The sequence below is a fragment of the Thunnus albacares genome, chromosome 20 (assembly GCF_914725855.1).
Source record: "Thunnus albacares chromosome 20, fThuAlb1.1, whole genome shotgun sequence".
In the NCBI taxonomy this organism is placed as follows: Eukaryota; Metazoa; Chordata; class Actinopteri; order Scombriformes; family Scombridae; genus Thunnus; species Thunnus albacares.
This window is the reverse complement of record NC_058125.1, coordinates 6,134,522-6,236,217: the sequence shown is the minus strand read 5'-3', so window position 1 is coordinate 6,236,217 and position 101,696 is coordinate 6,134,522. Positions and strand designations below refer to the sequence as shown.

Sequence of the window (101,696 nt, the reverse complement as noted above, 5' to 3'; positions counted from 1 at the left end):
ATTCATAAAAATCTGAGATAAATATACACATTTACCATTTTACTGGCAAGTTTACATATTTAATACATATTTTCTAATGTATATAGATGTGGTTAATGTTTGGAAGATTTGGAAGAATCACACTCATCATGTCAGGAAATGTTTCATGTGGTAGAAGGTGGGTATTAGAGCAGACCAACTTATCATTATACATTTCCAAAACATTGCTAAATGACTTACTCTTCAGATTTTGACCAGAATTTTACTCCGAGCAGCTTTATACAGACTGACACAGATCTTTTTGGAGCACAACCGCAGCAGCCACAAGTATTATCATAATGTACTGAGGCAAGCTTGTTAGTTTTCAGAGGAACAAACAGTTCCTCTAAAATAAATAACTAAACTAACTTGTGATCAACATGTGACAAAGTGATGCAACCTCTCAGAGAGGTCCTCCAATAGCTAGAAGGTAAACACTAATAATAAAACATCAGCACACATCACTTATCCACACATTTAATGTTTTGACTTAAGAATCAGTCTTAAGAGGACAGCACATAAACAGAAGTCAGATTAAAAAAAAGACAAAGACTATGGAGCCACAGTCTGCAAATAAAACAAAAAGCTTTAGCTGCGATAAAAATGTCACACATTAATTCATGTCACTTGCCTCCAGGTCACTTAGCTACAGGACAGTGACTGGGACTGGCTTGTATTGCAAGAAGTTAATGAGACTTGTTGGCATTTCCAGCTGGTCGATGCAGTGGATCTTGTTGATCTTTTTGAGGTATCTGCGGATAGCGAGTCGGCACTGGGAAGTCAAGGCCTTTGGATTTCCTGGAGACACAGGAGACGACAGGAAAAAGGTTATCACCAGGGTAACATAATAAGAGTCACTTTTGAAGTATATTCTTTTATTTCAGCACATCCCTTTATCTAACAACATCTGTCAAGCCCACAAGAATATTTTTTGTGGCTGTTTTGATGCACAATTTAAATACTACAGTAATGTCCATTCTCACCGATGCCCTACTTTTTAAATTTGAGCTCCATCACTAAAAGGAAGAGTTTAATTCAGTGATCACAGCCTCCCTCCACTAAAAACTGTGTTTTTATTCTTGTTCTTGTTGGATTTGTTCAGCTGTTCAAAATGAACTGCTTGCTCCATAAAAATCTGTTTAAATCAGAAATGTGTGTTACAGCAGCAGTGCACCATCCAGTGCATTTAATTAAAGAACTAACATGTACAGTATGTAATTATATGCAGTTGGAATTAACACCTCTTTCCTGCAGAAGCAGCTCCACAGCCTCATTCTGCTTCGTGGACTTCTCGATGATCAGCGTGGGGAGGTAGACATTTGCACCAAAGTCGATCAGAAGCTGGATGTACTCCACTCCGCAGCCATGCCTGAGGCACATCTCCAGCACAGTTTTAGGCTGCTTGATAGAACTCAGCAGCTTTGCATCTGTGCAGTTGTAATCTGGGTCTGCCCCATACAGGAGCAGCAGTTTGAAGCACTCCATGTGTCCGTAAACAGCAGCCAGGTACAGCGGCCCGCTGGACACCCTGGCTCTAGAGGTCCAGAGTAAGACTTTGGAGCGGGAGTTCACCTCTGCGCCATGTTTAAGCAGTTCCTTTAATATCTCCACATCACCCTCCCGTGCAGCAGTGAGGACGGGGGAGCAGTTGTTGGTTGAACTCCCGTTGGGGTTGGCGCCGGCTCTGAGGAGCGCTAAGACACAGTCCAGGTATTTCCCACGAACAGCTGCAAAGAGGGGCGTCTGGGCCTTGACATCCACACAGTCTACAAGGGCGCCATGGGTTAACAAAACCTGCAGACAGCTGAGATGGCCTTTAGACACTGCAGCGTGCAGAGGCGTGCCTGCAATGCCCCAGCCACCTCTGCAGTTGATGACCTTCTTGTAGATTTCTTGGCAGAGCATCTCATCAAGGAGTCTGTCATTGTTTTGTAACACCGCTTGTCTGAGCTGGGAAATTTCACAACTGCTTTCTTCTTCTTCAGAGGTCCTTAACTGGAGCATAGGACCTGCTGAAAAACGCAAAGGCAGACAAAATAAACTAGATACCAAATACGTATGTGACAGAGACTCAAAAGATAAAATAGAAACAAAGCAGTTTTAAAGAAAACTTGACGGGGCTCATCTTAAGATATGTGCAGTAACATATGTGTTGTGGCTACAGCCTCATTTTTACCCCACAGCACTATTATCTGCAGATGTTCTCTTGGGAGGGAAGGAGGGCTGAAAAGAAGCTAGAACCTTTTTGTGAAGTGATTTCAGGTTGTATAAAAATAAGTTTATATTTAAATGACACTTTAAAACGAATAGTGTCAGCTGTACCTGTGAAACTGTCACCCAACACCTTCCACCAAACTCCTATCAAAATATTCACAATTTAATGTTTAAAAGCTTGTCTGCTAAAGTGCACACAAGATTAATCACAAGCTATTTTTGTTTCTGAGTAATTAAGGTCTTCTGGAAAATTCGGCATACAAGTAATCAATAAAATATCCCATAATTGAATACATATTTATAGTTAAAGCTGTCGTCCTCTTTGACCTGTGTATTGAATGTATGCTGAACTAAAGACCGGCAAATGTTAACTTGTTTGTTCTGTATTTTACAGTAGATACAGACTGTATCTCTCTATATAGAGACTAGTTATATGTAAATATACAGTCACATATCAGAGCAAGTAACGGGCTTTCTAACAGGAACAATGTTGCTAATATTCAGCTAAAACCACCCACGCAGCCATTTAAATATCACTAAAATTGCAAATTTTGTCGCGTTGCTGTAAATATGTGTCCTTGCTAATAAGTGAGAGTCAACATGAGTCAACATAAAGAGGCTATTCCGTTTTCTTCGTTTTACATTACCTTAGCTGTGTCACCATCAGCTGCTCCTTCTTTTTCCTGTTTCTTCGTCTTCCTCGTCGTGTTTGTGTTTTGGGTCACATTCAGTTTAAAGTCGCATTGGCGCCCTCTTGTGTTTCTAAGTGCTAGTTAGAAATAGAAGAAGCCTCTAATTTCTGGAGGCTCGAGAGTGGCACTTGAAAAATTATACACTTTTAGTAATAAATTAATTAGTTGAACTTTATAAAGTTATTATAACTTAAATCTGTATTTTAAATGTATCATAAAACTGAAAAGTAATAAAATTAAAATTAAAACATCATTACATTTGTGAAACCCTATTAAAAAAACATTATGAAATAAATGATCATGAATTCTGTAAAATATATAAATCTTTCCCATTCAATTAAATGAGAAAGTGTGTCCAAACTTTTGACTGGTACTGTATAAAGTAATACTATTAGGCTATTTAGAGGTGCAGAGGATCAGATGTTAGTGAAATGAAGATTTTATGTAATATTGAAAGCTGGTTTTAAATGCTTTACCTCTGTACTGTCAGGAAATGTAATTTTACTGATTATTATTATTGTTGTTGTTGTTGTTACTGTTGTTGTTTTTATTAGTCTTTATTAAACAAACACCATGCACAAAAAATATTAATCTCAAAATGAGAAGATGAGATGATTTATGCCAGATTTAGCTATTAGCTAATTTCCATCTGCAGGCCCTGGGCAGGTACACACTTTTTACCAGATAGTAAAAACATTTACATGCAACACCATTACATAGTCTCTATCACACTAACAATTCTACAGACAAATCTAAAAACACAAATAAATACATAAATTCATTACAATTTAAAATCTGAATCACTGTAAAATTAATGTTGACATGACTGGTTGCTCAATATCCATTTTTTTTTTGCATCATTGGAAAAAAAAAGAATGTCTGTGCAAGATCCCCTGACTTTCCCTCCAGCCCAACCTTAAGGTTGACATTTTTAGCTTTTAGTGAAATGTCTGGCACAGAATTTTGTACAGACATTCATGACTTTGGCAATCCCCTGACTTTTCTTCTAGTGCCAGTTATGTGGACATTTGTGGTTATGGGTGAAATTTCTCAACAACTATTGGCACGATTAACATACATTTTGCTACAGACATTCATCCCACTCAGGATCTGGTGTAATAACTTTGGTGATCCCTTAACTTTTCATCTAGCATCACCATCAAGTCAAACTTTTGTGTGTCCAATACTTTGGTTTATGGTTAAATACCTGCAAAACTAATGACATTCCTATCAGCCTCAGCTATACTTTTTTTTGCATAAAATTAAAATAGACAAAAATACATTGGGCTACTTCAAATTTTACTTAAGTGCAGTATTTGAGTAAATGTACTTCATTACGTTTACCACTGGAATTGACACTGCAATCAACCATCTTGCAGCTCTTGTGCATCTCCTGCTGAATCTTCTAACTCAAAAAGAGAAATACAATTGTTTCCATAGCGATGGACCGACAATTCCCAGCTATGACCGCCTTATCACTGCCTTCAACTTTATCTGTTCTCTCTCCAAGCAACACAGATGGCATCCTTTCTTTGAAACTGGGTCTATTTCTTTTCTATGTGCGTCACAGAGTCTTTGTTTGGTTAGTGAGGAGGTCTTGGTGTTAGTGCTCAGACAACAGGCCACGGACACAATGCAGGAGAAAGAACTTTCAAGATCTACCTACTTCACTAAAAAAAAAAGTGGCAACCAAGAACAAGATACTGATCCCTCTAAATTCCCAAAACATATTAAAAAAGCAACAATTTGCACCAAACAACACTACTAGTACAATGTCTCTTTGGTCTCTGAGACTTATTTCTATCAGTGCCCTTAGCTGCATCCTGCCTGAGTGAGTCTGCTTGTTTCTATTGAGTGCCAGAGGTTTTACAACATGGTAATGAGCAGCGCTGGCCTCCTCTGTCCACTCGGCTTCTATAGCTGTTGCTGAGAGACAAAGTGGAAGTCACCCAGGCGCTCAGAGAGACTGGAGAAGAGGCCTTTAAAACGACACCACCATAACTCACAATGTGTTTGTAGGACAAGGGGAGGGGGTGTTAGTGGAGGGAAGAGTGAGCGTTGGGGTTAAGATAAGGAAGAGGGATTGAAAGGAAGACTAAATAGTCACTTTTCAACTTGTACAAGAACACTGAGGATGAAGAGTCTTGGAGCAGAGACAGAAAAAAAGATGAGATGAATCCATACATTTTATGCAGTGATGGGAGCATATTGATTTCTACAATGCTCCAGTGGTGATCAGGCAGAGTCTTTCTTCTTTAGGAGAATATGACTTGCTCTGCAAGATGACAGGCACACTGGCTTCACAAAAGCAGACACTGTGGATTCTTTGTGCAGTTTTGATCAGCACAGCCGGAGGTGAGAGGCTTCATCTTGTATTTAATTAAGACTAAAAATAAAAATGTGATGTTGTCTTTGTGCAAAATTCTGGTTTTGCTTGCCAGTTTCTGAGAGATAAGAGTTCAGAGTTAGCTGCTGAGGCCCTGGAGCTCCACAGTGTAGAGTAGTTGGGTAGATGCTTGCAGAAATGAAAATCTTAATCTCCAGTTTCCCTATTTAACAACTGTCTGGTTGGGGAAATGAATGTATTGTTTATTGAGACTGGGTTTAACCATTCAAAACACAAAACAAAGACATGGAGACATGATCACACTGTTGTTCTTGTAGTTTTGGAATTAAACTTTGATTCTCAGTTTTCCTCCATTCATTCATTAAAATATCACAACTGGAGTTTTTATTAGCCTGTATTTCATGGTTTATACAGTTTTCCAGATTCATATTTATAGTAACTGCTGTTACGGCTTTGTTACTTTGGGTAGAGACAATCATTATACAAGTATTATAAAAAGAACAGATATTGTTTGCAGTAGGCTTTGCTTAATACACTCAACAAAAAAATAAAACATTGGATTGACTTAATTTTATTTCCCCAACAGGTTGTATTATATCTGTTATAAGTGAATATGATCAATTAATTTATCTCATTCTATTAATCCATTCTACTCTTCTATTGAACTTGCGCAATTCATTTATATAACAAATTATTTTTATTTACTTCCTACATGATTTACAATAAATCAGTCTATATGTTTTCTGTTAAATGTGCTCTATATACTGAATTTTTTTTTATAGTTTTACAACAGTTAATAGTTTTTTATTTCACTTCTGGAGACACAGCTAAAGTCATCTTCAACTGAAGTTGCTAAACAAGAATTTACTTGACTCAAAATGTACTTTGCTGTTTTAGTTTTATATATCTGAAGATCTTTGCCAGAGCATAAATTGGGTTATTGAAATTGGCTAATGTTGTTTTGCAGCTTCCAGTTTTTTAGTCTTTATTCTTCAGCTCAAATTTCCTAATTAAAACAGCAGGTGCTTACAAATCACAAGAGTGAAAAATTACATACTTCATCACTCATGAAACGGGAGAGTTTGTGTAATCAATAAACATGCAAAAAGAAAGTCAGTCTGAGAAACATCTGTTGTTATTGCATTACTCATATATCTCTGATAATGAGTTGAACCTGCGGCACTCATTATGTGCTTATGAGCTCCACCTGTTCAATTCTTACAAACTGACTGAGATTTTAAATTGAATCTGCCAAAATGCTCATCTCATACGAGACTGATGTGACTCTAAATTTGATATCAATCCAGTGCTGAGAAATGATTCCTCTTACATGCTGTCAGCTCAGTATGATTGTTTCCTTCCAGAGGACATTCCCTGTCCAAAAGGTGGTCAGATCCACCTGTCCAGCCTGCAATGCTATTGGCTGTCTGAGATGACATCCTCATGGTCTGAAGCACAGGGTTCATGCCGACAGACTCAGGGAGGAGACCTGGCAGCGGCTGACAGCCTGGAGCTGCAAAACTTCCTTCACAACTCCTTTTCAGTGTGAGTCTATCAAACAATGGTCTTTAAATTGTCTCCTTTGATATATCTGTATATCTTTATCAACTTATATGCAATTATCCCTTTCCATCCTGTCCCTTTGTTTCTCTTTCTGTTTAGCAAAAGCACTGTGTGGGTATGGCTGAAGGGATCAGGAGGAGGGCCTGGCCAGGTTGGGGGTGTGGAGCCAGTGAGTCCTGCACTGTGGGACAGAGGCATTGAGAGTCAGGGGGTGTGTACTCAGATGGCGCTGGGGACACTGGGACAGTGGAGGAAGGCTCGATGTGCTGGACGATACCGCTTCCTCTGTGAAAAAGAAGTAACTGGTAAAACTTAAGTTTCACTAGAGAACGCCGAGGGCAAACATTGATATAAATCACCCATCAGTGATTTTGTAAGATGTTGAAAATAATAGTTTCCAGAACTTCCCATATACTGTAGCTCGATGGGTAGAGGATGACACTAACACTATAATATTGCTCTGTTTTATCCTCATCTATGGCTGCACATATTTGTAATGTCTCTTCATCGTACCATGGTGTGATGTTGGTTAATCCCTCTTTGTGCAGAGTCTTTACCATCTATGGACAGCTACCTGACAGGACTGGTTGTCATGACTGGTGTCTTTGTTCGGGCTCAGCTAAATCCCCTTCCCACTGTCCCAGACATCGGACAACTCACAGTGGAGGTGAGAAAAGTCTTGGTAAAAAAATTAACTCCTGATTTAAGGGGTAAAGACCCCTCTAGGGGTTGCAAGATTAATCTGAAAGGTCACAAGATGATTAACAAGTAAAGAAGTAGAAAAAACATTGTGGATATACAAAATAATGCTTATTTCTTTCTAACTTTTCCTAAAATCTTTTCTTTTTTGGAACCAGTGGTCTAAAAAATTGTTAAATAATAATAGCACCGATTTAATTTATTTAATATTGAATATATTTAATATATATTAATATATTCAATACTGAATGAATTCCCGTTTGAGTCCTTGAATTTCAGAGTTTGTATTGCTGTTTTTTTTTTTTTGTGGAAATAGTTTTCTAAAGGGTGTAATCCATAAATGACTTTATGATTATTTTGGAGGCTTGTGGTGCTGTTGAATTATGTTCCTTTATACTGACAAATGTGTCCCATTATATTAAGTGTAGAAAAACACCACCACAATTCAACAGCACTTAAACTACAGCATTTAAAATAACCGTTAGGTTGAAGCAAAACCAACTTAGGGTACATTCTGTCCATTTTCATGACCATACAGCAGCTTGTTACAAACAAGCATGTGCTGTATATTGTTTATAGTGTATTCATATTGATATGCTCCTGTCATTTACCATGATAATTGTCATATTATTATATCTATACATGATGTTCCTTTGATGCCCACAGTTGCAGCTGTTCCCAGGGATATGGTTTAGTCATGCAGGTCAGCTAGCATCAGTGGAGCTGGTGGTCCAGCCCAGCCCGCTGTCCTCTGTGGCCCGTGTCCAGATCCTTCGACCCTACTGCAACCCCAACCACCACTTGGTACCTCCAGGTACAGAACAAGTTAGTATGAATGTTTTCTGAAATCTACTGTTTGTTACATACTGTAGGTAATAATCTCCTCTTTACTCTTTAGGTTGCAGCTCTCTCCTTAATCCGTTCAGCTGCTGCTCAGCAGTACCACTGTGTAACACCACAGGGGGTTGCAGCATGGGCCAGTACTGGTGCCACCTGCTGGAGGTCTGTGTGCCCACCACCAATCCTTGCAGCCCATATGACTCTGCAGCAGCAGGCCGTGGCTTTGCTCTACCGCCTAGATACACCGCAATACCACCTTTCTACCACCTGGTGGTAGACCTGCCTCTGAGAATAAACCCTAACTCTGAACTGACAACTATAAGTGTAAGTTATTGGCTTATCCTGCGTCCATGATAGACTAAATGATGTTTGAATACCAGCTATATTAAAATAATTATTCATGTTTTTGCTGTAACAGTTGCTTCTTCCAGAGCGAGCCATCATGGTGTACCCTGATGATATTGTGGCTATACAACACACTCGCGACTCTGGAACCTTCCTACATTGTCTTAACAGTGATGTCTCTCTAAACTCCCCCTGGCGCCAGACTTACCTGTCCCTTAGGAAGACAGAGTGGGGAGGCTGGTGGGAGGGAGGCCTCACCTCCTTTCCCCAAGGAGGCCAGTGGGTGGATGGGGTGGTGTGTGATCTGAGGATGCTGTACATGGACACTCTTCACAGAGGTACTGAGCATGACTTTGGCTTCACCAACACAGAGACAACCACACCTTCAGATGTTAGAGCCCTGACTACTGGTCCTGCTACAAGTTTGAGATCTAAATTTGGGCTATCCGTCATCCACCCTCCACTGGATGAAAAGAACCAGCTTCACGTCCAAATCAATGTCCAAACTCTCATCATTGTTAAGGTCCTATCTGGGGAGAAAGCCAGGAGCTCATGGTCAGCCCCGGTGCACCAGAATGGACTCCCCTTCCTTTCATCTTGCCCTGAAGAGGTGGTTCAGTCTTTGCCTGGCTGTAAGCAGCAGTCCCAAGATGTGTGGTTCTCCTCTGTGACTCTGGTGTTGCCCTCAGTGGGGGTCCAAATGCTGAACATCAGTGTGATGGATGCAGTCAGCTTTCAGAGTGTAAGTGTGAAGGTTTGTGGCTACAAGGCAGTGACAGGGCTTAGTGTTGAGCCACATGGACGCCTGAGGATGCTTGTAGACACCCCACAGGTGAGAATACAAAAATCTCACACACACATTGCACTTATTTGACCAACTATTTTTGACATTCTGTCAAAGGAATGGAGCTATGAAATACTACAATTTTGCAAAAAGGCACCCTAATTTTATTATATATTCTCACATATGGTATCATTTTGATATTTTTACATTATAGTCATTTACAGCCAAAGTGGAGAGTGGTTCATCAGTAAAATTCACATGGGTAATTGACAACTTGGAGTTGTTTGCCTATGAAGGGGAATCTTACAGTGTAGTGTTCAAGAAGCCCGCTGAGTATAAGCTCAAGGTAAGATACTTTATTTTTCTTTATGATGTTAAATTTGCTCAGGTACTTGTTTTTGATCATTTTTCATTTTGATGGGTTACTGAATTTACATTTTCATTATAATCCAGGATTACCATAAATAGTGAAAAAGGTAAAAAAAAAAAATTAAACATTTTTTTAAATACATTTGTATACATTGTTATAGGTAACAGCATCTAACCCTGTGAGCTCTCAGAGCCAACAAATCCTCCTGACTGCTGATGAAATGACCCCACTGGCTGAGCCAGAGTTCCTGTTTGTCAGGGAGGTTGTAGCTGTGAATGCTTCACACCTCTACACCCTCAGGGTCAAAGTAGACATCTCCCTTCCAGTCACCTTCAGGTTATGTCTGTCTCTCATATATATTGTATGTTTTAGTACTATTTTCATCACTCTCAGAAATCCTCGGAGAAGCTTATTGGGCTGTCTAAATGTTTCACCTTACAACAAAGAAAACCACTTGTAAAGTGGTTGTAAACATGCTTGTAAAGTTGTGTTTTGTCTGGTTATTCTAAAGTCCCATGTGGTATTTGACATGTAGGTGGGATTTTGGGGACGGCAGTAGCAACGTAATCCACACCCAATCTGCTCCGTATCAAACCATGGAGGGGCTTTTGGAGAGAGAAGAGAAGCAAGTGTATGTCCAGGACTCAGTGAACTATACTTATTCCATGCCAGGTAAACACATACACAAACTATTAAAGCGACACTAATCAATGTTTTTATGTCAACAATGGATCAAATGAGGTATGGTTTGTAGTGACACAACATTCTGCAGATCCTCATAGCTCTACAGAGCATTTTAGCATCTTCTGGCTCATTGTTTTGGTTTTACAGCTCACAACTTTATTGTTTTGGTTCAGTCTCTAAACTCTCATCATCTCAGTCCCCAGCAGCAGCAGGGACCTGTTTTCAGTGAAAGTCTGATAAACTGACTGTATGCTATCTGTCCAGAGCCAAACTGCAGACAGACAAAGTAAGCAACTAGCTGGTGAACACAGTAGAGCATTTAGCAAATAACAAGCCAAATATTTCCCTCAGGAGCTGGTGGAGACCAAACCAGAGCTGGAAGAAGAGTGAATGCTGGACTTACATTTGTTGGGTGGCTAGAAATGTTACTCCATGTGAATTCTTATGTTTCTTTATGTCTGCTGGATGTGTAAAGAAACTGTTTGCTAACGACACAGTTTAACATCTTTCAGCCCATTGTTTCAGTTTTATGGCCAGGAACCCCATTTTTTTTTATTTACTCTCACTGCTCTTATCAATCTCATTTCCAACTGCAGCAAGCAGTCGTTTTCAGAAAAAAAAAAAAAAAACAACCCTGTGATTTAACCTACTGTATGCTGCTTGCCAAACAACAGCAAACAAAGTTAGCAACTAGATAATTTTCCTTAGGAGTTCATGGAGATAAAAACAGAGCTAAACTGAGAGTTAATACTGGACTTACATTTGTCAGGTGAACACTAACACAATTCCAATTGAATGCTAACATTGCTCTGTTATAAGGTCATCATAAGGTGATAATATATCAATATTGTGTGCAGCCTGTTTTTTGCTTCCTTTAAGTGGCTGAAAATCAGTTAATGCAGGCTTAGTACTAATTAAGATACTGCCAATTAAACTGAGCATGAAATGAACTTTAACTAATATTTTAGGATGGCTAGTAAGTGTCTCTTTGCTGGTATTTGGGCAGGGATCCATGTCTCATTTAGAGTTCTTTTTGTACCTAATTTACATCTGTATGCATTTTTTAAGCCACATTATGTTATGAAAATTCTTTACTTTTGCGACATCTATTGTTAGTGTCAAAAATAGCAGTGGTCAGCATTGTTGTATCTTCTTTCTATTCAATCCATTTTTTGTTTTTGTTTAACACAGATGACTACACACTTCACGTCCAAGTCTCAAACCAATATGAAAACATTGACAAGTCCATGAAGATAGGCGTCCGCCCTCAGTTAAATCGCCTCCTTGTTTCCTCCTCCCCTCTGGTGCCTCTGGTCAATCAGACTCTTCATTTGGAAGCATCCACAGAGCCCTCCACCTACACCGTTTTCTACACATGGGACTTTGGTGACAGCTCTGAAGCTGTCCAAGCCATCCACCAGAGAGTCAGACACACTTTTGCATCAGCTGGTGTTTACAACATCACACTGTGTGCCAACAACACTCTTACTGCACTGACCACCTGGCTTAAGGTGGAAGTTATGGAAAAAATCTCTGGATTAGCTGTGAGCTACAACGGACCCAGTGAACTAAACTCTGCTACAGATTTCAGAGCTAAAGTTGCAACTGGTACAAGTCTCATCTGGGATTTTGACTTTGGTGATGGGTCCCTGCAGGGAAACCTTACAGATGGTTCCATCACCCACATATATAAGTCTCCAGGGAACTATACAGTGGGTGTAACTGTCTCTAACTATGTCAGCCAAGCTCATCAGTCTATCTGTGTAGAGGTTTATAGGTTGGCTGTGAGTGGAGTTCTGCCTACGGAGTGTTTAATGAGTGGAAGTAACACACAGCTCACTGCTCTGGTGAATGGGAACATATCCATATTTGCTTTCCATTGGTTGTTTGGAGATGGATCACCTTTGACTGTAGTGACAGGACAGTCCACAACCATGCACACATTTTCCAACCAAGGAGTGTTTCATGTTAGTCTAACTGTGGTTAGCTCTGTTACATCTGTAACATACAATAGTAGTATCTGTGTTGAAAGTCCAATAACTGACATGGTAGTGAAGTCATCACAGGATGTAGTGACAGTAGGAGAAGAGGTATGTTTCAGGGCGATAGTTTCCCCTGAACAGACAACAGGTTACCAATTTAAGTGGTTCAACAGCTCTTCTAGTCATGCTACCATGACAGAAAATGTATGTTTTGTCTTTAAAGAAGAGGGTGTTGAAGAGGTATTTGTAACAGCAAGTAACAAAGTCAGCAACAAAACAGTCAAAGCTTGTATTACCATTCAAAAACCTGTGGGTAAGCTCTCTGTGGTGCATGATAGTCAAAGTGACACAGTGATGGTCAACACATTAGCATCATTTTGGGTTGCCAGTTGCACTGGCAGCAATGTGTCTGTGCTGTGGGACTTTGGAGATGGTTCTCCAGTAGAGCAGAGGCAAAACGTGTCCCATATCTTTACCTCGACAGGTCAATTCACAGTCATGGCCACAGCATTTAACGCTGTTAGCAAGGACTCTGCGACCCTCAAAGTAAATGTTTTACTTCCTGTTTCAGACCTTTCCCTACACAGCAATCAGCCGTATGCTGTGGTAGGAGAAGAAACTCTTATCACAGCAGTTAGCAGCACTATTAGCAGCACTAACTACTACTGGACAGTGGAGGGTTTAACCACAGCCAAACAGGGGATGTATCAGTTTAGATTTGCTTTCCCCAAACCAGGAGTGTATCAAGTGAGGGTTATAGCCCAGAACTTGGTGAGTAGTAAAGAGGCAGCTATTTTTATTGAAGTCTTTGAAAGAATTGAGGGTCTCCACATTGAGTATCAGAACCTGACAAACATGAAATACGTACCAACCCGAGAGGAACTCCTGTTTATTGCTTCAATCACCAAAGGCTCCAATGTCACCTATCAGTGGCTTGCCACACAGAGTGGAATAAACCCCAAAATTACTGGTGATGGAGAGCTTTTTCACCTGTTAGTTGAAACCCCTGGTGGGATTTCAGTTCAGCTAAGAGCCTCAAACAAGTTGGGTGAGACCACCAGCACTGTTTCTATTGTAGCAGTTGAACGTGTAGCAAGTGCACACATGACAACACAGTCAAACACTGTGGCAGTGGGGAAATTAGTGAACATCTCTGTATCTGTAATTACCGGGTCTGACCTGCATTACTTTTGGTATGTGGACACTGATCTTTTACCTGTCCAGACACACGTGCCCTTTCTTCTCAACACTTTTACAAGTTTGGGTCATTGTCTTGTTAAAGTTTCAGTTCAGAACACTCTCAGCCAGAGTAATGACACCCAACAGTTTATAGTCCAGGAGGAGGTAGAAGACGTTGGCTTTAGAATCAATAGCAAGAAGCATCCATTTTATATCAACAGAAGTGCTGCTGTTTCTTTCCATGGGTTCATCCACAAGGGTAGTGATCTGCACTGGGACTGGAGAGTTAGAGGTCCCAAAAACAACCTTCTTAATACTACCAACCAGACTTTTATCTACACTTTTCCACATGAAGGTGTCTACCACGTGTCTTTGAATGTCTCCAATGGGATAAACTGGCAGATGGTTTCACACAGTGTGACTGTCCAGGATGCAATTGAAGGTCTCATGCTGAACATTAGTAAGTCTACACTCTGCACTGAGGAACATGTTACTTTTATTCCAACAATCTCTAAAGGAAGCAATGTAAGCTTTGTTTTAACATTTAAAAACAAGGACTTAATTCATCAGGACACTGTTGAGGGACAATTCACTACATCAAGCCTTCCAGCAGGGACACATCTAGTTACAGTGAAAGCTTGGAACCAAGTTGGTAGTGCTGAGGTGTCATCTAGCCTTCTGGTCATTGAGCGTATTCAAGGTTTGCGACTTGTAAACTGTTGCTCTGCTGCTCTGGAGGCTCTGAATGAAATCCGTTTCAAGGCAGAGGTTCAAAGTGGGTTTTCAGTCAACTACACCTGGATATTTCACTTGGTGGGGTCTAAGCCTACATGGCTCATGGGCCAAGTAGTGATCTTTACTCCACCAGAGAGTGGATCATTGTCTGTTAGCGTGCTAGCAAACAATGGAGTCTGCTCCAAGACACTAAATGAGACTGCTACAGTTGAGTGGCCTGTTAAGAAGGTCAAGCTAGTCTGTCATTCAGAGAGAATATTCGCTGGAAATGCTGCCACGTTTTCTGCAAAAGTGAATGGAGTGACCAACCTCAGATACCTCTGGGACTTTGGAGTCTCCACTGAAGCTCTGGTCACAGACTTAGACACAGTCAATCATACTTATTATACTGCTGGTAAATACACTATTATGGTCAAAGTTTCCAACAGTGTCAGCCATGTATCCAAACAGCTACACATAGAGGTGGAGGAGCTCAAGTGTTCCAGCCCTGGAGCTTCTCTACTCCAGAGCCAGTCTACTATCTTCAGGTCTAGACAGAGTTTCTTTGAAGCATCCATGGACATTAACTGCTCTGCTTACAAGACCACCTACCTATGGGAGATATTCAAAGAGCCAAATTGTACCAAAGGCAATTTAGATTTCCCTGAAAACAGAGTCATTCTTAGTAATGCAACCTCACCTTTTCTCTTACTGCCAAAGCATTCTCTCAGTGTAGGACAGTATTGTGTTGTATATACGGTTTCACTCCAGGGAACTCCTCTATTTGTCCAACGAAAGACCAAAGTTACAGTGGTCCACTCCCCACTAGTAGCTGCCATCAAAGGAGGCTCACACAGAGTGTGGCCCAGCCTTAGTGACCTCATCCTGGATGGATCTGAGTCTCAGGACCCTGATGTGGACCCAGAAGTGGAGGATACGCTGCAGTATCACTGGACCTACATGGCAGCGGTACAGGCCTCTTGATAGTAAAGCAGCCTTAATGTAGTGAGTTTCTATCATTATGAGTAAAAAATGAAGACAAATTTGAAGGCAGCAATAGTGGTAGTGTTACATTAATTCTTTCATACACAGTCACATTGCTACTTGAATATGCAGTGTTATTAACACTTGTGCGTTTGTATTTGCAGAATTCCACAAAGTCTTATTTTGAACAGCAGCCTATTGGGAGTAACAGCAGTAGACTGACTGTGCTCAGCACTCAGCTGAACCCAGGCACAATCTATGTTTTCACCCTCACTGTACACAAGGCAGGGAGGAGACCTGCTTCTGTCACACAGACAGTGAGTATTGCCTATAATCTCTGTCCATTCCCACACAAAGGCATGCTTTATCTCTTTATAATTGATTTTCACTGTATTGTTCTTGGGCAGTTCAGCTGAGAGGAGGTGTATGAAGTTATTTTAAACATCTCTCTTGGAAACTTGGAAACCAATTTAGTCAACCATGGCAGATATTTTGCTTCATAGGCATCTTTTTCAGAGGCAAAATGTGATTTACTAGCACTACAGTCCTGCACCAGCAGCACCCACTGATGTCTATCTTTTCTTTAGGTAAGTGTGTGTGCAGCTCCAGTGCTTCCTGTGAATGTGGAATGTGTGTCCTGCTCTGTCCTCTCCTCCCCTCACCGCATCAGTCATACCACCCCCATTATCCTCTCTGGACAATGTGGACAGTGTGATGACCAGGCACAGGTAACGATTCTGACCGTAGCTGTCATCTTACCCTTCCATTTCATCAATTATCCTCAATCCCAAGAAATTCTATTACCCATTATCTTGTGAAGATAATGCAAATGTTGAATGTAAAGTCAAGCATCATCTTAAAAACATGAAAGGAAAGGTTTACTTTAAGGTCGTTTTGGGAAGTCATGTTGCTGCTGGGATGAAAAAATGATCAGCACACTGTAATATGCTCCCTCTGCAACAGTCTCTGCTGTTATTCATTGTCTCCTTAATTTTGGTGTTTACCTGCTTAGAGAACTAATTTGTTATTTGACTGTTTAATTCAATTCAATTCAATTCAATTCAGTTTGATTCGATTCGATTCGATTCGATTTGATTCGATTCGATTCGATTCAATTCAATTCAATTCAATTCAATTCAAAGGGACTTTTTTGGCATAGGAAACAGATGTTTACATTGCCAAAGCAAGTATGATATAAAAACAACAAAAAAATAAATGTACATAAACAAGATAATTGGGATTTTGCTGTCAGAAATATATATATGTATGTATGTATAAAGATAAGTAAAAAAAAATTTAAAACTTAAAATATAAAAATATACAAATAAGTTAGAACTATATAAACACACTTTAATGTATTTGTTCTGTATATATGAACAGTAAGTATGTCTATGTGCAGAGATCAGCACAGTACAGTGCAGGAATACACAGGAATTTACCTTTTCCAGCAGCTCACAAATCTTGCTGCTGTGTTTGCTCATAGCTGTATTTCACCCAGCAGATATGGAAGTTTTTTGGTATTAGTCATGTTTTCAAAGTCTTTTTGGGTGGTTGTAATCTGTGGGTAGTATATGTCTTTGATGTCTTGGTTTCCATCTCCTGCTGTGTGTAGTGGGTGCTCAGCCTCTCTTCTCTGGGGAGCCAGGTCTGCCTGTGGTGGCCTCTCTCCGCAGCGAGGCTGTGCTGAGTCTGTACATGGTCAAGGATTTCCTTAGTTTTGGATCGGTCACAGTAGTCAGATAATCTGCTGCTGAGTATTCTCTGTTTAGGGCCAAATAGCATTCCAGTTGCTCTGGTTTATGGTTGATTCTTTCCAATGTGTCAAATAGTTTTCTTTTTGTTTTCTTATAATTTGGTTTAGTCTAATGGGGTTTCTGTCTGGGGATTCTGCTTGTGTTTGTGAGTCCCATAACCAGCTGGCTGAGGTGGCTTCTCTCTATGGTCTCTCTGTATGTGAAGGCTTTATTATGGAGTGTGTCAGGGTCCCTTTCTTTTAGGTGATCATAAAATTTAAATGCTCTCTTTTGAATTTTTATAATTAGTGGGTATTGTCCTAATTCTGCTCTGAATGAATTGTTTGGAGTTTCCCATTGGATGAGGAGAATGGATTTGCAACTCGCAACCATAAAGGGAAATAGGTTCTATAACAGAGTCCAATATTTTAAGTCAGACTTGAATTTGGATGTCCAACTTGATGTTCCTTTTGATGGCGTAAAATGCCCTTCTTGCCTTGTCTCTCAGGTCATTCACAGCTTTGTTGAAGTTACTTGTGGTACTGATATTTAAGCTGTGGTAGGTACAGTTTTTTATATGTTCTAGAGCAAAAGTATCTAGAAAGAATTTATATATGTGGTTCTGGAGGCTGGGTCTTTTTTGGAATATCACAATTTTTGTCTTGGTTAGATTAAATGTCAAGGCCCAGGTCTGGGAGAATTGAGGCAGAAGATCAAGGTGCTGTTGTAGCCCTTCTTTGGTTGGAGATGGGCACCAGATTATCTGCAAAAGTAGGGATTTGATTTCTATGTCTGCTAGGCTGATGCCAGGTGCTGCAGATTGTTCTAGTGCCCTCGACTGGTCATTGATGTATACTGTATGTTGAAGAGGGTTGGAGTCAAGCTGCATCCTTGTCTCAATCTTTATTCAATCTTAGCACTGCTTAATTAGGTAGAAAATTGACTTGTTATTGTTATTTGCAAGCTAAGAAATGTACAAATATACACAGACAATAAAGTAAGACATTCAGTATTATTATATGTCATGTATGTGTATGTGCCTTCTCACAGTACAAATGGAGTGCTGAGGACCAGACTGGGATGACCCTTGACCTTGATGAGGTTGCCACCTCTACAGGAAGACTTTCCTCTAACCTGGTAGTGCGTTCAGATGTCCTGCAGCCGGGGCAGAGTTATACCTTCACTCTCAATGTAACTCAGCCTGGCAGACAGCAATGGGGCAGCGCTAGCCTGACAATGATTACTAGCAATCCTCCACATGGAGGCCTGTGTGGGCTGAGTCCGGAGTCAGACATACGTCCACTGGAGACAGTGGTTACCTACAACTGCTCAGGTAACACTGTGGTATTAATCTTGCTACACATTCCAACTTGCATCTTTGTCACAGTAAAATAGTGAAAAAGAAGCAATCATTCTGCAGGCATCAGTGTATAAGTGGTTAGATACAGTAACTGTAACTGTATTATCGTATTTGACTGTGTTTCACTACCATATGTTCTCTTTTGACAGGGTGGCGAGATGATGAAAACGAGGCCTCTCAGTTGTTCTATACCTTCCAGGTGGCACCATGCCAGCCCATTAGCACAATGTGCCCCATGCTCACTCTTTACAGGTGAACACTGGCTCAAATCTAAAACTTTTAGTAAACAGAGGGAGTTTGGTTGTGACCTAAATGTTAAGAACTGCATTAGGTTTGAATTTGTCTTCTGTCAATTTTTTTTTTTTTTTATCAGGTTTGGTTTGTCTTCATTTCTCTTCCTAGGGGCACTCGTTCAACATTTGGCAGCCTGGTCCCAGTGGTAAGTCCTGGGCGAGAAAGAAACATGTCAGTTATCACAGTCACTTTGCTGGTAGAAGACCATCTGGGGGCAAAGGTCATTGCTCTGAACAAGTAAGTAGAATTTGAGGCAAAAGTTGTTGCCACTTTATTTATTGTAAAATCATTTTTTAGGAAAATAATTTGAGGTCATTACACATCATGCCAAATGTCTTTGTCATGTTTTAGTGATTAGTGAACACTATTTCTGATTCCTCCATTCTACAGAACTTTGACAGTTGAAAATCCTGCAAGGGACAAAGTTGCCAGTCAGTGGCTTAGAAACAAGAGCCAGACTGAGCTGTGGGCTTTAGTCCAACATGGCAACCCTCAGGAGATCATTCCTTATTCCATTGCCCTCACCAGCCAGCTCAATCAGGTAGCGAGTCAGCATCATATTCTCATATTCCAGTGCATGAAATTACGCATTTAACTGATTGTTATTGTTATGATTAACTAGTTGTTCTCCTTAATAGAATGACTCAAGATCTTGAACACAGTCGCTGTTAGAAAGTTAAGCATTCAGCATATCTATTAATGACTTTCACCCACCTGTCCACAGATGGAGTCTGGACAAAGTGTTAGAGAGCTCCGACAAAATGTCACCCAAACTCTGGCCTCGCTCCCCATTTCCTCCTTGCAGGATGTTGATCAAATCAGCTCAGCATTAGCTCAGTCCACCGTAAGTAAACACAATCCCATTTTTACCTCATCATCCCCATTAAAAATAATCTGTAATATTATATGTAATATTATCTATAAAAACTATAGCTTCAGCAGGGACAGATATCAAACATGGAGAATTTTAACCAAGTGCTACTTTACCGAGCACATTCTCATGTGTGACCCAGACACCAACAGACCAAGAAGACGAGAAAGCCAATTTCTGAATGTTCTTTATTTTCTTTAGGCTGTTCCTAGTGAGTTGGTGTGTGATGGCTGTCAGGAGAAGATTCTTGAAGCAGTGGGGAAGATGATCCATGTGATGGACGAACAGATGAGTCTTGGTGTTTTGTCAGCATTTGACATGGGAAAGAACATCCTTAATGTCATAGGTGCTTGTCAATCACCACATTCTACACCAGCTAGTCACAGGTACATGCTGACAGCGAACCAGCTTTTCAGAATAGGTGAATATTATTCTGTTCTTTGTGTTTCCAGGTAGCACTCTGGCTGCTGTGTCTGAATCAGTCAGTGAGCCCAATTCTCCCCCGGACTACTCAAGCACTCTGCAGTCAGCTTCAATAATCGCCCTGTCAGCACTGAACCATGCAAGAGCCTTAATGCGCTCTCTGATGCATTCACACGTTCATGGCGAGGCACCCCTTTCACTCTCCACCCCTTATATCAGCACAATTGGTTTCCATGGAAACCCCTCTGACCTCCTCTGCACTCAGCAATCAAACAAGTCCAACCAACAGCAGATCATCCCCTTTCTGTCATCGCCAACTGACGGATCAAAGAGTTCTAGTCCATGTCCGTTTCATATTCCCACTTCTCTTACTACTCACCTGAAGAGTCAGAGGTCTGAGATGGTGCAGGTACTGTTCGGAATGGATGGAGCACTGGAGTCCAACCCTTTGCTGACTACAGCCGAACCTCCAATCTCTACCGGTCTGGTTGCCATGGAGCTCACCACACCTCAAGGCCAGCCCATTCCCATCCAGGATCTGGACCCTGAACAGGGCATACAGGTCACCCTGCCCAACAAGTACCTTGTGGGACAAGGTGATGTGGGTGGAGATGGGAGGGTAGATGAAGGCGGGAATGGGGCATGTCTTACTGTAACACTCCCCACTGAAGGACGTTTGAACTTCACAGTAAAGGCTGTGGATGGCTTGGATGAAAATGCAGGTTTATACATCTCCTTCAACTTCAGCCTGGCACCAGGTATAATAAATATTTTTTTCTTTCTCCACACCTATCTTCGTCTATTCAAAGCCCCTATATGTAGATATGTTATATTATATTTCAAATTACTCTGATGATTTTTTTTTGTTTGTTTGTTGTTTTTTTTTCTTTTTCAGAGTCACAAAAGTCAGAAATATTCCGATTGTACACATGGTGCCTTTAAAGCTGCACTAACAAATATTTTTATGTTAATTATGGATCAAATGACTATAGATAATGTGAAAGGTGTTGCTCATACTGACAAACTCACAGACTATTATAAACCAACTCTGCATTTCTCCTCAGCTCTGTGGAACGTTTTAGTGTCTTTCAGCTCACTGTTTTTGTGTTAGAGCCAACAACTTTACTGTTTTGGTTCAGTCACACTGTTCTCATCAACCTTGTTGTGTCTTCAACCAAGAGGCTTTCATAAACTCACTGTATACCACCAGCCCAGCATCAAACAGCAGACATATAAAGCTGCTGGTCACCAGCTGGTCACTAAGACCAGCTGGTGGGTGAACATGGTGGAGCATGTAGCAAAGATATATCCCTCAGGAGTTAGTGGAGATCAAAACAGAGCTAAAAGGAGAGTGAATATTGGATATATGTTCTTAGTTGGCCAAAAAAATGACTTCAAATGAATACTAATGTTGCTCCATTTTTGCTAGATGTGTAAATAGGCAACTATGCTAACACATTTGCCATAACAACTTTATAAAGTGTCAATATAAAAGTTTTGAATTTTCGTGTGATTTAGAATCTTCTACATTATTTTAATAGAATATGTTTTTGTTTGTAGAAAAATGAGCCAATCACAGAGGAAATGTACTGCAACTGGTGGGGTATCAAAGTCAGAATGATTATACAGATAGGGGCTTTAAATATTTATTTCTTCTTTATAGCTTTCTCACTTCTTTTGATAAACATAATAGGAATAAAGATTAAAAAATATTAGTGTGCCACCATATCTCAATTTAATCTTGAACAAGATAACAACCCACACCACACATTAAAGTATGAACGCATTCATTTATGAATGATTGACATTGGCTGTGACAGTTCAAAGAAGTTGTGTTATGCACATGACATTTCAGGATGTATAAAGTCATTTGTTTAGGAATGAGAGTGAGCTATATTTAAGGTTTATCATGCAGTGCCTACATAATTATTAATTAGCCTCACTGTATATCTGTGAGTTTTTGCATAAATTATGAATTAAAAAGGCTGTTTTTCAGAGTACATTATGCATCTCTAGGAGCTACTCCAGTGAGCTTGGGACATGTCAAGATAGAAGTGAACTCTGCAGTGCCAGGGACTAATGCATCCCAGGATTCCCTAGTGAGAGTGTGGGCTCTCAGTCTCTCTGCACCAGCCACCACCACAGAGGAAACCATCTTTCTGTCTCCACTGTGAGTCACAGCCGTTTTCTGTAACTCAGTGCTCTGTTTGAGTGCTCATTTTGGTGAATTAAAAAGGACTTTACTTGACTGAATATTTTTCCACAACAGTTTGAATCAGACAGGCAAGCCTCTCTCTGTCACCCTGACCTCCTCTCTGGTGGACGGCGGTCCTGTTCGCATGTCAATCTGTGTGTTCAGCTCTCTATGCCAGTACTACAATGTGAAGGAGAGACGTTGGAGCAGTGAGGGTCTTCAGCCACTGGAGGGCAGCACACTCCATGCAGCACACTGTCTCACCCAGCATCTCACCATGTTTGGGGCCAGTTTGTTTGTTCATCCTGGGGCTGTTGTTCTGTTGCCACCGGTAGGTGAGAACACAAAGCATTACACCAGCTGTTATTCAGTACACTGTGCACACTTGACTAATACCTGATCTATTCTCCAGTGCAAAGTGAGGGTCTTAAATAGTATACCAACAGGCACTTTCCCTTTTTCCTTCATCCATGTTTGTCCAGTCTGGTGGTCCCATGCGGAACATGGTGGTGGGGATTGTATGTGCTGTCCTGGTTCTGATCCACCTGCTGGTGGGGATCATTGCTCACAAACTGGACCACTTGGACAGCCTGAGACTGAGCCAAGTTCCTCTGTGTGGCCGACCGGGGTTGTACCACTATAGAGTGTTGGTCAAGACTGGCTGGAAGCGGGGAGCAGGTCAGCCAAGGACAAGTGAATAGAGATGTTGAAGTGCAATCAGAAAACAAAAATATGTCTAGGACATGAATTTATGAAACCCCTAACTCCAGCAAATGATATAAATGATTTTAATGTGGTGGTATCACCCATCAGGCACCACAGCACATGTTGGCATCGGTCTGTATGGTGTGAACAAGAGTGGCTCTCGCCATCTGCAAAGAGATGGAGCTTTTCAGCGCGGCAGCCTGGACCAGTTTCACTTAGAGACAGATAACAACCTGGGAGAAGTTTGGAAAATTCGCATTTGGCATGACAACACAGGTACATGGAAACTGCAAAATTATCTATATCTTTTCTTTTTTTTTTAAACAAGTGACCTTGTCTTGATAAAAATCTCCTCTGGGATCAAGATAACGTCAAGTAATTCAAAAAAATTATTTCACCATCTAGACATATATTTTAATACCTTTTTTTTTTTTTTAGAAATTAACTTTTACAACGATATCCAGTGTGAGACCAAATAACTTTAAAAATTACATTTTTAGAGTAAATTTCTGCACAAGATTCCAGTAAAATAACCTGGTGTGTGTGTGTGATTACATGCATATGTGTGCAGATAATAATAAAAAAAAATTACTTTAAATATAGCACCTTTCAAAAACAGATAAGGCAAGTAAATAAGATCCAAAACTTAAGCTATAAGCAAGACAAAAATAATTTACAACAAATACCATCAGTTAAGAAAAAGCCATAAGACAAAAGTGAGTCTTAAGAAGAGATTTAAAAGAGGAAGCTCTGGGCAGAGAGTTCCACAGCTGAGGGGCCCAAACAGCAAAGTCAAGATTTTGGAACCATTAATGGGGCCTGCAGGAGGATCTCAGGCAACGATCAGACTCAGGGGGTTAGCAGATCACAGATATAGGCAGGAGCCTGACCATTCAAGGCTTTAAGAACAAGCAGTAAAAAATTAAAATCTTAAAATCAATTATAATTCACACAGGTAACCAGTGAAAGGCAGCAAGGATTGGTGTAATGTGTTCGCTTCTCTTAGTATGTGTTAAAAGCCTGGCAGCAGCATTTTGTATCAACTGCAGTCTTTGAACTGCACCTGCTGATACCAGAAAGTGCATTGCAATAGTCAAGTCTGGAGGAGATAAAAACATGGATGACCTTTTCTAAGTCTGCCGAGGAAAGGAATGACCTGATATTGGTTAGCTGTCTCAGTTAGGCAAAGCAGGACTGCAACACTTTGGTCACCTGAGCATCAGGTGAGTCAAAAATAGAACTTAGGTTGCGGGCCTCTTTACAAACATTATTAGATGAGGCACCCAGACTAGAGGAGAAATGATTTGCCCCAGGGGTAGCATATATATATTGAATAAGAGGGGACCTTAAATGGACCCTTGTGGGACCCCACAAAAGAGAGGAGTACAAGAGGAGGAAGCATCTCAAAGCATTACAGCAAAGGACCTGTTTGACAGATAGGAAATGAACCAATCCAGTGCCACATCACTGACGCCAACATAGTTCTTCAGACAGATTAAGACATTATAGTCCACTGTGTCAAAGGCTTAGCTGAGGTCAAAGAGAATGAAAATGGAATACAGGCCTGTGTCGGCTGCAAGCAGTAAGTCATTGATGACCTTGACTAGAGCAGTCTCAGTGCTGTGTAGGGATCGAAAACCAGATTGAAATTTTTCAAAAAATTGATTATTGTTCATAAAAGAAATCCGTTGAGTGGAGACAATTTTTTCTAAAATCTTTGATAATAATGGCAACTTGGAAATGAGTCTAAGATTAATTAAAACAGGGGGATCTAGAGAGGGCTTCTTTAAGAGGGGGTAAACAGTGCCATGTTTAAAATAGGAGAGGAAAGTACCAGTAGACAGATAGTAGTTAATAATGGCTAAAATATCTGGACCAACTGTCTGAAATACAGCTTTTAAAAACCAAGTGGGAATGCAGTCTGAAGGGCAGGTTTTAAATTTTAAAAGTGCAACAGTGTGTTCCAGGGTTGACAGAGAGATTTTACTGAAGTGGGTTAATGGTGAAGGTGGGCAGGAGACAATGTCAGCCTCTCTGAATTCAGTGTTAAAGTGCTGCCAAATCTCCACTATTTTGTCACAAAAGTAATGAAGAAATTTTTCACATCTCTCTGGGGAAGATTCAGCTGGCTGGCTTAGTGGGGGACCAATCACAGAATTTACAGTTTTAAAAAAGATTCTGAGATTATGACCCTGTTTAGCGATCAGTTCAGAAAAATAGATGTTACTTGCTTCTTTGATTGTACACTAATAAGTGAACCTTAAAACTTTTTAGAGAATATGGGAGAAACTGAGTTTATCCTTTTTCCATTTCTGCTCTGCCTTCCTGCATTGTCTCTTTAAAATCCTTAATTCTTCATTCAGCCATGGCAGAAAAGAAGGTTTCAGCTTTTTATATCTGACTGGAGCTACAAAATCTAAAATATTTATATGTGATGCATGGTATACTTCCACTTGTAATTTCATAAAGAACTACTGAGTCCTTCCACAGGCATGTTAATGAGCACACATCCAAACCCTACCTAGCTGTATAACCACAAGTGAACGTAGTTGATTTTCACACATGTGAATGTAGGTTTGGACCCGTCCTGGTATGTTCAGCATGTGGTGGTGTGGGACCCTCAGACAGATCACATGTTCTTCTTCCTGCTGGAGGACTGGCTCTCTGTGGAGAAACAGAAAAATGGCACAGTGGAGAAGGAAGTTCTGGCCTCATGTAAGATTACATTACTTTCCACCTACATATTGCAAGAAATATTAACCTCATCAAGTAATGCTGGCTACTGTTTAAGATGAACAAAGTTATTTCTGTCAAGGTTGCCTGAAAAAAATAAATTTTGTTTTCATCAGATATCAACTTTTTTTTCCCTCAAAACAAGTGACTCAACATGGGCAAGGAAAGATCATCCCTCTGTATTGGTTTTGTTTCATTTCCTTGAAGAAAAAGGATATTTCAAAGTCTAGAATATAAGATTTATCAGATCATCATTTTTACCATATTTGCAGAGTTAAGGTTCCCTCACAGTCCCATACAATCATATATTAACACCCACACATCTGTCTGAAAGATCACTTTCCAACATTTTTCATCCTTTTCAATTCCTCCTCCCAGGTCCTGAAGAGCTTTCTCAGTTTCAAAGGGTCCTCACCTCCCAGCTGATGTTTGGGATGGTGGAGCGCCACCTGTGGCTGTCGCTATGGGAACGCCCTTCCCACAGTCGTTTCACCAGGGGTCAGAGGGTTACCTGCAGTGCCCTCGTGCTGCACCTCTACCTGGCACTGGGAGCGCTGTGGTACGGGGCTGTGGGCTCAGAGCGGCACAGGTAAGGATGGAATAATCACTGGTTAAAGCAATAAAGCAGTGGTTCCCAACCTTCTGCCTGACATACCCCACAGTCAGACATCTTAGGTACACCTACATCACCACCAAAATATGTTGTATATTTAGGAATGGATTTAGGAATGGATTATAAACTGGTTATTTAGTCCTATAAATTAGATAAAAGTTGATTTTGTTACAATATTTTCTCATACAATTGAATTGTCAATGTTTAGGTTGCTTTGGTCAGTGTGGTTACCACTACCATTTGGAGTTGCAGAAGCAGGAGCTTTCAATTTATTCATTACTTTTAGCAAACTATTTAAACTTCTCTGCTCTCTTGCTAACTAGTTTTCACACACTTTCAATTGCAATATGTGGTGGTAATCGATACATTATAGTGGTAATGGATATATTATTTTAATCAAATCACAACTCCTATTTTTGATTAATTAGTTGAATTTAGTTGAGTAATTTGTTGAACTTACTATGGCAACCACAGAAGTACCCCCTGGGGTATACTGTATGTACCCCTGGTTGGGAATCACTGCAATAAAGGATGTAATATTGCATTATCAGGAAAAATACAATTACAAGTCATACCAATATATAAATCAGTCTTTCAGTACATTTTGCAGGGGTGACAGGATAAAACTGATTGGTGTCCCTTTTTTCACAAGTGGTCCAGTGTCAGCTCAGCTGGTGTTTAATGTGGAGACGGTTGCTGTGGGGATGACCGTTGCAGTACTGGTGTTTCCTCTCCAGTGTTTCCTCTGTTTCCTGTTTAGAAAAGCTCACAGTCAGGTAACTCAACACAGCTTCTTTATTTTAATTAAAGTATTTTACTGCTGAAAGAGACTGTTGTCTTATGACCTGAGTGTACTGAAATGTTAATTTGAATAAATACACAGACCAGTGGCGTTTGTTCTTCTGTGTTTTTATACGTGCCCTCAGTGAGTTTCTGATTAGAGGTCATTACCATGATGTCTTGGACTTGCGTCCCAGCTTTGTTTGTCAAACAGTCTTATCTCTGTATGGAAACACTAGAGAGCGTTTCCCATTTTATCTGGATGTACACAAAGAGATGCCGCAGCAGCAAGTGTATATTAATATGTGTGTGTGTGTGTGTGTGTGTGTGTGTGTGTGTGTGTGTGTGCATGCATGTGCGTGTGTGCGCACATGTGTGAATGTAACCAGGAAAGCGTGGACATGTCAGTTCCTCCCTCTCCTGTTTGTCACTCTGTGGAGATGGATGTCTACCTCGGCCAATCAGAGCTTTCAGGCCCTTCTTTTTTGTCTCTGCCGGATTCTTCTAGTCCAGGCCGAGACAGTCCTTCATCTGTGAGAGCACACACACACACACACACACACACACACACACACACACACACACACACACACACACACACACACAGTTGTTATTCTACTTCTCCAATTATTAGAATCACAGTCTACATGTTTTTTTTAATTTCCTCTAGTTGCTGGAGAGCAAGGCGTTTGACTCCAGCATTCTGGACTTCTGGGCTGCCTCTGGTTTGGCACCCCAGACAGATGGAGCATGTCAAGAGCAGTGTGTGGTGGCATGGGCATCATGTGACAGCCTCCTCAATCTGCCAGCAGGCCCTTCAACCAAGACAACCACCTCCCCTGACCCCTGCAAGGCTTCCTCTGCTCTTGGTCAAACACGGCAACTGAGGAGAAAAAAGGCCCTGATGCAGCTGCGCCTGGCCTCACCTTCCTCCTCTGAATCACCTGCTGCTCTTCTCCCTCCCCTCTGCACATATCCCCTTTCAAAAGAAATTTCTGACTCTCATAATTCCCCTGTTGCACCAGGCCATGAGGTCCTCACCATGGACCCCAATCCAGTCCAAGTTCACAACCACAATCTGACAACATTCCTGACTCTCTCTGGTGAGAAACTGTTAAAATAAATTCAGAAATTCAAATATCCACAGAAGGGAAATGTACACCTGAAAAGTCTGTTTCTACTATATGTTGTCATGTCAAAGTGAGTATTATATGGTTTCTTTAAGGCAAAAATCTAAATGTTTCCAATCTGTTCTCTGAAGGTTGACATGTTGTCCTGAAAAATGTTGGGCATCATTGACTCCAGCAGGAATAGTGCAGGCAGGTTTAGGGAAAGTGGACTGCCCCAACAGGAAATTGCAGCATGTTATTGCAATAGGTGAAATCCACATTGTACTGCATATTTTTTCTTATTGTCTTTCTGAGTTTAATTGGGTATTTTTGGGCTTGCCTCCAGAGGAGGATCTACTGATGTCTATAGCAGCAGCAGCTGACACAATAGATACAATGAACAGTAATTCAGACAGCGGCCGGGACTCCCCTAGAACCACCTCCTCATTCTCAAACACGTAAGGCTAGTCTCTATCCATAATGAAAATGCTGATTTCATGTTGTCCTCTCTTGCATAGATCATTAGTTATTGCATTGCTTTCACTTGTCTCATGTTTTAATAATATTTCTGAAACTCATCTTATTGAGAAAAACCTGTGATTTTCTCTTTCTTAGCCAGAGCACCTCCTGCAGCAGCTGGTCAGATCAGAGTGAGGATAAGTTCCTCTATGGTGTAAAGATCCACAAGCCAGATCCACAGTCCTGTTCTTCCCTGTATGAGACAGGACTCTACAAGTGTCCCTCTGTGCTATCTGTAGACTCTGTGGCCAGCACCTTCCTGCCGAGCCCTTCTCCTGACTCCACACACTCCTCCTCCACCACACGCATAGGTACTAAACTCTAGGATAAGAATACCCAACAAATGCCACATTGGTATCTTTTCATTAACATCTGGTGATATGGTGTGACTGGCGTCTGATAAGTCCATGGCTCTTCCTACCCTAGGCGTTTCTCGAGGTCAGCCCAGCTGGCTGCTCCCCCCCTGGGCCCTGTGTGTGATTTACCCCCTGGTGGCTGTGCTGCTAGGAGCCTGCCTGGCTCTTGTGGGACTTTACGGCAGCTTCTTCTCCAGAGCAGTTGTCCTCATGTGGCTGATATCGTCTCTCTCTGCCTTCCTCACCTCTGCTCTGCTGCTGGAACCTCTTAAGGTGAGTTCAAACATGTCATCCAATTAACTAATTTCTGTGATCTTTGGTGGATAATTCCTTTGATTTGCATCTCCATCTTCTTTGCTCAGGTGTGTGTGCAGGCCTTGATCTATACAGCACTGTGGCGGCCTGTGGATCCAGAGGTGGAGGACCAGCTGGCCCAGGAAACCACAGTGGTGAGGGCATTTGGAGAGCATGGTGGGAAGGTTCGGCCACTGTGTGGCTATGGGCTGCTGCAGGCTAAAGAAGAGGCCCGCAAAGTCCGAGCTCTGCGATCACTCATAAGGGTGAGAATAAAACCAAGCCATTACGTTTTGTTGCTGTTTTTTTTCTACGAGCATCTCATTTTATGTTAATTAACCTGTGCATCTTCTCTGTAGCACTGTGTATGCCAGCTGTTATTTCTGTTACTGGTGCTGATGGTGAACTACCAAGACAGTGTAGAGCAGAGGCAGGGCAGGCTGTTGCACTCTGCTGTCAGAAGCCGTCTTCACACAGCACCCTTGGGTTTCCCTAACCTCACCTCACTCAGAGAGTAAGGACAACACTCTACTTCCTGCTGTCACAACACCACACCAAACCAAACACACACTACAGCCAAACAGTGCATGTTTTGAGGAGAAAACCTGGAGCCTGCCTGTTCCACTAGACAATTATGGTGACATGTTTTGACTTAGTTTATCTTTGTTACAGGAGGTGTGCACATCTTGTTGCTGTACTGTATTAAAACATAAATAAATAAATAAATAAAAACTTTGGAGGCAGGAAGAAACAAATGTGTCAGCTCCTGTTCACCCAGTGATTCTATGATTTTCATCAATCTAACAGTGAATTTCACTGTCACCAGAATGAAATCCTGTGGAAAAAAATGTTACAAAAATGATCTTTCACAAGCAAGAGCAGTATTCTTAGTAATTACACCGCTAATACAGACCTATACATAACTGCATTAATAGTTCACTGATGTGCATGAAATTTGTTGTTTTATTGGCAAGCTGCAAGGCATTTTTGATGTCATTACTTTTTTCCTATTTGAAAAAGTAATTTAATACATAAAAACATTAAGCAAATTCAGTATAGATTGATATGAATATGAAGATCCCCCCTGGACATATATTAAGACATATAAAAATATTCTGCTTGGAACAATAATGTGTGTCTGATATGGTTTTTCCACAAAAAAGTATAATTATGTTAAAATCCTTAAAATGGATTTGCTTCCAAACTAGTTATGATGTCACAAACCATGCTCATAGGCCCACCTCTTAAATTCGGATTTTCAATGAGCACAGAGAAACTTTCCACTTACAGCAGATGAATGTTAAAAGAGCCCTCTAGTGTCAAACTCTGCGCATACATCATTCTGCACGGCTCAAATGTTCAACTGAAGGAACAAGAAGAAAAACACATTTCTGTGTTTTAGGATAAGGCTGATGGGGCACTCTGATAGCCCTCTGGTTAAGATACCACATAACCACAATATCTGCAGTTTGAAACCAACTGAATTCCCTTTTTCATGTCTTACCCCTCTCTCTACCCCCATCTCCCTGCACTTTCCACAATAGAATAAAGGCAAAAATGCCAAAAAATTATCTTTAAAAAAGTATAGGGCTGGCATTATTATATATTTTTTGGTAACACTGTATATTACAGCCCACAATTTACAGTGTAATTTCACTGATGAATCAGGTACCAAGTACTTAGCGGTTTGTACTAGTAGTTGAATTTAGGCACAGTGGAAGAAAACAAGACTATAGGGATAGAGGAAGAAACAATTGGACAGTTGTATTTTTGTAAATGGTTATGTGGTATAGTGCCAGGAAACAAAATGAAAATTTGGAAAAAATGGTGTGAACACCACAGTTCTGTAGAACCTGTAAAGTAATTATGTTATTACATATTTCACTGTTACAATATGCCACAAAAAAGGTTGTTAAAGAACATATCAAAATAAACACACTGTGTATGTTCATGGGAGTAAAGGAACATGTGTGCAGTGCAGTGGTGTGTTAATAGCAAATGGACAACGATGCAGCTGTGTGGCACAGGCAATGCTTATCAGTAGGATCAGTTTGTTGTTGGTTTTGGTCTTGGCTTTTTTGGTTGGCTTTTTATCTCTGGAGAACAGTACTTGAAAATCAAGACTGTCCCCATGTTAATGAGTAATTGATCTCTTATCACCCTATAGAATTGTGCATCTGCATGTATGTGCATGTATGTAATCACACACATATTCTCTTTTCATCCAGCTGGTCAGATGCAGGGCAGTGGATCAACCACACCTTGGTGAAACACATACACCAAAACCCTTTGCTACAACTTGTAGGGTTGCCACGGCTCCAGTACACTTACACTCTCGGCCCTGTGGCAGGTGTCTTTTTGGGAAACAGCAGCACAATGACACACCAGGTTCTCACTGACCTTCACATGGCAGACTGGAGGACAAAATTGTAAGTGGATTTTCTACGGCAAAGTCACTGCAAGTCCAAGATATGCTGAGTGTGTATTCATTAATACTTTCATTTTTCAGTTGTTTATTCCTCTGAGAGAGACAAAGAACTGAATTACTCTTTTGAAAACAATGAGGCGTGCCACCCCATTAAAACTTGCCAAAAAAACAAAACAATGCAACTTCTTTTCTTCTGGAAACAAATGAACCAATAAGAGATGGAAAAATTTTATTAGGAAAATGTCATAATTTTGCATTTTAACACACATTGTTCAGCAGGGATCCTGAAACCTCTTCTGATGTGATTACTTGATGTTTTGCTTGATCTTAGCCCTCTATTGTAATGATCAAATCTACATCTTTAGAGCCACATGGGTTGTGTATAGAGTTCCATAAATTACTGCACAGTTATCACTAATTATGATGTAAAACTGTTGAAAATCAAATTTAAAAGACCTTAATATATTGATTTTGATTTGATACTAATAGTGTGTTTTTCCTCTCTCAGGTTTAAAACTCTCTCTGTTGACTTCACACACTACCACAAAGAGTCTGGTTTATTTGTGTGCGTGTCCATTCAACTAGAGTGGGCCCAGACACAGAGAGTCACTCCCTCCATCTCTATCCATCCACTCCTCATCCCTTCATCCTTCTCAGGCCTGGACCTTCAGGTGGCACTGACGGTAACAATCACTATAATTCTGTCAAATACACAAAGAACTTAAATTGAAAGCAATACATATTCTTGAACAATAAAATTCCCTGGCTTTATACTGCAGGTTCTTCTTTTCATCTCTGCTCTCCTCATCTTGTTCGGTGAGCTGTGGTCCATGGCTGCTGAGCGCGCCATGTATTTGTGTCAAGGCCAACACTGGTTTCAGCTCCTCCTGGCTTTGTTGTCCCTGGCAACAAGTATCCTGCAGCTCCGCTTCCTGTCCCAGGCCACATCCTGTATTTCCAAGGTAAATACAGAAAGATGTTAACTTTTAGGATTCACTGATATTTCCTTCAACATCAGTGTAAAATGAGAAGACCTGTGTTGTATGTTTGCCTAAGTGAGACCAAATTTTACCAATTCATGATAGTTTGACGGTCAGATTGGATACAAAAGTGTCAAACTCACCAAATGACAAATGTCACAACTCAATGCTCTAAGTGCAGTTAAATTCAGCAGATTTGGGTAATTTTGGAGCAAACTCTACTTATGCCCCTATGTTTAAGCATTTACCTCAATATTATTGTCAAATTCATTTGAATGCATACTGCTGTATAAATGCTGAAAAAAATTTTGTTAGAAATTGACTGTTCCACATGTTGCTTGGTTTTCAGACAAACTGAAAAAGTCCAGGTGCTATAGTTGCACTGTGCAAACTGCTGAGCTGTTTATGTTTAATTAATCGGGACATTTTTGAATGAAGAATCAAAGTATTTAAAAATGAATGCTGCATACTTGAATGTGTGACAGATGTGTTGGGAGATCAGTAGAACTAATGACTGTTGTTTATACCAAAACATGTGTGAAAGAAATCTAAAATAAACCAGCAACAAGCAGTTTTTCACTTTTATTGAATCAAGTATTTGAATTTCACAAGCACAAAACCACCTCAGAAAATGATTCTGAAAACGTTCTTGGTCATTAATGCCCATAATACTACATTCTGTACCATTCAGCTGCGCTCCCAACCAGACAACTTCATCAACTTCCACAGTCTTGCCCTTTTGGCACAGAAATCGTCTCAATGTGCGGCTGTCCTGCTCACTTTGCTTGTTCTAAAGGTAATTGGATGCTCTGGTTTCTCATCATATAAAACAGCATTGTTCCACAGCTTTGCACTCTATTAAATGTCTGCTCCTAACCATTACTGTGTGTTCCAGCTGCTGGGAACTCTGAGGTTTGTGCGGAGGTGGGTGATGATAGGCAGAGTGCTGCAGAGAGCCTGGAGGGAGCTGTGGGCTCTGACTGTCCTACTGCTGCTGCTGCTGCTGCTCTGCACTCACCTTGGAAACACGGTACAAGAGGAACAGTTCAAGTACATAGAATATTCATAAAGAAGAAATGTATTCGATTTGTCTCTTGTCTTTGTTTCAGCTCTTCTCCCGTTCAGTGGAGGGCTTCCTGTCAGTACGTCAAGCCGGTGTGTCAGTGCTATCCATCCTGCGTGGTCAGATGGCTCTCCAAAGACTATGCAGGGTGCACCCAGTCCTGGGCCCTCTTTATGGGCTACTGCTGATGGGGGGAGGTGTCTGGCTCTTGGCCAGACTCTGTGGAGCTGTTCTCATCCATACATACAGGTACACATAACCTGTATTACGACAGTGTGGATAGGTGGTTAAAAGTCTTTAGACTGCAATGTCAAAGGTTGTAGGTAACCAAAGCATTCTGAGCCTATCCTTGTCTGACATGACAAGTTCTTCATAATAAAAAAATCTTTGAAGTTTTTTTCATGCCCAAGGTCTTCAGCATTTCAGATATCTCCAAAAGCTAGAAAGTGGTGCATAAACACCATGAATAGGCTACTCTATTGTTTGCAAAGTTCCTGTAGGTGAAGGGACTTCATTTTAGGCAAATGGACTTACAGGTGTCTGAGCAAGTAGCAGTATACAGTTCTTCAGATGTAGAGGAACAAGAGTCTACAGCTGCACTGTACAGCTACACTGGTCTGTGAGGCTGTGCATAGGGGCTGTGGTGTTTTTAGCTAAATGGTAACATCAGCATGCCAACATGCCCACAATGACAGTGCTACATGGTCATGTTTACCATGTTTATCATCTTGCTAACATTAACTAATTAGCATTAACTAAATAGCACTAACACAAAGTACAGCTTGAGTCAGCTGAGGCTGATGGGAATGTCATTAGTTTTGCAGGTATTTTGTTATTAAGTGGACAAATGGACAAATAAAAATGTTGAACTTATAATGGCATTAGACGAAAGGTTAAAGGATCACCAAAGATATTACAGTGCATACTGGGGGGGCTATGTATATTCATGAATAGTTTCATGGTACAATCCATCAAAAAATGGTTGAAACACTTGTAAGCATGTCAACTTGAAAAAGAATATGGTGAAGTGATGCAATTGCTACAAATGCTTCAAATTTTCCTTTTGTAGAGTACCTAAGAAGAGTTCTTTAAGAGTAAATATTGCAATAAGTTGGCTTCATTGCTAACTATTGCTGTGTCCTCCAGGGCAGAGCAAGCAGACATGTACCATCCAGCCATTGAACCTCAGGACTATGAGATGGTGGAGTTCTTCATCAAGAGACTCAAGCTGTGGATGGGACTCACTAAGGCTAAAGAGGTAGGTAGCACATTAGTTGTGGTGCATTTCATTGGAAGAACTGAGCAAATGAAAAATGACAATCTTCCACAGTCAATTTATGTTGCTGATCCCACACATTTATTTTTCTTTCTAGTTCAGGCACAGGGTAAAGTTTGAAGGCATGGACATCCCTCCTTCAAGGTCCTCCCAGGAATCCCGTCTCACTGCCCTCTCTTCCACCCCCCCCTCCTCCCACTCTCCTTCATTTTCCTCCTCATTTTCATCCCCCTGTCCCTTGTCCTCATCTCTCTCTGTGAGGTCTGAGGACTCATCAATGTCTGAGCCTGGGTTCGACGTTCAGCCCTACCTGGACCACCTGCTGCCATGTGTTAATGCCCTACTATCTTGTTTTGATCGGGTCAACCAGATAACTGAGGATGTTCACAACCTGGAAATGAAACTAGATGATGCTCAGTCTAGGAGAAGGAAAAAGAGGATCAGTAGCAATGAGAACGGTGCAGAAAGATGCGAAGAGTCAGCAAAGCCAAAGGAATTGAAGGGAGAAGGGAGGGTAACAGAAGTTAGACACAGGAGGACAGGTCTTCTTTACCCCAAGCCACGAGTCTCCCTTCCATCCTCATTTTCTTTCACTCCCTCCACACTTCACTCCTCTGCTGCATCGATCTGCATCTTCCCCCGTACACGTAGCTCCTACTCTGAGTCTGAATCAGTACCACTCCAGCATCACCCTTCCAGTGACACTCATCCCACTGAAGCAGCCAAGCCTGTATCCGGGACCTGTGGTCTGGGCCCGCATCCCGTATGTTCTCCTGGGTTTGACAGATTCCCCAGGAGAAGAGCTTGGCATTCTGGGAGCTCTCATTCAGCTGATGCATCTCAAAGGATGTTCCAGAGCCAGGGTGGAGTTGCTCCATGTGGCAGTGGAGGAGAGAGTTCTGCCTTCACTAATACCAGACCAAGGAGTGAAGAGGGGCTAAGAAGGCGTATCAGTGATGGAGTCCCTGTGAAGAGGAAGGCTTGGATCTCTGAAGGACCAGACACTGAGCAAGCCTAACCATGTGTTCATACTGGAAGTAAACTTACTTGATGCCTCATTCCGATTGACTAAGGTTGGCCGTAGGCTCTGACTGGATCTTTGTAGTGGACTGCAGCTTATAATGATGAACAGGTGGACTGTATGTGCCCCTAATGTAACACATCTTTGATGAGTTCATATAGTTTGCTAGCAGGTGCTATTCAGGTTGCATTAAAAGGGCTATGATTCAGCACATGAACAGTTTACTTGTCATGGGATGTCCTGTTAAGCCTGTGAAAATAATTGTCTTCTGTTGTTCTGGAGGACTTTTGTCAAGTCTGAGAAAATTACCTCTGATGATGTCATCAGGGTTATCTCGTCTTGTTCTTGGAGACTGCATTGTTTTAAAAGAAAGCCTGTAACTTTATGGAAGTGCAAGATTAAATCGCTGGAGTACCCATTTAATCAAAAGAAAAATTCCTCCATAAAACAATTCTAGCTCAGGGCCTGTCAATGACACCACTCATGGACTGAAACTGTTCTTCAAGCTTCTTTTATTAAATTTTTTTTTTCCTCTCAGTCCATCCTCTAGTATTCCAAAGGAAAAAAAGTAATAGTAGTGATAAACTTTTCAATTTTGAATTTGTCATTAATTATTTCACATAGAAAATTTTAGCCCTACTTTTTCACATAAGATATTTATTCAGTTCAGTTATTGCAAAATATGATCTCCTTTGCTACAAAATAATTAATTTCTAACCTGCGTACCTGTGTCAGAAATACTGGATGTGCAAGTTATTTTCTTTACCTCCAGATATTATTTAAGCCAAAAGCCTCTTTGAAAGAAAGAAAGAAAGAAAGAAAGAAAGAAAGAAAGAAAGAAAGAAAGAAAGAAAGAAAGAAAGAAAGAAAAGGAGAGTAATACATCTAATATTTGTAAAAGTTGAACATTTTCTTTGGGAGAAAGTCAAGTTTTCACTGTCGTCAACTTCTTGGCACACATTATCACAAATTATTGTACTTTACAATATTCTATACCTATGAGTACACTTTTATACTGAACTTTTGTAAGAGACATTGTGGATGTTTTGCTCTGCAGAATAAAGACAAGTGGCCATACGGTCTGAAAGTGGGTGTATGTGTCAGATTGAGTTCATTCATTCTTGCTGTAATCAGGAAAACCGTGTTCTACTATAACAGTACTGTGTGTACTGTTTAAATTAATGTGTTTAGTTTAAGTGATAAAACGGCGCTATCAATATTATATCAGCAGTAATTCTTTTTTTTTTCTTTCTAAAGGAAAAGACCTTGATATGAGTAAAAACATGATAACGCAGCAGCAAACATTGTTATTGCTTAGACACACATGCTAAGGTGACAGGCTAAGGTTATCTATTACTATGTGGTTTGTCAGTTTTAAATTCAATTACATTTAATATGGTAGAGGTGTGACTAATGTATTACATTGACAATGCACACAAATCTCAATGATATGCAGTTTTGGTTTGGTTTTAATATGTCATAACACAATATATACATGACATACTTGCAAAACATACACAATACAAAAAAAAGATATCCAAAACAAAGTGTCAGTAAAGCCTGTGGTATGTAAAAAAAATACATACCACAATGTGTAGGCAAAAGTTTAACACAAAGCATTAAATTAAAGTTTTAAATAAATGAAGTAAAATGAAAGTATGAAAAAGCATGAAATAAAAACTAAATATTATGCATACAATTGAAACATTACCCAGAGTAAAACACACATGCACACACACACACACATACACAAAAAACTGTTAAATTTGTGCCAAAGCCATGTATTCATCCTGAACTTTATTTTGCTCCATGCACCACCCTTTGACTTTGCGATAACACCCTTTGCGTTGGCTTTTACCTGTTAGCACAGCCAATATTATACTTTCCAGGCTTTTCCAAAAGTTTGCGTTCCTTAATTTAATCACATAATTGACATTGTCCTGAGGTCAACGATTACTTTTTTGATTACTTATCTTAACTTATCATTTGCAGTGCAGCTTGTGTGTGTGCGTTGCCTTATCATTGTGTAATCTTAAAATGTCAGTCCACCTGTATAAAAGAGGATGAATGCCTGACTGTAGGCATCCAGGTTTTGGAGTCTACAGGTGAGTCTGAGTCCTCCACTACAAGAGTTTTTGTGGTGCTTTTGTAGGCTGTGGTGCATAACTTTTGTCTGTTATTGGATTTTTCATACACTCAGGGTATTAATAATGCAGTATTTCACTTTGAATCATTGTGTGTTGTAATCAACCTTACTGGCATGAGCTTGATTTGTTGTTCTGCTCCACTGAACTTCATTATCTTCTACAATTGCCAGGAGCGCCGAGACAATGAAGTTGGCCTTTGTTATGTGTGCCATGGTGGCACTGTCTGAGTGCCTTCTCCAGTAAGTCAGCCTGACCACTCTAACACCTCCCTGTACTTGTTCTATTTTTGATTTCTCTACAACATAAACTTCATCGGCTCTTCTAAAATAACTGCAGACATCTATGGTACTTAAATTAGCAAGTGGCAGGTCTCTCTTTATGTACTTTGGTGAAGAGGAAATTTGAATTTAAATGAAGAAAGCTGGGTCACAGTGTGAAGAATAAGTAATATTTCCTGACATACGAGTCATATTCTCCTACATATGAGAATTGAGAAGTTTTAGGAGTAAGGACACATGAGCAAAAGACCTCTTTACAGGTAATTAAAAGGTTTACAAGTGTAGCTGAAAGAGTTATTTAAAGTGCTCCATTTGGTGAATCCTAGGGTCCCCCTGGAGAAGGGTCAGAGTGCCAGGGAGTACCTGGAGGAGCAGGGTCTGTGGGAGGAGTACAGGCTCAAGTACCCATACAACCCCATGTCCAAGTTTGACCCGAGCTTTGCTGTGGCTGGTGAGCCCATGACTAATGATGCTGATGTGAGTAATGAGGCTTTAACAGATGAATGAATAGAACTTTGACAAATAGCTCGTTTTGGTCACAAATAATCTTTCTATCTCCTCTTAATCTCCAGCTCGCTTACTACGGAATCATCTCTATTGGAACTCCTCCTCAGTCCTTCAAGGTCATCTTTGACAGTGGCTCATCTAACCTGTGGGTGCCCTCCGTCTACTGCAACAGTGCAGCCTGCAGTATGTAAAACTCTACACCCATATACATCTCAACACATTTAACAGTCAGATTTGGTTTGGTGACCAGTTTTAGAGAATTTTTCAGTCTTTTTCCTCTCACTTGGGATGTATTTCCAACATTAACAATTTGCACTGTTGCTTGGTATCTTCAGAAATGATTTTAAGATTTTACTGTTAGGGTTGGGTATGTTATGGATTTGTATAGTCCAGTACTGACTGCCTTTTTTGTATTCCGACAGTTAATATTTGAACACACAAAAGGCATGGGGCAGACCACCAAGGTTCATAGGGGATCCAGGTGCATATTGAAGATGATAAATTTTGAATAAAGGAAGAACCTGATGACACTTGCATCCCATGAGGATACTTTGATAGCCCTGACCTAGGATTCAGAGGCATCCAAGAATGACTTTGTGTGGGGCAGGCATCCAGAGCAATTTCCATTAATGGTTTGCCCAAACTGTTACCGCAAGGGGATAAGAACCTAAGATAAGAGGCCTTTTTCACAGCAGCACATAACATGTGCACAGGTGCAAATAATAACATTAATGATGGATGAATCCCATCTACCAAATTCATGACCCTGGTGTGGCTTCCTTGGAACTAAGCCATTGTTAATTTTAATCGGTTCAACTTTTCCTGCTATATGATAAGTCAAAATATCTGCAGTGAAAAAGGTCTATTATAGATTGAAGAGAGTTAAAGATCCAGCTCTGTGAGGGACACAAGTAGGCTTCAGATATAGCTGTATCAGAGAATTTATAATCCCTTGGGCCAGATCAGATGCCCCCCAACATATATTAGTTGTTCTGAGGTCTTTTTTATAACCCTTTTTCTGTACATCTGTACCTTCCCAGACAACCATGACAAGTTTAACCCTAGCCAGAGCAGCACCTACAGAAGAAATGGAAGAGCTCTCCGTATCCAATATGGCACCGGCAGCATGACTGGCTTCCTTGGATACGACACAGTGACGGTGAGAAATAAAAGCCTACAGAATCACTTTGAACTGAAATAAATGAATATTTACTCACTGTTCTTACACAATGATTACTAATCTGTCCTACTATGTTTAATACAAAAAAGACACAATTTTTTTTCATGATTAAATATCTGTTGCATGGTTATATTCATGTGTGTCAACAAAATCTGAAAATCCAAAGAAGGTGTTGTGCAGATTTCTACTTAAAAGATCCTATTTGAGATGTAAATCTCTGTACTCTCTTGATGTTTGGCTGTCAGGTCGGTGGACTTGCTGTGAGAAACCAGATCTTCGGCCTGAGTGAGTCTGAAGCTCCCTTCATGCAGCACATGCGTGCTGATGGTATCCTGGGCCTGGCCTACCCACGCCTGTCTGCCTCTGGAGCTACACCTGTCTTCGACAACATGATGAAGGAGGGCCTGGTCAACCAGGACATCTTCTCCGTGTACCTGAGCTCGTAAGGACAACCAAAGCTTTGCAGTGTCTGATCTACATAAAGGAATAGATTTTGGGCTGTATATAACCAGATTTTTAAAGCCTTCTAACTTTTAAAACTGAGGAAGCAGTTGATTTCTAGTAGGTTTATCAGTAAGCTCTCACTCTCCTCTATAGTCACTCTGCGCAAGGCAGTGTGGTGACCTTTGGTGGTACTGACCCCAACCACTACACTGGTCCCATCACCTGGATCCCCCTCTCCAACGAGCTGTACTGGCAGATCACAGTGGACAGGTAAAACCACAGATACAGCATCACAGGTCCACCAAAATCCAGACCAAAGTGATACTGTAGGCATATGCATCTGATGTTTGTCTGATACATTCTGCATTGTATGTCCCTTCTAGTGTTACCGTCAATGGTCAGGTTGTGGCTTGCAGTGGTGGCTGCCAGGCTATTGTGGACACCGGCACTTCTCTGATTGTTGGACCTCAGAGCAGCATCAGCAACATCAACAGCTTTGTGGGAGCTAGTAGCCAGAACGGAGATGTAAGTACCAAAAGGGACGTTGGTGGACTGAATGAGATGTCATCGTAAAACTTAATTGACTAGTAAAACCAAATGTTTTGATTCTCTTTCTTCCCTTGTCCTTTCATTTTCTTCTCTCACTGCCTCTGCTCTCAGAATATTGTCAACTGTAACAACATTGGCCAAATGCCTGATGTGGTCTTCCACATCCAAGGACAGGAATTCACCATCCCAGCCTCTGGCTACGTTCGTCAGGTAAGTGTTTGTTTCCCTGCAGGACTCTATGTTTGTTTACCTCACTGTATTCCCACTCCATCTGAAATTCTTCTCCTCAATCCCTCCCACAGTCTCGCTACTTTGGCTGTCGCACTGGCTTTGGCAATGGAGGTGACAACCTGTGGATCCTGGGTGATGTCTTCATCAGACAGTACTATTCCATCTTCAGCAGAGCCCAGAATATGGTGGGTCTGGCCAAGGCTAAATAATCAACCTGAAGTCATCTCATAAAAGAGCCTTGTAACAATCATGTATAGATCTTAGTGTAATGGTAAGATTTCCTGCATAAGTGGTTGACAGTGCTTCTGCCATGATATGCAAGTTTTCCTGTAAATGACCAAATTTCCCAAAACATAATAAAGAGTTAAATCAATTTGACTGGCGTTTTGTTGTGAAATTGTACAAGAAATAGACATGGTTGTTAATTTGTGTCAACAATAAGCTATTATAAAATCTGCTACTATAACATTACACATAACGTATGCAACAGAAAAACTTTTTATAATAGATTGTCAAACTTATTGTACAGTATATTCAACAGATTGCTCTTCAACAATGCAGACTGTTCTAAACATTTTTCCTCTGTCCTGCACACTGCACATTAAGTCCATGATGTGTTACATAATGATTAGTGTACTTAAAGCTATTAGCTAACTATAAGCGGCTACTGTGGTCACAATAGCAAATATGGTATAATGGTAAATGCTAAAACATAACCTGGTGGCATAAGTAGAGAGAGTAGATAAGTAGATAAGAATCATAAATTCAGTGAATTAACTGAATGAGTAATGTCAGTTACACAGAAAAATGTATCCAATGTATGCCAACATTAGCTAACATTAGCCATTATAAGCTACTGGTTATACCAGACCAAGTAAGGCTGTAGCAGTAAATCCCTTTACTGAATGGAACAAGGGTGTGTTTTATTGCTTATGAGTTCAAAATGTTGTTTGTTAGAGAATGTATGTGGCATCCCATTTTTCATAACTTACATAGTCTCTGAACATTGAAGTTCATTCTTGACCTTTGGGAATAGTATATCCAACAAAATAGGTCAAAGGCACACTTACTCACAGTCTCCTTCGGTGAATGGAGCTGGCTCAGATGTCTCCACATGACCTCAGTGTGAAACTTCAGTCATGTGATAATAAGTGGTCATTTATGGAAGAGGGAGATTTTAACCTCTGGCTCTGTTCAAAGGTGGTCACTGTCCTGGTCAAAGACAGGCCATGATTACAGACAGCTGATGTTGTCTGTTTCCAGTGTCCATTCAGTCTCTTCTTCAGGTTCCTTGCCATTTCACTGATGGCATGCTCCTCTGAAGTGTGTTGTCATACCCATGTCCTTTGGGTGACTTTTTTGAAGAGACTCTGGCAAGATGCTCCAACAGTTTAGCCATGTAAGGGAGTCCCACTGGGCTGCTATACTTGCCTTAAGTCAAGTTGGGATCGGATCCTCATCATCCGCTTGTAACTTGCCTCTAACTGCCCCTTGAACTGTTGCATGTTCCTCTCTCTCTATCCTCCTCCTCACTGATTAAAGTTAACAAGTGGGCCTTAAAGTTTAGATTATTTTGTCATATTCTGGCTTTAGGGTGTAATTAACCTACATAAGATTAAAGTTAAACAATTCCCAATGAAAGAAAAATGTGTACATGCCTCGTGGCCTGTAACTGTTCCATATACATATACCCCTAATAGTGATCACTAATGAATTTTGTCCTGCACTTGTGTTAATCAAGTATATCTGATTCTGTCTAAAGTGTCTAATTAACAGTCCCTCAGTTTTGGGTGAATGACTGATAATTCAAGCAGATGTTCTCAATGTTCACCTATGGTGACATCAAGAAATTATCACTCAAACTCATGTTATTACAATAAAATTACTAATCGCATTTGCAGTGTATTTTTACTGTCATTTCTGATTTTATCCCACTTACATTGCATTTCAGGTTCATAGTGCTTTCTTTTCCTATAACCAACCTTAGCTGCAGTGTAGTGTTTTCACAAGTACATTTATTTATTTAGTGATTAAGTCTTGCTTTTGGTCTACAACCTGGTCTAATTGTCATTCACACACAAGCAGAGAGGATGCTCTTTTCTCATTATATCAACTGGATTTATAAGACCTTTGATGGTATGAGGAAGTTTCACTCAAGCTCCATATCCACATCTTTATCAAACATTCTAGTCAGAGCCAGTTCTATTGTTAGATTTCCTCATACATTGGGCGTCCCATTGACAAAAACCTGTATGACTACAGTGGATACACTTTTGTCACTGTATGCACTGTGGTGTAGAAAGAAATGTAGCTTGCATACAGTAGCCTCCTAATAAGAAGCAAAAGAGAATTTAGTGTTATAATTATTTCAGTTCCTTGTACACTTTTTCATTGTGAAATCTGAGCTAAGAAAGAATCTTCAAGAAGGCTGGGAATTACACTGGCAGGGTAAGTGGTGTTCCTCTAAACTTTTGACCTTCCTATCTGCCTTTTCAATGACAAATTTTTCATTCTTTGTTACAAAGCATTGTATTTGTAAAATTTTGCAAGTTGAACTTGAGATGTTTCACGTTTCAAATTTGGTGGTGGGATTTCACAGGGCATCAATGATATTAGGTTTATTGAAACAGTAATATTGCTATGACGTGTGTGTGTGTGTGTGTGTGTGTGTTTGGTAATTCCTAGGTAGCCATGACTCAATGAGTTATGACTTGGACATCAACTCTTCTATAATAGAGCCTGACAGACTGAAAAGATTCAGCAAGATTTACTGTGCTCGTAAAATAGTGCGCAAATGGGCAGTCACTCAGGTACAGTAAGTGGAGTTTAAAACCTGCCAGTACTGAATGTATTTGTACATATAAGAAATAGAGAGAGGAGTGTTTCTTTGACTGTTGTAGTGCCTTGTGATGCAGGAAGAGACCATCACAAAGCAACTGGATGCTGGTGTCCGCTACTTTGACCTGAGGATCGCTCGCAAACCAAACGACACTGATCCCACAAGGCTATACTTTTACCATGGGCTGTGCACTCGGACTGATGTGGAGGTTAAGACTGCCTCTTCTCAGCACTTGTACAGTATGTACTGAATACATCAATAAATATTTAGGAGCAAATCAAGCTTTGTGTATTATTAGTCATCAGTGGTATCAGGATTATTCATTCTCAGCTCTCAGTATCAATGACTTCAAACAGGAAATGAAAAAATACCCAATCTTGTTTGGCGATGCAGAACGAGAGTGAACATGATCAGGGCTTGTAGAGGCCAATAATGTAATAACTGCCGTTAATATAATATGGTAATGACTCATAATGCACATAATGTAATAAGTTATTACATTATTGGCTGGTTATTACATTATAAGCTGGGTAAAAAAATCATAAAAAATGTAATAACTGGAGCTCATAATGTAATAATATACTTAAATTCGTGATTCAATATTTCTAAAATCCTGGCTAAGGCCATGAATATGGTAAAGTTAGACCAATTACTAATAGCAATGGAAACTGTGTATCAAAGCAAAAGAGACAGACAAGAGATAATTTAATGGCAACTGTATTAAGAACTACCATTCTGCCACTGTGATCAGACTGTTCTTAAGGACATAAATGACTGGGCAGAGAGGAACCCCAAAGAGATCCTCATCCTGGCTTTCTCCAACTTCAGAGGGTCTGGCAAAAAGATTGAAGAGCACCTCCACAACCATCTCATTAACTTCATCAAGACCTTGTTTGGAGACAAACGCTTTCTCAGAAAGGTATATAGATTTTTTTCATTAAGATCAACAAATTAAACATATCTGAGTAAAAGAAACTTGACCTACCACTTCCAAAATCAAACCTTTCAATGTATCACAACAGTACATCCTTACCCTGAAGCGCTGCTGGGAACAGGGGAGAAATGTCATAATCTCATATGATTATCCGGCAAATCAGCACCCCGAGATGTGGAGTAAAATAACTTATAACTACAGCAAAACTATGAACCATGCAAAAGTTGAATCAAAAATCAAATTTTGGAAACGGATAAGCCTTCTAACCGTAAGTTTTATCTGTTCCTATACATCACTGGGTTGAGGTTAAGTTTATGGGCAAGGAGTTTGGTTTCCAAGAGAGCCAATAATGCTTGTTATCACCAAACGGCATTTAGGCCTATTATATGTCACGCTATGAAACATTCTTTATGTGTAATTTCATCCTTGATAATACAAGTGCAATGTTATTTTAAAAGAATCTATGGTCTGTTATATGAAATGACTGCTGAGCTTTAATTTTCCTTCCCTTTGCAGGTTTCTTTGTATGTGGCTTGAACCTGACACTGCCGAATGATGCCAGCACGCTCAAGTACATCCTTCGCCCCTGTGACAACCTTGCCAAAGTCATACAAAGGAGTCTACCAAAGCTGGTGAAGTGGTTGCAACAGCAAGCTGGCACAACATCCATGAACATTGTGGCCTCAGACTTAGTGACTCGTTATGATTTTGTCTCAACGGTCATAAAGCTCAATATTTCCCAACATGTGAGAGAATCGTGGGAGCCTGTCTCATTTCTTTTCTTCTTACAATAAATCTTTGATAGTTTTTCCTCTGCATCACTCTCATATTCTCAAATAATGGATGTATTTGAGAGAACCATCATACACTATGATTTTCTTGTGTCTCTGTCCTGTTGTCGCGCCATCGTGTGTCACTTTATAGTACTGCAATAAAATGTTCATCTCATGCCTGGAAGTTTTGGCTGGTCAGTGTCAACAAAGTAACTGTGCGCTAGTTCGCTTAAGTAAGCAGTTAGTGGATTAGGATGTTAAGACTAGCATGGCGTCGGTCGACGTCCAAAAATAGCCGTGTGGAGCCTGCGCGTCTTCTAACTGCAGCTTGTCGGCGAGGGGAGAGACCACAGCAGAGCTCTGGGAGCAACATAAGGTGTTTCAGACCATTTCCCCACCCACCAAGCGACAAGTCAGCGCTCCTCCATCCCCCGCCGGCCTACTGTCTCAGGTAAAGCCGCCGCGGCTAATGTGTAGCTAACGCTAGCTGTAACGCTTACTGTGACATGTTGCAGCAAGCATGCCTGACTTAGCAACAACAACAACGATGCAACGTCAAATGTTGATAAGCGTCATGTTGCTTGCCGTGTGACAGTTACTGTGTAGATTGTGGACGTGCTTTTGGACGAAGAAGAGGAACGCGAAACCCCAATGCAAAATCATAGAAGTAAACATGTCTCTTACGTTAGCCATTGTCCGCAGATACCCCTTGTGAATAAATACATTTAAGGAAGATGTAAATACATCATATTTTAATTCGGCATAGCTACATACGCCAACAACCAGCAATTATGTAAAGCACATTGCTTGCTTTCATAACCGGTTTGCCTGGTACTCCCCCCACCCATCACTGCTAACGTCAAAATCTAGCTAAATCCTTGTGGGATACATATAAAAACAAAACAGATAGACGGGTTAATGTGTTATAGCTATTTCTGCCGAATTTAAAAGGATGATTTCTTATTTCGGAAACTGTGTTCAGTTTTGTTTTCTGGGGCATGAGCCTTTGTCTAGAAGCAAAGTCAAATTAAATTACGATTTTTTTGAATGTAATTCGACATGACTCCTCTGGCTAAGAGCCACAGTACAGCCACTGCAGCTCTAACTGTTAGTGGGTAACCTAGCTGCTGTGTGCAGTGTTAGCTGGCTGGCAGCGTGATTCGTTGTAATAGTATGCATGCTGGTTAAAACAACTTTAGGGAGACTAATGTATTACAGTAAAGTGAACAGTTAGCTAATAGGCTTCACGTAGTTGCCCTTATCTGTATTAACTGTCGTAGATTTGTTGTTTTTTGTAGTATGACGGCATTGCTACCTTTTTGACAACACACATTTTGACTTGTCACAGCAGGGAATGCACAGGTGTAGTAATAACATTAATGTATGATAGCTCCATGCCATTTAACTGTCCCTATAAGCCGTGACAGTAAGCAAACACACTGTATATAATAGCACAACCTTGCGACTGGAACACCTAAACGAAATGCAGCCACACTATTAATTATAGCTGAACAACATAGCCAACAGGGGGGTACCATATTCCAAATTAGCATAGCGACTTAATGAAAAATGATAACACAAGAACAGTGCAATCATTCTCTTATATATAGCTGTCAGTGTTGCTCACAAAAAAGAAAACCCAGGAGAACTTTTCATTCATGCCAGAAAGTATGAAGTAGCAAGATAATGAATCTAAAAAACTTCTGTCTCCGGTTATTTTTTCTTTAATGTTTGTGTGTCTAGTTCACCTGTCTTTATGAGCATGGCATCAGGGGGTGAAGGGCCATCATCCTCCCCTCACAGACACACCAACAGGTTGGCAAAGGAGAGGTCGCCCTATCTGCTACAGCATGCACACAACCCTGTGGACTGGTGAGTGTCTTAAGCTACAGATAGGCGCACACATTTCTGAAAGCTGACATAAGCCTAATGTCATATTTGTTTCAGGTATCCATGGGGACAAGATGCTTTTGACAAAGCAAAGAATGAAGACAAACCGATCTTTTTATCAGGTAAGAGATCCCTTTCACACCTGACATTGATAGGCATTTCATTTTGGGGCAGTTTCACTTTGAATTCCCTTATGTTTTCCTTGTGTTTAAAATAGATATTACTCTGTGTAACTAGACATACCTCTAGATACCAGTTGGAAATTGAAATTTTCTCATGATTTCATGCTGACTTCATTTAGTTGTGGTTGTAATGGGAATGAAACATCTGTTTCCTGCGAATGTCTGTCTCCCTGACCATCAGTGGGCTACTCAACATGTCACTGGTGTCATGTCATGGAAAGGGAGTCTTTCGAGGACGAGGAAATTGGCAAAATCCTTAGTGACAACTTTGTCTGCATCAAAGTAGACCGAGAAGAGAGACCTGATGTGGACAAGGTCTACATGACCTTTGTGCAGGTGCGTGTATTCACATTTAGGCCAAGGTTTCCATGCACAAGCCTCCTGTAACTTTTCTCCGCCAGTAATCTGTCATGATTTCGGGTTTCCATTGTCTCCAGGCAACAAGTGGAGGTGGAGGATGGCCCATGAGTGTGTGGTTGACCCCTGACCTTCGACCATTCATTGGAGGCACCTACTTTCCACCCAGAGACCACGCAAGAAGACCTGGGCTCATAACAGTCCTCACCCGAATCATGGATCAGGTAGTGAGAGTTTAAAATATGGTTGGGGGGGATGGGGACGGTTGTCTGAATGTTTCTTTTACCTCCTGTGTTTGGCTCATCTAAAGAATACACGTAAAGAATATTGAAGTTTCGCAATTGTGGAGAAGAAAGTAAATCCAAATGTGTGTACAATACAAGAGGAAAGAAAACTGAATTCTAGTTGACTTGTGTGATATTTAGTCTTCTCAGGAATTTAAATTTTGTGTTTTTTGTCTTCGCCCTCATGACCTGTCTTTGTCGTCACTGCCATAAAGTATGACTTGCGTTCCACAGTGGCAGAATAACCGTTCTAATTTGGAGTCCAGCGGAGACAGGATCCTCGAAGCTCTGAAGAAAGGCACGGCCGTCGCTGCAAACCCAGGGCAGAGTCCTCCACTGGCTCCGGACGTCGCTAATCGCTGCTTCCAGCAGTTGGCCCATTCTTACGAGGAGGAGTACGGAGGCTTCAGAGATGCTCCCAAGTTCCCCACACCAGGTAGACGCAACATGAGCCACAGTGGTCATCTATCTGATTTCATCTATGCAGGACCTCACAATCTCTCTTCTCCTTCTCTCTCTCCTCTGTCTGTTTCTCTCCCTCCACAGTGAATCTGATGTTCCTCATGTCTTACTGGTCTGTGAATCGATCCACCTCAGAGGGGGTCGAGGCTCTCCAGATGGCCTTGCACACACTCCGCATGATGGCGCTGGGAGGCATCCATGACCATGTTGCACAGGTTCATACTTGCAGACACACTCACAGCTCTACTGTATGTTTCTCTGTATGAGCTTGAACTTTTGCACTCTATTGTTATGAATTGTGAGCTACTTTGGTTCTTCCCTCTCAGTTCAGGTCAGATATGTTTAAGTTGGAGGACAGGCAATGTGGTATTGGCTGTTGTAATATAGACAAGTTAAGCTAAATGGTAGTATTATTAGAAAGTATGTGGGAAGTAAAGTAATACATCTTTTTCATTGCTCTCTTTATGGCTCTCTCTCTCAGGGTTTTCATCGTTACTCCACAGATTCCTCCTGGCACGTTCCCCACTTTGAAAAGATGTTGTATGACCAGGCTCAGCTGGCTGTAGCCTATATAACTGCCTCACAGGTGTGTGTGTGATCGTCTCTGTATCAGATGTGTATTTGTGTTCTCTATGTATCTGACAGAGAAATTATCCCTCCATCATTCTGTCTCTCTCTCTTATCAAAGTCATTTATTGCCATATAACCCAGTCAGCTAAAATCAGTGGTGTGAAACTGGGCAAATGTTTTTTTGTGTTTTTTTTTTTTTTGCTTCAGAGTAAATACAAACACTCAAAGTGACAGTGAGGAACATATCACAATTTGATAATCTTAAGGCTTGTTGTTCTCAGTTTTTAGCACTTTTCACTGAAAAATAATTTTTTTTTTTAAAGGTGTAGATTGGCTCAAACTGATTTTAACCTGTTTCCACTGCACCAGACAGTGTTAGATCAAGGTGTAGCTATAAGTTTCCTCATGAGTTCATGAGTGTATGCTGGGCTGACCTGTTTTTCAGAGTGGACAAAGACTAAAAAACACAAAGTTAATTATGACACAAGCATGCAGGCAAACTGAAACACAGATTCGCACATACATACATGCTTGTGTTTAATGAGGTTATAGAGGCTACCTCAGCATTTGCATTGGATGCTGCAATTAATATCCTGCATATAGATCACATGACAGTATCTTAAAGGTTATGTTAAGGTTGAATCGTGACTCTAAGCAGGTGTTTGCTATGTGTTTTTTTTTTCTCTTCCAGGTATCAGGTGAGCAGTTGTTTGCAGATGTGGCTAAGGACATACTGGTCTATGTCTCCAGAGACCTGAGTGACAAGGTGAATCATCTACAGCCTTGTTGGTGCTTCTGTGTGTGTATGTGTGCATGCCTTTGTGTTACTGGTCTTGTGGAGACCAGAGGGGTGTTTTATAAAGTTTACTATATAAGCAATGCTTATTATCAGGATATTCTGTTTCATAAAGGAGGTTTAAATAAGTCTGACCTAAGTTGTCATGGAAACTTATCCCTTCAGACCAGCCTAACCTTTCAGGTTTAGCTTCACCTCAGACTTAATAAGTGTTGCAATCAATCTGTTAGACTGAAACACAATGTTTTCTTAACTGCTGTGCCGTGAAAACGATCAATTACCAGAGTATGTAAAATTTGCCACATTTGGACATGAGCTGCACTTATTGTGTAGGTAAAATCTCAGCTAATATCTTTCAGTCAAAAGGATATGTACAGTATTCCAGTTAACATACTGTATGAGCTTTTAAATGCAATACAGTTAAATTAAAGCAAAAAACAACTTTCACCCAGGCTAAACCTTTGTTATTGTGAAAAGCCTCACATCAGGGATCCCAGGTGGGAACAGTGCTTTGAAGCAAGAACACTTACAGTACCCAGTACATTTGGTGGTTTGTTAAGCATTCTGAAGGTGTAGAATGGTCGTTGCGATTAGATTTAGGCCGGGGTGAGGTGTGGGTTATAGTTTGTGTTAATTTAGTGTTGGGGAATGCGTGTTGGCAATGGAAGATTAATAAAAGTAGAGCAATACAAACTGTGGCCTGCTGTCACAGCATCTGTATCCTCTGCTGACAAAGCACGAACATTAACTGTAAATTCCACCAGGAGATAATAAATATGTGCTAGCCCGTGTGTGTGTGCGCGCATGCACGTCTTTGTGTTCATACATCCTCGAGGGCAAGGGGTGGGACCTGACAAATAGCCTCTTAAACCCTTGCTCTCCTCTAAGGGTCAACCCCTTTTTTTCCTTTTGATTAATGAGTTAACAGCAGGGAACGGGGCACACAATTAAAACCACACTCGCTGTAATCATCATATTCTTCAAGATTTATTATGTAATTATACACTAATGAATTAACACCAGAAAGGTAATTTACTATAGACTGTATGTTTCTTTTGTGCTACAATGACTGGGATCTTCACTCACTGAGGTAGAATCTCCGAATTCTCACGCATGACTGTAAAGATATTGTACCCGGGGCAGTCTCTGAGAGAAGACTTACATGACACGCTGTATAGTCAGGTTCTTTTAAAGGTATTGATAGATTCATTGATTCCTGTCAGAATGTAATTTCAAGACTTTAAATGATATTTGTGTAAGCCCAAAGAGAGGGCATTCATGAGTGACATTGTGTACACAGTTCTCAGACCCTTGAAAGGTGTTAACTGATGAATGGATTACTGTCAGATTGGTCATTTCAGGTCTTAATTTGAGATTTAGATGGTTTCTGGTGAGCTGTTTGGTGAAAAACAGTCCTGTAATGAAGATTTCTGAGTCTTCTTGACCTGCGGTTGTTTTAATCTTTTCGGTGTCAGTTGTAAAATGCTTCATATGTTTCACTTTAACTCATCACCTGCTGAAAATCTTGTTTGTGCTGACCTCCAAACCTCTCACCTTGCTTCAGTGATGTACAGATGTACTCTATGGTGTGTGAACCTATGTATAGGAGACACTGGTCTTAAATCCAGGCTTTTTTGAACAAAGAAAACCTTGACTATTGCGTTTTGTGACACAACTCTCACAATCATGTGCATGTTCTCGGATAGTTATCCATCATAATTCACGCACCATGTGACTGCACCGACTGCTTACTGTGAAATCTGAAGGCTGCTGCATATACCTTACATAGCTCATAAGTCCTATACTTATATCTCAAATCAGCTTGCTATTGAATAGCAGTTCTCACTCTCCTTCCACCTCCTCCATTCTCGTCTATTCCCTGAAACAGTCTGGGGGCTTCTACAGTGCAGAGGATGCAGACTCTGTCCCAGCATCAGGGGGACCAGAGAAGCGTGAGGGGGCTTTCTGCGTCTGGACAGCCTCAGAAGTTCGGGAGCTTTTGCCAGATGTGGTCGAGGGCGCCACTGGATCTGCCACACAGGCGGACATCTTCATGCACCACTATGGGGTCAAGGAGCAAGGCAATGTTGATCTAGAACAGGTGGGCTTGGTTGTACTGCATTGTGTGTATAAATATATATAATTTTATTTTTATATCATGTGTAGCCACTGCGTCCCTTGCTGGGATTGCAAGTAGAGATGAAAGGCTGGCAGATGGATGGAGCGACACTTATAAAAATGAAGTGCAACTATACTGAGATTACAGTATTTATATGATCAGATACATCAAAATGTTTACACAATGATAAACTTACTTTTTATTTAATTCAAATAGCTTTTTAAGTTGTTAAAGCTTGTCCATTACGGTACTAACATCACAGCTGTTGCAGTCAGTATGAGCTCATGTCTGTGAACACCCTCTGTACTGTGTGTTGCCAGGACCCCCACGGGGAGCTGCAGGGCCAGAATGTGCTGATCGTGCGTTATTCAGTGGAGTTAACGGCTGCTCGCTTTGGCATCAGTGTCGGGAAAGTCAACGAGCTGCTGGCCTCCGCTAGAGGCAAAATGGCAGAAGTGAGGAAGAGTCGGCCACGCCCACATCTGGACACCAAGATGTTGGCCTCCTGGAACGGTAAAGTCTAGTTAACAAGTTTACAAGTCAGCAATAGGACTGTTTTGTTAATATCGTCTTCCTCATCACTGACAACAGTCAAATTAAGCGTAGTGAGTGTATCTTTATGTGTCAGTTGATTTGGTGGCAGATTTTTACACGTTGCCTCAGTATCACTATTGTGTGAGATAAAATTAACCCTTTGCACCCCAGGGACGCAATCTGTGTCAAAATCCGTACCCCTTAATCTCAAAATCATTTTTCTGTCAAACTAGAAGACGTAGACATCATACACTGTAAAAATGAACAGAACCTACACTTTACAAAGATGGATGTTTCTCCATGATCTTTCAAGGATAAGCATCAGTATATCCACTTAGAAATCAATGAAAAAACACATTTACAATACATTTTTTCACTTTACAAAGACTCACAATGTCCCATCGACATGGTTCTCACTGCCACTGATTCTTGTTGGACTTAATTATTTCAGGCCCAAAACAACCATACCTCATTAAACTGGTTGATTGATTTATAGTGGTCCACATCAGGTGTTAGTGTCGACCCCTCTGACCTGCTTAAGTAACTGACTAGCTTGTGCTTCTTCATCTTTATATCAGAACAGGGGACAAAAAAAAAGCAAATAAAAAATACATCATAAACAAAGTATACTGTATTTTGACAGTTGACAATCAGATTGATACATACAAACATTATACACACATTATGTGCAGTATGAAATGTGTGCAGATTATTATAGAGACGCTAGTTGTCACTTTTCATTTGTGTGATGCCAATTTGGACACTCCTCAACATTGTTTGGACAGCACATTGTCTCAGATGTGATTAATTACAAGAACAAAAAGAAAACCACACATACACCCACAAATTTAGCTCCCTGGGCTGACGTCTCTAGACAGAGTGTGTTAGTGAGGTAATGAGGCTCTGCGATCCCGAGAACTTTCCAATTAGACACAAGACTCTCCTTCTCCTCTCTAATGAAGAAACCCTTCCATTAATCACCTGTCCTCCGCTGCAACACTTTGAAGACCAGGCTGCGCACTCACCAGGCTTTGATACACTACATGAAAGAGGAATGGAGGGAAAGGAGGAAGGAATTGATGTAGAGAGGGAAGAGAGAAGAAGGAAACTTCAAAGAGTGGGGAAAAAAATAACTAAGCTGGGACTGTCGTGTGTCTACACTTTGGTACCTCAGCGGAGAGAGGACATGATATTTTAAGCTGAGTAACAGTCATTTTACACCTAATCAGCCCACCAGAACCGCCACCATCATCATTTCTTTGCTCTCTCAGGTCTGATGCTGTCGGCCTATGCTCGTGTTGGAGCCGTGCTGGGGGACAAGGCCTTGCTGGAGAGGGCGGAACAGGCTGGCAACTTCCTTAAACAGCACCTATGGGACGCTGAGCGACAGACCATCCTCCGATCCTGTTACCGTGGAGACAAAATGGAAGTGGAACAGATGTAAGAGAGAGTTTTGATAAATCCTTGAGAGTTGAAGGAGAGTCCCCACACCATGAGAACCAGTGTTTTGGTCACAGAATAATGGATAATTTGCCCCCAAAACTAAATTATAATGCATTGTAATGATCTTGGGATTTTCACTCTTGCTTTGTTGGATGAAGATAGACCTGGTTTCTCCTTGTGAAAGACATGATTGTAGGTTTAATTTGTTCATCTTTTCTACTGATGGACAGGATTGGTTTATGATGTTGTCAGCAGCCCTGGAGCTGGTGGGGAATGAGTGTTCAGACTCAGTTAAAGACAGATCAGAGAAGTTTAAGGAACTTGGCTCTTCCAGAAGGCCCCCAGCTGTTAAACCCTGGCATACTGGCACTGTCCAAACACTACATCATAAAATCAACATAAAATGACACAAATAAAGTACAATAATTGTTTTACAAATATTCCTGACCAGATAACGAGAGGAAAAGACTAATGACTGATGGATTTTCTTTTATTTTCGTGTCATGCAGACAAAGTGCCCAACCCTCATGGGTTTACAAGACACCAGAATTACATTTGCAGTGGTCAGACATTTCATTACATTTCATTCCATTACAAAATTACAGATTATTATACAGCTCAGTCTTCATTAAAGTATTCTTCCTTCTCTCCCAAGCTTGGCAAATAAAATCTGCAACAAAAAAGGTTCCCTCACATCCCTTAACGTCCTCGTAGACAGGACAGTAAAACAAAAAATGAACCTCATTCTCAATTTCACCTAGCTCTGTCTGTCCTAACAAAGTCTGTCTTCCTCTGGAGTGGCATTAAACCTGCCAGTCTCTATGGCTACTGGCAATGTCCCTGAACATAACTGTGCACATTGGAATCTTTGTCTTTTGTTTAAATTATACTTTACTCAAGGTTCTACACTGTAGCTATTCTTTATGAGACAATAAGTGTGTCATTTTTATTTATCCCATATATCAACAGACCATTTTTATTGATACATGAGAAACATTTTACTCCTAATCTCCAGAATATCACAAAGTAACTTGTTCTGGAATGACAAATCATTCAAATAAAATAAGGATTTCAACTCATTTGCCCAGGGATGACCATACAAAATGTCCAAATTAAATATATTTTCGTGAATCTCTGATCAGACATCTTCTCAAGTCTAATCAAACTTAACAATGTATATCTAGCACAATAATCAGGGAATTAGCATTAAGGTTTAGGAATAATGTTTCAAATTCTGTAAGGGTGTGTTTTCACTTTAAGCACAGAGCAATGAGTAACTGTTTATATGCAAACAGGAAACAGGGCTATTGGGACAAATCAGATTAGGGAAGGAAATCAGACATCATGTTCACATGCGCAGCAATAACTTTGTTACTGTAAAACCTGCATTTACATGCACCAGTCAGTAATTACATTTCTCCCCTACCCTCTATAATCTGTATATTTGAAACAAGATTGGCAATATTTTAAATAGATTATAGAAGCCTGTCGAATGACTTATGATGTTGAAGCTTGAGGAGTTTTTTTCTGGTCAGAGCTGTTTGACTGACAGCACAGTGAGAAGACAGGCTCTGTAGTGGAAGAATACATAGTTTTTCCTTGCTGTGTCCATGTCTTATTACAAATAGTTTCCCAATCAACTATGAAGTTAATTATTGTTTTGGTTGAACTAAACATGGCCAATAAATCAGGTTTGTCCAATAGAGATTGAACTGTATTAACAAAATATTTTTCAATCCCTTAACCTGTGAAATGTTAATCTGTTTAGAATATATAGTCAACTTAAATGACAAACACTTATATATACACACACACTATATATATATATATATATATATATATATATACACACAGTCTCTTGTTGAATACATAGCACTACACCAGGTGTCCTTGCTCTGTTAGCCAGCTCTGTGCCCTACTTACTGTAAATGAGTGAGTTTGAAATGCTACCAAATCAGCAGAAAAAATATGCCAGGGGTACCACAGCACACACGATGAAATAAAATGCACACAATTTTAAACATGTGCATGAACACACACACACTCGTGCCTAAACATTCTGGCCTTGTTCCACCGCTTCTGTCTCATTCATAATTGTCCGATTGAGGGTGGTGTCAGCATTGAGAATGCTTACCAAGGCCCTTTTCTCAAGCCCGGTTTAGTTTACATAGGTGGGTGAATCACTCTGTCATGCCAGGCACATACGGGCTGTGGACTAATTTACCAGGAGGAATGGTAGGTGCTGAGACTAACTGGGTTAATAGGCTGTTGAAGAGCTGATGCCATACGTTTTCTGTGGCTCTTGCCTGGCACTTGATGATTTAGAGTTTTACTACTGACTTCAGGGACCTTAGGGAGGACTGAGAATGGGAACACTGAAACAGTGGCAAGGCCCTGGTGGGCCACTGATGATGGTGACTCATTATTACTTGATTTTTGTTCATATGCAGTCTTCTCCTGTGGGGTTTTACACTGTATTTACAAGGTATCAGTCAACACTTTGGAAGAGCCAGGGCTTCAACCCGCTCTGAACGCGTCATCTGCAGCGTTTATCTTGCTGAAGAGCTGACGTCGACTTGTTGTTCATGCCCACAAATGGCCGTCCATTCCATGGCCTTGGTTGCTATAGTTGTTCCATGGGTTGTTCACATTGTCCACTCATATTTTGGATTGGATTTTATCTCAAACATATACGGATGTCTTTGAGAAGTTGACATTTTAAGTAGAGAACGAGAAAAAGAAAAAAGAAATATTCTACTACTATAGTTTGTTTCATGGGTTGTTGATTTATCCTCCCGAGTGGCAGGAAGTTGGCTGTGATGCAGCTTCAGGAAGCTGACCAATCAGAACAGAGTGGCTCATCAGGAGGGACGCCTTAAAGAGACAGGAGCTAAAGGGCCTGTTTCAGAGGCTGAACTGAGGGGCTGCGTTAAGGGTCAGTATGAGATAAATAAGGAGTTTTTTGAGGTGTAAATCATGCAATATATTCCAGTAAATATTAAAAATGTAGACCTAAAAATGTGAATAATGTGTCCCCTTTAAGCTGTTTTATCAGACAGTATCTAATACAACCGTCTCCAACGGTCAACTAAACTGATTCCCAAAACTGAGCCCAAGCTGTGTCCTAATGATGTAGAAAGCATCCTATTTTGTTACACTTTCCTGCTTCACACTCAGAGGCATTTCTTCAAAACACCGCCTTCGGGGTGTATGTTGTGGTCTGTAGAGAGATAATGTGAGTGGTTTGAGAAAAGAGATAAAGCAAATGTATAAAAGAAAGGAGAGGATAAAGTATGCAGGATGCCAGATGGTGTACAAAGAGCAATTGGATGTGAAACAGGAATGTGAGAGGGCTCTACAGAGCGTCGCAGCAAAACAAACACCAGTAACATTTCCTGATTAATGAGTCAAACTGGGAAATCTTTCTTCTTTCTCTGTATTTGGTCTTTCTTTCTGTTGCTCTCCGCTATTATTTTTCTCCGTGACATTATTATGTGTTATTTCATATACATAATGGCACAGCGTAGTGCGTAAAAGGTACACTCTGTTGCAGTAGCGAGTATATTAAATTATTCTGTAATATAAAGGTCACTGCTGTTGTAAGAATGATGGGGCTCAGTGTGTTTATGTGACCCATATCGCCCCAATAGGTTTCTACCTCTGAGGCTCATTCAGAGGGAAGTGAAGAAGCGGGTGTATGAGGGAACCATTATGAAGCTATTATTGTTAAACTGTCTCTGAGTGCTATGATACGGCAGACTGACAAGGTGTTTTATCTCTGCTCTCAGGGAAGTGACTCATTTAACGTCCACAATTGAAGGGGTGAATAAAAAAAGGCTGAGTATTTTGGAAAGGCTTTTAGATCTTAGTGTTTGTGTGTGTGTCGGTGAGGCCGCCTCGAGGTCTTGTCATCCCTAAGGCTGGAGTCACCTCAGCCAGATGACATGTCACTGTGTGAAAGAGGGGTATTCTCGTAAACAAAATGCAATTTGATGAAGTTGGTGAGCTGAAGGTTTGGAGTTTGTTAGTGTGGGTGGAAGGACATGGCAGGGGTATCAGTGACCTGTCAGTTTTGATGATATGATAATATAAGATGAGTGTGATGAGGTAGGTAGATTTGAGAGGTTTTGCTCGTGGGGGAATAATCATTAAAACTGTAGCGCAGATCATATTAGATTGAAAAGTCCATAGATATGAATGTGCAGGCCTACTCCTCTATTGAAAACCTGTTTAAAAATAGTGACCAAAATAAAAGTTACAGGGGATTTTCAGTTGCATATCACTGGGGTCTTATTATTGTAATTGGCCATCATTCCTACTGTATCTGTACTAATAACATTGTACTCACCAAGCAATGTTTACCAAGGCAACATTGCCAAAAAAAAAATCCAACAGGGCAATAAGCACGAGCAGTCAAGTTTTAAAGGAATAGTTCAACATTTTGGAAATATGCTCATTCGATTTCTTGTGGAGAGTTAGATAAGAAGATCAATACTACTTATGTCCGTACAGTAAATAGATATGACGCTCCAGCTAGCTAGCTTAGCTTTGCATAAAGACTGGAAACAATGTTGAAACGGTTAGCCTGCCTCTGTCTGAGAGTAAAAAAGAAACCCAATAACAGTATATGAGCCAATCTTTTTTTTTTTTTTTTGCAAAAATGAATACACAACATAAATGTATTTGACGAGTATCCTTAAAGTTAGCTTACAAAGAGAGTACTCGTCCAATTCTGCTTTGTACTTCTATAACGTCGTCGGGCTTGCGATTGGAAAGTTTAAAACAATAAAATTTTGAGGCAACAGGACTAGTCATTTTTATTTCACATATTGTTCTTGTCAAAACATGGCACCTACATTACCCATAAGGAAACTTAAGTCAACTGCTGACAGATCGGTCAGAGATGTGTTATGCTATTAGCGGCTAACGTAGCCTGGAGCTAGTAGCCTTAAGCAGAGATTAGCAGCGGACTACAGAGGTCTGGTAACCTCACCTCTTTCTGACTCTATGCACCATTTTTTTCATTTTCAAAATTCTAGTCTTCAGCACTCTCCGACGCTGACTCAAGTGACATAATTTAAAGTAATTTATCAGACTTCACGCAGCTCTCTCTGGAGACACATAAGGCTTTATACAGTTTTTTTCAAAAATGCAGTAGTACTGCCCAGCACCTGGCTTTAACAGACTTTAATGGCCAAGTTCCTGTATAAGAAACCAGAATTTTTCGTTTACGATGTCTGTAGGTAGTTACCCTTTGCTACTTGTTGTTTTATGAACTCTGGACTCTAAAATTTGCCATGATGTCAAATTATAAACATTCTCCTCTCATTTGGCTTCATATCTAACCTGGCCCTTTCCTGACCAGTGTGAGAGTGCTTTCTGTCTCCGTTAGAGTTATGACTCAACCTCTTTCTGTCTGTTTGTCTGGGAGAGATAGGCCTAGTTGTGACTCCTCATCTCCCCGTGACCTCTCAAAGTCCTCATGCACTTCATATCCTCCAAAGTCCTGTTTTCAGCCTCTTGACCACCCCTTGCAGTCTCAAATCCCTCCGTCCACCGGCCTCCCCTGACGCAGCGCTATCTGGCCTCCTGTCACCGTCCGTTCCCCTACACTCACCCAGACAGGGTGTCATTGTGGGAATCGGAGGGAGAATGTGGTGTGGGAGCTCAGAGGGAGCTCCGTGCTGGGGTGTGGCTGCAGTATTTGGAAGTGTGGTTGGAAACAGGGAAGCAGATGGAGGTAGGGTAGTGGATTTTTGGCTAGAGGTGAGGATTGAGTGAGGGTTTCAAAGTGAAGTAGAGTAAGTAGAGATGAAAAAAGGATGTGGGATTGAAATTTGAGAAGGAGTAAAGGTTACATAAAAGAGGATAGAGAGAAGGGGATGGAGAGACAGATGAAGGGAGAGGTGGCACACTGATGCTAGTAGGACGTGGGATGGTCTCACTGTGATCAGATTTGTCTAATTACTGTCCTGCTTCACTTGAAACTTCAAAGACTGTGTGTGTACAGCTCTTTGTGCATGTAGAAATGGCTCAGATGCCTTCTATGACAAGTTCAGAGACGAAGGCAGATGAGCAATTTCACATAGAGAAAAAAAATATCCTTTTGGAGATTACACACAGCCTGCTGTTTGTAGCAAAATGTAGCCAAATAATTGTGCCAAATAATCCCTTCAGGCTCTTTGTAGACTCAATTTAAAGCTGGTTCTTCCAAGTGTCTATACTGTCTTGATAGAAACCACCTCTTGATCTTCTTCAGAAACTAAACTAGCATTTGATGTATAATGATGTGGGAGGAAAAACAAGAAACTGATCTTGTTCACTAGCACTGACCCATCTCAACACTTGACATCCATCTCCAAATAAATTTTTAATGAAAAAAGACCTCATTCTCGCTCTTTTTCTCTCATCTGATTTTAATTTCCCTTCTTCCTCTGTATTCTCCAGATCTCCGCCTATTTCTGGCTTCCTGGATGATTATTCCTTCATCATTTGTGGCTTGCTGGACCTGTATGAGGCCACGTTGCAGACTGATTGGCTGAAGTGGGCAGAAGAGCTGCAGGTCAGGCAGGACGAGCTGTTCTGGGATGAGCAGGGTGGAGGTTACTTCTGCAGTGATCCAAGTGACAGCACTGTGCTGCTGCAGCTCAAAGAAGGTGAGGGATGGATAACAGAGAGCCCTTCTCGTATCAACAGCCTAGATCTTGAAACAAAAATACTTTTCTCATGACACCAATGAGATAAACTACCCAGGTACTGGAAGTTTACCTCCAGTGGGACTGTGTTTTATGTTACTTGCCTGTATCATTATAGTACCACATTTCAGTATCCAACAACCTTACATGTGACATGCCTTAACATCATTATGTGAGGGACATGAAGCAGTCTAGCCTGGCTAACTAGTGAAATTACATAGTTTGACACAGTTGTCCATTTTTTTCTTTGCTTTAAAGTGATTTTTTTTCTATTTAAATCCTCTAATAAGCTGTTCTGAACTTCCTGGAGAGTTGTGACTGCCTGGAATTTAAGGTAGGGAGTGTGATTGGATTGTATCTATCCTCAGATATTACAAATTCATCATTATTTCTATTACTGAAAGCCACCAGAACTCTCACCTTATAGTTTTATTATTTTTTTATTATTAAATCTTCCAGTATAATTATTAGGGTTTTATCAGGGTTTTATTACCTTTTTATAAGTGTTGCCAATTAGATATGATTGATTAAATCACATCATCAGTCACGATCATTTGAAAAGGCAAACTCTTCATACAAATAAGACACAGACTCTACAGCCAGGCTAAAGGCTCTGTGAGGCTGTACTTTGGCACAGCAGGTCTTTGAGCTAAATGCTAATGTCAGCATGCTGACGTGCTCCCAATGATGATGTTAACATACTGATGTTTAGCAGGTAATGTTTACCATGTTCACAATTTTATTATAGCATGTTAGCATGCTAACATGTGCTAATTAGCACTAGGCTGACATTCCCATCAGCCTCAGCCTCATTAGTTTTTCAGGTATTTGGTCATAAATCAAAATATTGGACAAATTGAAATTTTGACCTGATGATGGTGCTAGATAAAAAGTCAAGAATCTCAAAAGTTATCACAGTCCATCCTGAGAGGAACATGAATGTCTGAACCAAAGTGTCTGAACCAATTCATCCAATTGTTGTCTTGACATTTGGCTCAGAACAACAAATTGTCAACCTCATGGTGGTACTAGAGGACAGGTCAGGGATAATCAAAATCATTAAGATTTATCGTTCAGGAACTATAGATGTCTGTTCAAAATTTTGTGCCAATTCATAAAGTAGATGTTGACATACAACTTCTGCTTGTGGCGCTAGCTAAAAAGTCAGAGAATCACCAAAGTCAATAGGATTCATCCTCTGGAGATGATGAATATCTGTACAAATTTTCATGGCAATCCATCCAACAGTTGTTGAGATTTCAGTCTGGAACAAAGTGGTGGACCGACAGACCGACATCGCCATCGCTCTGATAGGTTGAGAGATGCAGGGAAGGGTTGATGGACAGGTAAAGGATTAATAGCACTACTGCAGCATACCTCTGTGGTTCAGACAAGTCTAAGGATGGATAGCTCAGACAGACGAATAAATTCAGGGATTCGAGGCCTCCACCGCAGACATTTCGCTGATATCAACACATCGCCACAGTTTGACCACAGTGATTTGAAGGGACAAAAGAAGCATGATTGGATGGCGGTAATTTATTTCAACAAAAGAAACGTCAATGGACGGGGATAATCATTCATCCATCTTTTTTTCTCTCCTGCCTATATCCATCATGTTATCGATCGAGCTTAACAAGATGGAAGCTTCGGGTCTAGTATCGCTGCCAGTTTCACTACACTGCTACACTCCAACCACAAGAGAGGAGGGAGGCCAGGATAGATGGATGGATAGATGGATGCACAGATAATAGCCGGAGGATAAAACAGGGGAGCAGAGGAATATTGACCTCCTTATCTACCTCCAGCACAGTGCAACCTTCCCTCACTTCATCTGCCTCTGACAGATTGAAGCAGCCAGCACAATGTACAACGTGAATCTGCTTTCTGCCTCTTCTCATCTCGCTTACATCTTAACTTTTATCCTGAATATTTCATTCTCTTTATTTACAAGCAGCCTGTTGTCTTGACAAATAACCACATATTTTATTCAGTAAGCGGTCTAATGTAGCTACTCTGCATTACCTCACAATTTCTGCGGCTAAAAGAGTGTTTTTGTACCAAAGGATTGATGGAACGGAATATAAATGGGTGCGACTTTGACGTGCACTGCAGCCCTTCTTCAGCTGCCAGTCTGCTCTTCCAGTTGATGGCTGCAGGCAGTTTAGAGAAGCTGACACCTTGTAGACATGCAGACATTTATCTTTGATCTGTCAGACCAAAGTTTCCAGTCTGGATCTAGTTGTTGTGTGCTTCATCTAGTTTTTGCTCTCCACCTACTCCGTCTGACAGCAAGCATCCATTGTAACATTTCGCTTCTCCCAATTGTATTTTTATTATTATTCTCTTGTCATCTCTACTCAGCCTAATATCTTTCCTGTAATAGATTATGTGATGCCAGTAGGCTGGTCTTCTCCTCATCCTAATGGATCTCATATTGTTTCTTTTGTCTATTCTTATTGTTACACATGATTCACATGTTTTTTCTTGTTGGAAATTCTGGATTTTTGGCAAAGCCACCGCATAAGGCAAAGGGGAAAAATCTGTTGTGTTGTAATATTGTTGTAAATTAGTTTTTGAGTGTGCAATTGTTCTACAGTAGGCTAGTTTTCAAGTGTTAACTTTTAACCTCTGCATAAGCCTCCAAATGGAAAATTTTATCCGGAAGATAGAGAGATCACTTTGAATGCTCCGGGTGCCACAGCTCTATATTTTCTTCACATAAAAAAAGGAACAACACACACACACACACACACACACACACAAAAACTCATACAGCTGTGACAGATAGTTCAGACGAGAGCAAAATAGCAAAGACGGGGCGGGGGGGGGGGGAACAGGGAAAAAGCTAATAGTTATTCTTGTTATGATATGTTGACAGATCAGAGATGATGGTCGCATGTGTGTGTGTGTGTGTGTGTATGTGAGAGCTTGTGTGGGAGCGCCTGTCCTCGCACGCCGTCACACCTGCACCGGCGCGTGTTTATCGGAGCCGACGTGCGAGAGGTTTCTCATCTGAGAGGATTGACTGTGCCATTACGGTGGCGGGCTCTGTGTAGGGTTGAAGCCCATTAGTGACGCTACAGCCAGTGCAGTGCGGACGCCTGTCCCGGCAGCGTAGCCTGTCACTCGCAAGACGGATTACCCCACCGCACTGCCACTCCACATTTTTCAGCCCCGCCACACTCCCCTGTGTGTATTTGTTTTTTTTTGAAGAGTAGGGTTAAAATGATATACAGTATCTGTTTGGTGATGTTTTGGTTTTTTTTTTTTGCTTGTGTTTTTAAAAAAATCTTGCTGTTGGTTGTCTGGTGTTTGTTAAAATCTTGGATTTCAGTTGAGAGCTTCTGTCTCCTGTGGCCGTCTTTCAGATGTATTCCCACTCACCAACAGTAAAAAAAACATTTTGGATGCTTGAGTCATAGAAAACCCAAAAAAAAAAAAAAAGTGTAAAAACTAAAAGTGTAAGTGGTGTTTTAGTGCAGTGTTACTTTCATGAGTCTGTTTTATCATGGGTACTTTCTGTATGTGTGTCACAACGTGGGTGCGCGTGGTTCGAGGCTCTTCTGTCATAGCTTAATGTGCGTATGTGACCTCCTTCTGTGGGGCTCTTTAAGAAGAGAGACATATGAAATGTGGAAAGCAGAAAGGCTCAACCTCTGTCTGTATTTACAGTGTGTGTGCGTGTGTGTGTGTGTGTGTGTAAGCGTATGTTGAAGCTTCCTTGCCGTGGGGTTCAGGAAGAGCTGAAACATACTGCAGGATAACATAAAACAGCTCAGTCATGCGTGAGTGTTCACGTGCATCCGTATATGATGTAAAATGCCTGCTTGTCATAAAAATAATACGTACAGTTTTTTACAGTACAATTTTTTTGAGTGTGTGTGGCTTCGCAGTAACGTGTATCTGGGGTTTCTCAGCTATTTTTAGTTTGTGACCTAAAATAACAATTTGACTTGTGTCGTCAACCAGCTAAAAGTCTTCTTTCTCTCTCACACTTAACACACAAACACAGGAGGCTATACGCTCACACGTTCATATACACAAGCATCAGGGCACCGCTGAGATGCGGACATGGCAGCAAGGTCGTAGGTTATGAGAAGATCACCTCCAGGCTCTCATTGGACACTGATAAGAGATAAGGAGCAATCACTTAACAGGGCAAAGTCATGAGGTCATCTGTTCGTCAAGTCACATCACAACACACGTTGAGACTCTGGGATGATTGTGTACTGGGGGAAGGTGATGTGTATTTAAACTTATTAGTGCTCCATCTTTCCTGTCGTTGTAACAGGAAGTCTTAATGTTTTGGACCAGAGGCAAGATGTATCACTCGAGTCTCATTAAAGAGTAGAGATGTAATGTCTGTTGTGAACCCGTCCTATTTAAGACATGCATCTTCTTCTTGATTTTACGCCTGTTTATTATTGATCATATGGTTGCAATCCTGTTGACTTTTTGAAATATTTTGCTTCTTTATAAAGGCATGATAAACCCCTGACCAACATCACATAAATATAAAGTGGAACATGGGTGTGCAATATGATTTGCTGTCTTTAGGGTAGAGACTGTTAAAGCTTCACCAATCAATATTTTTATATTAACAATGGATCAAATGAGAAAGGGGTTCAAATGACTTCATGTAAAGTGAAAGGGGTCAGGTCAGATTTACACAGCCTCTTTTGACTTCATTTTCTCGGTTTTACAACTCTTTTGCAGCTGTAGCCAGGCAGCAGAAAAGCTCCGGTTAAACCCACTGTACACTACCTGTCAGCGGCACCGAACAGCAGACAGAAAACATTAGCGGGTAGCTGGTGAACACAGCTTTAAGCAGCACAAGAGCGACTTTGAAATATGTCAGACATAAAGTTCTGCTTGTTGTCGAGATTCTCTGCCTCCGACATCCTAAAATAGAATAATTTCAGACACAAAAAGTATATCACCACACCACACCACAACTCAAAATACTCATTTAAAGTCACATGTACCATAGACTACCCAATCATATATGACCATATGATCTGACACCATGTAGTCAATATAAACAAACACACACCAACACTCTGAATTCTGCCAGATTCACTTTAGTTTGAAGTACAATATTGAAGCCTTCTAAGGATGTTGTGTATCTTTGTGTGTGTGTGTGTGTGTCTCTCAGATCAGGATGGAGCAGAGCCCAGTGCTAACTCAGTGTCAGCGTCCAACCTCCTGCGTCTGTCCCACTACACTGGAAGACAGGAGTGGCTCCAAAGGTCCCAACAGCTGCTGGCAGCCTTCTCCGACCGTCTCACCAGGGTCCCCATAGCCCTGCCTGAAATGGTGCGGGCTCTTATGGCCCAGCACTACACGCTTAAACAGGTTATTCTCTCTCACACACGCACACACACATAATTGAATTGATGACTGTGCTTAACATTACAACTATGCTTTGCCTATGTCTATGTTTGTAGCTAAATTGGCATTCACTACTTTACTTCTCTGGTTTATGGGGTTTATGGTAGAGGGATACAGGGCTCAAACACAAGGGTTGGAACCAATGGTAGCGTGACTGGGGCAACCGGGGAAAGCAGCACTGTTCCACCCTGTCTGTCTATGCTGAGCCTTCGAGGCCAGCCCGGCTCAGGGAGTGGGTGTGTTTACCTAACTGTCAGCCTAAACTCATTTTCATGTCTGCCAACTGAAAGCAAGTGTTTCTGCTTGTCTGACAAATTGTGCGAGCACAATAGACATCGCATTTACCAACAAGCACTGAACAAAACAATACACAGCAGCTGAACAAAAGCCGAGCTGGGAGCTGGTGAAACCAAAAAGATCCCCATTATAGCTGCGCTGACTACTTTCCAGCTGGCCGCAGAGCCACAGAAAGCTACTTCCATAGCGCTAAAACGAGATATTATCACATCAGTAAATGTTTTATTCTTTTCTGATTGAAACACGACAGGTTCAGTTTACAAATATAAGCGGCCACGTCGTGCCTCTTTCACAGCAGTCTGTCTCTGACATATTAATAAAATATATATGATTCACAGCAGAGAGATCAATACTGTAGATGATGGCGGCACCACACTCAACTAGCAGAGATTTTCTTTCCTTTGGATTCAGCGGCTTAATTAAATTTTATATAGATTTCAGTAATTAAATTCAGCATTAGTTCAACTGTTTTATGCCGTTTCTTATGCCAGGCTCTTTCTCTCAAATATGTTCCAATTTTTCTAATTGTGCTTTTCTAATTATTAACATGCAAAAGCTAAAATCAGGATTGGAGACATCACTAATAAACACTTGATATACGAGTAAAGCATCATTGTTCACACTCATTATCACAATAGGACCTTTTTTTTTTAATAATGAAAGAAGTTAACGCTTGCACACTTGCTCCAAGCCACAAAATTTTATCAAGATGTTTGGATCCTACTCGGGTCTTCGTTAGGTCACAAACATTCATTGATGCTGCTTTCTAACAGCGCCTACGTGATGTGCATATAACTACTCTCTTCCAACATTTCTTTTAATAAACATTTAATCACCTCTTCCTTCACTCTGAATCTGAATCCATTCACTCTGCTGTTTTTACTACGGCTGCTACATCTTCCATCATTACCATACTAACTGGAGGCTTAAAGCACTGCGATATAAACCTCTGCTCACAAAGGTGTCTCTTTAAACAAGCGGCTCATGTGTCGATACATCCTTTTTAACTCAGTTCAAGCGGGGTAGGTCGTCGGAGGACACTGCCTCTTATCTCAGCTCCCTACATACATGCACACTTAATCTCTGGACACACTGATTATCAAAATCTTTTCCCCCCCCTGTTTTAATAACCATCATGCATTTAATGGATTATTTGAGCTGTTCAGCCTCCGTTATATAATCGGTTTTGAAATATTAACACCCTCAGTTAGCCTGAAACCACCGAAACCAGAATACTAGCGAAGCACAGCGGGAGTTGCCCCGAAGTTTCTTGGTCACCCTAAGAAAACTTTCAGCGTGAAACCGTGTGCTGCACATACAGAGGAACAGAGATGGGAATAACACATGGGTAGAGAATGAGAGGAGTGGGGATAGTTAGCCTTCCATCCGTTACATGTGACCTGCGGAGGATGAATCAGGGCTTTGGGGCGAGGGTAACGAGCTCAGGGGCGAGGCGGGATGAGGCGGTCCTGGAGAAAACACCTGCCTCCCTTGTTACCGCTAGAAATACAGTACTGACCTCCAGCACCTCCTCCCCCTCTCCCCTCTTCTTATGTGTCACCTTTCCCCTCTTATATCATTCTATTCATACTCTCTTTCATCTTGTTATCTCTCCCTGCTCTTCCTTATTCCCCTTCCTTCACATTTTCCCTCCTCTGCTTTTTTTTGTAGATCGTGATCTGTGGCCAAAGGGATGCCCCGGATACCACGAGTCTTCTAGCAGCAGTCAACTCCCTCTTCCTGCCACATAAGGTAAATATTTTAGATCGCGTGTGTGTGCATATGTGTGTGTGAGAGAGAGAGAGAGAGAGAGAGATGATGCATCGGCTTGACAAACGTATGTGTCAGCAGTCCCTAAAGTGACCCTGAAAAGTAAAGATCAACTTGTAGCACATAGCATGCATTGATTCACTCCAACATCATTACCTTTAGGGTGGCAGCAGATTTAGCAAATAACCTTTGAAATATGCACACGACAAAAACACAGAGACACACACACAGATGCAGTGTGGGACTAAGTTAGAACAGTGCCTGAGGTGTTGGCTGGTTTAAGTGTGGTTCTTTAAAGGTCAGCATGAGCTCCTCTCCTCTCCTCTCCTCTCCTCCTGTCTCCTCTCAACTCCTCTCCTCCCTTCCCATCCCCTCTCCTCTCCTCTCCTCCCATCCCTGCAGTGTCATAACTTTCCAGCTATCTCTTTTAAGGCACTAGCTGACCTTAAAGTCCTTTCCTAACATCTAGATGCCCGTTGGGTCTAAAATCCCAACTCTATAGTTGTAGAGATTCTTAGTGTGCATGTCTGCATGAGTCTCTGTGCCAGTCCTGACACAGGCTGTTTGTCATGAATGAATCAGCTGTCAGTCTTAAGTCAGACTTACATTCATTGCGGATCGCCAACATTTATGATTCATACGGCCACATTTGTCACAAATTTCAGCCTTCAACTTTAAGAGAATGCTGTGCATTTGTAAATAATTTGACATTTAAAAAGACCGAACAACGGACCTGTTCATAATTTACCTTACATTTTATTTTGGAGATGATAAAGCTGTAATGACATTTTGTGTTTTTGTTCGTCTGCTTTTTATTGAGAGCTAAACACGCAACAAAAACAAAGTAAAAACCACAAAAACAAACACACACAAAAAAACCATACAGAAAACGGCCACAGCAAATCACACTAAACCAGATAAAGAAGGTAAAATAGAACCTATTATAGTACACATATCAACAAACCCCATCAGCTTTAAAATATTAAATATCCTCTTGTTCTTAGTCTGTGAACACGTTTCTTGATATAATATTTTTATGGACTGTTTAACAAGTTCTTTCTTCACGTATTTATTTTGAACAGATTTTTACTGAATACATTGTTTAATATTTCTCCCTTTGCAATGTGATTTAGACTGTATTCTGCTTGTATATGTTGTTGAGTTGGTCTATAACATGAGTTGTTGAAAAAGGGGTCTCATCTCAGCGTGGCTAACCTCGTATGTTCTGCAGTAGGAATGGCTTTTAAGCAAAATTACACCCATCTTATTTTACCAAATTACAAAAAATAGCAGCACAAAAGCAAATCATGCCCACTATAATTAGGATTCTGGACTTTTTGTGTCCATTATGGACAACTCTGTACATGTCCAAAGTTGTATGATGCAGCTTTTACACACTGGTTGAGTTAGTAAAACTCGAAGCAAATAAAACACACACACAGCCTGATTATTCTGATTGTGCAAGACTGCTCACTGGGTTCTGTTTATTAGAACAGCCTGTAACCGGAATTAAATCAGTAAATTAAAGCAGCGATTGTTTCCCATGTCTGTCCCTCTCTTTTTCTCACACACTCACTCACACACACACACACACAGACACACACTCTCAACAGGGTTCTATTGAAATATTGATGACTTGTGCAGTATCAGACGGTGGCTGCAGTAACATCAGGCCATTCCAGATCCCCACAGAGAGACAGAGACCGAGAGCGAGCGAGATAGAGCCATTATCAGGATGAATCTATTATTAAGGGGCATGTACTGTATGTACAATCACACCCAGACAGGACCAGTCACATGCTGGGCCTTGTTACCTTCACGTTAATCACATGGGATTCTCTGATGGGGGGCTGTTGTCGGAGAAAAGTTTAAACTAGTAAATGCAATTCCTGTAGAATATGCATGTGAACACTGACAGCTGAAATAATTCGCAAAGCACTGCTGAAAATGCTACAGACTTGTTCAACATCCCCATCTGTACAACTTTGCTGAATTTGGTTACCATGGAACCATAGCAGTTAATAAGTAGTATGGTGGTGTTTCACTAAAGGCGACAAAGTGGGCTTATTGGTGCCATGCTCCAATATGTCATGCACATTCTCATGGAGAACTTGTGTACCAAGTTTCATTTTATTAAAGACAACAAAATTGTAGAAATATCATATTATAATATTACAGTAGCGCCCCCTGTGGGTAGAATTGTATCAGATGTTACACACTTGCGCAGTGTGGCTGTATGTATAAAATTCCCAAATTGGTTGCAATCGAATTTAGCATTGAAGAGTTCTGGCCCGGTAAGTGCATCAGGCCAAACGGTAAGTGATACCCAAAAAGGTTAAATATGTGCCAACAGAAGCAGAAAATTACCAAAAAGTCCAAAATGGCGGAAAGTCTTTAGTGGTGCTAATGGGCGTGGCCTATACCAATCAAATCAGCATCGTCCGAGGAACACAATGTGCAAATATTGGTTTTGTTACGCCTCACGGTGCATGAGTTATTAGCTAAAATGTAAAACACTTGATAACTGGCCACATGGTGGTGTTATTGGTACCATGTTTTAATATGTTAAGCGTTTCCACATGGGACACCTGTCCATGAAATATGAATACTTTAGCACTTTTAGTTTTTGAGATATCAAATTTTAAACATTTCTCCCATAGACTTTCCATTATAGATTTTAATATTTTTAAAAAAATCACTTAAATATGCTAGAAAGAAGAAAAGTGTGAATGCTTGTCAGCATAATAGTTGTAAAGTAATATGCTGTGTTTGACAGGTTATTGTTTATAATGTTTTTTAAATTGGTGTAATGCAACTCCAGTTAATGTTAAGCTTGATTTTTGTGGCCTTCTGAAACCTGCAGATACCTTGGAAAGACAAATATTTAAGGGTCAGCACCCTTGCATTCATGTAAATCCTCTCTGGTCTAATTAAGATAATCCAAATAGCTATTTTATGCATCAAATTTCAATTGGTAATGCTTCAGCCTGATGGAGGGTGTTGGCCTGTGTCTGCTAATGACGGCAGTAATAGTAGAGCTGAGGATGCAAGAGGAATGGAGTTTTAAAGGCCTCCTAGAGTGAAGGATGAGAAAAGAGATGATAGTGACAAGAAGAACACACTGGTCTTTACTACTGGGACCAATAAGATGGTAAATGAGAGAGATACACACTTAAAGGTGCAGTGTGTAGAATTTAGTGGCATCCAGCAGAACGGATTTGGCAGAAATGGAATATAATATTCATAAGTATGTTTTAATCAGTGTATAATCACCTGAAAATAAGAATCGTTGTGTTTTCGTTACCTTAGATTAAGCACTTTATATCTACATAGGGGGCGGGTCCTTTTTCACGGAGCCTGCCACGTTGCACCGCCATGCATGGACAAACCAAACACTGGCTCTAGAGTAGGCCTTTTGTGTTTTTTGAGAGTTTTGCGGCCACTGTAATTCTCCTACATGTTTGGAAGGGGTATTCAGTTTGTTGCAATCTGCAACCTCACCGCTAGATGCCACTAAATCCTACACACTGCTCCTTTAAAATAGAACAAGAGTCACTGTCACTAATTACTCCCAACTGGTGAACAGCATATCTTTATTACTAAGAGAGAGGTGAAAAAGTATATACAGTACATATCATTTTTTGGTGAAGAATACTGTATGGCATCAAAATCCCTGAAAAAAAGCAGACACAGACTGCACAGAGGGAAAAGTGCTTTGTTTGTGTGTGTGTGTATAATATGTACAGTGTATGTGTGTGCAGAAGCCAGAAAAGACTATCCTGGACGAGTCTGTCAGAGTGCCAGAGAACCAGATTTTCTCCTGATGAGCCTTCATTGAGCCTCAGAGTGAGGGGGAGATGGGGAAAGGAGTAAATGAGACAGAGGAGGGAGAGGAGAGTGTGCGTATGTGTGTGTGTGTGTGTGTGTGTCTCCAGATGTTGTGAGAACAGCCGGCCATTAGTGGCAGCAGCCACTACCTTGGCCGGGCTGAGATGTGATGATCCAGCACAACATTCAGACACACACTCATTCTTGGAGATGAGATACCACCTTCCCAGTGGAATAGCAAAGCTGCCTGCAGCAGCTGTGAGATGTACTCTCACAAACACTCACCAGCAGGTACACATACTTACGATATGTCCTCATACATATCCCCATACAGCAACAGTTGCAACACATACAAATGTTCTTGCAGACATGCATATGCAAATCACTCCACACATGTAAACACAAGATGTCACATGTGCATGCTATGAACACACACACACACACACACACACACACACATACACATACACTCTGTGTGTATGTGGGAGGGAAAAATGAAAGATGGTGCTGAGAGAATTACTTGATTAATTGTTAATGGAATAATTAACATTAATATGTTTGTTAAACCCTTGCCCTCTTAGTTACTGTTGCTACGCCTGTCAAGCTTTCCTTTCTCACACAGCACATATGCAGTTTACTGTGATAACACTGACAGATTTTCCTCTGAAAATTCTCTGGAATTTTTGAAACAATGGGTCCTTGATTTTAGAGGCAGACACAAGCAGCTTGTCATTTCAAGCTAGAATCCATCGATTTTAGAGACTGAAATGACAACCGTCACTGACATTTTTATCAGCTGTAGCTAGCTAGCTAATAACACCAATGTAAACTCCATGAGTTGGTTAAAAATGCTGTCTCCGGGTGATTTTTTTTCATGTTTCCTGCTTACTTGTTTTTAAAAGAATCTTGCATAAACGTTCTTATATATGCACTAGGGTGGTGCATGGCTAAACACATGATATCATGCTGGATGCCTGAGGTTACATGTAAAATCAGACTGTGGCTGGTTAGCTTACATACTGTTAGCTTACATATGTGTTTTCAAATAGTGTGCTCTCACTTTTAAAGTTACAAGAGAAAAGGCTTTGAGGATGAAGATATATTTAGATGAAAATATATTTATCTTATATTTAAGATATATACTAACTGATATATTTAAAAAAAACTAGCCTCAATATTATTATTAATATTTCATTAATTAGTCAGTTAGTTTGCCAGATATGCTAATAATGCAGCTTACATTAGAGCGGACAAAAACACAGTTTAATCCATTCTGAACACTTCTGCGCTTGTGTTTTTGGTTTTAGAGAGGCTAAACCACTCATCCTCCTAACTCTTTAAATGCATAGTATTGCTGTTACAAGTACTCCATGCACACCGCTTCAGTGTGTGATATCTAAAACTTGACAGGCAGACATGCCAATAAAACCAACCATTTCAAGATGTAACCTTGAGTTTTGGGAAATTGTGACATTTTTCGCTATTTTATGACATTTTATGCCTTCAGAGATAAATTTTGTTATCAAACATACTTAACAATGAACTTAATTAGTTACTCTTTGAAGCAATCAAAAAAGACACCAGCAGATACCCTGAGAGCAGCAGAAAAAAATGAGATAATGGATAAGAGAAAACCAATTAGACTAGTGGAGAAGAGTATGAGAACGATAAAAGGATAAAGTGAATAGTGGAGTCAAGAGGGTGAATTATGTGAGTACTAAGGGTGGCAAGAGATGGGAGGATGTTAAATGAGATAAACAGAAGAGTGAGTGAGGGGATTGTGCTCCATGTTACGTTAGGTAGCCATGAGTAGAGAACATGTCTAATTTAAATCCAATTACTCCTCGCCTGTTTTCCTGGTTTGAGGCCGGCGTGCTCTAATTGTGCTGAATGAGGTGCTCAGAGCCCAACTCATGCTAATCTCAACACACACACACACACACACACACACACACACACACACGTTCCGAGAGCTTCACTTCGTTTAATTTATTTAGTATTTTAATTCATCGCCAGACTCTGTGCCTCTCAATTCACCACAGCACTCTGAGCTTCTGCTGCACTTTTTGCTTGTTGGAATCAATTACAGCCCTAACAATCATACTGAAACATCACTCTTGATTGCAATTGCTGCAATAAATCGTGGTTAATTTTTCTATTACACAGAAATATGGCTTAATTAGAGTTGGGTCAGGGTTTGTTGATTGTGGAGGAGCTCAAATTGCAAGAGGACGGGAGTTGGAATACAAGTGGAGATGCAGTTTTTCTAGCACTTCTTCTGAGAGGGACTTTCTATCCCCTCCCCTCCCATCACTTCCCCACCCTCCCCGTCCCTGTCCTGCTGCCCTGTGTTTTCTGTTCTTCCTGCCAATAAAGTCTTTGTATGCCTCTGCTTTTCTGCTCTCTGTCTCCCTCATATGGAAGTGTGAAATAATGTGTGAAAGGAAGGGGAGCAGTCAAGGATGTGCACACAGCTAGGGGGCAAGAAACACAGTGGCACAGTTCATCTGTGGACATTTTCAGCAGTTAGAAATGTTGCTGAGCAACAATGAATTACTCCTTGAGAAGTAAACTTGTATGAAAAACTCCTTTGTTCACTTTTGTTTTTTTTTATATCAGTGCCACATGATGATGGATAATGGATGGCTCTAACATGACACATAGAATTCCAGTGAGAAATGGCAGCTAGCAACAGTAAAAACACAAACCTAGAATGTACCAGTAAGTCAGTTTGTGGAAGTGTTGAGAAACTACAGTGCAGTCAGAAAGTATTAGGACGGGGATATGTTTTTCATAGCTTGGGCACTGTTAATCCAGCACATTGGATTTGAAACAAAACAGACTATGAGGTTAGAGTGTTGACTCTTAGCTTTAACGGTGACTGTGTTCACATGCAGTACATACTGGGTGAACAGTGTGTGATTCATAGCCCTTTTTAAAATTAAGAACTCAGTTTTAAAACATTGCAGCAGGATAATGATCCTGCACATACAGCTAAATAAAACCAAAAAGTCTTTTTATTTTATGGTCAAACAGTGGAATGATCTTTAAGTCGCTCACAAGACCTCAGTCCACATGATTATGTTTCACTGAAGGCAAAAAGCCAATGAAACAAGTACATGCTGGGCAGAGCATCATTAGAGAACATATCTGATTTCTGTGGGTCATAGACTTGCAGCCAAATATTACATTTGAAGACTTTTTGTGTTCTGTTTCTGAAGTTCATGTTAACTTGTCCAATCACTGTCTCTGTTTGTTCATTGCTTTTCACTACTTTTCAGAATGATACAACCAGATACTGAAGATCCTTGTAAATCAACCTAATTTTCACATAAATCGATTACTTTCTAAGTGTGTTTTGAAAGGACTTCATCAGGCTGTATTAGCTCTTTCTCATTTGTGTGAATTTGATCATTTTTGTTATTTAGCACAAGATGGATTTTTTCTGACAAGTGCAACATTATTGTCACACTGTGCAGCTCGGGGCGGAGTTGCATCTGTTGGAATTAAGTTTTCAGTCTTCGCCTTTCATACTGTTTCTGTGACACACTTCTTAAGCTGTTACTCTCTCCATTTGTCAAAGATTGAGACTTGGGTCTGCCTTGACTGTGGAGATTAGCATAAAACGCACTGTGTGCTGCCAGATTACCCACTATATGCACATAAATATAGCATTTAGAATGCTCGACAGACAGAAAGGACAGATTGAGAGAGCTTTATTGCAGACATTTTTTTTCCTGGAAAGGCATTAAACCTAAACTCAAAACCCACTATCTGTAATGTTATCAGTATTAAATGCATATAAATGCAGCTCAATGTTTTTTTTTACTTATGGTGCAGGGTGGTGCAATGAGTATGAAGACCAGTTTTTAATCTAACCACAGCTGTGATGGCTGAAGCTGAGAATGTCTAACATTGCTGCCTGAGGATGTATTACCTTACAGCTCTCTGTAGGGCAACTCTCTTTTCTCTTTGAGATACAGTACCAGGCATAAGTACAGTACTAAAGACATCAAAACTATGAAATAATACATATGAAATTATGTTGTAAACAAAACGGACTATGTTTCATATTTTAGATTCCTCAAAGTAGCCACTGTTTGTCTTGATGACAGCTTTGCACACTATTGGCAATATCTTCCCAGCTTTATGAGGTCGTCACCTGGAATAGTTTTTTATTAACAAGTGGCCTTGTTGAAAGTTAATTGGTGGAATTTCTTGCCCTCTTAATGCATTTCAGACCATCAGTTGTGTTGTGCCGAGGTAGCGTTGGTATATAGCAAATAGCTAGTAGCAGTAATATGGCAACAATCACTCAGCTGAGTAATGAAAATTTGTTACTATTTGACTGTTTGACTATTTGACCAAGAAAAAGAGTGATGAGCGCTGCATCAGATGGTCTGTCCTCCACAATCACCCAACTTAAATCCAACTGATATGGTTTGGGATGCAGTTGGAGTGCAGAGTGAAGGAAAAGCAATTCACAAGTGCTCAGCATATGTGGGAACTCCTTTAAGACTGTTGGAAAAGCATTCCAGGTGACGACCTCATGAAGCTGGTTGAAAGAACGCCAAGAGTGGGCAAAGCTGTCGTCAAAGTAAAAGGTGGCTACTTTGAGAAATCTTAAATATGAAAGATTTTTTAGTTGGTTTAACACTTTTTTGTTCACTACATGATTCCATAAGGGTTATTTTATAGTTTGGATGTCTTCAATATTGTTCTATAATGTAAAAAATAATACAAAAAATCAAGAAAAACCCTTGAATGAGTAGGTCTGTCCAAACTTTTGAGTGGTACTGTATATTTGGTAAATCTTTTTTTTCAATATGAATTTGAATGAACAACTACAGCTGACTTCCAGTTTAACTTAAAATGCATCTGCAACATCTTTCAAAACCTCAAAACTCATTCCAGTCCTAAATAGAAACATGGTATGTTCAAAACCTCCAAGATTTCTTTTTTGGATTTCCCCTTCTCTTTTTTCCCTCCATTGGTACATTTACACTAAATGGAAACCATGCAGCGTTATACATGATGATTTACATTGTTTGAGTATGCTTTTCTTTGTTCTCAAGGTTGTTCTGGTAATAAAGCAACAAATCTTGGCAATAGCATTGACAGTAATTAAAAGTATGAATATCTGTCAGTGCAAGATTTATGCGTGTGGTCTTTTATGTGTTGAATAATGTTTTACAAGAACTATAATTCCCATTATTGTTAGCCTGAATGCCTCTGCCAGTACTGCTTATTAATCAGTTCCCACTGTGCTTTTACCCCTGTGGCACGCCAGAAAAGCTATCCCAAGCAAGTCTTAACTATTCCACTATTAGAATCAGACTGTCACGGAGAGGGCAGTTTCGCCGGCTCTCTCTGGAGCACACTTAAGTAAGGAAATTGAGTGGATGTGATAGGGAAAGGGGTTGGTGTCTGTGGCAGGTGTTAAGGAGGACAACGAGATGCCGGTGCAAGTGAAAGATGCTTTGGGCAGAAAGAGCTAAAGGTATTACAGGGATTTTGTAGGATTTAATACACAAAGATGGAAAGCTTCCTGGGGGGAGATAACTGTAAGAAGACAAGTTTCCTATTTATTTCTAACAGAGCGCAGCTTCCTCGCCCTTCTACGTCTTTCCTGATCACATTCCCTAGAGAGGAGGAAGAGAGCAGGACCGCGGGCGGAATAGAGGATAGATAGGAGAGGAGAAGGAAAGGGAAGACCGCAGGCTTTAAGAGGAGAGAGAGAGGGTCCTTATGAAAGCATCTATGAGAATGTTGAAGGGAAACCACTGGGAATCTCTAACAAGACCTCAGAGACGTGAGGAAGAGTTAGCAGGGTGACATGGAGGGCAGGGAGAGTAAGGCAAGGAAGGAGACGGGTGGAGATAGAGAGCCTATCCAGAGGCGGCTAGCGCCGGTAGCAGCACAGTGCAGAGGAGGATTAGAGCAAGGCGGTCTCACAGTCCTCCTGCGTGACCTCTGACCTCCCTCACATCAATCTGCTATCTTGTTACCCCTCTACTCCTTTCGCTCCTCCATCACAATCCCTATGTTCACTCATCTAAGGCTGTGTGTGTGTTTGTCTGTATATAGTATTGTGCGCTGGGAATTGATTCTCCTGTTCTCTGTTAATGACCTGCTAAGCCCAATAACCAGTCAGAGAGCAGAAGACAAGTTGATTGACAGCTGTTGGAAAGGTCCCAGATGGTTGATGTTGCAGGAAAGTGCTTTCCAGCTTGACTCTAATGCATTCAGTTAGCTACTCATCCTCTTTTTCCTGTTTATCTCTTATTTTTTGCACTATCATGATTTAAAATTCACTTTCACATAAACAGGTTTATCTCACTCCATTCTTCTTTGACTTGCTAATCTCAAGTTTTACATATCCCTCCACTGAGTGATTTTTTTTTTTTTCCCCCTACCTCCCCTCTATCTAGTAATTCCACCATGTCCCAATACATCCATAAAGCTATGGGGGAGGTGCGTGTGTACTCAGGATCCAGCAGAGAGTGGACAGCTTTAGTAGTGTTGTTTGAGATATAATCCTCTCCCTGTGGTTGTATCTTGTCTGTACGTCTGCCGCAGTGGCGCTTGACGTTCCGCGCTTATCCACATCTCAGCTTGGTAAATAAAACCCACGCTGAACAGATAAGACGCCTATGGGCTCATGCGTTTACACACTCACACACATACACACTCTTGCAGATGTCCAGGTGTTTTGTTCACTCTTTCGCTCTGGCTTTATCTTTATAGGCCGTGAATGTTTTCCTCTGATATAATCAGGGATGTAGTGGGGGGGTCAACACAGACATCCAAGTTAAGCAATCTTCTTGTTTATGAAAGAGGGTATTCTTGTCCTGGGATAGATACAATAAAAGTGACTGGGATAGTCACTTTTATTGTGGTAAATGTTGGATGAGTGATGCTGATTTGTGAAACAGTTGTTTTAATGCTCTTGTGTCTTACATCAGCAATATTTAGTTATTATTTTTTATATAATTATAATTATTTTTCAACAGCACACTTTGCAGATGAAATCAAATTATGTAAATATGCAAAAAATATGCAAAGCTGCTTTCATTATGATTAACATTTTTCAACATAATAGATAAGGATACCCAATGATTAATTGTTTTTAAATCAAAATTGTGATTAGAAAGAGCAAATTCACGTGACCTGCAGTTCCAATTAAGCTGTGACTCACATTATTAACAAGCTAAAAGAGGTGAAAGAATTATTCAGCTACCATCAGTGATGCTGCCAGTAATGACAACTGTCCGTAGAAAATTTAAACAGATGTAGCTAATTAATGTCAAGTCAGTGAGTTGTCCAAAATACAAAGTCCTGGCTGTTGTCTGGATAATATATATCTCTTGCATGTTGGTGTCCATACTGTTTAACAAAGCTGCAATGACATTTTCATGATTGTCTTTTTGCCTTTCAAAAAGAGCAGCAAAGTGATAAAACTGACTAAATCAACGAGCTAGGTAATAGCAGTGTTTAGTGACAGGTATGTAGCAGCTAGCTTTGTAACTGGTGAGTGTAAATGACCCACAGCTGGTGGATGGTGAATAGCAGTCAGAATCTCCTGGTTAAACTTTTAAGCACGTCATATATGATTGTTTTTAGCTCGTGACCTTAAAATCTCTAAATTGGTACTTGTAGAATTGAGTGCTGTGAAGCCGTATGTACTGTCAGTCTGTAGCAGCTAAAGCACAGAGCTGTCAACACTACAGTATAATTACAGGCCGTCACTTTTGAATGTCATGATTTTATTTGAAAATTATTACTATTATTGTAATGTTAGCATTTACAGCCTTTGTAATATCTTACTAAATGTGGGATAATTGGTCATTTTGCGTATAAAATATGTATCTATTCATGTAGAAAAAAACAGGTTTGTGAGTATCTTGTTTAATACAATGTATACTCCCAATACAAGCCTGAAATGTTTACAGAAAAGAATTGGTATTTATTGCAATATTGAAAATATTTGTTTTTCTCAGTCATATTATCATTTTCCCCTGTGTGGCTTCCTCTCAATTCTTCCCACCCGTCTAAGCTATTTTTTCCCTCCCACTGTAGATGAAGAGTCAATTGCTTAGTGGATCACGTTGTTCTGTCATTAAAATACAGCATATGTCTGTGTACATATACATGTACATTACTTTAGCATGAAATGAGATGTAGGCTCATGCACAGATGACCTCCTCCACAGTGTGATGTAACAGCCCTTCTGTTCCAGCCGGTAATACTTTCGCACATGACATAAGACTCAATTTCTTTTCACCTGCCTAAGTTGAATGTTTCCTGTGATTAGTTGGAAAGAAAGCAGAATTTTTTTTTTTAAATCTTATTTCCGATTCGGACCCGCTGTATGAGTGAGAGCTAATGAAACACCTTTCACGGAGTCCAGCAGTCTTTAATCTCACACATACAGACAGTAGCTAGTGGTTCTCCAGGGTCATTACTGTTCATCGACCTTTCAGCAGGCTGACCCTGTCTGTAAAATATGACCACTGGAAACAGGAGCCAAGGTTTCTGCCAAGAAATTAATTAACTATCCATTAATTAAGTATTTTCAGACCATTTATTTCAAATGAGAGAATCTGGCCTAGTTTTTGTCCTACATTTTTGTCCTACTGCATTGATAAGGCATGATGCAAGTTATAACAAATTGTGTCATGTTTTATTTTTGAAAATATGAATTTAAGAGAAGACTGTAAGGTTTGTTTAAACCTTACAGTCAATTACAACATCTAATCATTTTTATAGCATAAGTATGAATGAAGCTCAATCTTGATTAGAATCTGAAGGATTAAGGATTTTTGAGGTGGATACAGATATTGATACTTTTTCCTTTTTAAGTAAACAAGTAACAGTTTTTTGATGAGGATCTCTGTTAAGTTTGGTTATAAACCGACTGTAACCAAGATAGAAGCAGGACATTTTATATTTGTAAAATAAACTTGTCAGTGCTTTTTGGTGACCGAGCTACTGTGTGTATCAGTGACACTGTTTCAAATGATTTCAAATACCAATAATATCAGCTACTGTAAGCACATCCACTTGTCAGTAGTGGATGGGCCCGCTCCACACTGCTGGTGGTTGTCGTCACTTCACAGGGATATACTGATACTGTTTCCCTTAGCAGTTGGAAATGAAGAAGGCTTTTGTCGATAAAAGGACATGTGCAGCTTCTTTTTTCTCACTGGAAGCTGTGCGGGATGAACCCAAGGGTCAGGAAATTGATCCCTGTAGTGTAGAAGTGTACCACTGCTTTTTCATCAAAGCTTTAAGAGTTAAGGTCTTTAATAATCTGAGAGAAACAGAACAACAGTAGCAATGCTTAGTATTGCAAAACATTGGTCCAAGGCCAAACACCCAATACACCACTAGATTATTTCTTACTCTACCAAGAATTTACCCTTCTAGTAGGTCAAGGAGGTCTTCTAGTAACCTGTATTACAGCCTTGATTAAAGTAAAACATTTTCATTATTCAGTCCTGTTTTTTAGTGCTGTATTGCTATGACATGTTGACCATTATAAGTATAAATATAACAGTTTCTAAGCATGTGGCGGCTTGGTGGTTGTAGTCCATTAATTCATTAATGGCATTTTAACACACACAGTAAAATATTCCATTCAGTAACTTCAAAACAAGTAACTCACAGTGGGGAATGTTTCTAGGAACTGATTGTTTGAGAGAATGCGTCATCTATTGACTTGTAGACTGTTTATGTATCTGAAATACATAATTCAGCAAGGTTTCGCACTGGAGACCAAACCTTCAGGGCATGGCAAACAGCTCAAACTCCTAGAAATTACAATTGCACAGAAACCAGGGATTAATCAGTCTTTGGCTGGGTTACCTGAGTGACAGTGTCCTGAAAAATCAATGTCATTTGTACAAAGTACATGAGAAGACATTTATTAAAAAAAATATCTTCAGACAGATTCTTCTCTTGTTATATCACCTGAACACATAATGTTTGCTTAAAACCTGTCCCATCCAGGATATTTCAAGACATCTGGCCTCGTCCTTAACGCTCATATGTCAGATTTGATCTCCTTAACATTTTTAACTTGACATAACTTTTATGACTTTACCAAACGAGAATTCCCTTTCATCTTAAACGCAACATAAGTTGATGAAGGATGTCGTAGGTGTCAGGGACTGATTTAGGAGAGAGGCTGTTAATTCTGCTCAGACACCGAGGCATCCTCACATCTCGCAGGAGACCGTGGTGATTTAGTGGAGAGGGCCCTGTAGAGACTGTCAGCTGCTAAAAACTGATGCCCAGCGTGACAAAGGACAGAGCACATCGCCGGAAAAGGCTCGCCCACTCACTCTCGCTTACTTTGGAAGACACAGAAGAGAGTGCGTGTGAAGGAGAGAGTTTTGTTTTTTTTTCTATTTTTGAATTGGATTGGTTTGGGAATATGGGTTATATGAGAGTTAGGTCTAAAAGATTCATCATTTATATCAAACTCCCAACTTGGAGGAGTGGAATTTTTAAAATTGCAACAGCCACAGTTTTAACAGTGTATTAACAAGCTGTTAATTTAACAGCTAGTTAGTGTAGTTAATTCAAGTAAATATACTATGTTCTTTACATCCTTGTGTCTGAAAATTTACAGTTGGCCGAAGATGGCTTTATGGAAGACGGCAACCATTCTGTATCTTTAATGTTTGACAAAATAAGCATTGGTGAGTCTTTTTCTACATATACAATTTAGGTGATCGCCTCAAATCAATCTCAGACACGAAAGATGGTTGACAGCTTGGTATTTGTCCGGTGTGACAGACAGCTGGCGAATAGAGATGTCAGACTCTCACAGTTAAACTTTTCAGCACATCATAAATGTTCTCAAGCCTATAACCTAAAAAAGTCCTCCAAGATTCGAGGATGTGAAACAGTCTGTGTATGAAGTCTAACTTTAGCTCAAGCAGCTACAGTGCAGAGCTGTCAACAATAGCAGGTGTCCAAATCAGAAGATATCAAAGGCAGGGTTGTGTGGTCCATTAAGGGTACTGGGGCGCCAATACTCCTGCAGTTCCACTTGTGAAATATACATTTCAATGAAAAATAATTTTTTGTTATTGTTGTGTGTGTATAAATGTCAGTTGTTACTCTCACATAAATCAAACATAATTACAGAAATGTGCCATGACTAATTGAAAAGTGCTGCCTACAGTCTTTGTCTGTGTGGTGAGGGGTGTACTCTTCTCCACCTAGTGGCATTATCTGTGTATTATGTACGGGTTTTGCTGGTGAACCCTGATTGGTTGACATGGTACGCCAAAAATAACTAATTTTATGCCCAAGAAATGTTGCCAGATTGGATGACTTTCTGTCCAAATGCTGCTTCCTTATTGGATAACATTTACCCGCTGAAGGCAGGCAAAATATACACAGATCGTTGTGGTACTGTGGTGATAATTGTAAAGTGGAGACAAAAACAACACAATGAAAGTACCCTCTAAGGTGCCTGACAAAGGAGAAAACCCAAAATAAAAAAAATAAAAAAAGTTCTGTAATCGCTTTCTTAGTTATGGGTAAATCAGGATGAAGTGCCACATGTGACAATCTGAAAAGATCTGCCAAGTTGGTTTTATATGAAGGCCTGTCCAAAGCTGTTTAACATGCTAAACAATATGCTAGACGGATAGTAGCTAGCTAGCCTGCTAGATATGTACTTTAATATACAGTATATACTAAATATTTGGTACAAAAAGGGCTGCTGGGGTGAAGGAATTTCCCCTGCGCTAATTTAGGATGGATGGCTCAACAGTGTGGTATACAGTGTATGTGATACCTGTTAGGACTGTGCGTTGCAGCGCTCTCCGAGGTGCTGATCCTGCTGCGGGGAGCAGGTAGGGAGCCATCCAGAGTGCTTTCTTTCTCCCTTGCCCACATTAGTAGGAAGGCTTCCACTAGTGGGAACTTCCAGGCAGCCAGTACCTTCATAGTCTAATTATTGTTTTCACCTGTTCCCTAGCATACATATATGTAAGCAACCTCTGTTAGTGTTTCTGGTTGCTCATCAAATGCATGGTGGAGACCTTCTGAAATATTGTCGGGCATGTGGTTCTGGGGCATAAACACTGTTTCGAGGCAATGTGATTTAAGAACCTAGTCTGTGGTCAGATAAAGCACCGTTAGACTCATATAAGGTCATATTGACATTTGACCACATATCAGTTGTGGCAGAGAAGTAGTCGACATTCTTGAGCTTGCTTTTGACTGATGCCTTTACTGTGTCATACATTTTCGGGGCAGCTGTCTCTGAGAAGTATGTTTTGCAGGGCAACTCGTATTGCTTGATGAATTTTTGAAGCATTGACTTGAATGCGGGTTTGTCCACAGTGCTAAATGGAACCATCTCGTCAACCAGGTATTGTGTAACAACAGCTATAAAGCATTTATGCCTCTTACTTTTATGTCTGTACAATTTGCAAATCAACCTTGTGGTGTCGTAAAACCTTAAAAGGAGTATTCTTTTCTCAAAATGTGTTAACAACCCTTTAGCTATGAAGAATGCCTACAGAATGCCGAAAAGATACAGAAAATCGAAGACAATACATAAGGATCTGCAAAATGCAGCTAGAGGCAGATGAGAGAGATAAAGGTACATTTGCGTTAGCCATTCGCAATTACAGGGATGCCTAGTAGAACCTGAACCTCTGCCTAGACATGTTAAAAGTTTAAATGTATCCTGTCATGAAACTGTTCTGAAATCTGGAGGAGAACCTTTGAGTAACACTGCTAACAGACAAAACTCCTCAAAATATACGCTACATTGCAAGTGACAACTGCATCAGTCGACCAATCATTCTCCAAACTGAAGCTGATCCAGACCCAGCTTAGAAACAGATGCGGAGAAGGAAGGCTCTCAGATCTTATGCTGTTGTCCATTGAGAGGGACATCCTAATTGACCAAAACGAGGTCATTAACATTTACAAACTCATGACCAAAAGAATTCTCTGATTGATATGCCTGAATGTATCAGGTGCCCTTTATATTTTTTCGCCCCTGCCCCTCAGACAGCCTGAATCCGCCACTGCCTCGTGCCCTTTATGGAAACATGCATTCATTATATTTCTCCAGTCATTTATAGTTGTGTGGAACAAAGATATTAATGATCAGGTGAACAATAATTACCTAAGTGGCAGTGTACCAGCTGGCAGATATCTGATTTCTAATCAGTTAAATCTTATTGACGTTCTCATATCAGTCATCTCTTTAGTTTCTCTGCCCTCATGCCCACTTTCAAATTTCCCCAGCCTATCTTTCTCTGTGGCTCTCTCTCCTCTCCCACCTCCCCTGTTGAAAATTCAGATAAGTGAATGGAGCCGATGGTGAAATTGATGTCAACGGATGACTGATCGTGTACGCAGCGCATGTGGCCCCGCCGCCCCGCCTCCCTCCATTGCCCATTTTTGTGTCCGAGCGTGAACGTGTGTGTCTGCTTCTGTCCTGAGGCGGTGGTCCAGATGCCAGGTTGTTATGATGACTGAGCAGGTCCCTTCATATATATATATATGTGTGTGTGTGTGTGTGTGTGAGAGAGAGAGAGAGACAGAGCAAGAGAAAACAACAGAGTGAGAGGGATTGAGGAAGTAAATCTCCTCATGCTCGGCTGCACGCAGCACTATTCACAGCCACCGTCATCACTCTTCCTCAGGTATGACAGCACCTCTCAAAAGTGTGTGTGTGTTTGGTTTGTTCATCGTGTGTCTTTGGCTTTACCTCCCTAACAGAGGCCAGCCTACAAGTCGCCTATGTACTAGCTGCAAGACAGCAAGGAGGGAGACAACATTAAAATGGTTCCTGAAGACGTGTGTGTTTGTGTGTTACTGTCAGCACAGGTACACTGTGTTCTTTTAAAGTGTCTTAGCTTGGCTGGTTTGGCAGAGTGAGAGAAGGAGAGTGGGAGGGAGCTGTCAGTGGAGGGACATTTAACGGGTGGGAGTTATGTATGTGTGTGTGTGTGTGTGTGTGTGTTGATGTGTGTTAGTTTCAGGGTTGCCCAGTGTATGAAGGGATTAACCCTGTGGGAGTTTGACTGAGCTCTCATGTGTAGCCAACTGTGCTGTCTGCTACAGCTTCACACACACACACACACTCGTCCTGTCCAGTCCCCATGGGTGTGTGGAGATAGTGTTGTTGTGACACAGACAGACTACAGGGTGACCTTTAAGCTGAGGGCGTGTGGCTGGATGTGGTCTGGACCCAGGGAGGGACCGCATGAAGCTGACAAACAAAAAGAAGAGTCAAGACAGAGAGGAAAAGGTTCGGCTTGGCAGGGAAATCCTCCTCCTGTCTCCATAGCAACGGTCACACCATTATGACCACATTCCATCACACTCCTTACCAGTCTTCCCCTGTGTGTGTGTGTGTGCTTGAGAACGTGTATGTGTGTGTGTGCATACATGTGCCAAGTGTCTACAGTGTGAATTCATAGTTTCCTATGTTCCAGGTTATTTATGCTCAGAGCTGTATCTAACAGGTGTACCAGCATCACTGTAGAGAGAATAAGATAATATAGAAGAGAAGCACTTCATCATCTTCTAAGGGGGGATTTTATTTACCAAGCAGCACACATAGTAATAGAAAGAGAAATACCTCTCTGCTACTGAGAGAGACTTGGACAGCAGGAGACAGGCGGTGTAACCCGTTGATGGTTTCTTGGCGTTAAAAGTGCAGATGGCTACCGGCACAAATGAGCGTCTAAATGGCTGACTGAAGCACTTGGGGCGCATTGAGACTGACGTTGAATGAGAACTTGAGGCTCATTGAGACAGGATGGAGAGGATGCAAACAGTTCTGCATTATGTGCCTGATTGAATGCTGGCCTGCAGGCCTTCAGGGGACAGAGGAGGAGTGCCTGCTGTAATGGCAAATGCCTTGTAATGGCCAAGGCAAGATTGAGGGTGAAGGCGGTCACATGCAGAATTAGGGGTACCTGAGATGCCCCGGTACCTATTAGCCACTTACGGCTTGGTATGAATTGGTTGGGGGCAGTTATACAGTTTAGGGTGACCAGCCTGTAAATTAGGGCTGTATGATATAATGATCTTTATCCAAGTGGCAACCACCAGGACTGAACAATCAACCCAACACTAAGTGCCAAAAACTGCAGTTCCTCTAATGGCCACTTGAGGCTGGCTCAAAAAGCGAGTCAATCCCCATAGACCCCCATGTCAAAATGCCCAACTTTAGAGCAGAAATACACATGTTCACAGCCTGGTATGAAACATGGTTTCAGTCTGTAGCTAATTTTCAGGGGGTGAATTTTTATATTTTATTAAGGCTCAAAATTAAGCATAATTAAGGGCATGGTCGCTTTGAGTGACAGGTGGGTGCAGTCACAGGCGAGTCGCTACCACAGCGACAACATTGGTCAGGTAACGCAACCATGGTTTAACCCCAGATTCACAGACTATAGGTGTAGCCATAGCTGTTGCTATTTCAGTGTGTTTTTCAGTTCATGAAAGTTAATTGTAACATTTTGGTTGCCTAAAAAAGTTCAGCATTTGGTTGTACTAAAAGACCCTCTAAGGAGTCAGATGCTCAGTTTTTTTCTGGTAAGTACATTTTGTTTAAATGGTTTTAAGCCATTAAAACAAAATGGTTTATTTAGATGTAAAGGCCCATAGTCTGCTCTATAAATGTTGAATGCATCCTGTAATGAGAACACGTTCAAGCACACATATTTGAGGACAGGATGATCCACCATGCATGACGGTTGGCTCTGAAGCTTCTGTAGTCTTCTTGTAAACTAGTAAATTTTTAAGGGTAAGTCACATATAAATATATAAAAAAGATAATGACTGCATTATTACAATTTCATTCATCAAGCATTCATTCTGCCTGCAGCAGACATTCCCAGGCTCTGTAGGCATCGTTGCACTATTCCCACACATACACCTGTGCCAGGAAAGAGATTAAAAAAGTGACAACATCGCAGGTGTAGTTTATTTGAATGTTTTGTTACTAATAAGAACATAAGTCGCCAAATCCAACAATTTAATAATGTTCTTAATGTTAATAAGTACATAATGTTTAAATACTGTAATAACTGGTAAACATACATGACTATGAGTTACACCCCCTGCTTGGCCATTTGGCAGTTCACTGTCAAGAAAACATTGGTTCTTTCCTATAACATTTGAGCTTTACTGGTGTAACAGGAATAGCTTAATGGCATTTACGTTACTTGCATTTATTTACATGCCAGAAACCTAGCTTTTCATAAATAAACATTAATTATCAATCCTCTAAACATGCCGTCCTTTTATACCAGTACCAGTACAAAAACTACTTTATAAACAGAGTCACTAGCAGTGGATTGTCCGCGACACACACAGCCACCACAACCAGCAACACTGGCTGAATTTAGCCAGCGTGCCCACATACAAAAAGAAATGTCAAAGTGACATGAAGTTAATAAATAACCATTCAGACATTTTATTAAGAACCCAGAGAACTGTGTTAAATCGTGGAAAAGGGGTTTAAAATGAAATACACTAGCTAGCATCAATATAGCACAGTGAATGGTGTTAAAAGTGTGTTTAAAGGTTTCAGTCCACAATAGATCTGCATGTCCATTGTCTTTGGTAGAGAATAGATCACCTGAGATGAGGTGTATCACCAGACCTCTCTCTCCTCTCCTTCCTTTATCACTTCTGTCTGCACTGGTTATTTTTGTTGTCATTTCTCGTTCAATTGTGAACCAGGGGTGGTACCAGGCCAGGAGGAAACGACACGTGTTTGACAGGAAGCTGCCATAGCAACAGACAGGGCAGCCCTCTTTAACTTCGCTCTGCTGCTTGTCCAAGACCACCAGCACACACGCACATGCATACAAATCACCACAAACAGATGTAAAGACAGGCTATCTCTCTCCATCCTCTTGCTTTCGTCACTCGTAGACATATACATACACTCGTCAATAGTTTCATACAGTACATATAAATTATTTGTTAGATTTTTTTGGTGTGTGACGGGACAACACTGGTGTTCGACCTCCTCATGCTGCAGGCAGGACACGTGAACCACATATCCATCCATCTGTTCTCTTTCCTCTATTGTGAGCATGAGACCATGGAAGGCACTGACCCCACGATTGAATGTGTTATTTTTAGGAGGGATTTTTTTGGTTCTGGATGAATGTGTATGCATGTATGAGAGATTATATGGCTATGATTATGAGAAAATTATCATTACTGTGTTACCCTCCTGATATGAAGTTCGTAAAACCAAATCCAAACGTATGTAAAACAGTTGCAATAGCAATTGGAGAGATAACAAAAAAAGTGGTAAAAAGCAAAATAAGAAATGTTTATATGGTTTCAGGTGTAAATGTTGCATTCATGAGCCATGCCAAATCACATAGTGTGTCTTTATTTTCAACATATTAAACCAACCTCCTCTTTCTTGCATCCTCCCCACCCCCCCCCACCCCCTCCTCCTTGGGCAGGTCTTGATGCTTTTAGAGGGCGATGCAGAGAGTTTCCTCTGCCAGCGTCTGCCTGCTCTCTCCTCCATGTCACAGCAGGGTGGTGCGGCCACAGCCTACGTCTGCCAGGACTTTACCTGCTCTCTGCCCGTCAACGACCCTCAGGAACTACGCAGGCTACTCCTGGACGGACACACGCAGACACAGACAGAATGACCAATCCAGTATTGACTGACACGGATATTTAACAGAAAGGTTGTAATCTTCGAAGACCTCCGGTCTGCAGCCCCTTAGCCTAGCTGATTTTTTTCCCTCTCTTTGGCTTGTGAAGTCTGGCTTTACATTTAAAAAATGCCATTGTTTAAAAAGTCTATATGCTACTTTAATAGGAGTAGTTGCCATGAGGTTACCTATGAGGTCCTCTGTTAGTCGTTCACGACTCTAATTTCACAGCAGAGGTAGACTTTTATTACCTCATATACCAACACAAGTTTTACCTTAGCAGGCTTTTAGAGGCAGTTGATCAGTTGAGCTATGTTTAAATTCAGGTGTACAAATGTTCTTGTCAGGAAATTCTCACAGCAGCAGTGCCAGCCTACTGAAAATATGTAGCACTTGTATGTCTAAAATGTCCTGGCTTGACTGTTATCCAAGAAGTAAACCACAGACTTTAACTAGACCGTAACCTAAGACCACTTGGATGAATTGGACCGACACTGTTTTGTAGATGAACCCTTCTGTCCTGTCGTCTTCTCCCTAGCCCTGTGTTCCAGCTCCCACATTCATGTCACATGGATCTGACAGTGAAGGCCTGCATGCCTGTGTGTGTGTGTGTGTGTGTGTGTGACGGGCTGATGTGCAGGTTCGTACGTACCATTGTACATAAATTTTAAAAGTTTATCGTGTGTGCGTTCGACTTCATTTGCCGTGGCGTCACAGTGAGCAAGTTAACGAGCTTCCGTTTACCATCTGCTCTCACCCTCGTTTATTTGTCTGTTAACTCAAATTCACCACAACGTGAGATGAACCTTCTCCGCTGCTGCAGATTTGTCTCGTGGGTTTTAGACAACACAACAAAAATACACATGTATACACGCAACCCTGAATAATAAAGATACTTCTCTTGTAAGCAGTGTCTCTTTCATTTTTGGAAATGGATGCTTGTTTTGTGAAGTTGTTTACTGTTGTCCTGAAACTCATAAAAAGCTTTATAAATGAGTTTCCTTTCTTAGCTTCGAGACAGAATACAAGAGTAACTGACACGATATATTGGATATTTTTGTGATGTGTTCTCTCTGTGTTCATGTCAGTCCAAGATGGGAAAACTTGAAAAAGAGTGAATGTGTCCCAGCAGTCTGCCTTTGTCTTTCTTTTGTACTATAAATACTCATCATACAGAGAGAAAACCACTGTTGTGTATTCTTTTCCCGTCTCTTCCCCTGATAGGTTGGATGAAGGTAATGTAAACTGTGTCAGTGTGTTGTAGCGAGAAGGGACACATGGGAGTGTGTGCATGTGTGTGTGTGTGAGGATGAGACAGATGGCCTGCTGATGTTGAGGAGAAGGAGTTGGTCTTGGAGGGTCCTGCTCTGGGCTCTGGAAGCGAAGGAGAAGAAAAGACAGGGAGGAGAAACGTGATGTTTCCATCATATGACAGCGGCAGCCTCATATCCCTAACCTCGCCCGAGAGGTGAAATGAATCTCCATCTTTATCCATCAACATATTGTAAGAACACCTAGACCATCTGCACTTGTTTACTTATGCTTTCCCTCCTCCTCTTTGCTCTCTCTCTCTACTTTTGTGTGCCAATACCCCCCTCCTCCTCCTCTCGTCTTCCTTGCCTTAAGAACGAGGGAAGTCATTTTGGCAGACGGCTGCCTCTTTGGAAGAACAAGAAATTGCCAAGAGAGGGGGAAAAAAAAGAAAACAGGACAAAGGGGAATATGAGGCACAGAGACAGAGATAGAGAGAGAGAAGGAGAGGGATCACTGCTCCGTTTTCTGTCATGTCCCAACCCCACTTTTCTTAACCTGTCAAATTGGGAACAGTCATGCTTTTTTGTCATTTCGGGGCTCCTTTTCGTGTATTTCCACCAAATGCCTCCACACTCTTATCTCTCCTACCCTCCCTCAGTGTCTCACCCTATCATCTTCTACCAGGTTGGGACCCATCTATCTTTGGTTACAGACACACTCGCATCTCTCCCTCTTGATACTTCTGCAGGGCTGTAGCTCTGCCTCCAAGCATGTTAGACTTACCGTCTCCTTATTTTTTTTTCAATCGTTTCTCCTCACACACATACAGTACATACAGTGCACACCATTTGTTATCCCCCTCCCTTCTTGAATTCAATCACTCCTCTCATTATTTCTCTGCACTAATTGTTTTGATGAGCTGCACAAGATACGTTTTAATTAGCGCTGAGATTAGTGGACGACCCCAGCTAACCTGTTGCCCCGCTAATTATGGAGCTGTAATCTATGTGCCACAGATCTGGAAAGATATTCATAATAAATTTGTTTACCATTTTTATAGAAACATACAAACAGCAAACATAGTTGCAAAATGCTTGAACAAAGGGCATAAGAGGCAGTGATACAGTTGTGCAGTAAAAGGCAAAACCAGATAAATGAGATAGAATTAATAATAAAATAGTATAATATAGTCTAGGATATATAAAGTTATACACGTTTTTTTGCTGACTTAAGTCTGCACCGTTGCACCTACTGAATGGGCTGAGTAGGTCAGAAATATGTCTTCGAGCCAATAAATATTACACCTTATAAGTGCTCAATAGAATTTTAAACTGTTTTCTGGAAGCAATGGGAAGCCAGTGGAGGGATGCTAAAATTGGGTTAATGCGCTCTCTTCTCATAGTTTGTGTTAAAAGCTTTGCAGCTGAATTTTGGAACAGCTGAAGACAATTTAGTGCTTTTTTACTAGCTGCTGAATGTAGAGAGTTACAAATCTTCCGGTCAGCAGCAGACAGAAATGGTTTGATTTTAGATAGCCCTCTCAACTGATTACAAGACAAGTTTACGGCCATGATAGCAGCTCTGTGATGCTGGAAATGCTAACATAAGTATACTAACTTCAATCATATCATAATCATAACACTAATACCATGACAGTGCTAACATGTTTAGCATGTACAATGTTTACCATATTCACCATCTTATTTTAGGGGTTTAGCATGCTGACATTTACTAATTAGCACTAAACACAAAGAACAGCTGAGGCTGATAGGAATGTCATGAGTTTTGCAGGAATTTGTGTACTAAATGTCATGGCAAGCATTAACTTGCTGGTAGTGCTACAGGAAAGGTCTGAATATCACCAAAGTCATTTGAGTGCATTGTCTGAGAACCATGAATATCTGTTCCAAATTTCACAGCCATCCATTTAATAGCTGATGAGATACTTAAGTCTGGAGTGAATGTGGTAGACTGACCTTGCCATCCATAGAGCCATGCCACTACCAGGGCTAAAAGCAAGACTGAATAACCCCTTGTACTTTATTGTCAAAGTACAGATTTTAATCAATAATACTCTCAATTTTCTGGCAAACGACTTAGTTTTGGTTGGCATGAAGCCACTTTTTTCATTAATTTTGACAGTCAGGGTTGGTGGGGAAAACATAAGTCCCTCAGTCTTGTCCTTGTTAAGCTGAACAAAGTTACAAAACATCCAACATATAATATCCTTAAAGCAGTCCTTTATGGCAACCAAACTACAAGAATCAGTATGGTTGACAGGAAGATATAATTGATAATCATTTGCATAAAAATGAAACCGTATATAATGTCTACTAATTATGTGACCAAGAGGAAGCATGTAAAAAGAGAAAAGAATAGGTCCCAGAATCAAACTTTGAGGTACACCGAGAGTCAGTTTTGTAGATGAGGAAGTGAAGCCACCGAATTAGGAGCAGTGGTGGCCTGAAGCAGTGGTTTTCAAAGTGGGGGCTGCAACTCCCAGGGGGGCTTCAGCAAATTGGAGGGAAAATGTTAAAAAAAAAAAAAAAAAAAAATTAAATTAAATTATTATTGTTATGTGTATTATTATAAAATAGAATTCATAATAACATATTGAAATCTTATTTGCCATGCCCATCTTTCTAATTGCCTGCCAGTCAAAACATCATTCATTACATAAACTGTCAGTGTTAACCTGGTATCTGATGGACTTGACTGGCCTCGTTGTGTGGGGGGTGTTTGGACAGGGCAGCAGCCATGACTGGGAAAAACAGTGGAGTGACCGCTCTTATAAAGCAAAAGACAAGACAAAATGCATGCTTTTATCAAGGAGATTACGCTACGGTCAAACAAACTCCAGGAGAAAGTTACAGAAATGTTCCCACTGCTTCACCAGGAGTTGCTGTCGTCTGATGAATTGGGCACCATCACTCCACTTATCCAGTCCCACCTGGAACACCTCCAGGGATATTTCAGAGACTATTTCCCTGACCTTGAAAACACCCATCCAAACTGGATTAGGCACCCCTTTGCACCTGGTGTAGGTTCTAGTCTGGATTTAAAGTGATTGAGATGACAGACTGAGGGGATTTAAAAATTAAATTTGAGGCTCTTTCTCTCTTTAACTAGTGTGTAGGAAAGGACTGTTCCATGTGCATGGCACTGACAGACATAAAGCTCAGGCTTGACAAACTGTGTAGGAGCTACCAAGCCCACCCCTCCTACTAGTATGCTCTCTCTCTCACTGTCTCTGTCTCTCTCTCTCTCACTGTCTCTGTCTCTTCTCTCTGTCTCTCTCACGCTCACTCACTGACACAAACACACGGAGGCTAAAGGTTAGAGAAGAGTTTGTGACTGGAAGGTTGCTGGTTCATCTTACTTAATTTTGGAAAGTGAAAAAGCAGTGCTTGTCCTTCCCTCATTACCACCTCTGAGGTGCCCTTGAGTTGGGCCCCTAACTCCAACTGCTCCAGTGGAGCTTCTCAGTGGCCAGCAGGTCAGACTGTGGTTGTAATGGGCAGCTTACAGGTGTGTATGTGTGCAACTGTGTAAATGTGATCAGGCTGCAAAAGAGAGGCTGCCTCTCAGTAAAAAGTTTCTCAGTTAAACTTCCCTGAATAAAGAAAGGTTAAAAAAAATGACAAAAAATGCCTGCCAGAGAGATAGGATCTGAACCAATCAAGAGCCAAGGAACCTACTCCAACATGATTAATGAGCTGATTCAATAAGACGATATAATCAACAGTGTTGAATGCAGCCACAAGGTTAAGCAGGACAAGACAAAGCAAAGTCAGAGCAAAGGACAGCACTGGCTGCTTAGTGGAGGCTGTTTGACACATGTAGCAATGCTGTCTCTGTGTTATGCTAGCTTTGCCTGGGTTCAGACCTTTGAATCCACCAACTCCACCGAGTCCAGTTGACTGATTCTGTTGGTCTGGCATCATGACATGAAACAGTGGTTTCTCGGTTGAAAAAGCGATCGATCCAATGAGCGCCGCAGGGGGAGTAACAATTAGTCAATCAGCTCCACGGGCAGGACTAATGCTGTTGTCAAGCATGGTCAAGCTGTGCGCTGGAACCAAGGAGGAGTAAAACTAGGCAGTGCTGGTCAAATATGAATCAAGATTCTGTTACCGCATCGCCTATTTCTCGCCTCACATGTTTCAGAAACATATTTTAGTGTACTGTTTAGCTGTAATATGAGAATGTTTGTGACCCAGCTTCCATGTCGAAAACAGAGGAGCCAAAACCAAGCACTGCTGAACTCGCAGTACGTCACCCACCATGTCACCACCAGCCACAGCGTTTGGTGGTGATCGAATCGAATCCCCTTCCTCCACAGAAATCACAGTTACAGTTGGAGGCAATGACAGACTGAAGATGGAAACAGAGTATAACCAGTTGACAATTCTGTCTGATATCAGGCAAATGCTAGTTCTAAAACCTGAATTGACCATTGGTTAGCAAGGTCATTTACACATGCAACATGTGGTGTGTGTGTTTCATCAGGTTTCTGAGTGTGTCTGTGTGGCAATTTTCAATTTCAATGTTTTTGAGCAAATTTGTTAGTTAAACTCATAGTGCTATAATCTCATAATGATGTAATTTCATACTATATGACTGGGACTAGGTTTGGTCGGTGCAAGACTTTGTGTTTATTGCTTTATGTGCGTGTTTAATGATTTTGTTCTGCTTTGGAAGGGAACATTCTTGAGTCGTGCCACAGTGTCTGGATGTGTGTGTAACAATCCGGATGGAAGCAAGTGTCTGAAAATTAAGGCTATCTAAGTTTGTGTGCTATTGTGCCTGCTATCAGATATGGCTGCTGTGTCTCAGTCTGTCTGGGTGATAATGAGGCCACAGGGGGCTGAGAACAGCGACACACTAACTTGGAGAGAAGAGGAACTTTCAGCGTCTTGAAAAAGAGGCAGTGGGGGTAGACATGGATACTCTTATTCTACTCTTCTATCAGCGAGCTCCAAAGCCAGATACATCTTGAAATTTTCTCTCAGCCCTCATTTTGTCTTTACAGAACATTTCCCAACACTCTATACTCAACTTTATTAAAAAAAACATTTACATATGAAGTGTCTCTTGTCTGTGTGTTATGTGGAAACTTTTGATTTACAAAATGTGTCTCGTTTTGGATGTGAAAACAGCTAATATATCTAAAGGTATGTAATCACCCTAGTGAGTGTTTTCTTTTACTTGTGTTTGTGTGTGTGTGTGACTCAGAACAGGTATTCCACCGACAGTGCCAGTCTGATAAGCCTAAGAAGGTCCAAGAGGAAAATCAATACCTCTGCTCATCAACCCAAGCTGGTACCTTGGTGATTACATGCAGACTACACACACACACACACACACAAAGAGTTAGATGAATCATAGGAATGGAAAGGACTTGATGTAACCAGGGTTATAATTGGACAATGGTGATATGCAAAAAAGACATCATCATCACTTCTTTCCATTACAACCAACTTCTTTATGCAAGGATCAAATTAAAACAATATTACATTGATCCGACATACAAGTGGTGTCAGGAAGGAAAATGAGCATCGGGCACAGCCATTTGTTGTTTTTAAATCCCGTACAGTATGTCATAGTAGAAGGCAGCTGATTCTGCTTCACAAGGCCACAATTTCAAGACTAGCATGTATATTTTTTTCCCTTCTTTCACCTAGTTTGACAACATCTACAATATGTACTGTCATACTTACAAGATCATGGTTGTTCCTGACTTCCCTGATCCCGTAAGTTGATCTTTAGCACTGCATTACCAACTGTGAGCCACAATATGGGGGAGAGACAGAGGGGGAATGATAAAACTCATTAGCCAGAATTGTGTGAATATGTCGCAGTCACAATATTTGGTATGCATCATAACTACCAGACCACCAGAGACACCTTTAAGCCACTGGTGTACAAAGCTATAGCCCCCAACACTTCGAGCCAATCATCAGAAAACAGGTCCTGATTTAGCTTATTATTGGAGTGGAACTAGCTTGTCATGTCTTTAATTAGTAAAGTTTTGAAGGATTGATAGAATGTTGCTTATCAGTCAGATAGGTTTAGTGTTTGTGCTTGAGCTTCATTATTTTTCACCTTTATTAAAAACCCTGCAGCCATTCTTGAAATGGAAGCTAGACGCACCCCTTTTTTTTTTCTCCCAAATGTTTATCTGAATGCCCGCGGTGACTCTGGGAATGATCGATCAGAGGCTGTTGTTGTGGGAGGTGGTGATGGAGGTGGAGAAAGATCTGTCTATCCTCATTCATCATCACTTCCTCTGGAGTCAGCAGGAGGGATAGACGGATGGAAACAGGCACAGTATCGTGACAAACAGCTATAAATCCACATATTTCCACCACACAACATCATACATGGCACTAAAACAATGTGTATTAGTCAACGAGTTGACATATTTTGCAAATGCGTGATTAAGTCTCTCACCCTATTTCTCACTTTTCCTCACCTCTCTTTTTCTCCTCCATCTTGCTCTCTCTGTATGACATTTTAACCCGCTATCTACATGACAGAAGTTGGAGGGCAGCGGTGTTGGATCATGGCTCAGGCAGCGTGTCAAAAGCAGTCATGAGCAGCGGAGTGCATCCAGCCAGACGCTGTCGGGCCAACTGACGTCCAGGGTGGGGGTAAGGTAGAGAGGTAATAGAGTTATCGTCACAGACTTGATGCAAAACACTGAATAGGTGTGTGAAATTACAACAGACAGTGTACATATATCTAATTCTTTGTTTTTTTGTTACTTGAAGTTATTGTTATCTAGGAACTTAAATTTTATTTAAAAGTGGTGAAGCAAGACAAAGCACAACAGGTGATCTAACAGACAGACATGATGTGACAATACAGACAAGCATTACATTAAAAAGACAGATGTTACAAGCATTCATGTAGCTGATTTAACATAAAATAACAGTTGATAACATCTGCGATATATATGTATGTACTTGTGTGTGTTTTTCAGCCTTTAGCCAATACTGAATATAACTCAGCAGCTAACTATGGCCCTCTAATATTTCATTTAGCACCACCAGCAGGTTCACATTTACAATATCTTGACAACAATTCAAGAGCCAGCTTTTCATCTAGTGCCATCATCAAGTCAAAATTTCAAATTGTCCAGTACTTAAGTTTATGACCAAAACACCACGGCATTCCCATCAGCCTCAGCTGTACATTAGTGCTAATAAGCAAATGTTAGCAAACACGCTAAACTAAGATGGCAGGGTTGCCAACTTTGGATACCTTGCTGGAGTGAGATTTGCCAGATGCCATGGGCTTAATCACACATACACACACACGCACACACACGCACTTAATCAAGTGCACATATTTGGACTCAATTGACCATCAGGGTTTGAAACAGTATGCAGTTTTGCATGTGGTGGGAGCAGGAGCTTACGTCTAAGATTGAAGGATACAATCTGACTACACCACAATAGTAGACAAACACTAATCCAAGAAAGGGCACACAGGTTCGTTCACTAATGAAAGTCAAAGATGTGTTTCCAATATTATAACTACAATGTTTATTTGAATGATCACAAGTTAAAAGGCAATAACAAGGGTTTACACACACACACACACTCACTCACTCACTCACTCACTCACTCACTCACTCACTCACACAGCCAAATCTACTTATGACCACACTCACTCACACTCACACACACACACACACACACACACACACACTTACTCAACCAAATATATACATCAGTGTTCACTATTTTTTTCACGGGCACTGCACTGGCAGGATGGACAGCCGTACTAATGAAGAAGTAAATCTGCCACGACATACAATATGTATTGCAGCCAATACAATCTGAAAATCTGAAAATCTAAGAGCAGGCTTACCTTAAAGCGAGGGTAAGTAATGTATTTTAGAAGCATTCTTTGTTATATTTGCACTCTGCCTGTACACTCATTGCACATGACCGGACCAGAAAGTTTGGAGGCCAGGCGAGCAGTGGGATACCAACGGATAGGAAGTGAGACTGCATGAATTGTAGAGGAGAGAAAAAAAAGACGGGACTATCAACAGAAAGCAGAATGAAAAGCAACATGCAATCATTGAACTATTGCCTGGAGTGCAGGGGAAACTGAACAGCGCATAATGTTATCAACAACGCCAGAGCAAGAGACTTTCAATAGAAGTGAACTCGGCTCCCAGAAGTGAAAAGCAGTGATAGATTTTTATGCATCACTGCGGCTTCAGGTCGGATACTGAACCATGTCTGGTGCTGTTTGTGCTCTGGGACTTGGTTTGGGGCTGCGGGTCCAGCTCTCTGACAGACTGGTGACTGAAGATGTTTTGGAGGTGCACATGAAAACACACAATATCACTTGAATTCAAGCAGGGAGATGGGACACTCATAGGCTGTTCTGTTTACTGTTTACTAAAGGTTGTTGTGCCTTGAGAGGAAGTTGTGTGTGTGAGTGAGTGAGTGAGTGCAGTAACTGTTGTGTTGTGTGTGCGTTAAGCGCGTGCATATGCCCGTGCTGGTATGATGGGAGGGGCTTAGGGCCGAGAGCAGAGGGGGGAGAGTTGCAGGAGGAGGGCTTTATTTTCCAATTCTGGCGGGTTTTTTTTGTTTGTTTGTTTGTTTTTTTGCATTTTCCAGAACACTGCCCACCTGAGCTTTAGTACAGGGATAAGCAGAGGCTCACATTTCCTTGCCTTTCTTGACATAATTTTTCCAGTTACTGTCCAGTTACTGAGGTCCAGTTACTGTGGTCACCAGCTTAAGAAAACATCCTGTTAATAGAGTTGTTGTGTAGTGTTAGTACCTGTATTAAAAGCTCTGCAAGTCCTTTTATAGAATGTTTCAATCCTGTTCTTTGACTTTTGTTAGTGAGATGCTCTTTCATGGCACTTGGGCTGTCTCTATGTGTTTCTCTTTCCTCCTGAATTTTTTTCTTTCAGTCTTGAATCAGTTCTTTATTTTCTCCTTGTCTTTCTTTCAACATCATTACATCCTGCAATTCTTCTTCACTTCTGTCTCCTCTCTCCTGATGTCTTCATCCACTCTGAAAATATAAAAAGCTTTCCTTTTAAAGGTCTGAGTGAGCATGAAGCAGAACTTTAACTTGTATGGTAAAGCAGCAACACCAGATAAACTGGATATTTAAAACATTAATGTCCATTTAAAAAACCTTCACTCCATTTTTTGCTGAAGAGTTTTTGTTAGCTACTTACTTTGTGGTCCTTTGTCTGACATTATTATTTGATGCTTCACATGTTAGTTAGTGTCATATATGATCCTCTGAACTCTGCTCCAGTCTGCCTGCTAGCTTCAGCATGGAGGGTTGTTTTAAACACCTGCATAGTGGTGGATTGTTGATCGCTCCTTGTTAAAGGTAACAGCTGATTCTGTGTCTCATATGAGGATACAATGTTCAAACGGAAAACAAAACGAGACGAACAGCTGCAAAGGGATGTCTGCGTAAACGCTGTTTCAGAATTCGAGAGGTGGCTAAACAGTGTTTATGTGTGTTTAGTCTCAACTACAGCCCTGTGTATAACTGTAAAAACATTTGCTTGGTTTAACCACTACTCTATACTAAAAAGACTCTGACTGTTCATCTCTGTTGCTGTCGCAGTGTTTTGGTGTGAGAATTGTTTGGGCAGCTTGAGAGTGTGAGACTGAAGGTGAAAGCATGTGTCACACGCTAGAAGCTTAAGTGTTAGCAACCCTGAATGTTGAACACGGTAAACATTATACCGGCTAAACATAGCATGCTAATGTTAGCATTTAGCTTGGATCACCGCTGTGCCTCATTTTGTGCAGTTCAGAACCGTTTCTGTGGCTGTTGTAATATACTGTGTGTGTGTATATATATATATTTTCTTTTTCTTTTTCTACAATTTCATAATGCCATTGTTAAAATTTGTTTTACTTTCTGTCCATTCTCATTTGTTGCACATTTCAGTGTGTACAGTCTTTCTTTCTTTCAAAAATCACCCACAGTCTGACTGAAATAAATCTTATTTCTATCTCACCGTGTTTTTTGCACCTTCACTATTCATTTCCCAGCACAGGTTTGGTTTTTTTTGTTTTTTTGTT

At 40.7% G+C, this 101,696-nt stretch overlaps 5 protein-coding genes across 6 annotated transcripts; 4 read left to right on the top strand and 1 right to left on the bottom strand.

Annotated features, from left to right (window-relative positions):
- Nucleotides 1-479: 479 nt before the first annotated feature.
- LOC122971052 (ankyrin repeat and SOCS box protein 12-like) lies at nt 480-2,981 on the bottom strand. Of its 2 annotated transcripts, none has more exons than XM_044337491.1 (3): nt 2,880-2,981; nt 1,260-2,030; nt 480-816 (listed from the first exon to the last, which is right to left on the bottom strand). In XM_044337491.1, exons 2-3 carry the CDS (start codon nt 2,020-2,022, stop codon nt 665-667), a joined length of 915 nt encoding a protein of 304 aa, XP_044193426.1. In that variant the 5' UTR covers nt 2,023-2,030; nt 2,880-2,981; the 3' UTR covers nt 480-664. The 2 variants fall into 2 exon arrangements, with proteins under 2 accessions (XP_044193426.1, XP_044193427.1); XM_044337492.1 differs by having other exon boundaries at nt 1,260-2,027; nt 2,880-2,956.
- A 2,225-nt stretch (nt 2,982-5,206) lies between these two features.
- Nucleotides 5,207-37,234, top strand: pkd1b (polycystic kidney disease 1b). Its single transcript, XM_044336787.1, is given in 40 exon segments — nt 5,207-5,279; nt 6,636-6,816; nt 6,934-7,139; nt 7,383-7,501; nt 8,200-8,347; nt 8,432-8,697; nt 8,792-9,550; nt 9,717-9,848; nt 10,063-10,208; nt 10,408-10,544; nt 11,748-15,400; nt 16,003-16,143; nt 18,199-18,481; nt 18,658-18,760; nt 18,911-19,039; nt 19,193-19,343; nt 19,527-19,646; nt 19,875-20,019; nt 20,126-20,854; nt 22,113-22,266; nt 22,456-22,621; nt 22,773-22,968; nt 23,104-23,271; nt 25,570-25,710; nt 26,107-26,317; nt 26,994-27,117; nt 27,511-27,654; nt 27,792-28,224; nt 28,577-28,688; nt 28,846-29,060; nt 29,176-29,378; nt 29,468-29,665; nt 29,759-29,913; nt 31,628-31,828; nt 32,336-32,510; nt 32,607-32,789; nt 33,654-33,837; nt 33,933-34,119; nt 35,017-35,128; nt 35,244-37,234. Coding segments are annotated over 40 exon segments (12,204 nt in total). The 3' UTR covers nt 36,165-37,234.
- A 677-nt stretch (nt 37,235-37,911) lies between these two features.
- On the top strand, nt 37,912-41,876 carry LOC122970644 (pepsin A-like). The gene is made up of 10 exons (XM_044336786.1): nt 37,912-38,272; nt 38,485-38,553; nt 38,919-39,069; nt 39,165-39,282; nt 40,140-40,258; nt 40,525-40,721; nt 40,877-40,993; nt 41,107-41,248; nt 41,384-41,482; nt 41,575-41,876. Exons 1-10 carry the CDS (start codon nt 38,235-38,237, stop codon nt 41,710-41,712), a joined length of 1,188 nt encoding a protein of 395 aa, XP_044192721.1. The 5' UTR covers nt 37,912-38,234; the 3' UTR covers nt 41,713-41,876.
- Nucleotides 41,877-44,491: 2,615 nt separating this feature from the next.
- On the top strand, nt 44,492-46,121 carry LOC122970969 (PI-PLC X domain-containing protein 1-like). Its single transcript, XM_044337349.1, has 3 exons — nt 44,492-44,581; nt 45,094-45,261; nt 45,793-46,121. The coding sequence occupies exons 1-3, from the start codon at nt 44,522-44,524 to the stop codon at nt 45,811-45,813; spliced, it is 249 nt and encodes an 82-aa protein (XP_044193284.1). The 5' UTR covers nt 44,492-44,521; the 3' UTR covers nt 45,814-46,121.
- An 87-nt stretch (nt 46,122-46,208) lies between these two features.
- Nucleotides 46,209-91,261, top strand: spata20 (spermatogenesis associated 20). The gene is made up of 16 exons (XM_044337348.1): nt 46,209-46,500; nt 47,793-47,921; nt 47,997-48,061; nt 48,303-48,457; nt 48,559-48,702; nt 48,997-49,198; nt 49,309-49,439; nt 49,706-49,810; nt 50,486-50,560; nt 52,479-52,691; nt 53,030-53,222; nt 54,515-54,683; nt 61,134-61,342; nt 66,540-66,739; nt 68,744-68,824; nt 90,154-91,261. Exons 1-16 carry the CDS (start codon nt 46,304-46,306, stop codon nt 90,346-90,348), a joined length of 2,463 nt encoding a protein of 820 aa, XP_044193283.1. The 5' UTR covers nt 46,209-46,303; the 3' UTR covers nt 90,349-91,261.
- Nucleotides 91,262-101,696: the final 10,435 nt, after the last annotated feature.

Coding starts and splice junctions, on each gene's coding strand:
- LOC122971052 (XM_044337491.1), bottom strand. CDS start 2,022: ATGCTCCAGTTAAGGACCTCTGAAGAAGAAGAAAGCAGTTGTGAAATT. Junction 817..1,259: donor GCTGCTTCTGCAGGAAAGAG/GTGTTAATTCCA, acceptor CTGTGTCTCCAG/GAAATCCAAAGGCCTTGACT.
- spata20 (XM_044337348.1), top strand. CDS start 46,304: ATGTTAAGACTAGCATGGCGTCGGTCGACGTCCAAAAATAGCCGTGTG. Junction 49,440..49,705: donor TCCATGACCATGTTGCACAG/GTTCATACTTGC, acceptor TCTCTCTCTCAG/GGTTTTCATCGTTACTCCAC. Junction 61,343..66,539: donor GCTGCTGCAGCTCAAAGAAG/GTGAGGGATGGA, acceptor TGTGTCTCTCAG/ATCAGGATGGAGCAGAGCCC.
- LOC122970644 (XM_044336786.1), top strand. CDS start 38,235: ATGCCTGACTGTAGGCATCCAGGTTTTGGAGTCTACAG. Junction 38,273..38,484: donor CCAGGTTTTGGAGTCTACAG/GTGAGTCTGAGT, acceptor TACAATTGCCAG/GAGCGCCGAGACAATGAAGT. Junction 41,483..41,574: donor CCTCTGGCTACGTTCGTCAG/GTAAGTGTTTGT, acceptor TCCCTCCCACAG/TCTCGCTACTTTGGCTGTCG.
- LOC122970969 (XM_044337349.1), top strand. CDS start 44,522: ATGGGCTGTGCACTCGGACTGATGTGGAGGTTAAGACTGCCTCTTCTC. Junction 44,582..45,093: donor CTCTTCTCAGCACTTGTACA/GTATGTACTGAA, acceptor CACTGTGATCAG/ACTGTTCTTAAGGACATAAA. Junction 45,262..45,792: donor ACAAACGCTTTCTCAGAAAG/GTATATAGATTT, acceptor TTCCCTTTGCAG/GTTTCTTTGTATGTGGCTTG.